This window comes from Lissotriton vulgaris, chromosome 2_1 (assembly GCF_964263255.1).
Source record: "Lissotriton vulgaris chromosome 2_1, aLisVul1.2, whole genome shotgun sequence".
Classification (NCBI taxonomy): domain Eukaryota; kingdom Metazoa; phylum Chordata; class Amphibia; order Caudata; family Salamandridae; genus Lissotriton; species Lissotriton vulgaris.
The window spans coordinates 1721048092-1721185080 of record NC_141687.1 but is presented as its reverse complement, the minus strand read 5'-3'; positions in this window follow the sequence as shown (position 1 = coordinate 1721185080).

Here is a 136989-nt window from a genome sequence, read left to right as displayed (position 1 = left end):
CAGTCAGTCAGTGAGAGAGAGAGTCACTCAGTCAGTGAAAGAGTCAGTCAGTGAGTTAGTGAGGGGGTCAATCACTCAGTCAGTCAGTCAGTCAGTGAGAGAGTCAGTCAGCCAGAGAGTCGGTGAGAGAGTCAGTCAGTCAGTGAGAGATTGAGAGAGTCAATCAGTCAGTGAGAGAGAGAATGAGAGAGTGACTTAGTCAGTCAGTCAGTGAGAGAGTCATTCAGTCAATGAGAGAGAGAGTGTGAGATTCAGTCAGTAAGTGAGTCAGTCAGTCAGTAAGAGAGTCAGTCAGTCATTGAGAGAGTCTATCAGTCAGTCAGTTAGAGTCAGTCAGTCAGTGAGAGAAAGAGTGAGAGAATCAGTCAGTTAGAGAGTCAGTGAGAGTCAGTCAGTCAGTGACAGAGTGAGAGAGTCAGTCAGTCATAGAGTCAGTGAGAGTCAATCAGTAAGTAAGAGAGTGAGTGAGAGTCGGTCAGTCAATGAGAGAGAAAGTCAATTAGTCAATGGGTCAGTCAGTCAGTGAGTCCCTCAGTCAGTCAGTCAGTGAGAGAGTCAGTCAGGTAGAGAGTCAGTCAGTCAGTGAGAGAGTGAGAGAGTCAGTCAGTCAGTGAGAGAGTCAGTCAGTCAGTGAGGGAGAGAGTCAGTCAGTCATAGAGTCAGTGACAGTCAGTCAGTCAGTGAGAGAGTCAGTCAGTGGGAGAGAGAGAGTGAGAGTCAGTCAGTCAGTGAGTGAGATGGAGAGAGTCAGTCAGTCAGTCAGTGAGAGAAAGAGTGAGAGAATCAGTCAGTTAGAGAGTCAGTGAGAGTCAGTCAGTGACAGAGTGAGAGAGTCAGTAAGTCAGTGAGAGAGTCAGTCAGTGAGTGAGAGAGTCAGTCAGTCATAGAGTCAGTGAGAGTCAATCAGTAAGTAAGAGAGTGAGTGAGAGTCGGTCAGTCAATGAGAGAGAAAGTCAATAAGTCAATGGGTCAGTCAGTCAGTGAGTCCCGCAGTCAGTCAGTCAGTCAGGGAGAGAGTCAGTCAATTAGTCAGTCAGGCATTCAGTCAGTGAGAGAGTGAGAGTCAGTCAGTGAGTCAGTCAGTCAGTGAGAGAGTCAGTCAGTGAGAGAGAGAGTGAGAGAGAAAGTCAGTCAGAGAGTTAGTCAGAGAGTCAAAGTCAGTCAGTCAGTCAGCGAGAGAGAGTCAGTCAGTCAGTGAGAGAGAGAGTCAGTCAGTGAGTCAGTCAGTCAGTAAGCGAGAGAGTCCGTCAGTCAGTGAGAGAAAGAGTCAGAGTCAGTGAGAGTCAGTCAGTCAGTGAGAGAGTGAGAGAGTCTGTCAGTCAGTGAGAGAGAGAGAGATATTGAGAGAGTTAGTCAGTCAGTCAGTGAGAGAGAGATTGAGAGAGTCAGGCAGTCAGACAGTCAGTCAGTCAGTGAGAGAGAGTCAGTCAGTCAATGAGAGAGTCAGTAGGTCAGTCAGTGAGAGAGTCAGTCAGTGAGTTAGTGAGGGGGTCAATCACTCAGTCAGTCAGTCAGTCAGTGAGAGAGTCAGTCAGCCAGAGAGTCGGTGAGAGAGTCAGTCAGTCAGTGAGAGATTGAGAGAGTCAATCAGTCAGTGAGAGAGAGATTGAGAGAGTGACTTAGTCAGTCAGTCAGTGAGAGAGTCATTCAGTCAATGAGAGAGAGAGTGTGAGATTCAGTCAGTAAGTGAGTCAGTCAGTCAGTAAGAGAGTCAGTCAGTCATTGAGAGAGTCTATCAGTCAGTCAGTTAGAGTCAGTCAGTCAGTGAGAGAGTGAGAGTCAGTCAGTGAGTGAGATGGAGAGAGTCAGTCAGTCAGTCAGTGAGAGAAAGAGTGAGAGAATCAGTCAGTTAGAGAGTCAGTGAGAGTCAGTCAGTCAGTGACAGAGTGAGAGAGTCAGTCAGTCAGTGAAAGAGTCAGTCAGTGAGTGAGAGAGTCAGTCAGTCATAGAGTCAGTGAGAGTCAATCAGTAAGTAAGAGAGTGAGTGAGAGTCGGTCAGTCAATGAGAGAGAAAGTCAATTAGTCAATGGGTCAGTCAGTCAGTGAGTCCCTCAGTCAGTCAGTCAGTGAGAGAGTCAGTCAGGTAGAGAGTCAGTCAGTCAGTGAGAGAGTGAGAGAGTCAGTCAGTCAGTGAGAGAGTCAGTCAGTCAGTGAGGGAGAGAGTCAGTCAGTCATAGAGTCAGTGACAGTCAGTCAGTCAGTGAGAGAGTCAGTCAGTGAGAGAGAGAGTGAGAGAGTCAGTCAGTCAGTCAGTGAGAGAGATTGAGAGACATAGTCAGTCAGTCATTGAGAGAGATATTGAGAGAGTCAGCCAGTCAGTGAGAGAGTGAGAGAGTCAGTCAGTCAGTGAGAGAGTCAGTCAGTCAGCCAGTCACTCAGTCAGTCAGTCAGCCAGTAAGAGAGTCAGTAAGTGAGTGAAAGAGTCAGTCAGTCAGAGAGTCAGTCAGTCTGTGAGAGAGTGAGAGACTCAGTCAGTCAGTCAGCCAGTCAGTGAGAGAGTCACTCAGTCAGTCAGTGAGAGAGTCAATCAGTCAGTCAGTGAGTGAGTGAGGCAGTCATTCAGAGAGTCAGTCAGTCAGTGAGGGAGTAAGAGAGGCAGTCAGTCAGTTGGTGAGAAGCAGTCAGTCAGTCATTAAAAGAGAGAGTGAGTGAGTCAATCAGTCAGTCAGTGAGAGGGAGAGTGAGAGAGGCAATCATTTAGTGTGAGAGTCAGTGAGTCAGTCAGTCAGTGCGAGAGTCAGTCAATCAGAGAGAGAGCGAGAGTCAGTCAGTCAGTCAGAGAGTAAGTTAGTCACTCAGTAAGAGAGAGATTTATAGAGTGAGTTAGTCATTGAGAGAGAGAGTCAGTCAGTTAGTCAGTCAGGCATTCAGTCAGTGAGAGAGTGAGAGTCAGTCAGTGAGTCAGTCAGTCAGTGAGAGAGTCAGTCAGTCAGTGAGGGAGAGAGTCAGTCAGTCATAGAGTCAGTGACAGTCAGTCAGCGAGAGAGAGAGTGAGAGAGTCAGTCAGTGAGAGAGAGAGAGTGAGAGAGTCAGTCAGTCAGTGAGAGAGAGAGAGTGAGAGAGTCAGTCAGTCAGTCAGTCAGTGAGAGTGATTGAGAGAGATAGTCAGTCATTGAGAGAGATAGTGAGAGAGTCAGCCAGTCAGTGAGAGAGTAAGAGAGTCAGTCAGTCAGTGAGAGAGTCAGTCAGTCAGTGAGTCACTCAGTCAGTCAGTAAGAGAGTCAGTAAGTCAGTTAGTGAGTGAGAGAGTCAGTCAGTCAGTGAGAGAGTCACTAGTCAGTCAGTGAGAGAGTCAATCAGTCAGTCAGTGAGTGAGAGAGGCAGTCATTCAGAGAGTCAGTGAGAGTCAGTCAGTCAGTGAGAGAGTGAGAGAGTCTGTCAGTCAGTGAGAGAGAGAGAGAGATATTGAGAGAGTCAGTCAGTCAGTCAGTGAGAGAGATATTGAGAGAGTCAGGCAGTCAGTCAGACAGTCAGTCAGTCAGTGAGAGAGAGTCAGTCAGTCAGTGAGAGAGTCAGTAGGTCAGTCAGTGAGAGAGTCAGTCAGTCAGTTAGTGAGGGGGTCAATCATTCAGTCAGTCAGTCAGTCAGTGAGAGAGTCAGTCAGCCAGAGAGTCAGTGAGAGAGTCAGTCAGTCAGTGAGAGATTGAGAGAGTCAGTCAGTCAGTGAGAGAGAGATTGAGAGAGTGACTTAGTCAGTCAGTCAGTCAGTGAGAGAGTCAGTCAGTCAGTGAGAGAGAGAGTGAGAGATTCAGTCAGTAAGTGAGTCAGTCAGTCAGTGAGAGAGTCAGTCAGTCATTGAGAGAGTCCATCAGTCAGTCAGTTAGAGTCAGTCAGTCAGTGAGAGAGTGAGAGTCAGTCAGTCAGTGAGTGAGATGGAGAGAGTCAGTCAGTCAGTCAGTGAGAGAAAGAGTGATAGAATCAGTCAGTTAGTCAGCCAGGCATTCAGTCAGTGAGAGAGAGAGAGTCAGTCAGTGAGTCAGTCAGTCAGTCAGAGAGTCAGTCAGTGAGAGAGAGAGTGAGAGAGAAAGTCAGTCAGTCAGCAAGAGAGAGAGAGACAGTCAGTCAGTCAGCGAGTCAGTCAGAGAGTGAAAGTCAGTCTGTCAGTCAGTGAGAGAGAGAGTCAGAGTCAGTGAGAGTCAGTCAGTGAGAGAGTGAGAGAGAGAGAGTGAGAGAGTCAATCAGACAGTTGGAGAGTCAGTCAGTCATTTAGTCAGACAGTCAGTCAGTGAGAGAGAGAGTGAGAGAGTTAGTCAGCCAATCAGTCAGTGAGAGAGTCAGTCAGTCACTCGGAGAGAGAGAGAGTGAGATAGACAGTCAGTCAGAGAGTCAGTGAGAGTCAGTCAGTCAGAGTCAATCAGTGAGAGAGTCAGTCAGTCAGTGAGAGAGAGATTGAGCAAGTAAGTCACTTAGTCAGTGAGAGAGAGAGAGTCAGTCAGTCAGTGAGTGAGATTGAGAGAGTCAGTCAGTCAGTCAGTGAGAGAAAGAGTGAGAGAATCAGTCAGTTAGAGAGTCAGTGAGAGTCAGTCAGTGAGTTAGTGAGGGGGTCAATCACTCAGTCAGTCAGTCAGTCAGTGAGAGAGTCAGTCAGCCAGAGAGTCGGTGAGAGAGTCAGTCAGTCAGTGAGAGATTGAGAGAGTCAATCAGTCAGTGAGAGAGAGATTGAGAGAGTGACTTAGTCAGTCAGTCAGTGAGAGAGTCATTCAGTCAATGAGAGAGAGAGTGTGAGATTCAGTCAGTAAGTGAGTCAGTCAGTCAGTAAGAGAGTCAGTCAGTCATTGAGAGAGTCTATCAGTCAGTCAGTTAGAGTCAGTCAGTCAGTGAGAGAGTGAGAGTCAGTCAGTCAGTGAGTGAGATGGAGAGAGTCAGTCAGTCAGTCAGTGAGAGAAAGAGTGAGAGAATCAGTCAGTTAGAGAGTCAGTGAGAGTCAGTCAATCAGTGACAGAGTGAGAGAGTCAGTCAGTCATAGAGTCAGTGAGAGTCAATCAGTAAGTAAGAGAGTGAGTGAGAGTCGGTCAGTCAATGAGAGAGAAAGTCAATTAGTCAATGGGTCAGTCAGTCAGTGAGTCCCTCAGTCAGTCAGTCAGTGAGAGAGTCAGTCAGGTAGAGAGTCAGTCAGTCAGTGAGAGAGTGAGAGAGTCAGTCAGTCAGTGAGAGAGTCAGTCAGTCAGTGAGGGAGAGAGTCAGTCAGTCATAGAGTCAGTGACAGTCAGTCAGTCAGTGAGAGAGTCAGTCAGTGGGAGAGAGAGAGTGAGAGTCAGTCAGTCAGTGAGTGAGATGGAGAGAGTCAGTCAGTCAGTCAGTGAGAGAAAGAGTGAGAGAATCAGTCAGTTAGAGAGTCAGTGAGAGTCAGTCAGTGACAGAGTGAGAGAGTCAGTCAGTCAGTGAGAGAGTCAGTCAGTGAGTGAGAGAGTCAGTCAGTCATAGAGTCAGTGAGAGTCAATCAGTAAGTAAGAGAGTGAGTGAGAGTCGGTCAGTCAATGAGAGAGAAAGTCAATAAGTCAATGGGTCAGTCAGTCAGTGAGTCCCGCAGTCAGTCAGTCAGTCAGTGAGAGAGTCAGTCAATTAGTCAGTCAGGCATTCAGTCAGTGAGAGAGTGAGAGTCAGTCAGTGAGTCAGTCAGTCAGTGAGAGAGTCAGTCAGTGAGAGAGAGAGTGAGAGAGAAAGTCAGTCAGAGAGTTAGTCAGAGAGTCAAAGTCAGTCAGTCAGTCAGCGAGAGAGAGTCAGTCAGTCAGTGAGAGAGAGAGTCACTCAGTCAGTGAGAGAGTCAGTCAGTGAGTCAGTGAGTCAGTAAGCGAGAGAGTCCGTCAGTCAGTGAGAGAAAGAGTCAGAGTCAGTGAGAGTCAGTCAGTCAGTGAGAGAGTGAGAGAGTCTGTCAGTCAGTGAGAGAGAGAGAGATATTGAGAGAGTTAGTCAGTCAGTCAGTGAGAGAGAGATTGAGAGAGTCAGGCAGTCAGACAGTCAGTCAGTCAGTGAGAGAGAGTCAGTCAGTCAATGAGAGAGTCAGTAGGTCAGTCAGTGAGAGAGTCAGTCAGTGAGTTAGTGAGGGGGTCAATCACTCAGTCAGTCAGTCAGTCAGTGAGAGAGTCAGTCAGCCAGAGAGTCGGTGAGAGAGTCAGTCAGTCAGTGAGAGATTGAGAGAGTCAATCAGTCAGTGAGAGAGAGATTGAGAGAGTGACTTAGTCAGTCAGTCAGTGAGAGAGTCATTCAGTCAATGAGAGAGAATGTGAGATTCAGTCAGTAAGTGAGTCAGTCAGTCAGTAAGAGAGTCAGTCAGTCATTGAGAGAGTCTATCAGTCAGTCAGTTAGAGTCAGTCAGTCAGTGAGAGAGTGAGAGTCAGTCAGTGAGTGAGATGGAGAGAGTCAGTCAGTCAGTCAGTGAGAGAAAGAGTGAGAGAATCAGTCAGTTAGAGAGTCAGTGAGAGTCAGTCAGTCAGTGACAGAGTGAGAGAGTCAGTCAGTCAGTGAAAGAGTCAGTCAGTGAGTGAGAGAGTCAGTCAGTCATAGAGTCAGTGAGAGTCAATCAGTAAGTAAGAGAGTGAGTGAGAGTCGGTCAGTCAATGAGAGAGAAAGTCAATTAGTCAATGGGTCAGTCAGTCAGTGAGTCCCTCAGTCAGTCAGTCAGTGAGAGAGTCAGTCAGGTAGAGAGTCAGTCAGTCAGTGAGAGAGTGAGAGAGTCAGTCAGTCAGTGAGAGAGTCAGTCAGTCAGTGAGGGAGAGAGTCAGTCAGTCATAGAGTCAGTGACAGTCAGTCAGTCAGTGAGAGAGTCAGTCAGTGAGAGAGAGAGTGAGAGAGTCAGTCAGTCAGTCAGTGAGAGAGATTGAGAGACATAGTCAGTCAGTCATTGAGAGAGATATTGAGAGAGTCAGCCAGTCAGTGAGAGAGTGAGAGAGTCAGTCAGTCAGTGAGAGAGTCAGTCAGTCAGCCAGTCACTCAGTCAGTCAGTCAGTCAGTAAGAGAGTCAGTAAGTGAGTGAAAGAGTCAGTCAGTCAGAGAGTCAGTCAGTCTGTGAGAGAGTGAAAGACTCAGTCAGTCAGTCAGCCAGTCAGTGAGAGAGTCACTCAGTCAGTCAGTGAGAGAGTCAATCAGTCAGTCAGTGAGTGAGTGAGGCAGTCATTCAGAGAGTCAGTCAGTCAGTGAGGGAGTAAGAGAGGCAGTCAGTCAGTCGGTGAGAAGCAGTCAGTCAGTCATTAAAAGAGAGAGTGAGTGAGTCAATCAGTCAGTCAGTGAGAGGGAGAGTGAGAGAGGCAATCATTTAGTGTGAGAGTCAGTGAGTCAGTCAGTCAGTGCGAGAGTCAGTCAGTCAGAGAGAGAGCGAGAGTCAGTCAGTCAGTCAGAGAGTAAGTTAGTCACTCAGTAAGAGAGAGATTTATAGAGTGAGTTAGTCATTGAGAGAGAGAGTCAGTCAGTTAGTCAGTCAGGCATTCAGTCAGTGAGAGAGTGAGAGTCAGTCAGTGAGTCAGTCAGTCAGTGATAGAGTCAGTCAGTCAGTGAGGGAGAGAGTCAGTCAGTCATAGAGTCAGTGACAGTCAGTCAGCGAGAGAGAGAGTGAGAGAGTCAGTCAGTGAGAGAGAGAGAGTGAGAGAGTCAGTCAGTCAGTGAGAGAGAGAGAGTGAGAGAGTCAGTCAGTCAGTCAGTCAGTGAGAGTGATTGAGAGAGATAGTCAGTCATTGAGAGAGATAGTGAGAGAGTCAGCCAGTCAGTGAGAGAGTGAGAGAGTCAGTCAGTCAGTGAGAGAGTCAGTCAGTCAGTGAGTCACTCAGTCAGTCAGTAAGAGAGTCAGTAAGTCAGTTAGTGAGTGAGAGAGTCAGTCAGTCAGTGAGAGAGTCACTAGTCAGTCAGTGAGAGAGTCAATCAGTCAGTCAGTGAGTGAGAGAGGCAGTCATTCAGAGAGTCAGTGAGAGTCAGTCAGTCAGTGAGAGAGTGAGAGAGTCTGTCAGTCAGTGAGAGAGAGAGAGAGATATTGAGAGAGTCAGTCAGTCAGTCAGTGAGAGAGATATTGAGAGAGTCAGGCAGTCAGTCAGACAGTCAGTCAGTCAGTGAGAGAGAGTCAGTCAGTCAGTGAGAGAGTCAGTAGGTCAGTCAGTGAGAGAGTCAGTCAGTCAGTTAGTGAGGGGGTCAATCATTCAGTCAGTCAGTCAGTCAGTGAGAGAGTCAGTCAGCCAGAGAGTCAGTGAGAGAGTCAGTCAGTCAGTGAGAGATTGAGAGAGTCAGTCAGTCAGTGAGAGAGAGATTGAGAGAGTGACTTAGTCAGTCAGTCAGTCAGTGAGAGAGTCAGTCAGTCAGTGAGAGAGAGAGTGAGAGATTCAGTCAGTAAGTGAGTCAGTCAGTCAGTGAGAGAGTCAGTCAGTCATTGAGAGAGTCCATCAGTCAGTCAGTTAGAGTCAGTCAGTCAGTGAGAGAGTGAGAGTCAGTCAGTCAGTGAGTGAGATGGAGAGAGTCAGTCAGTCAGTCAGTGAGAGAAAGAGTGATAGAATCAGTCAGTTAGTCAGCCAGGCATTCAGTCAGTGAGAGAGAGAGAGTCAGTCAGTGAGTCAGTCAGTCAGTCAGAGAGTCAGTCAGTGAGAGAGAGAGTGAGAGAGAAAGTCAGTCAGTCAGCAAGAGAGAGAGAGACAGTCAGTCAGTCAGAGAGTCAGTCAGAGAGTGAAAGTCAGTCTGTCAGTCAGTGAGAGAGAGAGTCAGAGTCAGTGAGAGTCAGTCAGTGAGAGAGTGAGAGAGAGAGAGTGAGAGAGTCAATCAGACAGTTGGAGAGTCAGTCAGTCATTTAGTCAGACAGTCAGTCAGTGAGAGAGAGAGTGAGAGAGTTAGTCAGCCAATCAGTCAGTGAGAGAGTCAGTCAGTCACTCGGAGAGAGAGAGAGTGAGATAGACAGTCAGTCAGAGAGTCAGTGAGAGTCAGTCAGTCAGAGTCAATCAGTGAGAGAGTCAGTCAGTCAGTGAGAGAGAGATTGAGCAAGTAAGTCACTTAGTCAGTGAGAGAGAGAGAGTCAGTCAGTCAGTGAGTGAGATTGAGAGAGTCAGTCAGTCAGTCAGTGAGAGAAAGAGTGAGAGAATCAGTCAGTTAGAGAGTCAGTGAGAGTCAGTCAGTGAGTTAGTGAGGGGGTCAATCACTCAGTCAGTCAGTCAGTCAGTGAGAGAGAGAGTCAGTCAGCCAGAGAGTCGGTGAGAGAGTCAGTCAGTCAGTGAGAGATTGAGAGAGTCAATCAGTCAGTGAGAGAGAGATTGAGAGAGTGACTTAGTCAGTCAGTCAGTGAGAGAGTCATTCAGTCAATGAGAGAGAGAGTGTGAGATTCAGTCAGTAAGTGAGTCAGTCAGTCAGTAAGAGAGTCAGTCAGTCATTGAGAGAGTCTATCAGTCAGTCAGTTAGAGTCAGTCAGTCAGTGAGAGAGTGAGAGTCAGTCAGTCAGTGAGTGAGATGGAGAGAGTCAGTCAGTCAGTCAGTGAGAGAAAGAGTGAGAGAATCAGTCAGTTAGAGAGTCAGTGAGAGTCAGTCAATCAGCGACAGAGTGAGAGAGTCAGTCAGTCATAGAGTCAGTGAGAGTCAATCAGTAAGTAAGAGAGTGAGTGAGAGTCGGTCAGTCAATGAGAGAGAAAGTCAATTAGTCAATTGGTCAGTCAGTCAGTGAGTCCCTCAGTCAGTCAGTCAGTGAGAGAGTCAGTCAGGTAGAGAGTCAGTCAGTCAGTGAGAGAGTGAGAGAGTCTGTCAGTCAGTGAGAGAGAGAGAGATATTGAGAGAGTTAGTCAGTCAGTGAGAGAGAGATTGAGAGAGTCAGGCAGTCAGACAGTCAGTCAGTCAGTGAGAGAGTCAGTCAGTGAGTTAGTGAGGGGGTCAATCACTCAGTCAGTCAGTCAGTCAGTGAGAGAGTCAGTCAGCCAGAGAGTCGGTGAGAGAGTCAGTCAGTCAGTGAGAGATTGAGAGAGTCAATCAGTCAGTGAGAGAGAGATTGAGAGAGTGACTTAGTCAGTCAGTCAGTGAGAGAGTCATTCAGTCAATGAGAGAGAGAATGTGAGATTCAGTCAGTAAGTGAGTCAGTCAGTCAGTAAGAGAGTCAGTCAGTCATTGAGAGAGTCTATCAGTCAGTCAGTTAGAGTCAGTCAGTCAGTGAGAGAGTGAGAGTCAGTCAGTGAGTGAGATGGAGAGAGTCAGTCAGTCAGTCAGTGAGAGAAAGAGTGAGAGAATCAGTCAGTTAGAGAGTCAGTGAGAGTCAGTCAGTCAGTGACAGAGTGAGAGAGTCAGTCAGTCAGTGAAAGAGTCAGTCAGTGAGTGAGAGAGTCAGTCAGTCATAGAGTCAGTGAGAGTCAATCAGTAAGTAAGAGAGTGAGTGAGAGTCGGTCAGTCAATGAGAGAGAAAGTCAATTAGTCAATGGGTCAGTCAGTCAGTCAGTCCCTCAGTCAGTCAGTCAGTGAGAGAGTCAGTCAGGTAGAGAGTCAGTCAGTCAGTGAGAGAGTGAGAGAGTCAGTCAGTCAGTGAGAGAGTCAGTCAGTCAGTGAGGGAGAGAGTCAGTCAGTCATAGAGTCAGTGACAGTCAGTCAGTCAGTGAGAGAGTCAGTCAGTGAGAGAGAGAGTGAGAGAGTCAGTCAGTCAGTCAGTGAGAGAGATTGAGAGACATAGTCAGTCAGTCATTGAGAGAGATATTGAGAGAGTCAGCCAGTCAGTGAGAGAGTGAGAGAGTCAGTCAGTCAGTGAGAGAGTCAGTTAGTCAGCCAGTCACTCAGTCAGTCAGTCAGTCAGTAAGAGAGTCAGTAAGTGAGTGAAAGAGTCAGTCAGTCAGAGAGTCAGTCAGTCTGTGAGAGAGTGAGAGACTCAGTCAGTCAGTCAGCCAGTCAGTGAGAGAGTCACTCAGTCAGTCAGTGAGAGAGTCAATCAGTCAGTCAGTGAGTGAGTGAGGCAGTCATTCAGAGAGTCAGTCAGTCAGTGAGGGAGTAAGAGAGGCAGTCAGTCAGTCGGTGAGAAGCAGTCAGTCAGTCATTAAAAGAGAGAGTGAGTGAGTCAATCAGTCAGTCAGTGAGAGGGAGAGTGAGAGAGGCAATCATTTAGTGTGAGAGTCAGTGAGTCAGTCAGTCAGTGCGAGAGTCAGTCAGTCAGAGAGAGAGCGAGAGTCAGTCAGTCAGTCAGAGAGTAAGTTAGTCACTCAGTAAGAGAGAGATTTATAGAGTGAGTTAGTCATTGAGAGAGAGAGTCAGTCAGTTAGTCAGTCAGGCATTCAGTCAGTGAGAGAGTGAGAGTCAGTCAGTGAGTCAGTCAGTCAGTGAGAGAGTCAGTCAGTCAGTGAGGGAGAGAGTCAGTCAGTCATAGAGTCAGTGACAGTCAGTCAGCGAGAGAGAGAGTGAGAGAGTCAGTCAGTGAGAGAGAGAGAGTCAGTCAGTCAGTGAGAGAGAGAGAGTGAGAGAGTCAGTCAGTCAGTCAGTCAGTGAGAGTGATTGAGAGAGATAGTCAGTCATTGAGAGAGATAGTGAGAGAGTCAGCCAGTCAGTGAGAGAGTGAGAGAGTCAGTCAGTCAGTGAGAGAGTCAGTCAGTCAGTGAGTCACTCAGTCAGTCAGTAAGAGAGTCAGTAAGTCAGTTAGTGAGTGAGAGAGTCAGTCAGTCAGTGAGAGAGTCACTAGTCAGTCAGTGAGAGAGTCAATCAGTCAGTCAGTGAGTGAGAGAGGCAGTCATTCAGAGAGTCAGTGAGAGTCAGTTAGTCAGTGAGAGAGTGAGAGAGTCTGTCAGTCAGTGAGAGAGAGAGAGAGATATTGAGAGAGTCAGTCAGTCAGTCAGTGAGAGAGATATTGAGAGAGTCAGGCAGTCAGTCAGACAGTCAGTCAGTCAGTGAGAGAGAGTCAGTCAGTCAGTGAGAGAGTCAGTAGGTCAGTCAGTGAGAGAGTCAGTCAGTCAGTTAGTGAGGGGGTCAATCATTCAGTCAGTCAGTCAGTCAGTGAGAGAGTCAGTCAGCCAGAGAGTCAGTGAGAGAGTCAGTCAGTCAGTGAGAGATTGAGAGAGTCAGTCAGTCAGTGAGAGAGAGATTGAGAGAGTGACTTAGTCAGTCAGTCAGTCAGTGAGAGAGTCAGTCAGTCAGTGAGAGAGAGAGTGAGAGATTCAGTCAGTAAGTGAGTCAGTCAGTCAGTGAGAGAGTCAGTCAGTCATTGAGAGAGTCCATCAGTCAGTCAGTTAGAGTCAGTCAGTCAGTGAGAGAGTGAGAGTCAGTCAGTCAGTGAGTGAGATGGAGAGAGTCAGTCAGTCAGTCAGTGAGAGAAAGAGTGATAGAATCAGTCAGTTAGTCAGCCAGGCATTCAGTCAGTGAGAGAGAGAGAGTCAGTCAGTGAGTCAGTCAGTCAGTCAGAGAGTCAGTCAGTGAGAGAGAGAGTGAGAGAGAAAGTCAGTCAGTCAGCAAGAGAGAGAGAGACAGTCAGTCAGTCAGAGAGTCAGTCAGAGAGTGAAAGTCAGTCTGTCAGTCAGTGAGAGAGAGAGTCAGAGTCAGTGAGAGTCAGTCAGTGAGAGAGTGAGAGAGAGAGAGTGAGAGAGTCAATCAGACAGTTGGAGAGTCAGTCAGTCATTTAGTCAGACAGTCAGTCAGTGAGAGAGAGAGTGAGAGAGTTAGTCAGCCAATCAGTCAGTGAGAGAGTCAGTCAGTCACTCGGAGAGAGAGAGAGTGAGATAGACAGTCAGGCAGAGAGTCAGTGAGAGTCAGTCAGTCAGAGTCAATCAGTGAGAGAGTCAGTCAGTCAGTGAGAGAGAGATTGAGCAAGTAAGTCACTTAGTCAGTGAGAGAGAGAGAGTCAGTCAGTCAGTGAGTGAGATTGAGAGAGTCAGTCAGTCAGTCAGTGAGAGAAAGAGTGAGAGAATCAGTCAGTTAGAGAGTCAGTGAGAGTCAGTCAGTGAGTTAGTGAGGGGGTCAATCACTCAGTCAGTCAGTCAGTCAGTGAGAGAGTCAGTCAGCCAGAGAGTCGGTGAGAGAGTCAGTCAGTCAGTGAGAGATTGAGAGAGTCAATCAGTCAGTGAGAGAGAGATTGAGAGAGTGACTTAGTCAGTCAGTCAGTGAGAGAGTCATTCAGTCAATGAGAGAGAGAGTGTGAGATTCAGTCAGTAAGTGAGTCAGTCAGTCAGTAAGAGAGTCAGTCAGTCATTGAGAGAGTCTATCAGTCAGTCAGTTAGAGTCAGTCAGTCAGTGAGAGAGTGAGAGTCAGTCAGTCAGTGAGTGAGATGGAGAGAGTCAGTCAGTCAGTCAGTGAGAGAAAGAGTGAGAGAATCAGTCAGTTAGAGAGTCAGTGAGAGTCAGTCAATCAGTGACAGAGTGAGAGAGTCAGTCAGTCATAGAGTCAGTGAGAGTCAATCAGTAAGTAAGAGAGTGAGTGAGAGTCGGTCAGTCAATGAGAGAGAAAGTCAATTAGTCAATGGGTCAGTCAGTCAGTGAGTCCCTCAGTCAGTCAGTCAGTGAGAGAGTCAGTCAGGTAGAGAGTCAGTCAGTCAGTGAGAGAGTGAGAGAGTCAGTCAGTCAGTGAGAGAGTCAGTCAGTCAGTGAGGGAGAGAGTCAGTCAGTCATAGAGTCAGTGACAGTCAGTCAGTCAGTGAGAGAGTCAGTCAGTGGGAGAGAGAGAGTGAGAGTCAGTCAGTCAGTGAGTGAGATGGAGAGAGTCAGTCAGTCAGTCAGTGAGAGAAAGAGTGAGAGAATCAGTCAGTTAGAGAGTCAGTGAGAGTCAGTCAGTGACAGAGTGAGAGAGTCAGTCAGTCAGTGAGAGAGTCAGTCAGTGAGTGAGAGAGTCAGTCAGTCATAGAGTCAGTGAGAGTCAATCAGTAAGTAAGAGAGTGAGTGAGAGTCGGTCAGTCAATGAGAGAGAAAGTCAATAAGTCAATGGGTCAGTCAGTCAGTGAGTCCCGCAGTCAGTCAGTCAGTCAGTGAGAGAGTCAGTCAATTAGTCAGTCAGGCATTCAGTCAGTGAGAGAGTGAGAGTCAGTCAGTGAGTCAGTCAGTCAGTGAGAGAGTCAGTCAGTGAGAGAGAGAGTGAGAGAGAAAGTCAGTCAGAGAGTTAGTCAGAGAGTCAAAGTCAGTCAGTCAGTCAGCGAGAGAGAGTCAGTCAGTCAGTGAGAGAGAGAGTCACTCAGTCAGTGAGAGAGTCAGTCAGTGAGTCAGTGAGTCAGTAAGCGAGAGAGTCCGTCAGTCAGTGAGAGAAAGAGTCAGAGTCAGTGAGAGTCAGTCAGTCAGTGAGAGAGTGAGAGAGTCTGTCAGTCAGTGAGAGAGAGAGAGATATTGAGAGAGTTAGTCAGTCAGTCAGTGAGAGAGAGATTGAGAGAGTCAGGCAGTCAGACAGTCAGTCAGTCAGTGAGAGAGAGTCAGTCAGTCAATGAGAGAGTCAGTAGGTCAGTCAGTGAGAGAGTCAGTCAGTGAGTTAGTGAGGGGGTCAATCACTCAGTCAGTCAGTCAGTCAGTGAGAGAGTCAGTCAGCCAGAGAGTCGGTGAGAGAGTCAGTCAGTCAGTGAGAGATTGAGAGAGTCAATCAGTCAGTGAGAGAGAGATTGAGAGAGTGACTTAGTCAGTCAGTCAGTGAGAGAGTCATTCAGTCAATGAGAGAGAGAATGTGAGATTCAGTCAGTAAGTGAGTCAGTCAGTCAGTAAGAGAGTCAGTCAGTCATTGAGAGAGTCTATCAGTCAGTCAGTTAGAGTCAGTCAGTCAGTGAGAGAGTGAGAGTCAGTCAGTGAGTGAGATGGAGAGAGTCAGTCAGTCAGTCAGTGAGAGAAAGAGTGAGAGAATCAGTCAGTTAGAGAGTCAGTGAGAGTCAGTCAGTCAGTGACAGAGTGAGAGAGTCAGTCAGTCAGTGAAAGAGTCAGTCAGTGAGTGAGAGAGTCAGTCAGTCATAGAGTCAGTGAGAGTCAATCAGTAAGTAAGAGAGTGAGTGAGAGTCGGTCAGTCAATGAGAGAGAAAGTCAATTAGTCAATGGGTCAGTCAGTCAGTGAGTCCCCCAGTCAGTCAGTCAGTGAGAGAGTCAGTCAGGTAGAGAGTCAGTCAGTCAGTGAGAGAGTGAGAGAGTCAGTCAGTCAGTGAGAGAGTCAGTCAGTCAGTGAGGGAGAGAGTCAGTCAGTCATAGAGTCAGTGACAGTCAGTCAGTCAGTGAGAGAGTCAGTCAGTGAGAGAGAGAGTGAGAGAGTCAGTCAGTCAGTCAGTGAGAGAGATTGAGAGACATAGTCAGTCAGTCATTGTGAGAGATATTGAGAGAGTCAGCCAGTCAGTGAGAGAGTGAGAGAGTCAGTCAGTCAGTGAGAGAGTCAGTCAGTCAGCCAGTCACTCAGTCAGTCAGTCAGTCAGTAAGAGAGTCAGTAAGTGAGTGAAAGAGTCAGTCAGTCAGAGAGTCAGTCAGTCTGTGAGAGAGTGAGAGACTCAGTCAGTCAGTCAGCCAGTCAGTGAGAGAGTCACTCAGTCAGTCAGTGAGAGAGTCAATCAGTCAGTCAGTGAGTGAGTGAGGCAGTCATTCAGAGAGTCAGTCAGTCAGTGAGGGAGTAAGAGAGGCAGTCAGTCAGTCGGTGAGAAGCAGTCAGTCAGTCATTAAAAGAGAGAGTGAGTGAGTCAATCAGTCAGTCAGTGAGAGGGAGAGTGAGAGAGGCAATCATTTAGTGTGAGAGTCAGTGAGTCAGTCAGTCAGTGCGAGAGTCAGTCAGTCAGAGAGAGAGCGAGAGTCAGTCAGTCAGTCAGAGAGTAAGTTAGTCACTCAGTAAGAGAGAGATTTATAGAGTGAGTTAGTCATTGAGAGAGAGAGTCAGTCAGTTAGTCAGTCAGGCATTCAGTCAGTGAGAGAGTGAGAGTCAGTCAGTGAGTCAGTCAGTCAGTGAGAGAGTCAGTCAGTCAGTGAGGGAGAGAGTCAGTCAGTCATAGAGTCAGTGACAGTCAGTCAGCGAGAGAGAGAGTGAGAGAGTCAGTCAGTGAGAGAGATAGAGTGAGAGAGTCAGTCAGTCAGTGAGAGAGAGAGAGTGAGAGAGTCAGTCAGTCAGTCAGTCAGTGAGAGTGATTGAGAGAGATAGTCAGTCATTGAGAGAGATAGTGAGAGAGTCAGCCAGTCAGTGAGAGAGTGGGAGAGTCAGTCAGTCAGTGAGAGAGTCAGTCAGTCAGTGAGTCACTCAGTCAGTCAGTAAGAGAGTCAGTAAGTCAGTTAGTGAGTGAGAGAGTCAGTCAGTCAGTGAGAGAGTCACTAGTCAGTCAGTGAGAGAGTCAATCAGTCAGTCAGTGAGTGAGAGAGGCAGTCATTCAGAGAGTCAGTGAGAGTCAGTCAGTCAGTGAGAGAGTGAGAGAGTCTGTCAGTCAGTGAGAGAGAGAGAGAGATATTGAGAGAGTCAGTCAGTCAGTCAGTGAGAGAGATATTGAGAGAGTCAGGCAGTCAGTCAGACAGTCAGTCAGTCAGTGAGAGAGAGTCAGTCAGTCAGTGAGAGAGTCAGTAGGTCAGTCAGTGAGAGAGTCAGTCAGTCAGTTAGTGAGGGGGTCAATCATTCAGTCAGTCAGTCAGTCAGTGAGAGAGTCAGTCAGCCAGAGAGTCGGTGAGAGAGTCAGTCAGTCAGTGAGAGATTGAGAGAGTCAGTCAGTCAGTGAGAGAGAGATTGAGAGAGTGACTTAGTCAGTCAGTCAGTCAGTGAGAGAGTCAGTCAGTCAGTGAGAGAGAGAGTGAGAGATTCAGTCAGTAAGTGAGTCAGTCAGTCAGTGAGAGAGTCAGTCAGTCATTGAGAGAGTCCATCAGTCAGTCAGTTAGAGTCAGTCAGTCAGTGAGAGAGTGAGAGTCAGTCAGTCAGTGAGTGAGATGGAGAGAGTCAGTCAGTCAGTCAGTGAGAGAAAGAGTGATAGAATCAGTCAGTTAATCAGCCAGGCATTCAGTCAGTGAGAGAGAGAGAGTCAGTCAGTGAGTCAGTCAGTCAGTCAGAGAGTCAGTCAGTGAGAGAGAGAGTGAGAGAGAAAGTCAGTCAGTCAGCAAGAGAGAGAGAGACAGTCAGTCAGTCAGAGAGTCAGTCAGAGAGTGAAAGTCAGTCTGTCAGTCAGTGAGAGAGAGAGTCTGAGTCAGTGAGAGTCAGTCAGTGAGAGAGTGAGAGAGAGAGAGTGAGAGAGTCAATCAGATAGTTGGAGAGTCAGTCAGTCATTTAGTCAGACAGTCAGTCAGTGAGAGAGAGAGTGAGAGAGTTAGTCAGCCAATCAGTCAGTGAGAGAGTCAGTCAGTCACTCGGAGAGAGAGAGAGTGAGATAGACAGTCAGTCAGAGAGTCAGTGAGAGTCAGTCAGTCAGAGTCAATCAGTGAGAGAGTCAGTCAGTCAGTGAGAGAGAGATTGAGCAAGTAAGTCACTTAGTCAGTGAGAGAGAGAGAGTCAGTCAGTCAGTGAGTGAGATTGAGAGAGTCAGTCAGTCAGTCAGTGAGAGAAAGAGTGAGAGAATCAGTCAGTTAGAGAGTCAGTGAGAGTCAGTCAGTCAGTGAGAGAGTGAGAGAGTCAGTCAGTCAGTGAGAGAGACAGTCAGTGAGTGAGAGAGTCAGTCAGTCATAGAGTGAGTGAGAGTCAATCAGTAAGTGAGAGAGTGAGTGAGAGTCGGTCAGTCAATGAGAGAGAAAGTCAATTAGTCAATGACTCAGTTAGTCAGTGAGTCCCTCAGTCAGTCGGTCAGTTAGAGAGTCAGTCAGGTAGAGAGTCAGTCAGTCAGTGAGAGAGTCAGTCAGTCAGTGAGAGAGAGAGTCAGTCAGTCATAGAGTCAGTGACAGTCAGTCAGCGAGAGAGAGAGTGAGAGAGTCAGTCAGTGAGAGAGAGAGAGAGTGAGAGAGTCAGTCAGTCAGTGAGAGAGAGAGAGTGAGAGAGTCAGTCAGTCAGTCAGTCAGTGAGAGAGATTGAGAGAGATAGTCAGTCATTGAGAGAGATAGTGAGAGAGTCAGCCAGTCAGTGAGAGAGTCAGTCAGTCAGTGAGAGAGTCAGTCAGCCAGTGAGTCACTCAGTCAGTCAGTAAGAGAGTCAGTAAGTCAGTTAGTGAGTGAAAGAGTCAATTAGTCAATGAGTCAGTCAGTCAGTGAGTCCCTCGGTCAGTCTGTCAGTGAGAGAGTCAGTCAGGTAGAGAGTCAGTCAGTCAGTGAGAGAGTTAGTCAGTCAGTGAGAGAGAGAGTCAGTCAGTCATAGAGTCAGTGACAGTCAGTCAGCGAGAGAGAGAGTGAGAGAGTCAGTCAGTGAGAGAGAGAGAGAGAGTGAGAGAGTCAGTCAGTCAGTGAGAGAGAGAGAGTGAGAGAGTCAGTCAGTCATAGAGTCAGTGAGAGTCAATCAGTAAGTAAGAGAGTGAGTGAGAGTCGGTCAGTCAATGAGAGAGAAAGTCAATAAGTCAATGGGTCAGTCAGTCAGTGAGTCCCGCAGTCAGTCAGTCAGTCAGTGAGAGAGTCAGTCAATTAGTCAGTCAGGCATTCAGTCAGTGAGAGAGTGAGAGTCAGTCAGTGAGTCAGTCAGTCAGTGAGAGAGTCAGTCAGTGAGAGAGAGAGTGAGAGAGAAAGTCAGTCAGAGAGTTAGTCAGAGAGTCAAAGTCAGTCAGTCAGTCAGCGAGAGAGAGTCAGTCAGTCAGTGAGAGAGAGAGTCACTCAGTCAGTGAGAGAGTCAGTCAGTGAGTCAGTGAGTCAGTAAGCGAGAGAGTCCGTCAGTCAGTGAGAGAAAGAGTCAGAGTCAGTGAGAGTCAGTCAGTCAGTGAGAGAGTGAGAGAGTCTGTCAGTCAGTGAGAGAGAGAGAGATATTGAGAGAGTTAGTCAGTCAGTCAGTGAGAGAGAGATTGAGAGAGTCAGGCAGTCAGACAGTCAGTCAGTCAGTGAGAGAGAGTCAGTCAGTCAATGAGAGAGTCAGTAGGTCAGTCAGTGAGAGAGTCAGTCAGTGAGTTAGTGAGGGGGTCAATCACTCAGTCAGTCAGTCAGTCAGTGAGAGAGTCAGTCAGCCAGAGAGTCGGTGAGAGAGTCAGTCAGTCAGTGAGAGATTGAGAGAGTCAATCAGTCAGTGAGAGAGAGATTGAGAGAGTGACTTAGTCAGTCAGTCAGTGAGAGAGTCATTCAGTCAATGAGAGAGAGAATGTGAGATTCAGTCAGTAAGTGAGTCAGTCAGTCAGTAAGAGAGTCAGTCAGTCATTGAGAGAGTCTATCAGTCAGTCAGTTAGAGTCAGTCAGTCAGTGAGAGAGTGAGAGTCAGTCAGTGAGTGAGATGGAGAGAGTCAGTCAGTCAGTCAGTGAGAGAAAGAGTGAGAGAATCAGTCAGTTAGAGAGTCAGTGAGAGTCAGTCAGTCAGTGACAGAGTGAGAGAGTCAGTCAGTCAGTGAAAGAGTCAGTCAGTGAGTGAGAGAGTCAGTCAGTCATAGAGTCAGTGAGAGTCAATCAGTAAGTAAGAGAGTGAGTGAGAGTCGGTCAGTCAATGAGAGAGAAAGTCAATTAGTCAATGGGTCAGTCAGTCAGTGAGTCCCTCAGTCAGTCAGTCAGTGAGAGAGTCAGTCAGGTAGAGAGTCAGTCAGTCAGTGAGAGAGTGAGAGAGTCAGTCAGTCAGTGAGAGAGTCAGTCAGTCAGTGAGGGAGAGAGTCAGTCAGTCATAGAGTCAGTGACAGTCAGTCAGTCAGTGAGAGAGTCAGTCAGTGAGAGAGAGAGTGAGAGAGTCAGTCAGTCAGTCAGTGAGAGAGATTGAGAGACATAGTCAGTCAGTCATTGAGAGAGATATTGAGAGAGTCAGCCAGTCAGTGAGAGAGTGAGAGAGTCAGTCAGTCAGTGAGAGAGTCAGTCAGTCAGCCAGTCACTCAGTCAGTCAGTCAGTCAGTAAGAGAGTCAGTAAGTGAGTGAAAGAGTCAGTCAGTCAGAGAGTCAGTCAGTCTGTGAGAGAGTGAGAGACTCAGTCAGTCAGTCAGCCAGTCAGTGAGAGAGTCACTCAGTCAGTCAGTGAGAGAGTCAATCAGTCAGTCAGTGAGTGAGTGAGGCAGTCATTCAGAGAGTCAGTCAGTCAGTGAGGGAGTAAGAGAGGCAGTCAGTCAGTCGGTGAGAAGCAGTCAGTCAGTCATTAAAAGAGAGAGTGAGTGAGTCAATCAGTCAGTCAGTGAGAGGGAGAGTGAGAGAGGCAATCATTTAGTGTGAGAGTCAGTGAGTCAGTCAGTCAGTGCGAGAGTCAGTCAGTCAGAGAGAGAGCGAGAGTCAGTCAGTCAGTCAGAGAGTAAGTTAGTCACTCAGTAAGAGAGAGATTTATAGAGTGAGTTAGTCATTGAGAGAGAGAGTCAGTCAGTTAGTCAGTCAGGCATTCAGTCAGTGAGAGAGTGAGAGTCAGTCAGTGAGTCAGTCAGTCAGTGAGAGAGTCAGTCAGTCAGTGAGGGAGAGAGTCAGTCAGTCATAGAGTCAGTGACAGTCAGTCAGCGAGAGAGAGAGTGAGAGAGTCAGTCAGTGAGAGAGATAGAGTGAGAGAGTCAGTCAGTCAGTGAGAGAGAGAGAGTGAGAGAGTCAGTCAGTCAGTCAGTCAGTGAGAGTGATTGAGAGAGATAGTCAGTCATTGAGAGAGATAGTGAGAGAGTCAGCCAGTCAGTGAGAGAGTGAGAGAGTCAGTCAGTCAGTGAGAGAGTCAGTCAGTCAGTGAGTCACTCAGTCAGTCAGTAAGAGAGTCAGTAAGTCAGTTAGTGAGTGAGAGAGTCAGTCAGTCAGTGAGAGAGTCACTAGTCAGTCAGTGAGAGAGTCAATCAGTCAGTCAGTGAGTGAGAGAGGCAGTCATTCAGAGAGTCAGTGAGAGTCAGTCAGTCAGTGAGAGAGTGAGAGAGTCTGTCAGTCAGTGAGAGAGAGAGAGAGATATTGAGAGAGTCAGTCAGTCAGTCAGTGAGAGAGATATTGAGAGAGTCAGGCAGTCAGTCAGACAGTCAGTCAGTCAGTGAGAGAGAGTCAGTCAGTCAGTGAGAGAGTCAGTAGGTCAGTCAGTGAGAGAGTCAGTCAGTCAGTTAGTGAGGGGGTCAATCATTCAGTCAGTCAGTCAGTCAGTGAGAGAGTCAGTCAGCCAGAGAGTCGGTGAGAGAGTCAGTCAGTCAGTGAGAGATTGAGAGAGTCAGTCAGTCAGTGAGAGAGAGATTGAGAGAGTGACTTAGTCAGTCAGTCAGTCAGTGAGAGAGTCAGTCAGTCAGTGAGAGAGAGAGTGAGAGATTCAGTCAGTAAGTGAGTCAGTCAGTCAGTGAGAGAGTCAGTCAGTCATTGAGAGAGTCCATCAGTCAGTCAGTTAGAGTCAGTCAGTCAGTGAGAGAGTGAGAGTCAGTCAGTCAGTGAGTGAGATGGAGAGAGTCAGTCAGTCAGTCAGTGAGAGAAAGAGTGATAGAATCAGTCAGTTAGTCAGCCAGGCATTCAGTCAGTGAGAGAGAGAGAGTCAGTCAGTGAGTCAGTCAGTCAGTCAGAGAGTCAGTCAGTGAGAGAGAGAGTGAGAGAGAAAGTCAGTCAGTCAGCAAGAGAGAGAGAGACAGTCAGTCAGTCAGAGAGTCAGTCAGAGAGTGAAAGTCAGTCTGTCAGTCAGTGAGAGAGAGAGTCTGAGTCAGTGAGAGTCAGTCAGTGAGAGAGTGAGAGAGAGAGAGTGAGAGAGTCAATCAGATAGTTGGAGAGTCAGTCAGTCATTTAGTCAGACAGTCAGTCAGTGAGAGAGAGAGTGAGAGAGTTAGTCAGCCAATCAGTCAGTGAGAGAGTCAGTCAGTCACTCGGAGAGAGAGAGAGTGAGATAGACAGTCAGTCAGAGAGTCAGTGAGAGTCAGTCAGTCAGAGTCAATCAGTGAGAGAGTCAGTCAGTCAGTGAGAGAGAGATTGAGCAAGTAAGTCACTTAGTCAGTGAGAGAGAGAGAGTCAGTCAGTCAGTGAGTGAGATTGAGAGAGTCAGTCAGTCAGTCAGTGAGAGAAAGAGTGAGAGAATCAGTCAGTTAGAGAGTCAGTGAGAGTCAGTCAGTCAGTGAGAGAGTGAGAGAGTCAGTCAGTCAGTGAGAGAGACAGTCAGTGAGTGAGAGAGTCAGTCAGTCATAGAGTGAGTGAGAGTCAATCAGTAAGTGAGAGAGTGAGTGAGAGTCGGTCAGTCAATGAGAGAGAAAGTCAATTAGTCAATGACTCAGTTAGTCAGTGAGTCCCTCAGTCAGTCGGTCAGTTAGAGAGTCAGTCAGGTAGAGAGTCAGTCAGTCAGTGAGAGAGTCAGTCAGTCAGTGAGAGAGAGAGTCAGTCAGTCATAGAGTCAGTGACAGTCAGTCAGCGAGAGAGAGAGTGAGAGAGTCAGTCAGTGAGAGAGAGAGAGAGTGAGAGAGTCAGTCAGTCAGTGAGAGAGAGAGAGTGAGAGAGTCAGTCAGTCAGTCAGTCAGTGAGAGAGATTGAGAGAGATAGTCAGTCATTGAGAGAGATAGTGAGAGAGTCAGCCAGTCAGTGAGAGAGTCAGTCAGTCAGTGAGAGAGTCAGTCAGCCAGTGAGTCACTCAGTCAGTCAGTAAGAGAGTCAGTAAGTCAGTTAGTGAGTGAAAGAGTCAATTAGTCAATGAGTCAGTCAGTCAGTGAGTCCCTCGGTCAGTCTGTCAGTGAGAGAGTCAGTCAGGTAGAGAGTCAGTCAGTCAGTGAGAGAGTCAGTCAGTCAGTGAGAGAGAGAGTCAGTCAGTCATAGAGTCAGTGACAGTCAGTCAGCGAGAGAGAGAGTGAGAGAGTCAGTCAGTGAGAGAGAGAGAGAGAGTGAGAGAGTCAGTCAGTCAGTGAGAGAGAGAGAGTGAGAGAGTCAGTCAGTCAGTCAGTCAGTGAGAGAGATTGAGAGAGATAGTCAGTCATTGAGAGAGATAGTGAGAGAGTCAGCCAGTCAGTGAGAGAGTGAGAGAGTCAGTCAGTCAGTGAGAGAGTCAGTCAGTCAGTGAGTCACTCAGTCAGTCAGTAAGAGATTCAGTAAGTCAGTTAGTGAGTGAGAGAGTCAGTCAGTCAGTGAGAGAGTCACTAGTCAGTCAGTGAGAGAGTCAATCAGTCAGTCAGTGAGTGAGAGAGGCAGTCATTCAGAGAGTCAGTGAGAGTCAGTCAGTCAGTGAGGGAGTAAGAGAGACAGTCAGTCAGAGAGAGAGCGAGAGTCAGTCAGTCAGTCAGAGAGTCAGTCACTCACTCAGTAAGAGAGAGATTTAGAGAGTGAGTTAGTCATTGAGAGAGAGTGAGAAGCAGTCAGTCAGTAATTAAAAGAGAGAGTGAGTCAGTCGCCAGTCAGTCAGTGAGAGAGAGAGTGAGAGAGGCAATCATTTAGTCAGTCAGTCCGTGAGAGAGAGAGAGGGAGAGAATCAGTCAGTCATTGTGAGAGTCAGTCAGTCAGTCAGTCAGTGAGAGAGTCAGTCAGTCAGAGAGAGAGCGAGAGTCAGTCAGTCAGTCAGAGAGTCAGTCACTCACTCAGTAAGAGAGAGATTTAGAGAGTGAGTTAGTCATTGAGAGAGAGAGTCAGTCAGTTAGTCAGTCAGGCATTCAGTCAGTGAGAGAGTGAGAGTAAGTCAGTCAGTGAGAGAGAGAGTGAGAGAGAAAGTCAGTCAGAGAGTTAGTCAGAGAGTGAAAGTCAGTCAGTCAGTCAGCGAGAGAGAGTCAGTCAGTCAGTGAGAGAGAGAGTCACTCAGTCAGTGAAAGAGTCAGTCAGTGAGTCAGTCAGTCAGTCAGCGAGAGAGTCCGTCAGTCAGTGAGAGAAAGAGTCAGTCAGTGAGGGAGAGAGTCAGTCAGTCATAGAGTCAGTGACAGTCAGTCAGTCAGTGAGAGAGTCAGTCAGTGAGAGAGAGAGTGAGAGAGTCAGTCAGTCAGTCAGTGAGAGAGATTGAGAGACATAGTCAGTCAGTCATTGAGAGAGATATTGAGAGAGTCAGCCAGTCAGTGAGAGAGTGAGAGAGTCAGTCAGTCAGTGAGAGAGTCAGTCAGTCAGTCAGTCACTCAGTCAGTCAGTCAGTCAGTAAGAGAGTCAGTAAGTGAGTGAAAGAGTCAGTCAGTCAGAGAGTCAGTCAGTCTGTGAGAGAGTGAGAGACTCAGTCAGTCAATCAGCCAGTCAGTGAGAGAGTCACTCAGTCAGTCAGTGAGAGAGTCAATCAGTCAGTCAGTGAGTGAGTGAGGCAGTCATTCAGAGAGTCAGTCAGTCAGTGAGGGAGTAAGAGAGGCAGTCAGTCAGTCGGTGAGAAGCAGTCAGTCAGTCATTAAAAGAGAGAGTGAGTGAGTGAGTCAGTCAGTCAGTAAGAGAGTCAGTCAGTCATTGAGAGAGTCCATCAGTCAGTCAGTTAGAGTCAGTCAGTCAGTGAGAGAGTGAGAGTCAGTCAGTCAGTGAGAGAAAGAGTCTGAGTCAGTGAGAGTCAGTCAGTCAGTGAGAGAGTGAGAGAGTCTGTCAGTCAGTGAGAGAGAGAGATTGAGAGAGTCAGGCAGTCAGACAGTCAGTCAGTCAGTGAGAGAGAGTCAGTCAGTCAATGAGAGAGTCAGTAGGTCAGTCAGTGAGAGAGTCAATCAGTGAGTTAGTGAGGGGGTCAATCACTCAGTCAGTCAGTCAGTCAGTGAGAGAGTCAGTCAGCCAGAGAGTCGGTGAGAGAGTCAGTCAGTCAGTGAGAGATTGAGAGAGTCAATCAGTCAGTGAGAGAGAGATTGAGAGAGTGACTTAGTCAGTCAGTCAGTGAGAGAGTCATTCAGTCAGTGAGAGAGAGAGTGTGAGATTCAGTCAGTAAGTGAGTCAGTCAGTCAGTAAGAGAGTCAGTCAGTCATTGAGAGAGTACATCAGTCAGTCAGTTAGAGTCAGTCAGTCAGTGAGAGAGTGAGAGTCAGTCAGTCAGTGAGTGAGATGGAGAGAGTCAGTCAGTCAGTCAGTGAGAGAAAGAGTGAGAGAATCAGTCAGTTAGAGAGTCAGTGAGAGTCAGTCAGTCAGTGACAGAGTGAGAGAGTCAGTCAGTTAGTGAGAGAGTCAGTCAGTGAGTGAGAGAGTCAGTCAGTCATAGAGTCAGTGGGAGTCAATCAGTAAGTAAGAGAGTGAGTGAGAGTCGGTCAGTCAATGAGAGAGAAAGTCAATTAGTCAATGGGTCAGTCAGTCAGTGAGTCCCTCAGTCAGTCAGTCAGTCAGTGAGAGAGTCAGTCAATTAGTCAGTCAGGCATTCAGTCAGTGAGAGAGTGAGAGTCAGTCAGTGAGTCAGTCAGTCAGTGAGAGAGTCAGTCAGTGAGAGAGAGAGTGAGAGAGAAAGTCAGTCAGAGAGTTAGTCAGAGAGTCAAAGTCAGTCAGTCAGTCAGCGAGAGAGAGTCAGTCAGTCAGTGAGAGAGAGAGTCACTCAGTCAGTGAAAGAGTCAGTCAGTGAGTCAGTAAGCGAGAGAGTCCGTCAGTCAGTGAGAGAAAGAGTCAGAGTCAGTGAGAGTCAGTCAGTCAGTGAGAGAGTGAGAGAGTCTATCAGTCAGTGAGAGAGAGAGAGATATTGAGAGAGTTAGTCAGTCAGTCAGTGAGAGAGATATTGAGAGAGTCAGGCAGTCAGACAGTCAGTCAGTCAGTCAGTCAGTGAGAGAGAGATTGAGAGAGTCAGGCAGTCAGACAGTCAGTCAGTCAGTGAGAGAGAGTCAGTCAGTCAATGAGAGAGTCAGTAGGTCAGTCAGTGAGAGAGTCAGTCAGTGAGTTAGTGAGGGGGTCAATCACTCAGTCAGTCAGTCAGTCAGTGAGAGAGTCAGTCAGCCAGAGAGTCGGTGAGAGAGTCAGTCAGTCAGTGAGAGCTTGAGAGAGTCAATCAGTCAGTGAGAGAGAGATTGAGAGAGTGACTTAGTCGGTCAGTCAGTGAGAGAGTCATTCAGTCAGTGAGAGAGAGAGAGTGTGAGATTCAGTCAGTAAGTGAGTCAGTCAGTCAGTAAGAGAGTCAGTCAGTCATTGAGAGAGTCCATCAGTCAGTCAGTTAGAGTCAGTCAGTCAGTGAGAGAGTGAGAGTCAGTCAGTCAGTGAGTGAGATGGAGAGAGTCAGTCAGTCAGTCAGTGAGAGAAAGAGTGAGAGAATCAGTCAGTTAGAGAGTCAGTGAGAGTCAGTCAGTCAGTGACAGAGTGAGAGAGTCAGTCAGTCAGTGAGAGAGTCAGTCAGTGAGTAAGAGAGAGTCAGTCAGTCATAGAGTCAGTGAGAGTCAATCAGTAAGTAAGAGAGTGAGTGAGAGTCGGTCAGTCAATGAGAGAGAAAGTCAATTAGTCAATGGGTCAGTCAGTCAGTGAGTCCCTCAGTCAGTCAGTCAGTCAGTGAGAGTCAGTCAATTAGTCAGTCAGGCATTCAGTCAGTGAGAGAGTGAGAGTCAGTCAGTGAGTCAGTCAGTCAGTGAGAGAGTCAGTCAGTGAGAGAGAGAGTGAGTGAGAGAGAAAGTCAGTCAGAGAGTTAGTCAGAGAGTCAAAGTCAGTCAGTCAGTCAGCGAGAGTCAGTCAGTCAGTGAGAGAGTCAGTCAGCCAGAGAGTCGGTGAGAGAGTCAGTCAGTCAGTGAGAGATTGAGAGAGTCAATCAGTCAGTGAGAGAGAGATTGAGAGAGTGACTTAGTCAGTCAGTCAGTGAGAGAGTCATTCAGTCAGTGAGAGAGAGAGTGTGAGATTCAGTCAGTAAGTGAGTCAGTCAGTCAGTAAGAGAGTCAGTCAGTCATTGAGAGAGTCCATCAGTCAGTCAGTTAGAGTCAGTCAGTCAGTGAGAGAGTGAGAGTCAGTCAGTCAGTGAGTGAGATGGAGAGAGTCAGTCAGTCAGTCAATGAGAGAAAGAGTGAGAGAATCAGTCAGTTAGAGAGTCAGTGAGAGTCAGTCAGTCAGTGACAGAGTGAGAGAGTCAGTCAGTCAGTGAGAGAGTCAGTCAGTGAGTGAGAGAGTCAGTCAGTCATTGAGAGAGTCTATCAGTCAGTCAGTTAGAGTCAGTCAGTCAGTGAGAGAGTGAGAGTCAGTCAGTCAGTGAGTGAGATGGAGAGAGTCAGTCAGTCAGTCAGTGAGAGAAAGAGTGAGAGAATCAGTCAGTTAGAGAGTCAGTGAGAGTCAGTCAGTCAGTGACAGAGTGAGAGAGTCAGTCAGTCAGTGAAAGAGTCAGTCAGTGAGTGAGAGAGTCAGTCAGTCATAGAGTCAGTGAGAGTCAATCAGTAAGTAAGAGAGTGAGTGAGAGTCGGTCAGTCAATGAGAGAGAAAGTCAATTAGTCAATGGGTCAGTCAGTCAGTGAGTCCCTCAGTCAGTCAGTCAGTCAGTGAGAGAGTCCGTCAATTAGTCAGTCAGGCATTCAGTCAGTGAGAGAGTGAGAGTCAGTCAGTCAGTGAGAGAGTCAGTCAGTGAGAGAGAAAGTGAGAGAGAAAGTCAGTCAGAGAGTTAGTCAGAGAGTCAAAGTCAGTCAGTCAGTCAGCGAGAGAGAGTCAGTCAGTCAGTGAGAGAGAGAGTCACTCAGTCAGTGAAAGAGTCAGTCAGTGAGTCAGTCAGTCAGTAAGCGAGAGAGTCCATCAGTCAGTGAGAGAAAGAGTCAGAGTCAGTGAGAGTCAGTCAGTCAGTGAGAGAGTGAGAGAGTCTGTCAGTCAGTGAGAGAGAGAGAGATATTGAGAGAGTTAGTCAGTCAGTCAGTGAGAGAGAGATTGAGAGAGTCAGGCAGTCAGACAGTCAGTCAGTCAGTGAGAGAGAGTCAGTCAGTCAATGAGAGAGTCAGTAGGTCAGTCAGTGAGAGAGTCAGTCAGTGAGTTAGTGAGGGGGTCAATCACTCAGTCAGTCAGTCAGTCAGTGAGAGAGTCAGTCAGCCAGAGAGTCGGTGAGAGAGTCAGTCAGTCAGTGAGAGATTGAGAGAGTCAATCAGTCAGTGAGAGAGAGAGAGTGTGAGATTCAGTCAGTAAGTGAGTCAGTCAGTCAGTAAGAGAGTCAGTCAGTCATTGAGAGAGTCCATCAGTCAGTCAGTTAGAGTCAGTCAGTCAGTGAGAGAGTGAGAGTCAGTCAGTCAGTGAGTGAGATGGAGAGAGTCAGTCAGTCAGTCAGTGAGAGAAAGAGTGAGAGAATCAGTCAGTTAGAGAGTCAGTGAGAGTCAGTCAGTCAGTGACAGAGTGAGAGAGTCAGTCAGTCAGTGAGAGAGTCAGTCAGTGAGTAAGAGAGAGTCAGTCAGTCATAGAGTCAGTGAGAGTCAATCAGTAAGTAAGAGAGTGAGTGAGAGTCGGTCAGTCAATGAGAGAGAAAGTCAATTAGTCAATGGGTCAGTCAGTCAGTGAGTCCCTCAGTCAGTCAGTCAGTCAGTGAGAGTCAGTCAATTAGTCAGTCAGGCATTCAGTCAGTGAGAGAGTGAGAGTCAGTCAGTGAGTCAGTCAGTCAGTAAGAGAGTCAGTCAGTGAGAGAGAGAGTGAGTGAGAGAGAAAGTCAGTCAGAGAGTTAGTCAGAGAGTCAAAGTCAGTCAGTCAGTCAGCGAGAGTCAGTCAGTCAGTGAGAGAGTCAGTCAGCCAGAGAGTCGGTGAGAGAGTCAGTCAGTCAGTGAGAGATTGAGAGAGTCAATCAGTCAGTGAGAGAGAGATTGAGAGAGTGACTTAGTCAGTCAGTCAGTGAGAGAGTCATTCAGTCAGTGAGAGAGAGAGTGTGAGATTCAGTCAGTAAGTGAGTCAGTCAGTCAGTAAGAGAGTCAGTCAGTCATTGAGAGAGTCCATCAGTCAGTCAGTTAGAGTCAGTCAGTCAGTGAGAGAGTGAGAGTCAGTCAGTCAGTGAGTGAGATGGAGAGAGTCAGTCAGTCAGTCAATGAGAGAAAGAGTGAGAGAATCAGTCAGTTAGAGAGTCAGTGAGAGTCAGTCAGTCAGTGACAGAGTGAGAGAGTCAGTCAGTCATTGAGAGAGTCAGTCAGTGAGTGAGAGAGTCAGTCAGTCATTGAGAGAGTCTATCAGTCAGTCAGTTAGAGTCAGTCAGTCAGTGAGAGAGTCATTCAGTCAATGAGAGAGAGAATGTGAGATTCAGTCAGTAAGTGAGTCAGTCAGTCAGTAAGAGAGTCAGTCAGTCATTGAGAGAGTCTATCAGTCAGTCAGTTAGAGTCAGTCAGTCAGTGAGAGAGTGAGAGTCAGTCAGTGAGTGAGATGGAGAGAGTCAGTCAGTCAGTCAGTGAGAGAAAGAGTGAGAGAATCAGTCAGTTAGAGAGTCAGTGAGAGTCAGTCAGTCAGTGACAGAGTGAGAGAGTCAGTCAGTCAGTGAAAGAGTCAGTCAGTGAGTGAGAGAGTCAGTCAGTCATAGAGTCAGTGAGAGTCAATCAGTAAGTAAGAGAGTGAGTGAGAGTCGGTCAGTCAATGAGAGAGAAAGTCAATTAGTCAATGGGTCAGTCAGTCAGTGAGTCCCTCAGTCAGTCAGTCAGTGAGAGAGTCAGTCAGGTAGAGAGTCAGTCAGTCAGTGAGAGAGTGAGAGAGTCAGTCAGTCAGTGAGAGAGTCAGTCAGTCAGTGAGGGAGAGAGTCAGTCAGTCATAGAGTCAGTGACAGTCAGTCAGTCAGTGAGAGAGTCAGTCAGTGAGAGAGAGAGTGAGAGAGTCAGTCAGTCAGTCAGTGAGAGAGATTGAGAGACATAGTCAGTCAGTCATTGAGAGAGATATTGAGAGAGTCAGCCAGTCAGTGAGAGAGTGAGAGAGTCAGTCAGTCAGTGAGAGAGTCAGTCAGTCAGCCAGTCACTCAGTCAGTCAGTCAGTCAGTAAGAGAGTCAGTAAGTGAGTGAAAGAGTCAGTCAGTCAGAGAGTCAGTCAGTCTGTGAGAGAGTGAGAGACTCAGTCAGTCAGTCAGCCAGTCAGTGAGAGAGTCACTCAGTCAGTCAGTGAGAGAGTCAATCAGTCAGTCAGTGAGTGAGTGAGGCAGTCATTCAGAGAGTCAGTCAGTCAGTGAGGGAGTAAGAGAGGCAGTCAGTCAGTCGGTGAGAAGCAGTCAGTCAGTCATTAAAAGAGAGAGTGAGTGAGTCAATCAGTCAGTCAGTGAGAGGGAGAGTGAGAGAGGCAATCATTTAGTGTGAGAGTCAGTGAGTCAGTCAGTCAGTGCGAGAGTCAGTCAGTCAGAGAGAGAGCGAGAGTCAGTCAGTCAGTCAGAGAGTAAGTTAGTCACTCAGTAAGAGAGAGATTTATAGAGTGAGTTAGTCATTGAGAGAGAGAGTCAGTCAGTTAGTCAGTCAGGCATTCAGTCAGTGAGAGAGTGAGAGTCAGTCAGTGAGTCAGTCAGTCAGTGAGAGAGTCAGTCAGTCAGTGAGGGAGAGAGTCAGTCAGTCATAGAGTCAGTGACAGTCAGTCAGCGAGAGAGAGAGTGAGAGAGTCAGTCAGTGAGAGAGATAGAGTGAGAGAGTCAGTCAGTCAGTGAGAGAGAGAGAGTGAGAGAGTCAGTCAGTCAGTCAGTCAGTGAGAGTGATTGAGAGAGATAGTCAGTCATTGAGAGAGATAGTGAGAGAGTCAGCCAGTCAGTGAGAGAGTGAGAGAGTCAGTCAGTCAGTGAGAGAGTCAGTCAGTCAGTGAGTCACTCAGTCAGTCAGTAAGAGAGTCAGTAAGTCAGTTAGTGAGTGAGAGAGTCAGTCAGTCAGTGAGAGAGTCACTAGTCAGTCAGTGAGAGAGTCAATCAGTCAGTCAGTGAGTGAGAGAGGCAGTCATTCAGAGAGTCAGTGAGAGTCAGTCAGTCAGTGAGAGAGTGAGAGAGTCTGTCAGTCAGTGAGAGAGAGAGAGAGATATTGAGAGAGTCAGTCAGTCAGTCAGTGAGAGAGATATTGAGAGAGTCAGGCAGTCAGTCAGACAGTCAGTCAGTCAGTGAGAGAGAGTCAGTCAGTCAGTGAGAGAGTCAGTAGGTCAGTCAGTGAGAGAGTCAGTCAGTCAGTTAGTGAGGGGGTCAATCATTCAGTCAGTCAGTCAGTCAGTGAGAGAGTCAGTCAGCCAGAGAGTCGGTGAGAGAGTCAGTCAGTCAGTGAGAGATTGAGAGAGTCAGTCAGTCAGTGAGAGAGAGATTGAGAGAGTGACTTAGTCAGTCAGTCAGTCAGTGAGAGAGTCAGTCAGTCAGTGAGAGAGAGAGTGAGAGATTCAGTCAGTAAGTGAGTCAGTCAGTCAGTGAGAGAGTCAGTCAGTCATTGAGAGAGTCCATCAGTCAGTCAGTTAGAGTCAGTCAGTCAGTGAGAGAGTGAGAGTCAGTCAGTCAGTGAGTGAGATGGAGAGAGTCAGTCAGTCAGTCAGTGAGAGAAAGAGTGATAGAATCAGTCAGTTAGTCAGCCAGGCATTCAGTCAGTGAGAGAGAGAGAGTCAGTCAGTGAGTCAGTCAGTCAGTCAGAGAGTCAGTCAGTGAGAGAGAGAGTGAGAGAGAAAGTCAGTCAGTCAGCAAGAGAGAGAGAGACAGTCAGTCAGTCAGAGAGTCAGTCAGAGAGTGAAAGTCAGTCTGTCAGTCAGTGAGAGAGAGAGTCTGAGTCAGTGAGAGTCAGTCAGTGAGAGAGTGAGAGAGAGAGAGTGAGAGAGTCAATCAGATAGTTGGAGAGTCAGTCAGTCATTTAGTCAGACAGTCAGTCAGTGAGAGAGAGAGTGAGAGAGTTAGTCAGCCAATCAGTCAGTGAGAGAGTCAGTCAGTCACTCGGAGAGAGAGAGAGTGAGATAGACAGTCAGTCAGAGAGTCAGTGAGAGTCAGTCAGTCAGAGTCAATCAGTGAGAGAGTCAGTCAGTCAGTGAGAGAGAGATTGAGCAAGTAAGTCACTTAGTCAGTGAGAGAGAGAGAGTCAGTCAGTCAGTGAGTGAGATTGAGAGAGTCAGTCAGTCAGTCAGTGAGAGAAAGAGTGAGAGAATCAGTCAGTTAGAGAGTCAGTGAGAGTCAGTCAGTCAGTGAGAGAGTGAGAGAGTCAGTCAGTCAGTGAGAGAGACAGTCAGTGAGTGAGAGAGTCAGTCAGTCATAGAGTGAGTGAGAGTCAATCAGTAAGTGAGAGAGTGAGTGAGAGTCGGTCAGTCAATGAGAGAGAAAGTCAATTAGTCAATGACTCAGTTAGTCAGTGAGTCCCTCAGTCAGTCGGTCAGTTAGAGAGTCAGTCAGGTAGAGAGTCAGTCAGTCAGTGAGAGAGTCAGTCAGTCAGTGAGAGAGAGAGTCAGTCAGTCATAGAGTCAGTGACAGTCAGTCAGCGAGAGAGAGAGTGAGAGAGTCAGTCAGTGAGAGAGAGAGAGAGAGTGAGAGAGTCAGTCAGTCAGTGAGAGAGAGAGAGTGAGAGAGTCAGTCAGTCAGTCAGTCAGTGAGAGAGATTGAGAGAGATAGTCAGTCATTGAGAGAGATAGTGAGAGAGTCAGCCAGTCAGTGAGAGAGTCAGTCAGTCAGTGAGAGAGTCAGTCAGCCAGTGAGTCACTCAGTCAGTCAGTAAGAGAGTCAGTAAGTCAGTTAGTGAGTGAAAGAGTCAATTAGTCAATGAGTCAGTCAGTCAGTGAGTCCCTCGGTCAGTCTGTCAGTGAGAGAGTCAGTCAGGTAGAGAGTCAGTCAGTCAGTGAGAGAGTCAGTCAGTCAGTGAGAGAGAGAGTCAGTCAGTCATAGAGTCAGTGACAGTCAGTCAGCGAGAGAGAGAGTGAGAGAGTCAGTCAGTGAGAGAGAGAGAGAGAGTGAGAGAGTCAGTCAGTCAGTGAGAGAGAGAGAGTGAGAGAGTCAGTCAGTCAGTCAGTCAGTGAGAGAGATTGAGAGAGATAGTCAGTCATTGAGAGAGATAGTGAGAGAGTCAGCCAGTCAGTGAGAGAGTGAGAGAGTCAGTCAGTCAGTGAGAGAGTCAGTCAGTCAGTGAGTCACTCAGTCAGTCAGTAAGAGATTCAGTAAGTCAGTTAGTGAGTGAGAGAGTCAGTCAGTCAGTGAGAGAGTCACTAGTCAGTCAGTGAGAGAGTCAATCAGTCAGTCAGTGAGTGAGAGAGGCAGTCATTCAGAGAGTCAGTGAGAGTCAGTCAGTCAGTGAGGGAGTAAGAGAGACAGTCAGTCAGAGAGAGAGCGAGAGTCAGTCAGTCAGTCAGAGAGTCAGTCACTCACTCAGTAAGAGAGAGATTTAGAGAGTGAGTTAGTCATTGAGAGAGAGTGAGAAGCAGTCAGTCAGTAATTAAAAGAGAGAGTGAGTCAGTCGCCAGTCAGTCAGTGAGAGAGAGAGTGAGAGAGGCAATCATTTAGTCAGTCAGTCCGTGAGAGAGAGAGAGGGAGAGAATCAGTCAGTCATTGTGAGAGTCAGTCAGTCAGTCAGTCAGTGAGAGAGTCAGTCAGTCAGTCAGTGAGAGCGAGAGTCAGTCAGTCAGTCAGAGAGTCAGTCACTCACTCAGTAAGAGAGAGATTTAGAGAGTGAGTTAGTCATTGAGAGAGAGAGTCAGTCAGTTAGTCAGTCAGGCATTCAGTCAGTGAGAGAGTGAGAGTAAGTCAGTCAGTGAGAGAGAGAGTGAGAGAGAAAGTCAGTCAGAGAGTTAGTCAGAGAGTGAAAGTCAGTCAGTCAGTCAGCGAGAGAGAGTCAGTCAGTCAGTGAGAGAGAGAGTCACTCAGTCAGTGAAAGAGTCAGTCAGTGAGTCAGTCAGTCAGTCAGCGAGAGAGTCCGTCAGTCAGTGAGAGAAAGAGTCAGTCAGTGAGGGAGAGAGTCAGTCAGTCATAGAGTCAGTGACAGTCAGTCAGTCAGTGAGAGAGTCAGTCAGTGAGAGAGAGAGTGAGAGAGTCAGTCAGTCAGTCAGTGAGAGAGATTGAGAGACATAGTCAGTCAGTCATTGAGAGAGATATTGAGAGAGTCAGCCAGTCAGTGAGAGAGTGAGAGAGTCAGTCAGTCAGTGAGAGAGTCAGTCAGTCAGTCAGTCACTCAGTCAGTCAGTCAGTCAGTAAGAGAGTCAGTAAGTGAGTGAAAGAGTCAGTCAGTCAGAGAGTCAGTCAGTCTGTGAGAGAGTGAGAGACTCAGTCAGTCAATCAGCCAGTCAGTGAGAGAGTCACTCAGTCAGTCAGTGAGAGAGTCAATCAGTCAGTCAGTGAGTGAGTGAGGCAGTCATTCAGAGAGTCAGTCAGTCAGTGAGGGAGTAAGAGAGGCAGTCAGTCAGTCGGTGAGAAGCAGTCAGTCAGTCATTAAAAGAGAGAGTGAGTGAGTGAGTCAGTCAGTCAGTAAGAGAGTCAGTCAGTCATTGAGAGAGTCCATCAGTCAGTCAGTTAGAGTCAGTCAGTCAGTGAGAGAGTGAGAGTCAGTCAGTCAGTGAGAGAAAGAGTCTGAGTCAGTGAGAGTCAGTCAGTCAGTGAGAGAGTGAGAGAGTCTGTCAGTCAGTGAGAGAGAGAGATTGAGAGAGTCAGGCAGTCAGACAGTCAGTCAGTCAGTGAGAGAGAGTCAGTCAGTCAATGAGAGAGTCAGTAGGTCAGTCAGTGAGAGAGTCAATCAGTGAGTTAGTGAGGGGGTCAATCACTCAGTCAGTCAGTCAGTCAGTGAGAGAGTCAGTCAGCCAGAGAGTCGGTGAGAGAGTCAGTCAGTCAGTGAGAGATTGAGAGAGTCAATCAGTCAGTGAGAGAGAGATTGAGAGAGTGACTTAGTCAGTCAGTCAGTGAGAGAGTCATTCAGTCAGTGAGAGAGAGAGTGTGAGATTCAGTCAGTAAGTGAGTCAGTCAGTCAGTAAGAGAGTCAGTCAGTCATTGAGAGAGTACATCAGTCAGTCAGTTAGAGTCAGTCAGTCAGTGAGAGAGTGAGAGTCAGTCAGTCAGTGAGTGAGATGGAGAGAGTCAGTCAGTCAGTCAGTGAGAGAAAGAGTGAGAGAATCAGTCAGTTAGAGAGTCAGTGAGAGTCAGTCAGTCAGTGACAGAGTGAGAGAGTCAGTCAGTTAGTGAGAGAGTCAGTCAGTGAGTGAGAGAGTCAGTCAGTCATAGAGTCAGTGGGAGTCAATCAGTAAGTAAGAGAGTGAGTGAGAGTCGGTCAGTCAATGAGAGAGAAAGTCAATTAGTCAATGGGTCAGTCAGTCAGTGAGTCCCTCAGTCAGTCAGTCAGTCAGTGAGAGAGTCAGTCAATTAGTCAGTCAGGCATTCAGTCAGTGAGAGAGTGAGAGTCAGTCAGTGAGTCAGTCAGTCAGTGAGAGAGTCAGTCAGTGAGAGAGAGAGTGAGAGAGAAAGTCAGTCAGAGAGTTAGTCAGAGAGTCAAAGTCAGTCAGTCAGTCAGCGAGAGAGAGTCAGTCAGTCAGTGAGAGAGAGAGTCACTCAGTCAGTGAAAGAGTCAGTCAGTGAGTCAGTAAGCGAGAGAGTCCGTCAGTCAGTGAGAGAAAGAGTCAGAGTCAGTGAGAGTCAGTCAGTCAGTGAGAGAGTGAGAGAGTCTATCAGTCAGTGAGAGAGAGAGAGATATTGAGAGAGTTAGTCAGTCAGTCAGTGAGAGAGATATTGAGAGAGTCAGGCAGTCAGACAGTCAGTCAGTCAGTCAGTCAGTGAGAGAGAGATTGAGAGAGTCAGGCAGTCAGACAGTCAGTCAGTCAGTGAGAGAGAGTCAGTCAGTCAATGAGAGAGTCAGTAGGTCAGTCAGTGAGAGAGTCAGTCAGTGAGTTAGTGAGGGGGTCAATCACTCAGTCAGTCAGTCAGTCAGTGAGAGAGTCAGTCAGCCAGAGAGTCGGTGAGAGAGTCAGTCAGTCAGTGAGAGCTTGAGAGAGTCAATCAGTCAGTGAGAGAGAGATTGAGAGAGTGACTTAGTCGGTCAGTCAGTGAGAGAGTCATTCAGTCAGTGAGAGAGAGAGAGTGTGAGATTCAGTCAGTAAGTGAGTCAGTCAGTCAGTAAGAGAGTCAGTCAGTCATTGAGAGAGTCCATCAGTCAGTCAGTTAGAGTCAGTCAGTCAGTGAGAGAGTGAGAGTCAGTCAGTCAGTGAGTGAGATGGAGAGAGTCAGTCAGTCAGTCAGTGAGAGAAAGAGTGAGAGAATCAGTCAGTTAGAGAGTCAGTGAGAGTCAGTCAGTCAGTGACAGAGTGAGAGAGTCAGTCAGTCAGTGAGAGAGTCAGTCAGTGAGTAAGAGAGAGTCAGTCAGTCATAGAGTCAGTGAGAGTCAATCAGTAAGTAAGAGAGTGAGTGAGAGTCGGTCAGTCAATGAGAGAGAAAGTCAATTAGTCAATGGGTCAGTCAGTCAGTGAGTCCCTCAGTCAGTCAGTCAGTCAGTGAGAGTCAGTCAATTAGTCAGTCAGGCATTCAGTCAGTGAGAGAGTGAGAGTCAGTCAGTGAGTCAGTCAGTCAGTGAGAGAGTCAGTCAGTGAGAGAGAGAGTGAGTGAGAGAGAAAGTCAGTCAGAGAGTTAGTCAGAGAGTCAAAGTCAGTCAGTCAGTCAGCGAGAGTCAGTCAGTCAGTGAGAGAGTCAGTCAGCCAGAGAGTCGGTGAGAGAGTCAGTCAGTCAGTGAGAGATTGAGAGAGTCAATCAGTCAGTGAGAGAGAGATTGAGAGAGTGACTTAGTCAGTCAGTCAGTGAGAGAGTCATTCAGTCAGTGAGAGAGAGAGTGTGAGATTCAGTCAGTAAGTGAGTCAGTCAGTCAGTAAGAGAGTCAGTCAGTCATTGAGAGAGTCCATCAGTCAGTCAGTTAGAGTCAGTCAGTCAGTGAGAGAGTGAGAGTCAGTCAGTCAGTGAGTGAGATGGAGAGAGTCAGTCAGTCAGTCAATGAGAGAAAGAGTGAGAGAATCAGTCAGTTAGAGAGTCAGTGAGAGTCAGTCAGTCAGTGACAGAGTGAGAGAGTCAGTCAGTCAGTGAGAGAGTCAGTCAGTGAGTGAGAGAGTCAGTCAGTCATTGAGAGAGTCTATCAGTCAGTCAGTTAGAGTCAGTCAGTCAGTGAGAGAGTGAGAGTCAGTCAGTCAGTGAGTGAGATGGAGAGAGTCAGTCAGTCAGTCAGTGAGAGAAAGAGTGAGAGAATCAGTCAGTTAGAGAGTCAGTGAGAGTCAGTCAGTCAGTGACAGAGTGAGAGAGTCAGTCAGTCAGTGAAAGAGTCAGTCAGTGAGTGAGAGAGTCAGTCAGTCATAGAGTCAGTGAGAGTCAATCAGTAAGTAAGAGAGTGAGTGAGAGTCGGTCAGTCAATGAGAGAGAAAGTCAATTAGTCAATGGGTCAGTCAGTCAGTGAGTCCCTCAGTCAGTCAGTCAGTCAGTGAGAGAGTCCGTCAATTAGTCAGTCAGGCATTCAGTCAGTGAGAGAGTGAGAGTCAGTCAGTCAGTGAGAGAGTCAGTCAGTGAGAGAGAAAGTGAGAGAGAAAGTCAGTCAGAGAGTTAGTCAGAGAGTCAAAGTCAGTCAGTCAGTCAGCGAGAGAGAGTCAGTCAGTCAGTGAGAGAGAGAGTCACTCAGTCAGTGAAAGAGTCAGTCAGTGAGTCAGTCAGTCAGTAAGCGAGAGAGTCCATCAGTCAGTGAGAGAAAGAGTCAGAGTCAGTGAGAGTCAGTCAGTCAGTGAGAGAGTGAGAGAGTCTGTCAGTCAGTGAGAGAGAGAGAGATATTGAGAGAGTTAGTCAGTCAGTCAGTGAGAGAGAGATTGAGAGAGTCAGGCAGTCAGACAGTCAGTCAGTCAGTGAGAGAGAGTCAGTCAGTCAATGAGAGAGTCAGTAGGTCAGTCAGTGAGAGAGTCAGTCAGTGAGTTAGTGAGGGGGTCAATCACTCAGTCAGTCAGTCAGTCAGTGAGAGAGTCAGTCAGCCAGAGAGTCGGTGAGAGAGTCAGTCAGTCAGTGAGAGATTGAGAGAGTCAATCAGTCAGTGAGAGAGAGAGAGTGTGAGATTCAGTCAGTAAGTGAGTCAGTCAGTCAGTAAGAGAGTCAGTCAGTCATTGAGAGAGTCCATCAGTCAGTCAGTTAGAGTCAGTCAGTCAGTGAGAGAGTGAGAGTCAGTCAGTCAGTGAGTGAGATGGAGAGAGTCAGTCAGTCAGTCAGTGAGAGAAAGAGTGAGAGAATCAGTCAGTTAGAGAGTCAGTGAGAGTCAGTCAGTCAGTGACAGAGTGAGAGAGTCAGTCAGTCAGTGAGAGAGTCAGTCAGTGAGTAAGAGAGAGTCAGTCAGTCATAGAGTCAGTGAGAGTCAATCAGTAAGTAAGAGAGTGAGTGAGAGTCGGTCAGTCAATGAGAGAGAAAGTCAATTAGTCAATGGGTCAGTCAGTCAGTGAGTCCCTCAGTCAGTCAGTCAGTCAGTGAGAGTCAGTCAATTAGTCAGTCAGGCATTCAGTCAGTGAGAGAGTGAGAGTCAGTCAGTGAGTCAGTCAGTCAGTAAGAGAGTCAGTCAGTGAGAGAGAGAGTGAGTGAGAGAGAAAGTCAGTCAGAGAGTTAGTCAGAGAGTCAAAGTCAGTCAGTCAGTCAGCGAGAGTCAGTCAGTCAGTGAGAGAGTCAGTCAGCCAGAGAGTCGGTGAGAGAGTCAGTCAGTCAGTGAGAGATTGAGAGAGTCAATCAGTCAGTGAGAGAGAGATTGAGAGAGTGACTTAGTCAGTCAGTCAGTGAGAGAGTCATTCAGTCAGTGAGAGAGAGAGTGTGAGATTCAGTCAGTAAGTGAGTCAGTCAGTCAGTAAGAGAGTCAGTCAGTCATTGAGAGAGTCCATCAGTCAGTCAGTTAGAGTCAGTCAGTCAGTGAGAGAGTGAGAGTCAGTCAGTCAGTGAGTGAGATGGAGAGAGTCAGTCAGTCAGTCAATGAGAGAAAGAGTGAGAGAATCAGTCAGTTAGAGAGTCAGTGAGAGTCAGTCAGTCAGTGACAGAGTGAGAGAGTCAGTCAGTCAGTGAGAGAGTCAGTCAGTGAGTGAGAGAGTCAGTCAGTCATTGAGAGAGTCTATCAGTCAGTCAGTTAGAGTCAGTCAGTCAGTGAGAGAGTGAGAGTCAGTCAGTCAGTGAGTGAGATGGAGAGAGTCAGTCAGTCAGTCAGTGAGAGAAAGAGTGAGAGAATCAGTCAGTTAGAGAGTCAGTGAGAGTCAGTCAGTCAGTGACAGAGTGAGAGAGTCAGTCAGTCAGTGAAAGAGTCAGTCAGTGAGTGAGAGAGTCAGTCAGTCATAGAGTCAGTGAGAGTCAATCAGTAAGTAAGAGAGTGAGTGAGAGTCGGTCAGTCAATGAGAGAGAAAGTCAATTAGTCAATGGGTCAGTCAGTCAGTGAGTCCCTCAGTCAGTCAGTCAGTCAGTGAGAGAGTCCGTCAATTAGTCAGTCAGGCATTCAGTCAGTGAGAGAGTGAGAGTCAGTCAGTGAGTCAGTCAGTCAGTGAGAGAGTCAGTCAGTGAGAGAGAAAGTGAGAGAGAAAGTCAGTCAGAGAGTTAGTCAGAGAGTCAAAGTCAGTCAGTCAGTCAGCGAGAGAGAGTCAGTCAGTCAGTGAGAGAGAGAGTCACTCAGTCAGTGAAAGAGTCAGTCAGTGAGTCAGTCAGTCAGTAAGCGAGAGAGTCCATCAGTCAGTGAGAGAAAGAGTCAGAGTCAGTGAGAGTCAGTCAGTCAGTGAGAGAGTGAGAGAGTCTGTCAGTCAGTGAGAGAGAGAGAGATATTGAGAGAGTTAGTCAGTCAGTCAGTGAGAGAGAGATTGAGAGAGTCAGGCAGTCAGACAGTCAGTCAGTCAGTGAGAGAGAGTCAGTCAGTCAATGAGAGAGTCAGTAGGTCAGTCAGTGAGAGAGTCAGTCAGTGAGTTAGTGAGGGGGTCAATCACTCAGTCAGTCAGTCAGTCAGTGAGAGAGTCAGTCAGCCAGAGAGTCGGTGAGAGAGTCAGTCAGTCAGTGAGAGATTGAGAGAGTCAATCAGTCAGTGAGAGAGAGATTGAGAGAGCGACTTAGTCAGTCAGTCAGTGAGAGAGTCATTAAGTCAGTGAGAGAGAGAGTGTGAGATTCAGTCAGTAAGTGAGTCAGTCAGTCAGTAAGAGAGTCAGTCAGTCATTGAGAGAGTCCATCAGTCAGTCAGTTAGAGTCAGTCAGTCAGTGAGAGAGTGAGAGTCAGTCAGTCAGTGAGTGAGATGGAGAGAGTCAGTCAGTCAGTCAGTGAGAGAAAGAGTGAGAGAATCAGTCAGTTAGAGAGTCAGTGAGAGTCAGTCAGTCAGTGACAGAGTGAGAGAGTCAGTCAGTCATAGAGTCAGTGAGAGTCAATCAGTAAGTAAGAGAGTGAGTGAGAGTCGGTCAGTCAATGAGAGAGAAAGTCAATTAGTCAATGGGTCAGTCAGTCAGTGAGTCCCTCAGTCAGTCAGTCAGTGAGAGAGTCAGTCAGGTAGAGAGTCAGTCAGTCAGTGAGAGAGTGAGAGAGTCAGTCAGTCAGTGAGAGAGTCAGTCAGTCAGTGAGGGAGAGAGTCAGTCAGTCATAGAGTCAGTGACAGTCAGTCAGTCAGTGAGAGAGTCAGTCAGTGAGAGAGAGAGTGAGAGAGTCAGTCAGTCAGTCAGTGAGAGAGATTGAGAGACATAGTCAGTCAGTCATTGAGAGAGATATTGAGAGAGTCAGCCAGTCAGTGAGAGAGTGAGAGAGTCAGTCAGTCAGTGAGAGAGTCAGTCAGTCAGCCAGTCACTCAGTCAGTCAGTCAGTCAGTAAGAGAGTCAGTAAGTGAGTGAAAGAGTCAGTCAGTCAGAGAGTCAGTCAGTCTGTGAGAGAGTGAGAGACTCAGTCAGTCAGTCAGCCAGTCAGTGAGAGAGTCACTCAGTCAGTCAGTGAGAGAGTCAATCAGTCAGTCAGTGAGTGAGTGAGGCAGTCATTCAGAGAGTCAGTCAGTCAGTGAGGGAGTAAGAGAGGCAGTCAGTCAGTCGGTGAGAAGCAGTCAGTCAGTCATTAAAAGAGAGAGTGAGTGAGTCAATCAGTCAGTCAGTGAGAGGGAGAGTGAGAGAGGCAATCATTTAGTGTGAGAGTCAGTGAGTCAGTCAGTCAGTGCGAGAGTCAGTCAGTCAGAGAGAGAGCGAGAGTCAGTCAGTCAGTCAGAGAGTAAGTTAGTCACTCAGTAAGAGAGAGATTTATAGAGTGAGTTAGTCATTGAGAGAGAGAGTCAGTCAGTTAGTCAGTCAGGCATTCAGTCAGTGAGAGAGTGAGAGTCAGTCAGTGAGTCAGTCAGTCAGTGAGAGAGTCAGTCAGTCAGTGAGGGAGAGAGTCAGTCAGTCATAGAGTCAGTGACAGTCTCTCAGTCAGCGAGAGAGAGTGAGAGAGTCAGTCAGTGAGAGAGAGAGTGAGAGAGTCAGTCAGTCAGTGAGAGAGATCGAGAGACATAGTCAGTCAGTCATTGAGAGAGATATTGAGAGAGTCAGCCAGTCAGTGAGAGAGTGAGAGAGTCAGTCAGTCAGTGAGAGAGTCAGTCAGTCAGTCAGTCACTAAGTCAGTCAGTAAGAGAGTCAGTAAGTCAGTTAGTGAGTGAAAGAGTCAGTCAGTCAGAGAGTCAGTCAGTCTGTGAGAGAGTGAGAGACTCAGTCATTCAGTCAGCCAGTCAGTGAGAGAGTCACTCAGTCAGTAAGTGAGAGAGTCAATCAGTCAGTCAGTGAGTGAGTGAGGTAGTCATTCAGAGAGTCAGTCAGTCAGTGAGGGAGTAAGAGAGCAAGTCAGTCAGTCGGTGAGAAGCAGTCAGTCAGTCATTAAAAGAGAGAGTGAGTGAGTCAGTCAGTCAGTCCGTGAGAGAGAGAGAGTGTGAGAGAGTCAGTCAGTCAGAGTGAGAGTCAGTGAGTCAATCAGTCAGTGAGAGAGAGATTGAGAGAGTGACTTAGTCAGTCAGTCAGTGAGAGAGAGAGTGTGAGATTCAGTCAGTAAGTGAGTCAGTCAGTCAGTAAGAGAGTCAGTCAGTCATTGAGAGAGTCCATCAGTCAGTCAGTTAGAGTCAGTCAGTCAGTGAGAGAGTGAGAGTCAGTCAGTCAGTGAGTGAGATGGAGAGAGTCAGTCAGTCAGTCAGTGAGAGAAAGAGTGAGAGAATCAGTCAGTTAGAGAGTCAGTGAGAGTCAGTCAGTCAGTGATATAGTGAGAGAGTCAGTCAGTCAGTGAGAGAGTCAGTCAGTGAGTGAGAGAGTCAGTTAGTCATAGAGTCAGTGGAAGTCAATCAGTAAGTAAGAGAGTGAGTGAGAGTCGGTCAGTCAATGAGAGAGAAAGTCAATTAGTCAATGGGTCAGTCAGTCAGTGAGTCCCTCAGTCAGTCAGTCAGTGAGAGAGTCAGTCAGGTAGAGAGTCAGTCAGTCAGTGAGAGAGTGGCAGAGTCAGTCAGTCAGTGAGAGAGTCAGTCAGTCAGTGAGGGAGAGAGTCAGTCAGTCATAGAGTCAGTGACAGTCAGTCAGCCAGCGAGAGAGAGTGAGAGAGTCAGTCAGTGAGAGAGAGAGAGAGAGAGTGAGAGAGTCAGTCAGTCAGTCAGTGAGAGAGATTGAGAGACATAGTCAGTCAGTCATTGAGAGAGATATTGAGAGAGTCAGCCAGTCAGTGAGAGAGTGAGAGAGTCAGTCAGTCAGTGAGAGAGTCAGTCAGTCTGTGAGAGAGTGAGAGACTCAGTCAGTCAGTCAGCCAGTCAGCCAGTCAGTGAGAGAGTCACTTAGTCAGTCAGTGAGAGAGTCAATCAGTCAGTCAGTGAGTGAGTGAGGCAGTCATTCAGAGAGTCAGTCAGTCAGTGAGGGAGTAAGAGAGGCAGTCAGTCAGTCAGTGAGAGAGTCAGTAGGTCAGTCAGTGAGAGAGTCAGTCAGTCAGTTAGTGAGGGGGTCAATCATGCAGTCAGTCAGTCAGTCAGTGAGAGAGTCAGTCAGCCAGAGAGTAAGTGAGAGAGTCAGTCAGTCAGTGAGAGATTGAGAGAGTCAGTCAGTCAGTGAGAGAGAGATTGAGAGAGTGACTTAGTCAGTCAGTCAATGAGAGAGTCAGTCAGTCAGTGAGAGAGAGAGTGAGAGATTCAGTCAGTAAGTGAGTCAGTCAGTCAGTGAGGGAGTCAGTCAGTCATTGAGAGAGTCCATCATTCAGTCAGTTAGAGTCAGTCAGTCAGTGAGAGAGTGAGAGTCAGTCAGTCAGTGAGTGATATGGAGAGAGTCAGTCAGTCAGTCAGTGAGAGAAAGAGTGATAGAATCAGTCAGTTAGTCAGCCAGGCATTAAGTCAGTGAACGAGTGAGAGTCAGTCAGTGAGTCAGTCAGTCAGTCAGAGAGTCAGTCAGTGAGAGAGAGAGTGAGAAAGAAAGTCAGTCAGTCAGCAAGAGAGAGAGAGACAGTCAGTCAGTCAGAGAGTCAGTCAGAGAGTGAAAGTCAGTCTGTCAGTCAGTGAGAGAGAGAGTCAGAGTCAGTGAGAGTCAGTCAGTGAGAGAGTGAGAGAGAGAGAGTGAGTGAGAGAGGAGTCAATCAGACAGTTGGAGAGTCAGTCAGTCATTTAGTCAGACAGTCAGTCAGTGAGAGAGAGAGTGAGAGAGTTAGTCAGCCAATCAGTCAGTGAGAGAGTCAGTGAGCCAGTCAGTCAGTGAGAGAGTCAGTCAGTCACTCGGAGAGAGAGAGAGTGAGATAGACAGTCAGTCAGAGAGTCAGTGAGAGTCAGTCAGTCAGAGTCAGTCAGTGAGAGAGTCAGTCAGTCAGTGGGAGAGAGATTGAGCAAGTAAGTCACTTAGTCAGTGAGAGAGAGAGAGAGTCAGTCAGTCAGTGAGTGAGATTGAGAGAGTCAGTCAGTCAGTCAGTGAGAGAAAGAGTGAGAGAATCAGTCAGTTAGAGAGTCAGTGAGAGTCAGTCAGTCAGTGAGAGAGTGAGAGAGTCAGTCAGTCAGTGAGAGAGACAGTCAGTGAGTGAGAGAGTCAGTCAGTCATAGAGTGAGTGAGAGTCAATCAGTAAGTGAGAGAGTGAGTGAGAGTCGGTCAGTCAATGAGAGAGAAAGTCAATGAGTCAGTCAGTCAGTGAGTCCCTCAGTCAGTCGGTCAGTGAGAGAGTCAGTCAGGTAGATAGTCAGTCAGTCAGTGAGAGAGTCAGTCAGTCAGTGAGAGAGAGAGTCAGTCAGTCATAGAGTCAGTGACAGTCAGTCAGCGAGAGAGAGAGTGAGAGAGTCAGTCAGTGAGAGAGAGAGAGAGTGAGAGAGTCAGTCAGTCAGTGAGATAGAGAGAGTGAGAGAGTCAGTCAGTCAGTCAGTCAGTCAGTCAGTGAGAGAGATTGAGAGAGATAGTCAGTCATTGAGAGAGATAGTGAGAGAGTCAGCCAGTCAGTGAGTCACTCAGTCAGTCAGTAAGAGAGTCAGTAAGTCAGTTAGTGAGTGAAAGAGTCAATTAGTCAATGAGTCAGTCAGTCAGTGAGTCCCTCAGTCAGTCTGTCAGTGAGAGAGTCAGTCAGGTAGAGAGTCAGTCAGTCAGTGAGAGAGTCAGTCAGTCAGTGAGAGAGAGAGTCAGTCAGTCATAGAGTCAGTGACAGTCAGTCAGCGAGAGAGAGAGTGAGAGAGTCAGTCAGTGAGAGAGAGAGAGAGTGAGAGAGTCAATCAGTCAGTGAGAGAGAGAGAGTGAGAGAGTCAGTCAGTCAGTCAGTCAGTGAGAGAGATTGAGATAGTCAGTCATTGAGAGAGATAGTGAGAGAGTCAGCCAGTCAGTGAGAGAGTGAGAGAGTCAGTCAGTCAGTGAGAGAGTCAGTCAGTCAGTGAGTCACTCAGTCAGTCAGTAAGAGAGTCAGTAAGTCAGTTAGTGAGTGAGAGAGTCAGTCAGTCAGTGAGAGAGTCACTAGTCAGTCAGTGAGAGAGTCAATCAGTCAGTCAGTGAGTGAGAGAGGCAGTCATTCCGAGAGTCAGTGAGAGTCAGTCAGTCAGTGAGGGAGTCAGTCAGTGAGAGAGAGAGTGAGAGAGAAAGTCAGTCAGTCAGCAAGAGAGAGAGACAGTCAGTCAGGAGAGAGTCAGTCAGAGAGTGAAAGTCAGTCAGTCAGTCAGAGAGAGAGAGAGTCGGTCAGTCAGTGAGAGAGAGAGTCACTCAGTCAGTGAAAGAGTCAGTCAGTGAGTCAGTCAGTCAGTCAGTGAGAGATTCCGTCAGTCAGTGAGAGAGAGAGTCAGAGTCAGTGAGAGTCAGTCAGAGAGTGAGAGAGTCTGGCAGTCAGTGAGAGAGAGAGAGAGATATTGAGAGAGTCAGTCAGTCAGTCAGACAGTGAGAGAGAGAGTGAGAGAGTCAATCAGACAGTTGGAGAGTCAGTCAGTCATTTAGTCAGATAGTCAGTCAGTGAGAGAGAGTGAGAGAGTTAGTCAGCCAATCAGTCAGTGAGAGAGTCAGTGAGCCTGTCAGTCAGTAAGTCACTCAGTCAGTCAGTAAGAGAGTAAGTAAGTCAGTTAGTGAGTGAAAGAGTCAGTCAGTCAGAGAGTCAGTCAGTCTGTGAGAGAGTGAGAGAGTCAGTCAGTCAGTCAGTCAGTGAGAGAGTCACTAGTCAGTCAATGAGAGAGTCAATTAGTCAGTCAGTGAGTGAGAGAGGCAGTCATTCAGAGAGTCATTGAGAGTCAGTCAGTCAGTGAGGGAGTAAGAGAGGCAGTCAGTCAGTCGGTGAGAAGCAGTCAGTCAGTCATTAAAAGAGAGAGTGAGTCAGTCGTCAGTCAGTCAGTGAGAGAGAGAGTGAGAGAGGCAATCATTTAGTCAGTCAGTCCGTGAGAGAGAGAGAGTGAGAGAGTCAGTCAGTCAGTGTGAGAGTCAGTGAGTCAGTCAGTCAGTGAGAGAGTCAGTCAGTCAGAGAGAGAGCGAGAGTCAGTCAGTCAGTCAGAGAGTCAGTCAGTCACTCAATAAGAGAGAGATTTAGAGAGTGAGTTAGTCATTGAGAGAGAGAGTCAGTCAGTTAGTCAGTCAGGCATTCAGTCAGTGAGAGAGTGAGAGTCAGTCAGTGAGTCAGTCAGTCAGTGAGAGAGTCAGTCAGTCAGTGAGATAGAGAGTGAGAGAGAAAGTCAGTCAGAGAGTCAGTCAGAGAGTGAAAGTCCGTCAGTCAGAGAGAGAGAGTCAGTCAGTCAGTGAGAGAGTCCGTCAGTCAGTGAGAGAGAGAGTGAGAGTCAGTGAGAGTCGGTCAGTCAGTGAGAGAGTGAGAGAGTCTGTCAGTCAGTGAGAGAGAGAGAGATATTGAGAGAGTCAGTCAGTCAGTCAGTGAGAGAGATATTGAGAGAGTCAGGCAGTCAGTCAGACAGTCAGTCAGTCAGTGAGAGAGAGTCAGTCAGTCAGTGAGAGAGTCAGTAGGTCAGTCAGTGAGAGAGTCAGTCAGTCAGTTAGTGAGGGGGTCAATCATTCAGTCAGTCAGTCAGTCAGTGAGAGAGTCAGTCAGCCAGAGAGTCGGTGAGAGAGTCAGTCAGTCAGTGAGAGATTGAGAGAGTCAGTCAGTCAGTGAGAGAGAGATTGAGAGAGTGACTTAGTCAGTCAGTCAGTCAGTGAGAGAGTCAGTCAGTCAGTGAGAGAGAGAGTGAGAGATTCAGTCAGTAAGTGAGTCAGTCAGTCAGTGAGAGAGTCAGTCAGTCATTGAGAGAGTCCATCAGTCAGTCAGTTAGAGTCAGTCAGTCAGTGAGAGAGTGAGAGTCAGTCAGTCAGTGAGTGAGATGGAGAGAGTCAGTCAGTGAGAGAAAGAGTGATAGAATCAGTCAGTTAGTCAGCCAGGCATTCAGTCAGTGAGAGAGAGAGAGTCAGTCAGTGAGTCAGTCAGTCAGTCAGAGAGTCAGTCAGTGAGAGAGAGAGTGAGAGAGAAAGTCAGTCAGTCAGCAAGAGAGAGAGAGACAGTCAGTCAGTCAGAGAGTCAGTCAGAGAGTGAAAGTCAGTCTGTCAGTCAGTGAGAGAGAGAGTCAGAGTCAGTGAGAGTCAGTCAGTGAGAGAGTGAGAGAGAGAGAGTGAGAGAGTCAATCAGACAGTTGGAGAGTCAGTCAGTCATTTAGTCAGACAGTCAGTCAGTGAGAGAGAGAGTGAGAGAGTTAGTCAGCCAATCAGTCAGTGAGAGAGTCAGTCAGTCACTCGGAGAGAGAGAGAGTGAGATAGACAGTCAGTCAGAGAGTCAGTGAGAGTCAGTCAGTCAGAGTCAATCAGTGGGAGAGTCAGTCAGTCAGTGAGAGAGAGATTGAGCAAGTAAGTCACTTAGTCAGTGAGAGAGAGAGAGTCAGTCAGTCAGTGAGTGAGATTGAGAGAGTCAGTCAGTCAGTCAGTGAGAGAAAGAGTGAGAGAATCAGTCAGTTAGAGAGTCAGTGAGAGTCAGTCAGTCAGTGAGAGAGTGAGAGAGTCAGTCAGTCAGTGAGAGAGACAGTCAGTGAGTGAGAGAGTCAGTCAGTCATAGAGTGAGTGAGAGTCAATCAGTAAGTGAGAGAGTGAGTGAGAGTCGGTCAGTCAATGAGAGAGAAAGTCAATTAGTCAATGACTCAGTTAGTCAGTGAGTCCCTCAGTCAGTCGGTCAGTTAGAGAGTCAGTCAGGTAGAGAGTCAGTCAGTCAGTGAGAGAGTCAGTCAGTCAGTGAGAGAGAGAGTCAGTCAGTCATAGAGTCAGTGACAGTCAGTCAGCGAGAGAGAGAGTGAGAGAGTCAGTCAGTGAGAGAGAGAGAGAGTGAGAGAGTCAGTCAGTCAGTGAGAGAGAGAGAGTGAGAGAGTCAGTCAGTCAGTCAGTCAGTTAGAGAGATTGAGAGAGATAGTCAGTCATTGAGAGAGATAGTGAGATAGTCAGCCAGTCAGTGAGAGAGTCAGTCAGTCAGTGAGAGAGTCAGTCAGCCAGTGAGTCACTCAGTCAGTCAGTAAGAGAGTCAGTAAGTCAGTTAGTGAGTGAAAGAGTCAATTAGTCAATGCGTCAGTCAGTCAGTGAGTCCCTCGGTCAGTCTGTCAGTGAATGAGTCAGTCAGTCAGTGAGAGAGAGAGTCAGTCAGTCATAGAGTCAGTGACAGTCAGTCAGCGAGAGAGAGAGTGAGAGAGTCAGTCAGTGAGAGAGAGAGAGAGTGAGAGAGTCAGTCAGTCAGTGAGAGAGAGAGAGTGAGAGAGTCAGTCAGTCAGTCAGTCAGTGAGAGAGATTGAGAGAGATAGTCAGTCATTGAGAGAGATAGTGAGAGAGTCAGCCAGTCAGTGAGAGAGTGAGAGAGTCAGTCAGTCAGTGAGAGAGTCAGTCAGTCAGTGAGTCACTCAGTCAGTCAGTAAGAGATTCAGTAAGTCAGTTAGTGAGTGAGAGAGTCAGTCAGTCAGTCAGTGAGAGAGTCACTAGTCAGTCAGTGAGAGAGTCAATCAGTCAGTCAGTGAGTGAGAGAGGCAGTCATTCAGAGAGTCAGTGAGAGTCAGTCAGTCAGTGAGGGAGTAAGAGAGACAGTCAGTCAGAGAGAGAGCGAGAGTCAGTCAGTCAGTCAGAGAGTCAGTCACTCACTCAGTAAGAGAGAGATTTAGAGAGTGAGTTAGTCATTGAGAGAGAGTGAGAAGCAGTCAGTCAGTAATTAAAAGAGAGAGTGAGTCAGTCGCCAGTCAGTCAGTGAGAGAGAGAGTGAGAGAGGCAATCATTTAGTCAGTCAGTCCGTGAGAGAGAGAGAGGGAGAGAATCAGTCAGTCATTGTGAGAGTCAGTCAGTCAGTCAGTGAGAGAGTCAGTCAGTCAGAGAGAGAGCGAGAGTCAGTCAGTCAGTCAGAGAGTCAGTCACTCACTCAGTAAGAGAGAGATTTAGAGAGTGAGTTAGTCATTGAGAGAGAGAGTCAGTCAGTTAGTCAGTCAGGCATTCAGTCAGTGAGAGAGTGAGAGTCAGTCAGTCAGTCAGTCAGTCAGTGAGAGAGAGAGTGAGAGAGAAAGTCAGTCAGAGAGTTAGTCAGAGAGTGAAAGTCAGTCAGTCAGCGAGAGAGAGTCAGTCAGTCAGTGAGAGAGAGAGTCACTCAGTCAGTGAAAGAGTCAGTCAGTGAGTCAGTCAGTCAGTCAGCGAGAGAGTCCGTCAGTCAGTGAGAGAAAGAGTCAGTCAGTGAGGGAGAGAGTCAGTCAGTCATAGAGTCAGTGACAGTCAGTCAGTCAGTGAGAGAGTCAGTCAGTGAGAGAGAGAGTGAGAGAGTCAGTCAGTCAGTCAGTGAGAGAGATTGAGAGACATAGTCAGTCAGTCATTGAGAGAGATATTGAGAGAGTCAGCCAGTCAGTGAGAGAGTCAGAGAGTCAGTCAGTCAGTGAGAGAGTCAGTCAGTCAGTCAGTCAGTCAGTCACTCAGTCAGTCAGTCAGTCAGTCAGTAAGAGAGTCAGTAAGTGAGTGAAAGAGTCAGTCAGTCAGATAGTCAGTCAGTCTGTGAGAGAGTGAGAGACTCAGTCAGTCAGTCAGCCAGTCAGTGAGAGAGTCACTCAGTCAGTCAGTGAGAGAGTCAATCAGTCAGTCAGTGAGTGAGTGAGGCAGTCATTCAGAGAGTCAGTCAGTCAGTGAGGGAGTAAGAGAGGCAGTCAGTCAGTCGGTGAGAAGCAGTCAGTCAGTCATTAAAAGAGAGAGTGAGTGAGTGAGTCAGTCAGTCAGTAAGAGAGTCAGTCAGTCATTGAGAGAGTCCATCAGTCAGTCAGTTAGAGTCAGTCAGTCAGTGAGAGAGTGAGAGTCAGTCAGTGAGAGAAAGAGTCTGAGTCAGTGAGAGTCAGTCAGTGAGATAGTGAGAGAGTCTGTCAGTCAGTGAGAGAGAGAGAGATATTGAGAGAGTTAGTCAGTCAGTCAGTGAGAGAGAGATTGAGAGAGTCAGGCAGTCAGACAGTCAGTCAGTCAGTGAGAGAGAGTCAGTCAGTCAATGAGAGAGTCAGTAGGTCAGTCAGGGAGAGAGTCAATCAGTGAGTTAGTGAGGGGGTCAATCACTCAGTCAGTCAGTCAGTCAGTGAGAGAGTCAGTCAGCCAGAGAGTCGGTGAGAGAGTCAGTCAGTCAGTGAGAGATTGAGAGAATCAATCAGTCAGTGAGAGAGAGATTGAGAGAGTGACTTAGTCAGTCAGTCAGTGAGAGAGTCATTCAGTCAGTGAGAGAGAGAGTGTGAGATTCAGTCAGTAAGTGAGTCAGTCAGTCAGTAAGAGAGTCAGTCAGTCATTGAGAGAGTCCATCAGTCAGTCAGTTAGAGTCAGTCAGTGAGTGAGAGAGTGAGAGTCAGTCAGTCAGTGAGTGAGATGGAGAGAGTCAGTCAGTCAGTCAGTGAGAGAAAGAGTGAGAGAATCAGTCAGTTAGAGAGTCAGTGAGAGTCAGTCAGTCAGTGACAGAGTGAGAGAGTCAGTCAGTTAGTGAGAGAGTCAGTCAGTGAGTGAGAGAGTCAGTCAGTCATAGAGTCAGTGAGAGTCAATCAGTAAGTAAGAGAGTGAGTGAGAGTCGGTCAGTCGATGAGAGAGAAAGTCAATTAGTCAATGGGTCAGTCAGTCAGTGAGTCCCTCAGTCAGTCAGTCAGTCAGTCAGTGAGAGAGTCAGTCAATTAGTCAGTCAGGCATTCAGTCAGTGAGAGAGTGAGAGTCAGTCAGTGAGTCAGTCAGTCAGTGAGAGAGTCAGTCAGTGAGAGAGAGAGTGAGAGAGAAAGTCAGTCAGAGAGTTAGTCAGAGAGTCAAAGTCAGTCAGTCAGTCAGCGAGAGAGAGTCAGTCAGTCAGTGAGAGAGAGAGTCACTCAGTCAGTGAAAGAGTCAGTCAGTCAGTAAGCGAGAGAGTCCGTCAGTCAGTGAGAGAAAGAGTCAGAGTCAGTGAGAGTCAGTCAGTCAGTGAGAGAGTGAGAGAGTCTGTCAGTCAGTGAGAGAGAGAGAGATATTGAGAGAGTTAGTCAGTCAGTCAGTGAGAGAGAGATTGAGAGAGTCAGGCAGTCAGACAGTCAGTCAGTCAGTGAGAGAGAGATTGAGAGAGTCAGGCAGTCAGACAGTCAGTCAGTCAGTGAGAGAGAGTCAGTCAGTCAATGAGAGAGTCAGTAGTTCTGTCAGTGAGAGAGTCAGTCAGTGAGTTAGTGAGGGGGTCAATCACTCAGTCAGTCAGTCAGTCAGTGAGAGAGTCAGTCAGCCAGAGAGTCGGTGAGAGAGTCAGTCAGTCGGTGAGAGATTGAGAGAGTCAATCAGTCAGTGAGAGAGAGATTGAGAGAGTGACTTAGTCAGTCAGTCAGTGAGAGAGTCATTCAGTCAGTGAGAGAGAGAGTGTGAGATTCAGTCAGTAAGTGAGTCAGTCAGTCAGTAAGAGAGTCAGTCAGTCATTGAGAGAGTCCATCAGTCAGTCAGTTAGAGTCAGTCAGTCAGTGAGAGAGTGAGAGTCAGTCAGTCAGTGAGTGAGATGGAGAGAGTCAGTCAGTCAGTCAGTGAGAGAAAGAGTGAGAGAATCAGTCAGTTAGAGAGTCAGTGAGAGTCAGTCAGTCAGTGACAGAGTGAGAGAGTCAGTCAGTCAGTGAGAGAGTCAGTCAGTGAGTAAGAGAGAGTCAGTCAGTCATAGAGTCAGTGAGAGTCAATCAGTAAGTAAGAGAGTGAGTGAGAGTCGGTCAGTCAATGAGAGAGAAAGTCAATTAGTCAATGGGTCAGTCAGTCAGTGAGTCCCTCAGTCAGTCAGTCAGTCAGTGAGAGTCAGTCAATTAGTCAGTCAGGCATTCAGTCAGTGAGAGAGTGAGAGTCAGTCAGTGAGTCAGTCAGTCAGTGAGAGAGTCAGTCAGTGAGAGAGAGAGTGAGAGAGAAAGTCAGTCAGAGAGTTAGTCAGAGAGTCAAAGTCAGTCAGTCAGTCAGCGAGAGAGAGTCAGTCAGTCAGTGAGAGAGTCAGTCAGCCAGAGAGTCGGTGAGAGAGTCAGTCAGTCAGTGAGAGATTGAGAGAGTCAATCAGTCAGTGAGAGAGAGATTGAGAGAGTGACTTAGTCAGTCAGTCAGTGAGAGAGTCATTCAGTCAGTGAGAGAGAGAGTGTGAGATTCAGTCAGTAAGTGAGTCAGTCAGTCAGTAAGTGAGTCAGTCAGTCAGTAAGAGAGTCAGTCAGTCATTGAGAGAGTCCATCAGTCAGTCAGTTAGAGTCAGTCAGTAAGTGAGAGAGTGAGAGTCAGTCAGTCAGTGAGTGAGATGGAGAGAGTCAGTCAGTCAGTCAATGAGAGAAAGAGTGAGAGAATCAGTCAGTTAGAGAGTCAGTGAGAGTCAGTCAGTCAGTGACAGAGTGAGAGAGTCAGTCAGTCAGTGAGAGAGTCAGTCAGTGAGTGAGAGAGTCAGTCAGTCATTGAGAGAGTCTATCAGTCAGTCAGTTAGAGTCAGTCAGTCAGTGAGAGAGTGAGAGTCAGTCAGTCAGTGAGTGAGATGGAGAGAGTCAGTCAGTCAGTGAGAGAAAGAGTGAGAGAATCAGTCAGTTAGAGAGTCAGTGAGAGTCAGTGACAGAGTGAGAGAGTCAGTCAGTCAGTGAAAGAGTCAGTCAGTGAGTGAGAGAGTCAGTCAGTCATAGAGTCAGTGAGAGTCAATCAGTAAGTAAGAGAGTAAGTGAGAGTCGGTCAGTCAATGAGAGAGAAAGTCAATTAGTCAATGGGTCAGTCAGTCAGTGAGTCCCTCAGTCAGTCAGTGAGAGAGTCCGTCAATTAGTCAGTCAGGCATTCAGTCAGTGAGAGAGTGAGAGTCAGTCAGTGAGTCAGTCAGTCAGTGAGAGAGTCAGTCAGTGAGAGAGAAAGTGAGAGAGAAAGTCAGTCAGAGAGTTAGTCAGAGAGTCAAAGTCAGTCAGTCAGCGAGAGAGAGTCAGTCAGTCAGTGAGAGAGAGAGTCCATCAGTCAGTGAGAGAAAGAGTCAGACTCAGTGAGAGTCAGTCAGTCAGTGAGAGAGTCAGTAGGTCAGTCAGTGAAAGAGTCAGTCAGTGAGTCAGTCAGTCAGTAAGCGAGAGAGTCCATCAGTCAGTGAGAGAAAGAGTCAGACTCAGTGAGAGTCAGTCAGTCAGTGAGAGAGTGAGAGAGTCTGTCAGTCAGTGAGAGAGAGAGAGATATTGAGAGAGTTAGTCAGTCAGTCAGTGAGAGAGTCAGTAGGTCAGTCAGTGAGAGAGTCAGTCAGTCAGTTAGTGAGGGGGTCAATCATTCAGTCAGTCAGTCAGTCAGTGAGAGAGTCAGTCAGCCAGAGAGTCGGTGAGAGAGTCAGTCAGTCAGTGAGAGATTGAGAGAGTCAGTCAGTCAGTGAGAGAGAGATTGAGAGAGTGACTTAGTCAGTCAGTCAGTCAGTGAGAGAGTCAGTCAGTCAGTGAGAGAGAGAGTGAGAGATTCAGTCAGTAAGTTAGTCAGTCAGTCAGTGAGAGAGTCAGTCAGTCATTGAGAGAGTCCATCAGTCAGTCAGTTAGAGTCAGTCAGTCAGTGAGAGAGTGAGAGTCAGTCAGTCAGTGAGTGAGATGGAGAGAGTCAGTCAGTGAGAGAAAGAGTGATAGAATCAGTCAGTTAGTCAGCCAGGCATTCAGTCAGTGAGAGAGAGAGAGTCAGTCAGTGAGTCAGTCAGTCAGTCAGAGAGTCAGTCAGTGAGAGAGAGAGTGAGAGAGAAAGTCAGTCAGTCAGCAAGAGAGAGAGAGACAGTCAGTCAGTCAGAGAGTCAGTCAGAGAGTGAAAGTCAGTCTGTCAGTCAGTGAGAGAGAGAGTCAGAGTCAGTGAGAGTCAGTCAGTGAGAGAGTGAGAGAGAGAGAGAGTGAGAGAGTCAATCAGACAGTTGGAGAGTCAGTCAGTCATTTAGTCAGACAGTCAGTCAGTGAGAGAGAGAGTGAGAGAGTTAGTCAGCCAATCAGTCAGTGAGAGAGTCAGTCAGTCACTCGGAGAGAGAGAGAGTGAGATAGACAGTCAGTCAGAGAGTCAGTGAGAGTCAGTCAGTCAGAGTCAATCAGTGAGAGAGTCAGTCAGTCAGTGAGAGAGAGATTGAGCAAGTAAGTCACTTAGTCAGTGAGAGAGAGAGAGTCAGTCAGTCAGTGAGTGAGATTGAGAGAGTCAGTCAGTCAGTCAGTGAGAGAAAGAGTGAGAGAATCAGTCAGTTAGAGAGTCAGTGAGAGTCAGTCAGTCAGTGAGAGAGTGAGAGAGTCAGTCAGTCAGTGAGAGAGACAGTCAGTGAGTGAGAGAGTCAGTCAGTCATAGAGTGAGTGAGAGTCAATCAGTAAGTGAGAGAGTGAGTGAGAGTCGGTCAGTCAATGAGAGAGAAAGTCAATTAGTCAATGACTCAGTTAGTCAGTGAGTCCCTCAGTCAGTCGGTCAGTTAGAGAGTCAGTCAGGTAGAGAGTCAGTCAGTCAGTGAGAGAGTCAGTCAGTCAGTGAGAGAGAGAGTCAGTCAGTCATAGAGTCAGTGACAGTCAGTCAGCGAGAGAGAGAGTGAGAGAGTCAGTCAGTGAGAGAGAGAGAGAGAGTGAGAGAGTCAGTCAGTCAGTGAGAGAGAGAGAGTGAGAGAGTCAGTCAGTCAGTCAGTCAGTTAGAGAGATTGAGAGAGATAGTCAGTCATTGAGAGAGATAGTGAGAGAGTCAGCCAGTCAGTGAGAGAGTCAGTCAGTCAGTGAGAGAGTCAGTCAGCCAGTGAGTCACTCAGTCAGTCAGTAAGAGAGTCAGTAAGTCAGTTAGTGAGTGAAAGAGTCAATTAGTCAATGCGTCAGTCAGTCAGTGAGTCCCTCGGTCAGTCTGTCAGTGAGAGAGTCAGTCAGTCAGTGAGAGAGAGAGTCAGTCAGTCATAGAGTCAGTGACAGTCAGTCAGCGAGAGAGAGAGTGAGAGAGTCAGTCAGTCAGAGAGAGAGAGAGAGTGAGAGAGTCAGTCAGTCAGTGAGAGAGAGAGAGTGAGAGAGTCAGTCAGTCAGTCAGTCAGTGAGAGAGATTGAGAGAGATAGTCAGTCATTGAGAGAGATAGTGAGAGAGTCAGCCAGTCAGTGAGAGAGTGAGAGAGTCAGTCAGTCAGTGAGAGAGTCAGTCAGTCAGTGAGTCACTCAGTCAGTCAGTAAGAGATTCAGTAAGTCAGTTAGTGAGTGAGAGAGTCAGTCAGTCAGTCAGTGAGAGAGTCACTAGTCAGTCAGTGAGAGAGTCAATCAGTCAGTCAGTGAGTGAGAGAGGCAGTCATTCAGAGAGTCAGTGAGAGTCAGTCAGTCAGTGAGGGAGTAAGAGAGACAGTCAGTCAGAGAGAGAGCGAGAGTCAGTCAGTCAGTCAGAGAGTCAGTCACTCACTCAGTAAGAGAGAGATTTAGAGAGTGAGTTAGTCATTGAGAGAGAGTGAGAAGCAGTCAGTCAGTAATTAAAAGAGAGGGTGAGTCAGTCGCCAGTCAGTCAGTGAGAGAGAGAGTGAGAGAGGCAATCATTTAGTCAGTCAGTCCGTGAGAGAGAGAGAGGGAGAGAATCAGTCAGTCATTGTGAGAGTCAGTCAGTCAGTCAGTCAGTGAGAGAGTCAGTCAGTCAGAGAGAGAGCGAGAGTCAGTCAGTCAGTCAGAGAGTCAGTCACTCACTCAGTAAGAGAGAGATTTAGAGAGTGAGTTAGTCATTGAGAGAGAGAGTCAGTCAGTTAGTCAGTCAGGCATTCAGTCAGTGAGAGAGTGAGAGTCAGTCAGTCAGTCAGTCAGTCAGTGAGAGAGAGAGTGAGAGAGAAAGTCAGTCAGAGAGTTAGTCAGAGAGTGAAAGTCAGTCAGTCAGTCAGCGAGAGAGAGTCAGTCAGTCAGTGAGAGAGAGAGTCACTCAGTCAGTGAAAGAGTCAGTCAGTGAGTCAGTCAGTCAGTCAGCGAGAGAGTCCGTCAGTCAGTGAGAGAAAGAGTCAGTCAGTGAGGGAGAGAGTCAGTCAGTCATAGAGTCAGTGACAGTCAGTCAGTCAGTGAGAGAGTCAGTCAGTGAGAGAGAGAGTGAGAGAGTCAGTCAGTCAGTCAGTGAGAGAGATTGAGAGACATAGTCAGTCAGTCATTGAGAGAGATATTGAGAGAGTCAGCCAGTCAGTGAGAGAGTGAGAGAGTCAGTCAGTCAGTGAGAGAGTCAGTCAGTCAGTCAGTCAGTCACTCAGTCAGTCAGTCAGTCAGTCAGTAAGAGAGTCAGTAAGTGAGTGAAAGAGTCAGTCAGTCAGAGAGTCAGTCAGTCTGTGAGAGAGTGAGAGACTCAGTCAGTCAGTCAGCCAGTCAGTGAGAGAGTCACTCAGTCAGTCAGTGAGAGAGTCAATCAGTCAGTCAGTGAGTGAGTGAGGCAGTCATTCAGAGAGTCAGTCAGTCAGTGAGGGAGTAAGAGAGGCAGTCAGTCAGTCGGTGAGAAGCAGTCAGTCAGTCATTAAAAGAGAGAGTGAGTGAGTGAGTCAGTCAGTCAGTAAGAGAGTCAGTCAGTCATTGAGAGAGTCCATCAGTCAGTCAGTTAGAGTCAGTCAGTCAGTGAGAGAGTGAGAGTCAGTCAGTCAGTGAGAGAAAGAGTCTGAGTCAGTGAGAGTCAGTCAGTCAGTGAGAGAGTGAGAGAGTCTGTCAGTCAGTGAGAGAGAGAGAGATATTGAGAGAGTTAGTCAGTCAGTCAATGAGAGAGAGATTGAGAGAGTCAGGCAGTCAGACAGTCAGTCAGTCAGTGAGAGAGAGTCAGTCAGTCAGTGAGAGAGTCAGTAGGTCAGACAGTGAGAGAGTCAATCAGTGAGTTAGTGAGGGGGTCAATCACTCAGTCAGTCAGTCAGTCAGTGAGAGAGTCAGTCAGCCAGAGAGTCGGTGAGAGAGTCAGTCAGTCAGTGAGAGATTGAGAGAATCAATCAGTCAGTGAGAGAGAGATTGAGAGAGTGACTTAGTCAGTCAGTCAGTGAGAGAGTCATTCAGTCAGTGAGAGAGAGAGTGTGAGATTCAGTCAGTAAGTGAGTCAGTCAGTCAGTAAGAGAGTCAGTCAGTCATTGAGAGAGTCCATCAGTCAGTCAGTTAGAGTCAGTCAGTCAGTGAGAGAGTGAGAGTCAGTCAGTCAGTGAGTGAGATGGAGAGAGTCAGTCAGTTAGTCAGTGAGAGAAAGAGTGAGAGAATCAGTCAGTTAGAGAGTCAGTGAGAGTCAGTCAGTCAGTGACAGAGTGAGAGAGTCAGTCAGTTAGTGAGAGAGTCAGTCAGTGAGTGAGAGAGTCAGTCAGTCATAGAGTCAGTGAGAGTCAATCAGTAAGTAAGAGAGTGAGTGAGAGTCGGTCAGTCAATGAGAGAGAAAGTCAATTAGTCAATGGGTCAGTCAGTCAGTGAGTCCCTCAGTCAGTCAGTCAGTCAGTGAGAGAGTCAGTCAATTAGTCAGTCAGGCATTCAGTCAGTGAGAGAGTGAGAGTCAGTCAGTGAGTCAGTCAGTCAGTGAGAGAGTCAGTCAGTGAGAGAGAGAGTGAGAGAGAAAGTCAGTCAGAGAGTTAGTCAGAGAGTCAAAGTCAGTCGGTCAGTCAGCGAGAGAGAGTCAGTCAGTCAGTGAGAGAGAGAGTCACTCAGTCAGTGAAAGAGTCAGTCAGTCAGTAAGCGAGAGAGTCCGTCAGTCAGTGAGAGAAAGAGTCAGAGTCAGTGAGAGTCAGTCAGTCAGTGAGAGAGTGAGAGAGTCTGTCAGTCAGTGAGAGAGAGAGAGATATTGAGAGAGTTAGTCAGTCAGTCAGTGAGAGAGAGATTGAGAGAGTCAGGCAGTCAGACAGTCAGTCAGTCAGTGAGAGAGAGATTGAGAGAGTCAGGCAGTCAGACAGTCAGTCAGTCAGTGAGAGAGAGTCAGTCAGTCAATGAGAGAGTCAGTAGGTCAGTCAGTGAGAGAGTCAGTCAGTGAGTTAGTGAGGGGGTCAATCACTCAGTCAGTCAGTCAGTCAGTGAGAGAGTCAGTCAGCCAGAGAGTCGGTGAGAGAGTCAGTCAGTCGGTGAGAGATTGAGAGAGTCAATCAGTCAGTGAGAGAGAGATTGAGAGAGTGACTTAGTCAGTCAGTCAGTGAGAGAGTCATTCAGTCAGTGAGAGAGAGAGTGTGAGATTCAGTCAGTAAGTGAGTCAGTCAGTCAGTAAGAGAGGCAGTCAGTCATTGAGAGAGTCCATCAGTCAGTCAGTTAGAGTCAGTCAGTCAGTGAGAGAGTGAGAGTCAGTCAGTCAGTGAGTGAGATGGAGAGAGTCAGTCAGTCAGTCAGTGAGAGAAAGAGTGAGAGAATCAGTCAGTTAGAGAGTCAGTGAGAGTCAGTCAGTCAGTGACAGAGTGAGAGAGTCAGTCAGTCAGTGAGAGAGTCAGTCAGTGAGTAAGAGAGAGTCAGTCAGTCATAGAGTCAGTGAGAGTCAATCAGTAAGTAAGAGAGTGAGTGAGAGTCGGTCAGTCAATGAGAGAGAAAGTCAATTAGTTAATGGGTCAGTCAGTCAGTGAGTCCCTCAGTCAGTCAGTCAGTCAGTGAGAGTCAGTCAATTAGTCAGTCAGGCATTCAGTCAGTGAGAGAGTGAGAGTCAGTCAGTGAGTCAGTCAGTCAGTGAGAGAGTCAGTCAGTGAGAGAGAGAGTGAGAGAGAAAGTCAGTCAGAGAGTTAGTCAGAGAGTCAAAGTCAGTCAGTCAGTCAGCGAGAGAGAGTCAGTCAGTCAGTGAGAGAGTCAGTCAGCCAGAGAGTCGGTGAGAGAGTCAGTCAGTCAGTGAGAGATTGAGAGAGTCAATCAGTCAGTGAGAGAGAGATTGAGAGAGTGACTTAGTCAGTCAGTCAGTGAGAGAGTCATTCAGTCAGTGAGAGAGAGAGTGTGAGATTCAGTCAGTAAGTGAGTCAGTCAGTCAGTAAGAGAGTCAGTCAGTCATTGAGAGAGTCCATCAGTCAGTCAGTTAGAGTCAGTCAGTCAGTGAGAGAGTGAGAGTCAGTCAGTCAGTGAGTGAGATGGAGAGAGTCAGTCAGTTAGTCAGTGAGAGAAAGAGTGAGAGAATCAGTCAGTTAGAGAGTCAGTGAGAGTCAGTCAGTCAGTGACAGAGTGAGAGAGTCAGTCAGTTAGTGAGAGAGTCAGTCAGTGAGTGAGAGAGTCAGTCAGTCATAGAGTCAGTGAGAGTCAATCAGTAAGTAAGAGAGTGAGTGAGAGTCGGTCAGTCAATGAGAGAGAAAGTCAATTAGTCAATGGGTCAGTCAGTCAGTGAGTCCCTCAGTCAGTCAGTCAGTCAGTGAGAGAGTCAGTCAATTAGTCAGTCAGGCATTCAGTCAGTGAGAGAGTGAGAGTCAGTCAGTGAGTCAGTCAGTCAGTGAGAGAGTCAGTCAGTGAGAGAGAGAGTGAGAGAGAAAGTCAGTCAGAGAGTTAGTCAGAGAGTCAAAGTCAGTCGGTCAGTCAGCGAGAGAGAGTCAGTCAGTCAGTGAGAGAGTCCATCAGTCAGTCAGTTAGAGTCAGTCAGTCAGTGAGAGAGTGAGAGTCAGTCAGTCAGTGAGTGAGATGGAGAGAGTCAGTCAGTCAGTCAATGAGAGAAAGAGTGAGAGAATCAGTCAGTTAGAGAGTCAGTGAGAGTCAGTCAGTCAGTGACAGAGTGAGAGAATCAGTCAGTCAGTGAGAGAGTCAGTCAGTGAGTGAGAGAGTCAGTCAGTCATTGAGAGAGTCTATCAGTCAGTCAGTTAGAGTCAGTCAGTCAGTGAGAGAGTGAGAGTCAGTCAGTCAGTGAGTGAGATGGAGAGAGTCAGTCAGTCAGTGAGAGAAAGAGTGAGAGAATCAGTCAGTTAGAGAGTCAGTGAGAGTCAGTGACAGAGTGAGAGAGTCAGTCAGTCAGTGAAAGAGTCAATCAGTGAGTGAGAGAGTCAGTCAGTCATAGAGTCAGTGAGAGTCAATCAGTAAGTAAGAGAGTGAGTGAGAGTCGGTCAGTCAATGAGAGAGAAAGTCAATTAGTCAATGGGTCAGTCAGTCAGTGAGTCCCTCAGTCAGTCAGTCAGTCAGTGAGAGAGTCCGTCAATTAGTCAGTCAGGCATTCAGTCAGTGAGAGAGTGAGAGTCAGTCAGTGAGTCAGTCAGTCAGTGAGAGAGTCAGTCAGTGAGAGAGAAAGTGAGAGAGAAAGTCAGTCAGAGAGTTAGTCAGAGAGTCAAAGTCAGTCAGTCAGCGAGAGAGAGTCAGTCAGTCAGTGAGAGAGAGAGTCACTCAGTCAGTGAAAGAGTCCGTCAGTGAGTCAGTCAGTCAGTAAGCGAGAGAGTCCATCAGTCAGTGAGAGAAAGAGTCAGAGTCAGTGAGAGTCAGTCAGTCAGTGAGAGAGTGAGAGAGTCTGTCAGTCAGTGAGAGAGAGAGAGATATTGAGAGAGTTAGTCAGTCAGTCAGTGAGAGAGAGATTGAGAGAGTCAGGCAGTCAGACAGTCAGTCAGTCAGCAAGAGAGAGAGAGACAGTCAGTCAGTCAGAGAGTCAGTCAGAGAGTGAAAGTCAGTCTGTCAGTCAGTGAGAGAGAGAGTCAGAGTCAGTGAGAGTCAGTCAGTGAGAGAGTGAGAGAGAGAGAGAGTGAGAGAGTCAATCAGACAGTTGGAGAGTCAGTCAGTCATTTAGTCAGACAGTCAGTCAGTGAGAGAGAGAGTGAGAGAGTTAGTCAGCCAATCAGTCAGTGAGAGAGTCAGTCAGTCACTCGGAGAGAGAGAGAGTGAGATAGACAGTCAGTCAGAGAGTCAGTGAGAGTCAGTCAGTCAGAGTCAATCAGTGAGAGAGTCAGTCAGTCAGTGAGAGAGAGATTGAGCAAGTAAGTCACTTAGTCAGTGAGAGAGAGAGAGTCAGTCAGTCAGTGAGTGAGATTGAGAGAGTCAGTCAGTCAGTCAGTGAGAGAAAGAGTGAGAGAATCAGTCAGTTAGAGAGTCAGTGAGAGTCAGTCAGTCAGTGAGAGAGTGAGAGAGTCAGTCAGTCAGTGAGAGAGACAGTCAGTGAGTGAGAGAGTCAGTCAGTCATAGAGTGAGTGAGAGTCAATCAGTAAGTGAGAGAGTGAGTGAGAGTCGGTCAGTCAATGAGAGAGAAAGTCAATTAGTCAATGACTCAGTTAGTCAGTGAGTCCCTCAGTCAGTCGGTCAGTTAGAGAGTCAGTCAGGTAGAGAGTCAGTCAGTCAGTGAGAGAGTCAGTCAGTCAGTGAGAGAGAGAGTCAGTCAGTCATAGAGTCAGTGACAGTCAGTCAGCGAGAGAGAGAGTGAGAGAGTCAGTCAGTGAGAGAGAGAGAGAGAGTGAGAGAGTCAGTCAGTCAGTGAGAGAGAGAGAGTGAGAGAGTCAGTCAGTCAGTCAGTCAGTTAGAGAGATTGAGAGAGATAGTCAGTCATTGAGAGAGATAGTGAGAGAGTCAGCCAGTCAGTGAGAGAGTCAGTCAGTCAGTGAGAGAGTCAGTCAGCCAGTGAGTCACTCAGTCAGTCAGTAAGAGAGTCAGTAAGTCAGTTAGTGAGTGAAAGAGTCAATTAGTCAATGCGTCAGTCAGTCAGTGAGTCCCTCGGTCAGTCTGTCAGTGAGAGAGTCAGTCAGTCAGTGAGAGAGAGAGTCAGTCAGTCATAGAGTCAGTGACAGTCAGTCAGCGAGAGAGAGAGTGAGAGAGTCAGTCAGTCAGAGAGAGAGAGAGAGTGAGAGAGTCAGTCAGTCAGTGAGAGAGAGAGAGTGAGAGAGTCAGTCAGTCAGTCAGTCAGTGAGAGAGATTGAGAGAGATAGTCAGTCATTGAGAGAGATAGTGAGAGAGTCAGCGAGTCAGTGAGAGAGTGAGAGAGTCAGTCAGTCAGTGAGAGAGTCAGTCAGTCAGTGAGTCACTCAGTCAGTCAGTAAGAGATTCAGTAAGTCAGTTAGTGAGTGAGAGAGTCAGTCAGTCAGTCAGTGAGAGAGTCACTAGTCAGTCAGTGAGAGAGTCAATCAGTCAGTCAGTGAGTGAGAGAGGCAGTCATTCAGAGAGTCAGTGAGAGTCAGTCAGTCAGTGAGGGAGTAAGAGAGACAGTCAGTCAGAGAGAGAGCGAGAGTCAGTCAGTCAGTCAGAGAGTCAGTCACTCACTCAGTAAGAGAGAGATTTAGAGAGTGAGTTAGTCATTGAGAGAGAGTGAGAAGCAGTCAGTCAGTAATTAAAAGAGAGGGTGAGTCAGTCGCCAGTCAGTCAGTGAGAGAGAGAGTGAGAGAGGCAATCATTTAGTCAGTCAGTCCGTGAGAGAGAGAGAGGGAGAGAATCAGTCAGTCATTGTGAGAGTCAGTCAGTCAGTCAGTCAGTGAGAGAGTCAGTCAGTCAGAGAGAGAGCGAGAGTCAGTCAGTCAGTCAGAGAGTCAGTCACTCACTCAGTAAGAGAGAGATTTAGAGAGTGAGTTAGTCATTGAGAGAGAGAGTCAGTCAGTTAGTCAGTCAGGCATTCAGTCAGTGAGAGAGTGAGAGTCAGTCAGTCAGTCAGTCAGTCAGTGAGAGAGAGAGTGAGAGAGAAAGTCAGTCAGAGAGTTAGTCAGAGAGTGAAAGTCAGTCAGTCAGTCAGCGAGAGAGAGTCAGTCAGTCAGTGAGAGAGAGAGTCACTCAGTCAGTGAAAGAGTCAGTCAGTGAGTCAGTCAGTCAGTCAGCGAGAGAGTCCGTCAGTCAGTGAGAGAAAGAGTCAGTCAGTGAGGGAGAGAGTCAGTCAGTCATAGAGTCAGTGACAGTCAGTCAGTCAGTGAGAGAGTCAGTCAGTGAGAGAGAGAGTGAGAGAGTCAGTCAGTCAGTCAGTGAGAGAGATTGAGAGACATAGTCAGTCAGTCATTGAGAGAGATATTGAGAGAGTCAGCCAGTCAGTGAGAGAGTGAGAGAGTCAGTCAGTCAGTGAGAGAGTCAGTCAGTCAGTCAGTCAGTCACTCAGTCAGTCAGTCAGTCAGTCAGTAAGAGAGTCAGTAAGTGAGTGAAAGAGTCAGTCAGTCAGAGAGTCAGTCAGTCTGTGAGAGAGTGAGAGACTCAGTCAGTCAGTCAGCCAGTCAGTGAGAGAGTCACTCAGTCAGTCAGTGAGAGAGTCAATCAGTCAGTCAGTGAGTGAGTGAGGCAGTCATTCAGAGAGTCAGTCAGTCAGTGAGGGAGTAAGAGAGGCAGTCAGTCAGTCGGTGAGAAGCAGTCAGTCAGTCATTAAAAGAGAGAGTGAGTGAGTGAGTCAGTCAGTCAGTAAGAGAGTCAGTCAGTCATTGAGAGAGTCCATCAGTCAGTCAGTTAGAGTCAGTCAGTCAGTGAGAGAGTGAGAGTCAGTCAGTCAGTGAGAGAAAGAGTCTGAGTCAGTGAGAGTCAGTCAGTCAGTGAGAGAGTGAGAGAGTCTGTCAGTCAGTGAGAGAGAGAGAGATATTGAGAGAGTTAGTCAGTCAGTCAATGAGAGAGAGATTGAGAGAGTCAGGCAGTCAGACAGTCAGTCAGTCAGTGAGAGAGAGTCAGTCAGTCAGTGAGAGAGTCAGTAGGTCAGTCAGTGAGAGAGTCAATCAGTGAGTTAGTGAGGGGGTCAATCACTCAGTCAGTCAGTCAGTCAGTGAGAGAGTCAGTCAGCCAGAGAGTCGGTGAGAGAGTCAGTCAGTCAGTGAGAGATTGAGAGAATCAATCAGTCAGTGAGAGAGAGATTGAGAGAGTGACTTAGTCAGTCAGTCAGTGAGAGAGTCATTCAGTCAGTGAGAGAGAGAGTGTGAGATTCAGTCAGTAAGTGAGTCAGTCAGTCAGTAAGAGAGTCAGTCAGTCATTGAGAGAGTCCATCAGTCAGTCAGTTAGAGTCAGTCAGTCAGTGAGAGAGTGAGAGTCAGTCAGTCAGTGAGTGAGATGGAGAGAGTCAGTCAGTTAGTCAGTGAGAGAAAGAGTGAGAGAATCAGTCAGTTAGAGAGTCAGTGAGAGTCAGTCAGTCAGTGACAGAGTGAGAGAGTCAGTCAGTTAGTGAGAGAGTCAGTCAGTGAGTGAGAGAGTCAGTCAGTCATAGAGTCAGTGAGAGTCAATCAGTAAGTAAGAGAGTGAGTGAGAGTCGGTCAGTCAATGAGAGAGAAAGTCAATTAGTCAATGGGTCAGTCAGTCAGTGAGTCCCTCAGTCAGTCAGTCAGTCAGTGAGAGAGTCAGTCAATTAGTCAGTCAGGCATTCAGTCAGTGAGAGAGTGAGAGTCAGTCAGTGAGTCAGTCAGTCAGTGAGAGAGTCAGTCAGTGAGAGAGAGAGTGAGAGAGAAAGTCAGTCAGAGAGTTAGTCAGAGAGTCAAAGTCAGTCGGTCAGTCAGCGAGAGAGAGTCAGTCAGTCAGTGAGAGAGAGAGTCACTCAGTCAGTGAAAGAGTCAGTCAGTCAGTAAGCGAGAGAGTCCGTCAGTCAGTGAGAGAAAGAGTCAGAGTCAGTGAGAGTCAGTCAGTCAGTGAGAGAGTGAGAGAGTCTGTCAGTCAGTGAGAGAGAGAGAGATATTGAGAGAGTTAGTCAGTCAGTCAGTGAGAGAGAGATTGAGAGAGTCAGGCAGTCAGACAGTCAGTCAGTCAGTGAGAGAGAGATTGAGAGAGTCAGGCAGTCAGACAGTCAGTCAGTCAGTGAGAGAGAGTCAGTCAGTCAATGAGAGAGTCAGTAGGTCAGTCAGTGAGAGAGTCAGTCAGTGAGTTAGTGAGGGGGTCAATCACTCAGTCAGTCAGTCAGTCAGTGAGAGAGTCAGTCAGCCAGAGAGTCGGTGAGAGAGTCAGTCAGTCGGTGAGAGATTGAGAGAGTCAATCAGTCAGTGAGAGAGAGATTGAGAGAGTGACTTAGTCAGTCAGTCAGTGAGAGAGTCATTCAGTCAGTGAGAGAGAGAGTGTGAGATTCAGTCAGTAAGTGAGTCAGTCAGTCAGTAAGAGAGGCAGTCAGTCATTGAGAGAGTCCATCAGTCAGTCAGTTAGAGTCAGTCAGTCAGTGAGAGAGTGAGAGTCAGTCAGTCAGTGAGTGAGATGGAGAGAGTCAGTCAGTCAGTCAGTGAGAGAAAGAGTGAGAGAATCAGTCAGTTAGAGAGTCAGTGAGAGTCAGTCAGTCAGTGACAGAGTGAGAGAGTCAGTCAGTCAGTGAGAGAGTCAGTCAGTGAGTAAGAGAGAGTCAGTCAGTCATAGAGTCAGTGAGAGTCAATCAGTAAGTAAGAGAGTGAGTGAGAGTCGGTCAGTCAATGAGAGAGAAAGTCAATTAGTTAATGGGTCAGTCAGTCAGTGAGTCCCTCAGTCAGTCAGTCAGTCAGTGAGAGTCAGTCAATTAGTCAGTCAGGCATTCAGTCAGTGAGAGAGTGAGAGTCAGTCAGTGAGTCAGTCAGTCAGTGAGAGAGTCAGTCAGTGAGAGAGAGAGTGAGAGAGAAAGTCAGTCAGAGAGTTAGTCAGAGAGTCAAAGTCAGTCAGTCAGTCAGCGAGAGAGAGTCAGTCAGTCAGTGAGAGAGTCAGTCAGCCAGAGAGTCGGTGAGAGAGTCAGTCAGTCAGTGAGAGATTGAGAGAGTCAATCAGTCAGTGAGAGAGAGATTGAGAGAGTGACTTAGTCAGTCAGTCAGTGAGAGAGTCATTCAGTCAGTGAGAGAGAGAGTGTGAGATTCAGTCAGTAAGTGAGTCAGTCAGTCAGTAAGAGAGTCAGTCAGTCATTGAGAGAGTCCATCAGTCAGTCAGTTAGAGTCAGTCAGTCAGTGAGAGAGTGAGAGTCAGTCAGTCAGTGAGTGAGATGGAGAGAGTCAGTCAGTTAGTCAGTGAGAGAAAGAGTGAGAGAATCAGTCAGTTAGAGAGTCAGTGAGAGTCAGTCAGTCAGTGACAGAGTGAGAGAGTCAGTCAGTTAGTGAGAGAGTCAGTCAGTGAGTGAGAGAGTCAGTCAGTCATAGAGTCAGTGAGAGTCAATCAGTAAGTAAGAGAGTGAGTGAGAGTCGGTCAGTCAATGAGAGAGAAAGTCAATTAGTCAATGGGTCAGTCAGTCAGTGAGTCCCTCAGTCAGTCAGTCAGTCAGTGAGAGAGTCAGTCAATTAGTCAGTCAGGCATTCAGTCAGTGAGAGAGTGAGAGTCAGTCAGTGAGTCAGTCAGTCAGTGAGAGAGTCAGTCAGTGAGAGAGAGAGTGAGAGAGAAAGTCAGTCAGAGAGTTAGTCAGAGAGTCAAAGTCAGTCGGTCAGTCAGCGAGAGAGAGTCAGTCAGTCAGTGAGAGAGTCCATCAGTCAGTCAGTTAGAGTCAGTCAGTCAGTGAGAGAGTGAGAGTCAGTCAGTCAGTGAGTGAGATGGAGAGAGTCAGTCAGTCAGTCAATGAGAGAAAGAGTGAGAGAATCAGTCAGTTAGAGAGTCAGTGAGAGTCAGTCAGTCAGTGACAGAGTGAGAGAATCAGTCAGTCAGTGAGAGAGTCAGTCAGTGAGTGAGAGAGTCAGTCAGTCATTGAGAGAGTCTATCAGTCAGTCAGTTAGAGTCAGTCAGTCAGTGAGAGAGTGAGAGTCAGTCAGTCAGTGAGTGAGATGGAGAGAGTCAGTCAGTCAGTGAGAGAAAGAGTGAGAGAATCAGTCAGTTAGAGAGTCAGTGAGAGTCAGTGACAGAGTGAGAGAGTCAGTCAGTCAGTGAAAGAGTCAATCAGTGAGTGAGAGAGTCAGTCAGTCATAGAGTCAGTGAGAGTCAATCAGTAAGTAAGAGAGTGAGTGAGAGTCGGTCAGTCAATGAGAGAGAAAGTCAATTAGTCAATGGGTCAGTCAGTCAGTGAGTCCCTCAGTCAGTCAGTCAGTCAGTGAGAGAGTCCGTCAATTAGTCAGTCAGGCATTCAGTCAGTGAGAGAGTGAGAGTCAGTCAGTGAGTCAGTCAGTCAGTGAGAGAGTCAGTCAGTGAGAGAGAAAGTGAGAGAGAAAGTCAGTCAGAGAGTTAGTCAGAGAGTCAAAGTCAGTCAGTCAGCGAGAGAGAGTCAGTCAGTCAGTGAGAGAGAGAGTCACTCAGTCAGTGAAAGAGTCCGTCAGTGAGTCAGTCAGTCAGTAAGCGAGAGAGTCCATCAGTCAGTGAGAGAAAGAGTCAGAGTCAGTGAGAGTCAGTCAGTCAGTGAGAGAGTGAGAGAGTCTGTCAGTCAGTGAGAGAGAGAGAGATATTGAGAGAGTTAGTCAGTCAGTCAGTGAGAGAGAGATTGAGAGAGTCAGGCAGTCAGACAGTCAGTCAGTCAGTGAGAGAGAGTCAGTCAGTCAATGAGAGAGTCAGTAGGTCAGTCAGTGAGAGAGTCAGTCAGTGAGTTAGTGAGGGGGTCAATCACTCAGTCAGTCAGTCAGTCAGTGAGAGAGTCAGTCAGCCAGAGAGTCGGTGAGAGAGTCAGTCAGTCAGTGAGAGATTGAGAGAGTCAATCAGTCAGTGAGAGAGAGATTGAGAGAGTGACTTAGTCAGTCAGTCAGTGAGAGAGTCATTCAGTCAGTGAGAGAGAGAGTGTGAGATTCAGTCAGTAAGTGAGTCAGTCAGTCAGTAAGAGAGTCAGTCAGTCATTGAGAGAGTCCATCAGTCAGTCAGTTAGAGTCAGTCAGTCAGTGAGAGAGTGAGAGTCAGTCAGTCAGTGAGTGAGATGGAGAGAGTCAGTCAGTCAGTCAGAGAAAGAGTGAGAGAATCAGTCATTTAGAGAGTCAGTGAGAGTCAGTCAGTCAGTGACAGAGTGAGAGAGTCAGTCAGTCAGTGAAAGAGTCAGTCAGTGAGTGAGAGAGTCAGTCAGTCATAGAGTCAGTGAGAGTCAATCAGTAAGTAAGAGAGTGAGTGAGAGTCGGTCAGTCAATGAGAGAGAAAGTCAATTAGTCAATGGGTCAGTCAGTCAGTGAGTCCCTCAGTCAGTCAGTCAGTGAGAGAGTCAGTCAGGTAGAGAGTCAGTCAGTCAGTGAGAGAGTCAGTCAGTCAGTGAGAGAGTCAGTCAGTCAGTGAGGGAGAGAGTCAGTCAGTCATAGAGTCAGTGACAGTCAGTCAGTCAGTGAGAGAGTCAGTCAGTGAGAGAGGGAGTGAGAGTCAGTCAGTCAGTCAGAGAGTCAGTCAGTCAGTCAGTGAGAGAGATTGAGAGACATAGTCAGTCAGTCATTGAGAGAGATATTGAGAGAGTCAGCCAGTCAGTGAGAGAGTGAGGGAGTCAGTCAGTCAGTGAGAGAGTCAGTCAGTCAGCCAGTCACTCAGTCAGTCAGTCAGTCAGTCAGTCAGTAAGAGAGTCAGTAAGTGAGTGAAAGAGTCAGTCAGTCAGAGAGTCAGTCAGTCTGTGAGAGAGTGAGAGACTCAATCAGTCAGTCAGCCAGTCAGTGAGAGAGTCACTCAGTCAGTCAGTGAGAGAGTCAATCAGTCAGTCAGTGAGTGAGTGAGGCAGTCATTCAGAGAGTCAGTCAGTCAGTGAGGGAGTAAGAGAGGCAGTCAGTCAGTCGGTGAGAAGCAGTCAGTCAGTCATTAAAAGAGAGAGTGAGTGATTCAGTCAGTCAGTGAGAGAGAGAGTGAGAGAGGCAATCATTTAGTGTGAGAGTCAGTGAGTCAGTCAGTCAGTGTGAGAGTCAGTCAGTCAGAGAGAGAGCGAGAGGCAGTCAGTCAGTCAGAGAGTCAGTCAGTCACTCAGTAAGAGAGAGATTTAGAGAGTGAGTTAGTCATTGAGAGAGAGAGTCAGTCAGTTAGTCAGTCAGGCATTCAGTCAGTGAGAAAGTGAGAGTCAGTCAGTGAGTTAGTCAGTCAGTGAGAGAGTCAGTCAGTCAGTGAGGGAGAGAGTCAGTCAGTCATAGAGTCAGTGACAGTCAGTCAGTCAGCGAGAGAGAGTGAGAGAGTCAGTCAGTGAGAGAGAGAGTGAGAGAGTCAGTCAGTCAGTGAGAGAGAGAGAGATATTGAGAGAGTTAGTCAGTCAGTCAGTGAGAGAGAGGTTGAGAGAGTCAGGCAGTCAGACAGTCAGTCAGTCAGTGAGAGAGAGTCAGTCAGTCAATGAGAGAGTCAGTAGGTCAGTCAGTGAGAGAGTCAGTCAGTAAGTTAGTGAGGGGGTCAATCACTCAGTCCGTCAGTCAGTGAGAGAGTCAGTCAGCCAGAGAGTCGGTGAGAGAGTCAGTCAGTCAATGAGAGATTGAGAGAGTCAATTAGTCAGTGAGAGAGAGATTGAGAGAGTGACTTAGTCAGTCAGTCAGTGAGAGAGTCATTCAGTCAGTGAGAGAGAGAGCGTGAGATTCAGTCAGTAAGTGAGTCAGTCAGTCAGTAAGAGAGTCAGTCAGTCATTGAGAGAGTCCATCAGTCAGTCAGTTAGAGTCAGTCAGTCAGTGAGAGAGTGAGAGTCAGTCAGTCAGTGAGTGAGATGGAGAGAGTCAGTCAGTCAGTCAATGAGAGAAAGAGTGAGAGAATCAGTCAGTTAGAGAGTCAGTGAGAGTCAGTCAGTCAGTGACAGAGTGAGAGAGTCAGTCAGTCAGTGAGAGAGTCAGTCAGTGAGTGAGAGAGTCAGTCAGTCATTTAGAGAGTCTATCAGTCAGTCAGTTAGAGTCAGTCAGTCAGTGAGAGAGTGAGAGTCAGTCAGTCAGTGAGTGAGATGGAGAGAGTCAGTCAGTCAGTCAGTGAGAGAAAGAGTGAGAGAATCAGTCAGTTAGAGAGTCAGTGAGAGTCAGTCAGTCAGTGACAGAGTGAGAGAGTCAGTCAGTCAGTGAAAGAGTCAGTCAGTGCGTGAGAGAGTCAGTCAGTCATAGAGTCAGTGAGAGTCAATCAGTAAGTAAGAGAGTGAGTGAGAGTCGGTCAGTCAATGAGAGAGAAAGTTTATTAGTCAATGGGTCAGTCAGTCAGTGAGTCCCTCAGTCAGTCAGTCAGTCAGTGAGAGAGTCCGTCAATTAGTCAGTCAGTGAGAGAGTGAGAGTCAGTCAGTGAGTCAGTCAGTCAGTGAGAGAGTCAGTCAGTGAGAGAGAAAGTGAGAGAGAAAGTCAGTCAGAGAGTTAGTCAGAGAGTCAAAGTCAGTCAGTCAGTCAGCGAGAGAGAGTCAGTCAGTCAGTGAGAGAGAGGGTCACTCAGTCAGTGAAAGAGTCAGTCAGTGAGTCAGTCAGTCAGTAAGCGAGAGAGTCCATCAGTCAGTGAGAGAAAGAGTCAGAGTCAGTGAGAGTCAGTCAGTCAGTGAGAGAGTGAGAGAGTCTGTCAGTCAGTGAGAGAGAGAGAGTCAGTCAGTCAGTGAGTGAGATTGAGAGAGTCAGTCAGTCAGTCAGTGAGAGAAAGAGTGAGAGAATCAGTCAGTTAGAGAGTCAGTGAGAGTCAGTCAGTCAGTGAGAGAGTGAGAGAGTCAGTCAGTCAGTGAGAGAGACAGTCAGTGAGTGAGAGAGTCAGTCAGTCATAGAGTGAGTGAGAGTCAATCAGTAAGTGAGAGAGTGAGTGAGAGTCGGTCAGTCAATGAGAGAGAAAGTCAATTAGTCAATGACTCAGTTAGTCAGTGAGTCCCTCAGTCAGTCGGTCAGTTAGAGAGTCAGTCAGGTAGAGAGTCAGTCAGTCAGTGAGAGAGTCAGTCAGTCAGTGAGAGAGAGAGTCAGTCAGTCATAGAGTCAGTGACAGTCAGTCAGCGAGAGAGAGAGTGAGAGAGTCAGTCAGTGAGAGAGAGAGAGAGAGTGAGAGAGTCAGTCAGTCAGTGAGAGAGAGAGAGTGAGAGAGTCAGTCAGTCAGTCAGTCAGTTAGAGAGATTGAGAGAGATAGTCAGTCATTGAGAGAGATAGTGAGAGAGTCAGCCAGTCAGTGAGAGAGTCAGTCAGTCAGTGAGAGAGTCAGTCAGCCAGTGAGTCACTCAGTCAGTCAGTAAGAGAGTCAGTAAGTCAGTTAGTGAGTGAAAGAGTCAATTAGTCAATGCGTCAGTCAGTCAGTGAGTCCCTCGGTCAGTCTGTCAGTGAGAGAGTCAGTCAGTCAGTGAGAGAGAGAGTCAGTCAGTCATAGAGTCAGTGACAGTCAGTCAGCGAGAGAGAGAGTGAGAGAGTCAGTCAGTCAGAGAGAGAGAGAGAGTGAGAGAGTCAGTCAGTCAGTGAGAGAGAGAGAGTGAGAGAGTCAGTCAGTCAGTCAGTCAGTGAGAGAGATTGAGAGAGATAGTCAGTCATTGAGAGAGATAGTGAGAGAGTCAGCCAGTCAGTGAGAGAGTGAGAGAGTCAGTCAGTCAGTGAGAGAGTCAGTCAGTCAGTGAGTCACTCAGTCAGTCAGTAAGAGATTCAGTAAGTCAGTTAGTGAGTGAGAGAGTCAGTCAGTCAGTCAGTGAGAGAGTCACTAGTCAGTCAGTGAGAGAGTCAATCAGTCAGTCAGTGAGTGAGAGAGGCAGTCATTCAGAGAGTCAGTGAGAGTCAGTCAGTCAGTGAGGGAGTAAGAGAGACAGTCAGTCAGAGAGAGAGCGAGAGTCAGTCAGTCAGTCAGAGAGTCAGTCACTCACTCAGTAAGAGAGAGATTTAGAGAGTGAGTTAGTCATTGAGAGAGAGTGAGAAGCAGTCAGTCAGTAATTAAAAGAGAGGGTGAGTCAGTCGCCAGTCAGTCAGTGAGAGAGAGAGTGAGAGAGGCAATCATTTAGTCAGTCAGTCCGTGAGAGAGAGAGAGGGAGAGAATCAGTCAGTCATTGTGAGAGTCAGTCAGTCAGTCAGTCAGTGAGAGAGTCAGTCAGTCAGAGAGAGAGCGAGAGTCAGTCAGTCAGTCAGAGAGTCAGTCACTCACTCAGTAAGAGAGAGATTTAGAGAGTGAGTTAGTCATTGAGAGAGAGAGTCAGTCAGTTAGTCAGTCAGGCATTCAGTCAGTGAGAGAGTGAGAGTCAGTCAGTCAGTCAGTCAGTCAGTGAGAGAGAGAGTGAGAGAGAAAGTCAGTCAGAGAGTTAGTCAGAGAGTGAAAGTCAGTCAGTCAGTCAGCGAGAGAGAGTCAGTCAGTCAGTGAGAGAGAGAGTCACTCAGTCAGTGAAAGAGTCAGTCAGTGAGTCAGTCAGTCAGTCAGCGAGAGAGTCCGTCAGTCAGTGAGAGAAAGAGTCAGTCAGTGAGGGAGAGAGTCAGTCAGTCATAGAGTCAGTGACAGTCAGTCAGTCAGTGAGAGAGTCAGTCAGTGAGAGAGAGAGTGAGAGAGTCAGTCAGTCAGTCAGTGAGAGAGATTGAGAGACATAGTCAGTCAGTCATTGAGAGAGATATTGAGAGAGTCAGCCAGTCAGTGAGAGAGTGAGAGAGTCAGTCAGTCAGTGAGAGAGTCAGTCAGTCAGTCAGTCAGTCACTCAGTCAGTCAGTCAGTCAGTCAGTAAGAGAGTCAGTAAGTGAGTGAAAGAGTCAGTCAGTCAGAGAGTCAGTCAGTCTGTGAGAGAGTGAGAGACTCAGTCAGTCAGTCAGCCAGTCAGTGAGAGAGTCACTCAGTCAGTCAGTGAGAGAGTCAATCAGTCAGTCAGTGAGTGAGTGAGGCAGTCATTCAGAGAGTCAGTCAGTCAGTGAGGGAGTAAGAGAGGCAGTCAGTCAGTCGGTGAGAAGCAGTCAGTCAGTCATTAAAAGAGAGAGTGAGTGAGTGAGTCAGTCAGTCAGTAAGAGAGTCAGTCAGTCATTGAGAGAGTCCATCAGTCAGTCAGTTAGAGTCAGTCAGTCAGTGAGAGAGTGAGAGTCAGTCAGTCAGTGAGAGAAAGAGTCTGAGTCAGTGAGAGTCAGTCAGTCAGTGAGAGAGTGAGAGAGTCTGTCAGTCAGTGAGAGAGAGAGAGATATTGAGAGAGTTAGTCAGTCAGTCAATGAGAGAGAGATTGAGAGAGTCAGGCAGTCAGACAGTCAGTCAGTCAGTGAGAGAGAGTCAGTCAGTCAGTGAGAGAGTCAGTAGGTCAGTCAGTGAGAGAGTCAATCAGTGAGTTAGTGAGGGGGTCAATCACTCAGTCAGTCAGTCAGTCAGTGAGAGAGTCAGTCAGCCAGAGAGTCGGTGAGAGAGTCAGTCAGTCAGTGAGAGATTGAGAGAATCAATCAGTCAGTGAGAGAGAGATTGAGAGAGTGACTTAGTCAGTCAGTCAGTGAGAGAGTCATTCAGTCAGTGAGAGAGAGAGTGTGAGATTCAGTCAGTAAGTGAGTCAGTCAGTCAGTAAGAGAGTCAGTCAGTCATTGAGAGAGTCCATCAGTCAGTCAGTTAGAGTCAGTCAGTCAGTGAGAGAGTGAGAGTCAGTCAGTCAGTGAGTGAGATGGAGAGAGTCAGTCAGTTAGTCAGTGAGAGAAAGAGTGAGAGAATCAGTCAGTTAGAGAGTCAGTGAGAGTCAGTCAGTCAGTGACAGAGTGAGAGAGTCAGTCAGTTAGTGAGAGAGTCAGTCAGTGAGTGAGAGAGTCAGTCAGTCATAGAGTCAGTGAGAGTCAATCAGTAAGTAAGAGAGTGAGTGAGAGTCGGTCAGTCAATGAGAGAGAAAGTCAATTAGTCAATGGGTCAGTCAGTCAGTCAGTGAGTCCCTCAGTCAGTCAGTCAGTCAGTGAGAGAGTCAGTCAATTAGTCAGTCAGGCATTCAGTCAGTGAGAGAGTGAGAGTCAGTCAGTGAGTCAGTCAGTCAGTGAGAGAGTCAGTCAGTGAGAGAGAGAGTGAGAGAGAAAGTCAGTCAGAGAGTTAGTCAGAGAGTCAAAGTCAGTCGGTCAGTCAGCGAGAGAGAGTCAGTCAGTCAGTGAGAGAGAGAGTCACTCAGTCAGTGAAAGAGTCAGTCAGTCAGTAAGCGAGAGAGTCCGTCAGTCAGTGAGAGAAAGAGTCAGAGTCAGTGAGAGTCAGTCAGTCAGTGAGAGAGTGAGAGAGTCTGTCAGTCAGTGAGAGAGAGAGAGATATTGAGAGAGTTAGTCAGTCAGTCAGTGAGAGAGAGATTGAGAGAGTCAGGCAGTCAGACAGTCAGTCAGTCAGTGAGAGAGAGATTGAGAGAGTCAGGCAGTCAGACAGTCAGTCAGTCAGTGAGAGAGAGTCAGTCAGTCAATGAGAGAGTCAGTAGGTCAGTCAGTGAGAGAGTCAGTCAGTGAGTTAGTGAGGGGGTCAATCACTCAGTCAGTCAGTCAGTCAGTGAGAGAGTCAGTCAGCCAGAGAGTCGGTGAGAGAGTCAGTCAGTCGGTGAGAGATTGAGAGAGTCAATCAGTCAGTGAGAGAGAGATTGAGAGAGTGACTTAGTCAGTCAGTCAGTGAGAGAGTCATTCAGTCAGTGAGAGAGAGAGTGTGAGATTCAGTCAGTAAGTGAGTCAGTCAGTCAGTAAGAGAGGCAGTCAGTCATTGAGAGAGTCCATCAGTCAGTCAGTTAGAGTCAGTCAGTCAGTGAGAGAGTGAGAGTCAGTCAGTCAGTGAGTGAGATGGAGAGAGTCAGTCAGTCAGTCAGTGAGAGAAAGAGTGAGAGAATCAGTCAGTTAGAGAGTCAGTGAGAGTCAGTCAGTCAGTGACAGAGTGAGAGAGTCAGTCAGTCAGTGAGAGAGTCAGTCAGTGAGTAAGAGAGAGTCAGTCAGTCATAGAGTCAGTGAGAGTCAATCAGTAAGTAAGAGAGTGAGTGAGAGTCGGTCAGTCAATGAGAGAGAAAGTCAATTAGTTAATGGGTCAGTCAGTCAGTGAGTCCCTCAGTCAGTCAGTCAGTCAGTGAGAGTCAGTCAATTAGTCAGTCAGGCATTCAGTCAGTGAGAGAGTGAGAGTCAGTCAGTGAGTCAGTCAGTCAGTGAGAGAGTCAGTCAGTGAGAGAGAGAGTGAGAGAGAAAGTCAGTCAGAGAGTTAGTCAGAGAGTCAAAGTCAGTCAGTCAGTCAGCGAGAGAGAGTCAGTCAGTCAGTGAGAGAGTCAGTCAGCCAGAGAGTCGGTGAGAGAGTCAGTCAGTCAGTGAGAGATTGAGAGAGTCAATCAGTCAGTGAGAGAGAGATTGAGAGAGTGACTTAGTCAGTCAGTCAGTGAGAGAGTCATTCAGTCAGTGAGAGAGAGAGTGTGAGATTCAGTCAGTAAGTGAGTCAGTCAGTCAGTAAGAGAGTCAGTCAGTCATTGAGAGAGTCCATCAGTCAGTCAGTTAGAGTCAGTCAGTCAGTGAGAGAGTGAGAGTCAGTCAGTCAGTGAGTGAGATGGAGAGAGTCAGTCAGTTAGTCAGTGAGAGAAAGAGTGAGAGAATCAGTCAGTTAGAGAGTCAGTGAGAGTCAGTCAGTCAGTGACAGAGTGAGAGAGTCAGTCAGTTAGTGAGAGAGTCAGTCAGTGAGTGAGAGAGTCAGTCAGTCATAGAGTCAGTGAGAGTCAATCAGTAAGTAAGAGAGTGAGTGAGAGTCGGTCAGTCAATGAGAGAGAAAGTCAATTAGTCAATGGGTCAGTCAGTCAGTGAGTCCCTCAGTCAGTCAGTCAGTCAGTGAGAGAGTCAGTCAATTAGTCAGTCAGGCATTCAGTCAGTGAGAGAGTGAGAGTCAGTCAGTGAGTCAGTCAGTCAGTGAGAGAGTCAGTCAGTGAGAGAGAGAGTGAGAGAGAAAGTCAGTCAGAGAGTTAGTCAGAGAGTCAAAGTCAGTCGGTCAGTCAGCGAGAGAGAGTCAGTCAGTCAGTGAGAGAGTCCATCAGTCAGTCAGTTAGAGTCAGTCAGTCAGTGAGAGAGTGAGAGTCAGTCAGTCAGTGAGTGAGATGGAGAGAGTCAGTCAGTCAGTCAATGAGAGAAAGAGTGAGAGAATCAGTCAGTTAGAGAGTCAGTGAGAGTCAGTCAGTCAGTGACAGAGTGAGAGAATCAGTCAGTCAGTGAGAGAGTCAGTCAGTGAGTGAGAGAGTCAGTCAGTCATTGAGAGAGTCTATCAGTCAGTCAGTTAGAGTCAGTCAGTCAGTGAGAGAGTGAGAGTCAGTCAGTCAGTGAGTGAGATGGAGAGAGTCAGTCAGTCAGTGAGAGAAAGAGTGAGAGAATCAGTCAGTTAGAGAGTCAGTGAGAGTCAGTGACAGAGTGAGAGAGTCAGTCAGTCAGTGAAAGAGTCAATCAGTGAGTGAGAGAGTCAGTCAGTCATAGAGTCAGTGAGAGTCAATCAGTAAGTAAGAGAGTGAGTGAGAGTCGGTCAGTCAATGAGAGAGAAAGTCAATTAGTCAATGGGTCAGTCAGTCAGTGAGTCCCTCAGTCAGTCAGTCAGTCAGTGAGAGAGTCCGTCAATTAGTCAGTCAGGCATTCAGTCAGTGAGAGAGTGAGAGTCAGTCAGTGAGTCAGTCAGTCAGTGAGAGAGTCAGTCAGTGAGAGAGAAAGTGAGAGAGAAAGTCAGTCAGAGAGTTAGTCAGAGAGTCAAAGTCAGTCAGTCAGCGAGAGAGAGTCAGTCAGTCAGTGAGAGAGAGAGTCACTCAGTCAGTGAAAGAGTCCGTCAGTGAGTCAGTCAGTCAGTAAGCGAGAGAGTCCATCAGTCAGTGAGAGAAAGAGTCAGAGTCAGTGAGAGTCAGTCAGTCAGTGAGAGAGTGAGAGAGTCTGTCAGTCAGTGAGAGAGAGAGAGATATTGAGAGAGTTAGTCAGTCAGTCAGTGAGAGAGAGATTGAGAGAGTCAGGCAGTCAGACAGTCAGTCAGTCAGTGAGAGAGAGTCAGTCAGTCAATGAGAGAGTCAGTAGGTCAGTCAGTGAGAGAGTCAGTCAGTGAGTTAGTGAGGGGGTCAATCACTCAGTCAGTCAGTCAGTCAGTGAGAGAGTCAGTCAGCCAGAGAGTCGGTGAGAGAGTCAGTCAGTCAGTGAGAGATTGAGAGAGTCAATCAGTCAGTGAGAGAGAGATTGAGAGAGTGACTTAGTCAGTCAGTCAGTGAGAGAGTCATTCAGTCAGTGAGAGAGAGAGTGTGAGATTCAGTCAGTAAGTGAGTCAGTCAGTCAGTAAGAGAGTCAGTCAGTCATTGAGAGAGTCCATCAGTCAGTCAGTTAGAGTCAGTCAGTCAGTGAGAGAGTGAGAGTCAGTCAGTCAGTGAGTGAGATGGAGAGAGTCAGTCAGTCAGTCAGAGAAAGAGTGAGAGAATCAGTCATTTAGAGAGTCAGTGAGAGTCAGTCAGTCAGTGACAGAGTGAGAGAGTCAGTCAGTCAGTGAAAGAGTCAGTCAGTGAGTGAGAGAGTCAGTCAGTCATAGAGTCAGTGAGAGTCAATCAGTAAGTAAGAGAGTGAGTGAGAGTCGGTCAGTCAATGAGAGAGAAAGTCAATTAGTCAATGGGTCAGTCAGTCAGTGAGTCCCTCAGTCAGTCAGTCAGTGAGAGAGTCAGTCAGGTAGAGAGTCAGTCAGTCAGTGAGAGAGTCAGTCAGTCAGTGAGAGAGTCAGTCAGTCAGTGAGGGAGAGAGTCAGTCAGTCATAGAGTCAGTGACAGTCAGTCAGTCAGTGAGAGAGTCAGTCAGTGAGAGAGGGAGTGAGAGTCAGTCAGTCAGTCAGAGAGTCAGTCAGTCAGTCAGTGAGAGAGATTGAGAGACATAGTCAGTCAGTCATTGAGAGAGATATTGAGAGAGTCAGCCAGTCAGTGAGAGAGTGAGGGAGTCAGTCAGTCAGTGAGAGAGTCAGTCAGTCAGCCAGTCACTCAGTCAGTCAGTCAGTCAGTCAGTCAGTAAGAGAGTCAGTAAGTGAGTGAAAGAGTCAGTCAGTCAGAGAGTCAGTCAGTCTGTGAGAGAGTGAGAGACTCAATCAGTCAGTCAGCCAGTCAGTGAGAGAGTCACTCAGTCAGTCAGTGAGAGAGTCAATCAGTCAGTCAGTGAGTGAGTGAGGCAGTCATTCAGAGAGTCAGTCAGTCAGTGAGGGAGTAAGAGAGGCAGTCAGTCAGTCGGTGAGAAGCAGTCAGTCAGTCATTAAAAGAGAGAGTGAGTGATTCAGTCAGTCAGTGAGAGAGAGAGTGAGAGAGGCAATCATTTAGTGTGAGAGTCAGTGAGTCAGTCAGTCAGTGTGAGAGTCAGTCAGTCAGAGAGAGAGCGAGAGGCAGTCAGTCAGTCAGAGAGTCAGTCAGTCACTCAGTAAGAGAGAGATTTAGAGAGTGAGTTAGTCATTGAGAGAGAGAGTCAGTCAGTTAGTCAGTCAGGCATTCAGTCAGTGAGAAAGTGAGAGTCAGTCAGTGAGTTAGTCAGTCAGTGAGAGAGTCAGTCAGTCAGTGAGGGAGAGAGTCAGTCAGTCATAGAGTCAGTGACAGTCAGTCAGTCAGCGAGAGAGAGTGAGAGAGTCAGTCAGTGAGAGAGAGAGTGAGAGAGTCAGTCAGTCAGTGAGAGAGAGAGAGATATTGAGAGAGTTAGTCAGTCAGTCAGTGAGAGAGAGGTTGAGAGAGTCAGGCAGTCAGACAGTCAGTCAGTCAGTGAGAGAGAGTCAGTCAGTCAATGAGAGAGTCAGTAGGTCAGTCAGTGAGAGAGTCAGTCAGTAAGTTAGTGAGGGGGTCAATCACTCAGTCCGTCAGTCAGTGAGAGAGTCAGTCAGCCAGAGAGTCGGTGAGAGAGTCAGTCAGTCAATGAGAGATTGAGAGAGTCAATTAGTCAGTGAGAGAGAGATTGAGAGAGTGACTTAGTCAGTCAGTCAGTGAGAGAGTCATTCAGTCAGTGAGAGAGAGAGCGTGAGATTCAGTCAGTAAGTGAGTCAGTCAGTCAGTAAGAGAGTCAGTCAGTCATTGAGAGAGTCCATCAGTCAGTCAGTTAGAGTCAGTCAGTCAGTGAGAGAGTGAGAGTCAGTCAGTCAGTGAGTGAGATGGAGAGAGTCAGTCAGTCAGTCAATGAGAGAAAGAGTGAGAGAATCAGTCAGTTAGAGAGTCAGTGAGAGTCAGTCAGTCAGTGACAGAGTGAGAGAGTCAGTCAGTCAGTGAGAGAGTCAGTCAGTGAGTGAGAGAGTCAGTCAGTCATTTAGAGAGTCTATCAGTCAGTCAGTTAGAGTCAGTCAGTCAGTGAGAGAGTGAGAGTCAGTCAGTCAGTGAGTGAGATGGAGAGAGTCAGTCAGTCAGTCAGTGAGAGAAAGAGTGAGAGAATCAGTCAGTTAGAGAGTCAGTGAGAGTCAGTCAGTCAGTGACAGAGTGAGAGAGTCAGTCAGTCAGTGAAAGAGTCAGTCAGTGCGTGAGAGAGTCAGTCAGTCATAGAGTCAGTGAGAGTCAATCAGTAAGTAAGAGAGTGAGTGAGAGTCGGTCAGTCAATGAGAGAGAAAGTTTATTAGTCAATGGGTCAGTCAGTCAGTGAGTCCCTCAGTCAGTCAGTCAGTCAGTGAGAGAGTCCGTCAATTAGTCAGTCAGTGAGAGAGTGAGAGTCAGTCAGTGAGTCAGTCAGTCAGTGAGAGAGTCAGTCAGTGAGAGAGAAAGTGAGAGAGAAAGTCAGTCAGAGAGTTAGTCAGAGAGTCAAAGTCAGTCAGTCAGTCAGCGAGAGAGAGTCAGTCAGTCAGTGAGAGAGAGGGTCACTCAGTCAGTGAAAGAGTCAGTCAGTGAGTCAGTCAGTCAGTAAGCGAGAGAGTCCATCAGTCAGTGAGAGAAAGAGTCAGAGTCAGTGAGAGTCAGTCAGTCAGTGAGAGAGTGAGAGAGTCTGTCAGTCAGTGAGAGAGAGAGAGATATTGAGAGAGTTAGTCAGTCAGTCAGTGAGAGAGAGATTGAGAGAGTCAGGCAGTCAGACAGTCAGTCAGTCAGTGAGAGAGAGTCAGTCAGTCAATGAGAGAGTCAGTAGGTCAGTCAGTGAGAGAGTCAGTCAGTGAGTTAGTGAGGGGGTCAATCACTCAGTCAGTCAGTCAGTCAGTGAGTAAGTCAGTCAGCCAGAGAGTCGGTGAGAGAGTCAGTCAGTCAGTGAGAGATTGAGAGAGTCAATCAGTCAGTGAGAGAGAGATTGAGAGAGCGACTTAGTCAGTCAGTCAGTGAGAGAGTCATTCAGTCAGTGAGAGAGAGAGTGTGAGATTCAGTCAGTAAGTGAGTCAGTCAGTCAGTAAGAGAGTCAGTCAGTCATTGAGAGAGTCCATCAGTCAGTCAGTTAGAGTCAGTCAGTCAGTGAGAGAGTGAGAGTCAGTCAGTCAGTGAGTGAGATGGAGAGAGTCAGTCAGTCAGTCAGAGAAAGAGTGAGAGAATCAGTCATTTAGAGAGTCAGTGAGAGTCAGTCGGTCAGTGACAGAGTGAGAGAGTCAGTCAGTCAGTGAAAGAGTCAGTCAGTGAGTGAGAGAGTCAGTCAGTCATAGAGTCAGTGAGAGTCAATCAGTAAGTAAGAGAGTGAGTGAGAGTCGGTCAGTCAATGAGAGAGAAAGTCAATTAGTCAATGGGTCAGTCAGTCAGTGAGTCCCTCAGTCAGTCAGTCAGTGAGAGAGTCAGTCAGGTAGAGAGTCAGTCAGTCAGTGAGAGAGTCAGTCAGTCAGTGAGAGAGTCAGTCAGTCAGTGGGGGAGAGAGTCAGTCAGTCATAGAGTCAGTGACAGTCAGTCAGTCAGTGAGAGAGTCAGTCAGTGAGAGAGGGAGTGAGAGTCAGTCAGTCAGTCAGAGAGTCAGTCAGTCAGTCAGTGAGAGAGATTGAGAGACATAGTCAGTCAGTCATTGAGAGAGATATTGAGAGAGTCAGCCAGTCAGTGAGAGAGTGAGGGAGTCAGTCAGTCAGTGAGAGAGTCAGTCAGTCAGCCAGTCACTCAGTCAGTCAGTCAGTCAGTAAGAGAGTCAGTAAGTGAGTGAAAGAGTCAGTCAGACAGAGAGTCAGTCAGTCTGTGAGAGAGTGAGAGACTCAGTCAGTCAGTCAGCCAGTCAGTGAGAGAGTCACTCAGTCAGTCAGTGAGAGAGTCAATCAGTCAGTCAGTGAGTGAGTGAGGCAGTCATTCAGAGAGTCAGTCAGTCAGTGAGGGAGTAAGAGAGGCAGTCAGTCAGTCGGTGAGAAGCAGTCAGTCAGTCATTAAAAGAGAGAGTGAGTGAGTCAGTCAGTCAGTCAGTGAGAGAGAGAGTGAGAGAGGCAATCATTTAGTGTGAGAGTCAGTGAGTCAGTCAGTCAGTGTGAGAGTCAGTCAGTCAGAGAGAGAGCGAGAGTCAGTCAGTCAGTCAGAGAGTCAGTCAGTCACTCAGTAAGAGAGAGATTTAGAGAGTGAGTTAGTCATTGAGAGAGAGAGTCAGTCAGTTAGTCAGTCAGGCATTCAGTCAGTGAGAAAGTGAGAGTCAGTCAGTGAGTCAGTCAGTCAGTGAGAGAGTCAGTCAACCAGTGAGGGAGAGAGTCAGTCAGTCATAGAGTCAGTGACAGTCAGTCAGTCAGCGAGAGAGAGTGAGAGAGTCAGTCAGTGAGAGAGAGAGTGAGAGAGTCAGTCAGTCAGTGAGAGAGATTGAGAGACATAGTCAGTCAGTCATTGAGAGAGTCAGCCAGTCAGTGAGAGAGTGAGAGAGTCAGTCAGTCAGTGAGAGAGTCAGTCAGTCAGTCAGTCAGTCAGTCAGTCAGTAAGAGAGTCAGTAAGTCAGTTAGTGAGTGAAAGAGTCAGTCAGTCAGAGAGTCAGTCAGTCTGTGAGAGAGTGAGAGACTCAGTCATTCAGTCAGCCAGTCAGTGAGAGAGTCACTCAGTCAGTAAGTGAGAGAGTCAATCAGTCGGTCAGTGAGTGAGTGAGGCAGTCATTCAGAGAGTCAGTCAGTCAGTGAGGGAGTAAGAGAGGCAGTCAGTCAGTCGGTGAGAAGCAGTCAGTCAGTCATTAAAAGAGAGAGTGAGTGAGTCAGTCAGTCAGTCAGTGAGAGAGAGAGTGAGAGAGGCAATCATTTAGTCAGTCAGTCCGTGAGAGAGAGAGAGAGTGAGAGAGTCAGTCAGTCAGAGTGAGAGTCAGTGAGTCAATCAGTCAGTCAGTGAGAGAGTCATTCAGTCAGTGAGAGAGAGAGTTTGAGATTCAGTCAGTAAGTGAGTCAGTCAGTCAGTAAGAGAGTCAGTCAGTCATTGAGAGAGTCCATCAGTCAGTCAGTTAGAGTCAGTCAGTCAGTGAGAGAGTGAGAGTCAGTCAGTCAGTGAGTGAGATGGAGAGAGTCAGTCAGTCAGTCAGTGAGAGAAAGAGTGAGAGAATCAGTCAGTTAGAGAGTCAGTGAGAGTCAGTCAGTCAGTGACAGAGTGAGATAGTCAGTCAGTCAGTGAGAGAGTCAGTCAGTGAGTGAGAGAGTCAGTTAGTCATAGAGTCAGTGGAAGTCAATCAGTAAGTAAGAGAGTGAGTGAGAGTCGGTCAGTCAATGAGAGAGAAAGTCAATTAGTCAATGGGTCAGTCAGTCAGTGAGTCCCTCAGTCAGTCAGTCAGTGAGAGAGAGTGAGAGAGTCAGTCAGTGAGAGAGAGAGAGTGAATAGAGTCAGTCAGTCAGTCAGTGAGAGAGATTGAGAGACATAGTCAGTCAGTCATTGAGAGAGATATTGAGAGAGTCAGCCAGTCAGTGAGAGAGTGAGAGAGTCAGTCAGTCAGTGAGAGAGTCAGTCAGTCAGTCACTCAGTCAGTCAGTAAGAGAGTCAGTAAGTCAGTTAGTGAGTGAAAGAGTCAGTCAGTCAGAGAGTCAGTCAGTCTGTGAGAGAGTGAGAGACTCAGTCAGTCAGTCAGCCAGTCAGTGAGAGAGTCACTCAGTCAGTCAGTGAGAGAGTCAATCAGTCAGTCAGTGAGTGAGTGAGGCAGTCATTCAGAGAGTCAGTCAGTCAGTGAGGGAGTAAGAGAGGCAGTCAGTCAGTCAGTCGGTGAGAAGCAGTCAGTCAGTCATTAAAAGAGAGAGTGAGTGAGTCAGTCAGTCAGTCAGTGAGAGAGAGAGTGAGAGAGGCAATCATTTAGTGTGAGAGTCAGTGAGTCAGTCAGTCAGTGCGAGAGTCAGTCAGTCAAAGAGAGAGCGAGATTCAGTCAGTCAGTCAGAGAGTCAGTCAGTCACTTAGTAAGAGAGAGATTTAGAGAGTGAGTTAGTCATTGAGAGAGAGAGTCAGTCAGTTAGTCAGTCAGGCATTCAGTCAGTGAGAGAGTGAGAGTCAGTCAGTGAGTCAGTCAGTCAGTGAGAGAGTCAGTCAGTCAGTGAGGGAGAGAGTCAGTCAGCCATAGAGTCAGTGACAGTCAGTCAGTCAGCGAGAGAGGGTGAGAGAGTCAGTCAGTGAGAGAGAGAGTGAGAGAGTCAGTCAGTCAGTCAGTGAGAGAGATTGAGAGACATAGTCAGTCAGTCATTGAGAGAGATATTGAGAGAGTCAGCCAGTCAGTGAGAGAGTGAGAGAGTCAGTCAGTCAGTGAGAGAGTCAGTCAGTCAGTCACTCACTCAGTCAGTAAGAGAGTCAGTAAGTCAGTTAGTGAGTGAAAGAGTCAGTCAGTCAGAGAGTCAGTCAGTCTGTGAGAGAGTGAGAGACTCAGTCAGTCAGTCAGCCAGTCAGTGAGAGAGTCACTCAGTCAGTCAGTGAGAAAGTCAATCATTCAGTCAGTGAGAGAGAGAGTTTGAGATTCAGTCAGTAAGTGAGTCAGTCAGTCAGTAAGAGAGTCAGTCAGTCATTGAGAGAGTCCATCAGTCAGTCAGTTAGAGTCAGTCAGTCAGTGAGAGAGTGAGAGTCAGTCAGTCAGTGAGTGAGATGGAGAGAGTCAGTCAGTCAGTCAGTGAGAGAAAGAGTGAGAGAATCAGTCAGTTAGAGAGTCAGTGAGAGTCAGTCAGTCAGTGACAGAGTGAGATAGTCAGTCAGTCAGTGAGAGAGTCAGTCAGTGAGTGAGAGAGTCAGTTAGTCATAGAGTCAGTGGAAGTCAATCAGTAAGTAAGAGAGTGAGTGAGAGTCGGTCAGTCAATGAGAGAGAAAGTCAATTAGTCAATGGGTCAGTCAGTCAGTGAGTCCCTCAGTCAGTCAGTCAGTGAGAGAGAGTGAGAGAGTCAGTCAGTGAGAGAGAGAGAGTGAATAGAGTCAGTCAGTCAGTCAGTGAGAGAGATTGAGAGACATAGTCAGTCAGTCATTGAGAGAGATATTGAGAGAGTCAGCCAGTCAGTGAGAGAGTGAGAGAGTCAGTCAGTCAGTGAGAGAGTCAGTCAGTCAGTCACTCAGTCAGTCAGTAAGAGAGTCAGTAAGTCAGTTAGTGAGTGAAAGAGTCAGTCAGTCAGAGAGTCAGTCAGTCTGTGAGAGAGTGAGAGACTCAGTCAGTCAGTCAGCCAGTCAGTGAGAGAGTCACTCAGTCAGTCAGTGAGAGAGTCAATCAGTCAGTCAGTGAGTGAGTGAGGCAGTCATTCAGAGAGTCAGTCAGTCAGTGAGGGAGTAAGAGAGGCAGTCAGTCAGTCAGTCGGTGAGAAGCAGTCAGTCAGTCATTAAAAGAGAGAGTGAGTGAGTCAGTCAGTCAGTCAGTGAGAGAGAGAGTGAGAGAGGCAATCATTTAGTGTGAGAGTCAGTGAGTCAGTCAGTCAGTGCGAGAGTCAGTCAGTCAAAGAGAGAGCGAGATTCAGTCAGTCAGTCAGAGAGTCAGTCAGTCACTTAGTAAGAGAGAGATTTAGAGAGTGAGTTAGTCATTGAGAGAGAGAGTCAGTCAGTTAGTCAGTCAGGCATTCAGTCAGTGAGAGAGTGAGAGTCAGTCAGTGAGTCAGTCAGTCAGTGAGAGAGTCAGTCAGTCAGTGAGGGAGAGAGTCAGTCAGCCATAGAGTCAGTGACAGTCAGTCAGTCAGCGAGAGAGGGTGAGAGAGTCAGTCAGTGAGAGAGAGAGTGAGAGAGTCAGTCAGTCAGTCAGTGAGAGAGATTGAGAGACATAGTCAGTCAGTCATTGAGAGAGATATTGAGAGAGTCAGCCAGTCAGTGAGAGAGTGAGAGAGTCAGTCAGTCAGTGAGAGAGTCAGTCAGTCAGTCACTCACTCAGTCAGTAAGAGAGTCAGTAAGTCAGTTAGTGAGTGAAAGAGTCAGTCAGTCAGAGAGTCAGTCAGTCTGTGAGAGAGTGAGAGACTCAGTCAGTCAGTCAGCCAGTCAGTGAGAGAGTCACTCAGTCAGTCAGTGAGAAAGTCAATCAGTCAGTCAGTGAGTGAGTGAGGCAGTCATTCAGAGAGTCAGTCAGTCAGTGAGGGAGTAAGAGAGGCAGTCAGTCAGTCGGTGAGAAGCAGTCAGTCAGTCATTAAAAGAGAGAGTGAGTGAGTCAGTCAGTCAGTCAGTGAGAGAGAGAGTGAGAGAGGTAATCATTTAGTGTGAGAGTCAGTGAGTCAGTCAGTCAGTGCGAGAGTCAGTCAGTCAAAGAGAGAGCGAGATTCAGTCAGTCAGTCAGAGAGTCAGTCAGTCACTCAGTAAGAGAGAGATTTAGAGAGTGAGTTAGTCATTGAGAGAGATAGTCAGTCAGTTAGTCAGTCAGGCATTCAGTCAGTGAGAGAGTGAGAGTCAGTCAGTGAGTCAGTCAGTCAGTGAGAGAGTCAGTCAGTCAGTGAGGGAGAGAGTCAGTCAGTCAGAGAGTCAGTGACAGTCAGTCAGCCAGCGAGAGAGATGGAGAGAGTCAGTCAGTGAGAGAGAGAGTGAGAGAGTCAGTCAGTCAGTCAGTGAGAGAGATTGAGAGACATAGTCAGTCAACCATTGAGAGAGATATTGAGAGAGTCAGCCAGTCAGTGAGAGAGTGAGAGAGTCAGTCAGTCAGTGAGAGAGTCAGTCAGTCAGTCAGTCAGTCACTCAGTCAGTCAGTAAGAGAGTCAGTAAGTCAGTTAGTGAGTGAAAGAGTCAGTCAGTCAGAGAGTCAGTCAGTCTGTGAGAGAGTGAGAGACTCAGTCATTCAGTCAGCCAGTCAGTGAGAGAGTCAGTCAGTCAGTCAGTGAGAGAGTCAATCAGTCAGTCAGTGAGTGAGTGAGTGAGGCAGTCATTCAGAGAGTCAGTCAGTCAGTGAGGGAGTAAGAGAGGCAGGCAGTCAGTCGGTGAGAAGCAGTCAGTCAGTCATCAAAAGAGAGAGCGAGTGAGTCAGTCAGTCAGTCAGTGAGAGAGAGAGTGAGAGAGGCAATCATTTAATGTGAGAGTCAGTGAGTCAGTCAGTGCGAGAGTCAGTCAGTCAGAGAGAGAGTGAGAGTCAGTCAGTCAGTCAGAGAGTCAGTCAGTCACTCAGTAAGAGAGAGATTTAGAGAGTGAGTTAGTCATTGAGAGAGAGAGTCAGTCAGTTAGTCAGTCAGGCATTTAGTCAGTGAGAGAGTGAGAGTCAGTCAGTGAGTCAGTCAGTCAGTGAGAGAGTCAGTCAGTCAGTGAGAGAGAGAGAGAGTGAGAGAGAAAGTCAGTCAGTCAGCAAGAGAGAGAGACAGTCAGTCAGTCAGAGAGAGAGAGTGAGAGAGTCAATCAGACAGTTGGAGAGTCAGTCAGTCATTTAGTCAGACAGTCAGTCAGTGAGAGAGAGAGTGAGAGAGTTAGTCAGCCAATCAGTCAGTGAGAGAGTCAGTGAGCCAGTCAGTCAGCGAGAGTGTCAGTCAGTCACTCAGAAAGAGAGTGAGAGAGTCAGTCAGTCAGAGAGTCAGTGAGAGTCAGTCAGTCGTAGTCAGTCCGTGAGAGAGTCAGTCAGGCAGTGAGAGAGAGATTGAGCAAGTAAGTCACTCAGTCAGTGAGAGAGAGAGAGTGAGAGAGTGAGATAGTCAGTCAGTCAGTCAGTCAGTGAGAGAGTCAGTCAGTCAATTAGTCAGTCAGTGAGTGCACGTGGTGGAGGACACAGAGAGAGGAGGTGGTGGAGGGCACAGAGTGAGTAGGTGGTGGAGGGCACAGAGAACATAGGTGGTGGAGGGTACAAAGAGAGCAGGTGGTGGGGGTACAGAGCCCAGGTGGTGGAGGGCACAGAGAGTGGAGGTGGTGGAGTGCACAGAGAGAGGAGGTGGTGGAGGGCACAGAGGGAGGAGGTGGAGGGCACAGAGAGAGTGTGTGGTGGAGAGCAGAGAGAGGAGGTGGAGGGCACATAGAGAGGAGGTGGAGGGCACAGTGAGAGGAGGTGGTGGAAGGCTCAGTGAGAGGAGGTGGTGGAGGGCACAGAGAGAGGAGGTAGAGGGCACAGAGAAAGGAGGTGGAGGGCACAGAGAAAGGAGGAGGAGGGCACAGAGAGCACAGGTGGTGGAGGGCACAGAGAGCAGAGGTGGTGGAGGGCATAGAGAGAGGAGGTGGTGGAGGGCAATGAGAGAGGAGGTGGTGGAGGGCAATGAGAAAGGAGGTGGTGGAGGGCACAGGGAGAGGAGGTGGAGGGCACAGAGAGAGGAGGTGGTGGAGGACACAGAGAGCGCAGGTGGTGGTGGGCACAGAGAGACGAGGTGGAGGGCACAGAGAGCGCTGGTGGGGGAGGGCACAGAGAGAGGGGGTGGAGGGCACAGAAAGAGGAGGTGGAGGGCACAGAGAGCGCAGGTTGTAGAGGGTATATAGTGCGCAGGTGGTGGAGGGCACAGAGCACAAGTGGTTGAGGGCACAGAGAGAGGAGGTGGTGGAGGGCACAGAGAGAGGAGGTGGTGGAGGGCACAGAGAGAGGAGGTGGAGGGCACAGAGAGAGGAGGCGGTGGAGGACAGAGAGAGGAGGGCACAGAGAGAGGAGGTGGAGGGCACAGAGAGAGGAGGTCGAGCGCATAGAGAGCGCAGGTGATGGAGGGCACAGAGAAAGCAGGTGGAGGCCACAGAGAGAGCAGGTGGAGGAGGGCACAGAGAGTGCAGGTGGTGTAGGGCACCGAGAGAGGAGGTGGTGGAGGGCAATGAGAGAGGAGGTGGTGGAGGGCACAGAGAGAGGAGGTGGTGGAGGGCCCACAGAGAGGAGGTGGTGGAGGGCAATGAGAGAGGAGGTGGTGGAGGGCACAGAGAGAGGAGGTGGTGGAGGGCCCACAGAGAGGAGGTGGTGGAGGGCACAGGGAGAGGAGGTGGTGGAGGGCACAGAGAGAGGGGTGGTGGAGGGCACAGAGAGAGGAGGTGGTGGAGGGCACAGAGAGAGGAGGGCACAGAGAGAGGAGGCGGTGGAGGACAGAGAGAGGAGGTGGAGGGCACAGAGAGAGGAGGTGGAGGGCACAGAGAGAGGAGGTTGTGGAGGGCACAGAGAGAGGAGGTGGAGGAGGGCACAGAGAGCGCAGGTGGTGTAGGGCACCGAGAGAGGAGGTGGTGGAGGGCAATAAGAGAGGAGGTGGTGGAGGGCACTGAGAGAGGAGGTGGTGGAGGGCCCACATAGAGGAGGTGGTGGAGGGCACAAAGAGAGGATGTGGTGGAGGGCACAGAGAGAGGAGGCGGTGGAGGACAGAGAGAGGAGGTGGAGGGCACACAGAGAGGAGGTGGAGGGCATAGAGAGAGGAGGTTGTGGAGGGCACAGAGAGAGGAGGTGGTGGAGGGCACAGAGAAAGCAGGTGGAGGCCACAGAGAGAGCAGGTGGAGGAGGGCACAGAGAGCGCAGGTGGTGTAGGGCACCGAGAGAGGAGGTGGTGGAGGGCACAGAGAGAGGAGGTGGTGGAGGGCCCACAGAGAGAGGTGGTGGAGGGCACAGGGAGAGGAGATGAGGGCACAGAGAGAGGGGTGGTGGAGGGCACAGAGAGAGCATGTGGTGGAGGGCACAGAGAGCAGAGGTGGTAGAGGGCACAAATATAGGAGTTGGTGGCGGGCAAAGAGAGAGGAGGTGGTGGAGGGCACAGAGAGACGAGGTGGAGGGCAAAGCGAGCGCAGGTGATACAGAGAGTGCAGGAGGCCCTCCATTAATATTAAGTATCTATTTGGCATCTTCTAAAAGGAAGAGGGTCAATATATGTGTTAAAGGTCAGATGTCAGTGCAAGCAAGCAGCATGGAACTGTGTTTAAAAGAGAAAAAAAATTTCAAGGGATTCTGCCAATCAAACATCTGATTTTTAAAAACATAAGTGTAGAACGAAGTTAAACAGTCCTTTGCGAATTGTAGTTATTTCGAATGTATTTATTCATATTAGAAAGCTTGCATTTTCAAACATAATATTTGAAATTAATGTTTTTCTCACTCTTGCGTTCAGATTATGGAAGCGTTTATACCTGCACGTCCTTTGCCCACATCTCTGTGTACCAATGGCTCACTTTTTAGACGTGTGACCTTGCGCATCTTTGTGTTTTTGCAGTTTTACTGTTCATAAATCACCCAGCACAATAAAAACAAGATCCCCACAAGGCACTGGAATTCCTCGCGGTGCTGTGCGTGTAACCTGACTCAAGGGGAGAGGAATGCAGCTGCCAGCATGCGCGCCCCTGCTCGCTCCCGCAAGCAAAAGGTTGTGGGAGTGAACATTTGCCAAAAAGGAGGGACATGCGCCCACCTTTGGCCATTTGCAGGCTACAATAAGAAAAGGATACAGGCAACAGTCAACCCAGTGCGTGGGGGGAGTCAGACCCACACATAGAAGTTTTAAGTGCCTACAAGAAGCCTCGCAGAGCAGCGCATGTGCGCTGGCTCAGGCTCAACCTAAAAACAGGCATTGGCATAGCCAATAGGTCTCGCCTTTGGGACCTTATAAGTGTTTAGTTATCCAGCGCAATATCCTTGGTGCAACAACAGCTGTTGCATGGCTAAACACTTATCAGGTCTCAAAGGTGAGACCTATTGGCTATGCCAATGCTTGTTCTTCTCATGAAGTAGAGCAAACAAAAATTGCTAGAAACAGAGAGAAGGATTATATTGAACACTTTATGAATGATCGTTTTAGGGTGGATGGTTGAAGTGGAAAAAAGAAAAGGGAGAGAAGGGGAGAGGAAGCAAGCAGTAAGATGAAGAGGGAGGTTACGCCTGTAAGGAAAAATGCAGGGGAAAAAAAGAAACAAAGGTAGCCAAGAAGCAGAGGATGAACTGAAAATACCACATTGAATTTTAAACATGCAGCATTTAGAAGGGAAAAAAGTTGACGAGAAATTAAGTAAAATGAAAAGTAGTAAAAATTGCGGATTTTAACCAATTTGAAGTATATTATTCTAATTTTATGAGGTACAGTCAGTCAGAGAATTGACCTTGACCAGGCAGCTCTCTGAGCATCTCACACCCATGCTCTATCTCCTCTGCATGCCAAATTGAGACAGGCCACCCAAGGCTGTGCTGGTACAGTGTATCAAGCAGTCTTTACTGCCGCAGGTGGAAAGAGGGCTTTTGCAGAACAAACTTTAAGGTTGCATTTGTCACCCAAGTAAACCAAGGCCGGACTGGCCGTACCGGGCATCAGTGGTTCTCCGGCGAGGCTGGAATGGCAAGGGGTCGGTTTTGTAGCAGTGCAGCAGTTTTAAAATGACTACAAAGTTCTTGTATAGCAAGCAGTTCTCGGGCAACAATAAATGGGTCAAAAAAAACTCTGGTGACTAATGCACCTTTGAACATAGATGAGAGGTTTTTCTAGTGGCAGTTTTTACTCATCTAAGGTAGCGCATAGGGCTAATATGCCTGCTGCAAAGAACGACTAGCATGCATGTCAAAGAAGAGTATTTTAGGTGCATAGCATAGTGGGTTACTGCTTTTGTCACAGAGATTTTTTGCTATTGTGCAGTTCTTAAGTTACAATCGTAATCTAGCCAAGTTAACTATGAACTGCCACCAAAGAGCTGCATGCAAACTGCATGGTACAGGTAAGAACATTTTGTTGTTTTCCCAGTCTTTCATTATCCTTATGTTGCTAAAAAAACATTTGTTTGGGTAAAAATCAATTCTTATTAATACAGTCAACACTAACCACTGTGTGCGCTCTGAATCGTGAGTTTCTGCATCTGCAGACCAAGAACTCTTAGAAAATGCCTACCAGTATGGATGACATGTGAATCCTACACCATGTAGTCCCCTTTGCCTTATGTAACATTTTCTAGACACTGATTTACGTGTGTGTGTGTGTGTGTGTTAGTGTGTGTGTTGTAAAGTGCTCCGACACCCTACACTGGTATAAGAGGTGCTATAAAACAAATGAAATACATGTGAGAAAGGGGTTATAGAGAGAAGAGAGGCACTTCTGAGGTGGACAGTAAGGGAATCATTAAAGAGCCCCAACAAAGATGGTCGTATCCTGGTGCACAGTAAGGTCATCATTTACTGTGCTTTAAAAGCCAATACAATGAATAATATACAATGACAAATGTGTTGTGGAATACACAATTTTCCCCAACTTTTATTGGGTGGAAAAGCCCCCAAACCCCCTTGTAGTGGTCAGGCTCGCTCGCTGCACTCGCTATGCACCATATGGGGGCTGGTCAGACAAAATTTGCCAGGGCTGCTTTGGAATCCCAGTCTGGCCCTGTAAGCACCTTTCAGAAAGTTAAAAACCAGGCCTTCCAGAGACAACACATAGATTCAGTAAACTGCCTTTAACAGAGGGTTAACATTCAGAAAACGCAAAGAGTTTAAGCTGTAGACAGCCTAATGTTGTCAAGGTGAGAAGTTGGTGGACAATTACCTCAGCAGATAGGTAGGTCAACAGAGGGAAGCTTCCTTCACCAGTGAAAGCAGGAAGTGCTGTTGTTATTTAACTTTCTCTCCCCCCAGTGACAGCATGTAAATAGCACCTGTCAGAGAGTCATCTTTTTAATGCGCTTCACTGTATGCTAATAGCAGTCCAGCAGCATTCCTCACTTAAGATGAGGAACAAGAGCAAAAGCCTCTTGACGCACACGCTGGTGCATCCGTGGTTACACACCAGACTTGATTTACTTTCATTTTCTTTGCTAACTGTGTTCAGTATATGCAAACAAGCGTTGGCCAAATCAAAAGGCGAGACCTATTGGCTTTACCATAGCTTGGTCCTTGATGCAGCAGGCTAGCACCCAGACTATATACAAGGGAGATCTTTCACTAGACTTCCAAGTCTAAGCCTACTTCTACAGGGCTGCAGAAGCCTTTTTAAAAGGCTGTGGCCACTCACACCCTACAAAGGGAATCACCACACTCTCCAGGGTTTGCGCCTCACGGTTTGGAGACCTCTAGTTCAGAGATGTTAAGGCTGATATTTCCTGGTGACATTTGACACCAGTAATTTGAGCTCCCCACATTCATAATCACACTGTTTGCCTTTTCATAAAAAGGGATCAAATAAAAAAAGACACAAGTGACATCTAATCATGTAGGTTAGCCTTTCAAACAGGATATGGAACCCAGGCAAATCCAACAAACCTCAAAGAGCAGAAGAGAGATAAGGATTCAAAACAGGCCACTGCAGAAAACTACAGTTTAAAACATGAATGTAGCAAGTGTTGTGAACAACGGCGGAAATGCACGAAAGCATACAATTCTGCAGGAAGATGGCAAAATGATAGAGGTGAAGCCAGGCTGATAATCTCCTACAGCACATTATTATCGAGGACTTCTGTATTTCAGTGTTGCAATTGTACCCATATAGCACTGGGGCGCTCATAGACGGTGGTCTTACAAGGAGGTTTCAGAAGATATGTAAATGGGCTGAGAAGCAACATTTTAAGAAGCCACTGGTGGAAATACAGGATAAGCACCACAAAGGTGTTTCCCCATCATTCATTACTAGAAGGGAAAAGGCGACTGGATAACAAGGGATATTATAGGTATAACGCGCCTCTCCCTTGAAAAGGACTGGATTCAGGGCCCAGGCTGCATATTACATTACAGTTTGTACAAAAGACTCCGGCCACTGCGCCTCACCTGAGACTTCCCGAGTGAAGCTGATCTGCAGTACTCAGGCTGAATTTTATTAGCTTGCAGACAGTGCAAATGTATTAGAGGAAAAAAGTGCCCCTATTCTGACGACCCACAGCCTAACATCCATCACTCCTGGTTGCTAGGATGGAAATTACCAGTTTGATAATATAGCATCAGGTGGGATTGTCCAGAAGTGAACTGCTGAGCAGGGATGCGGCACCCAGATACTAGTGATGGCTGGTGGTCCAGTGACGGGCACCCGCGTTACAGGGGGTGGCTCTTTGTCTCCTGGGGATCAAGGGAAGGCAGGGCAGACCTTTCTAGGCTCACTGTATGCCTGCAAGAGGGGATGGCCCTTTTCAACACACTGGTGGTCCCTTGAAATTAAAGCAAGGCTTTGCCAATTCCAAGGAAGGCAGCTGAGAGAAGGCCCACGCCAACACTACCAATGGAACACAAACTGCTTTTAAAAAGAAGCAGACACCGGACAAAAGCTACTCACCATTCAGAGTGACCCAACAAGCCAAAATTCCTTCTCAACACAGCTTTATAAATACAGCAGTGTTTGTTCCAAAACAAGAAGTGTAAACACAGTGCTGGGTTGCGACTGGCCTGGGGACCGCACAGTATGCGTGCACTCCTGGGGACCTGGCTGTTTGATACACACAAGCACAACTGTTGCTGCAGCCAGTCGAGCACAGCAGTGCAATTTATACCACAAATAAAAAACGGGCCCATTCCTGTGAGAAGCGAATCAATGGCCGCCTTGTGGGGACAGCTGACTGCTCTTGGCAGCCTCCCTGGGCTGAAAAACACCTCATTGGAAAGGGACCCTTAAGCCCTGCCTTGCCCTCTCGAGAGTGCATAACACATTACATGGCAGATGCGTTCACTCACCTCCACCAGAAAAGCAACAAGAAATTACTAGGAAGGGAAGGAGTGGTGGACACAGGGAGGATGGGTGAAGTAGAAGCGAGCGACAGCATGGGTGTGTAAACTGCATCGGGAAAGGGAATCGGGACAGAGCAGCTATAGTGGTACTGGACTGCAATTAAAGTTCCTGACATTGCTTGGGTGAGAAGCAGGCGGTTTGAAGCCCCGAGCCAGCACACTGGCTGTGGGAGGGGAGAATAGTGGTTTGCCAAAAGCATGAAATGCAGCAACAGGCGCTCAGTGGTTTAAGGACAGCGAGGGAGCTGAAGCAAAACAAACAAGCCTGTGCGCGCGAGAGCAAGCACCAGGCCATGTGTTTTGAATTATCACGCCTGTGTCTGGGCACGATAATTCAAAACATATGGCTCCTGTGCAGCGCGAAGAAGGGAGACAAGAGAGATGCTCCCTTGGCATCCAAATAATATCGCTGGCGTAGTACATGGAAGACACAGGCAGATTAAATGATCTGCCCAGAATCACAGAAAGTTGAGCAGACGCTGAGATGCGAAGCGGAGAGGGCGGAGCCAGTGAGTGGTCGGGAAGGACGTGTGGGTGAGGAGAGAGGCGTGCGCGCTTGGGAGAGCAGTCTGCTCTTTTTTGAAGCACATACTTGTGCTTGTGGCGCGCCCCTGCTCGCTCCCACAAGGTGGATGCCACCACAAGCACGAGTATGTGCTTCCAAAAATAGCAGAACAACTGCTAAAGGTCCTCTTATGCAGCGTATGTGTGCTGCTTAGGCAAGACAAAATGATCATTTCAGTCCACATTAGGTTCACTAGGTCCGAGGAAGGCAGCCATTACAGCTCCCCCGTAGTTGAGAAAAGACCTCAAAGAGTACCAAAATATGGCACAGCACTCTATATTTTAATCCCATAACCTTCTTCTAGCAATCTGTTTTTTGCAGTCCAGATATGATGGATGGAGAACTCATCGAATTAAAATCTAAAGTAAAATATGCCTGGGTGATCCATAATTTGAGTTAGTACATCACTCTGTATTGACGAGTACATTTCCAGAAATGATTTTGTTTGTAGCTAAAGCCAACGTGTTTCATTCACAAGAAACTTCTTCAGGGCTTTAATTTTTGATTTCAGATGAAGTACATTTCTTTTATAATTCATATCCGCATTACATCCTATCAGAGGTATTTACACCTCTACTCCACTTTTGATTCAAACAAACCCCAACATGTTGCATGCTCTTTGAGTACATGAACATATAAATAGAGTGCTGGTCCAAATTTTGGTGCCTCACAGAGAGATCCCAGCACAGTACTGCATGAGGCTTCCTCATACAAATGCCCCAGCACAGTACTTCAGAAGACTGCCTCGGAGATGGCCCAGCATGGTACTGCAAGAGGCCGCCTCACCGACAGGTCCAAGCATATTACTAGATAATGTCACCTTGCAGAACTGTCCTGGCGCAGTACTAAAGGACAGTGCCTCATGGAGAGACCGTTAGGCACCAGCACAGAACCCCAGAAGGCCGCATCGCAGAGATGTCTCTTCACCACAGTACCAGACAAGATGGTCTACTAGAGAAGGCGGCCTCATAAAGACGTCCTAGCACAGTACCACAGAAGGCCACCCTGCAGAGAGGCCAGCACAGTACTGCAAAAGGTGTCTTGTTGAGAGGCCCCAGCAGGGAAGTGCAGAAGGTCATCTCGAAGAAAGGCTGTCAGATGGACGGTTTCTTTGACAGTGAAGTCAGGGGCAATTCACAAAGATTGTTTACAATATATCTCAACCGAAAGGATATGTCTTGTTTCCGGTCCAGGGAAGACATGGCTTGGCAGTTCGGGCTGGACTGTTCACATGAGGAGCAGGGTCAGACTGATTTGCAAATGACCATGTCTGAACTGGGGTGGTGGAGTGAGCTAAAGAATGATGATGGATTAAACCCAGATCAGTTGACGGGGGTGAGTGCTTGCAATGTTCAACATCCATCCATCATCCCCTTTGGTTTTGCTTTGTTCGCCCTAAGTTGGCAGGGTATACCGAGACGTGGGTCCCTTGCTCACTTTGCCAATGGATTAAAGCTAGCCTGGCTGATGACGGCTGATTAGCCAGAAACCGGTCCCAGGATGCTTGTGTCCGGTCCAGGGAAGACATGGCTTGGCAGTTCGGGTTGGACTCTTCCCATGAGGCACAGGGTCAGACTGATTTGCATATGGCCATGTCTGAACTGGGGTGGCGGAGTGAGCTAAATAATGATGATGGATTAAACACAGATCAGTTGACTGGGGGTGAGTGCTTGCAATATTCAACACTCCGTCCATCATCCCCTTTGGTTTTGATTTGTTCGCCCTAAGTTGCCAGGATATACCCAGACGTGGGTCCCTTGATCACTTTGCCAATGGATTAAAGCTAACCAGGCTGATGACGGCTGATTAGTCAGAAACCGGTCCCAGGATGCTTGTTTCCGGTCCAGGGAAGACATGGCTCGGCAGTTCGGGCTGGACTGTTCCCATGAGGCTCAGGGTCAGACTGATTTGCATATGGCCATGTCTGAACTGGGGTGGCTTGGTGAGCAAAATAATGAGGGATTAAAACCAGATCTGTGACTGGGGTGAGTGTTTGCAATGATCAACACTCTGTCCATCATCCCCTTTGGATTTGCTTTGTTCGCCCTAAGTTGGCAGGGTATACCCAGACGTGGGTCCCTTGCTCACTTTGCCACTGGATTCCAGCTAACCTGGCTGATGACGGCTGATTAGCCAGACACCGGTCCAAGGATGCTTGTTTATGGTCCAGGGAAGACATGGCTCGGCAGTTCAGGCTGGACTGTTCCCATGAGGCACAGGGTCAGACTGATTTGCATATGGCCATGTCTGACCTGGGGTGGCGGAGTGAGCTAAAGAATGATGATGGACTAAACCCAGATGAGTTTACTGGGGTGGGCGCTTGCAATGTTGAACACTCTGTTCATCATCCCCTTTGGTTTTGCTTTGTGCGCCCTAAATTGGCAGGGTATACCCAAACGTGAGTCCCTTGCTCACTTTGCCACTGGATTCAAGCTAGCCTGGCTGACAACGGCTGATTAGTCAGAAACCGGTCCCAGGATGCTTGGTTCCGGTCCAGGGAAGACATGGCTTGGCAGTTCGGTCTGGACTGTTCCCATGAGGCACAGGGTCAGACTGATTTGCATATGGCCATGTTTGAACTGGGGTGGCGGAGTGAGCTAAAGAAAGATGATGGATTAAACCCAGATCAGTTGACTGGGGGTGAGTGCTTGCAATGTTCAACACTCCGTCCATCATCCCCTTCGTTTTTGTTTTGTTTTTGTTTTTTAAAGAGACACTGACACACACAGTATACTACCCACTATTGTCTATAGAAGCTGCTACCACCTCCATGTCCTAATGAAGACCCTGTAGCACATTATTTAGGGGGTTGAAACATCAACATACTGAGTTTTTGGCTGGACCTTTATCGCATACATAAAAAGTCTGAACCATTAGTTTGGTCAATGGTTGCACAAAAGGACACTGTGATACAGCCAATACTCTTGCATTTCTCTGATCTTCAATTGCTTACTTCATCACTTGTTTCACTAACCACTTGCATCTCACTGTCACATTGAGCACCTACTTTTTTTAACTTTAATGTATATAAACATGAATACAACCCATTTATTGTCTCATTGTGAGACAATCTATTGCGGGTCCTTCTTCAAGTTGATTTGCAATATTTGTCATCCTTGAAAGCACGTTATTTACCTATGTAAATAGGTCCGAGGGAGCCACTATACACATATACCAAGCATGGTACTTCAGTAGATTTCCTTGCAGAAACTCTGCAGAAGACCACTCACAGAGGCCCCCACAGGTACTACAGAAGATTTCATTGCAGAGAGCCCCAGCACGGTATGAGGTCTCAATGCAGTACTGATGATTGCCTCGCATAGAAGTCTCAGCAAGGTACTGCAGAAGATTTCTTCATAGAATCCTTCTCCCAGATTTCAAACTTTTCACCTCCCGCTCTAATGGGCCTTCTAGGCACAGGTGTGCCAACTCAGCAGCCAGCGACCTCCGCCAATGATCGCTGACTGCGCCAACAAGCTTGCCCCCTCCTGAGTTCAAACAGACGACTCAACACGAAAACTACCTGGTTCACCACAGACCTCCGAGAATCCAAGCGATTGTGCCGACAACCGGAGAAAGCATGGAGAAACAGCGAAACCCCAGAAGCATGCACCGCCTACAGGTGGTTGAGGGCACAGAGAGAGGAGGTGGTGGAAGGCACAGAGAGAGGAGGTGATGGAGGGCACAGAGAGAGGAGGTGATGGAGGGCACAGAGAGAGGAGGTGGAGGGCACAGAGAGAGGAGGTGGTGGAGGGCAGAGAGAAGAGGTGGTGGAAGGCACAGAGAGAGGAGGTGGTGGAGGGCACAGAGAGAGGAGGTGGAGGGCACAGAGAGAGGAGGTGGTGGAGGGCAGAGAGAAGAGGTGGAGGGCACAGAGAGAGGAGGTGGAGGGCACAGAGAGAGGAGGTGGAGCGCACAGAGAGTGCAGGTGGTGGAGGGCATAGAGAGAGGAGGTGGTGGAGGGCAGAGAGAGAGGAGGTGGTGGAGGGCACAGAGAGAGTAGGTGGAGGGCACAGAGAGCGCAGGTGGTGGAGGGCACAGGGAGCACAGGTGGTGGAGGGCACCGAGAGAGGAGGTGGTAGAGGGCAATGAGAGAGGAGGTGGTGGAGGGCACAGAGAGAGGAGGAGGTGGAGGGCCCAGAGATAGGAGGTGGTGGAGGGCACAGGGAGAGGAGATGAGGGCACATAGAGAGGAGGTGGTGGAGGGCACAGAGAGACGAGGTGAAGGGCACAGAGAGTGCAGGTGACACAGAGAGTGCAGGAGGCCCTCCAATAATATTAAGTATCTATTTTGCATCTTCTAAAAGGAAGAGGGTCAATATTTTCCAGATTAAATGTGTTAAAGGTTAGAGGTCAGTGCAAGCAAACAAGCAAGCAGCATGGAACTGGGTTTAAAAGAGAAACATAATTTCAAGGGATGCTGCCCATCAAACATCTGATTTTTAAAAACATAAGTTTAGAACGAAGTTAAACAGTCCTTTGCGAACTGTAGTTATTTCAAATGTATTTATTCATATTAAAAAGCTTGCATTTTCAAACATAATATTTGAAATTAATGTTTTTCTCACTCTTGCGTTCAGATTATGGAAGCGTTTCTACCTGCACGTCCTTTGCCCACATCTCTGTTCACCAATGGCTCACTTTCTAGACGTGTGACCTTGCGCATCTTTGTGTTTTTGCAGTTTTTCTGTTCATAAATCACCCAGCACAATGAAAACAAGATCCCCACAAGGCGCTGGAATTCCTCGCGGTGCTGTGCGTGTAACCTGACTCAAGGGGAGAGGAATGCAGCTGCCAGCATGCGTGCCCCTGCTCTCTCCCGCAAGCAAAAGGCTGTGGGAGTGAACATTTGCCAAAAAGGTGGGAAATGCGCCCGCCTTTGGCCATTTGCAGGCTACAATAAGAAAAGGATACAGGCAGCAGCCAACCCAGTGCGTGGGGGGAGTCAGACCCACACATAGAAGTTTTAAGTGCCTACAAGAAGCCTCGCAGAGCAGCGCATGAGCGCTGGCTCAGGCTCAACCTAAAAACAGGCATTGGCATAGCCAATAGGTCTCGCCTTTGGGACCTTATAAGTGTTTAATTATCCAGCGCAATATCCTTGGTGCAACAACAGCTGTTGCATGGCTAAACACTTGATCCCCCACATGCATCAAACTCCCGTTTTGCGTTTCCAAATTTGCGATTTTTACCGAATCGCAAATATGGATTCGCAAAACGGGATGCATCACAGAAAGTGCATAATTTTTGCGATGCGGTAAAAATCGCATTTTTTACCGAATCGCAAAAATTATGCGAATTCAAAATTGCGAAATCGCTATTCCCATTGATTCCTATGGGCCAAAAGGCCCATAGGAATCGATGGAAATTGCGAATTCGCAATTTTGAATTCGCATAATGTTGATGCATTCCATGGGTGCAGGGGGGAGTCCAAAGGACCCCCCCCCTGCACCCCTGAAATGTTTTTTTAAATGGATGTTTCACACACACATGTCCTAAGGACATGTGTGTCTGTAACATGACATTGTTTAAAATGTGAATTTGACCATTTTAAACATTTTTGGCAATTTACCGCGAGGTTCAACCTCGTGGTAAATTGCACTTGCAATCTACAAGATCGCAATTTTTTAAAGAATGATGCATTGCATTTAAGGAATCGCAAAATTGCGATTCCTTAAATGCAATCGCATTTTAGAAAATCGCAAAATTAGCGATTTTCAAGAAAAAGCAATGATGCATCCCAAAAAGCATTTTTGGAATCGCAAACGGACGATTTTAAGGAATCGCACCGTTTGCGATTCCAAAAATGCTTCATGCATGTGGGCAATTAGGTCCCAAAGGTGAGACCTATTGGCTATGCCAATGCTTGTTCTTCTCATGAAGTAGAGCAAACGAAAATTGCTAGAAACAGAGAGAAGGATTATATTGAATACTTTATGAATGATTGTTTTAGGGTAGATGGTTGAAGTGGAAAAAAGAAAAGGGAGAGAAGGGGAGAGGAAGCAATCAGTAAGATGAAGAGGGAAGTTACGCCTGTAAGGAAAAATGCAGGGGGAAAAAAGAAACAAAGGTAGCCAAGAAGCAGGTGATGAACTGAAAATACCACATTGAATTTTAAACATGCACTATTTAGAAGGGAAAAAAGTTGAAGAGAAATTAAGTAAAATGAAAAGTAGTAAAAATTGCTGATTTTAACAAATTTGAAGTATATAATTCTAATTTTATGAGGTACAGTCAGTCAGAGAATTGACCTTGACCAGGCAGCTCTCTGAGCATCTCACACCCATGCTCTATCTCCTCTGCATGCCAAATTGAGACGGGCCACCCAAGGCTGTGCTGGTACAGTGTATCAAGCAGTCTTTACTGCCGCAGGTGGAGAGAGGGCTTTTGCAGAACAGACTTTAAGGTTGCATTTGTCACCCAAGTAAACCAAGGCCGGACTGGCCGTACCGGGCATCAGTGGTTCTCCGGCGAGGCTGGAATGGCAAGGGGGTCGGTTTTGTAGCAGTGCAGCAGTTTTAAAATGACTGCAAAGTTCTTGTATAGCAAGCAGTTCTCGGGCAACAATAAATGGGTCAAAAAACTCTGGTGACTAATGCACCTTTGGACATAGATGAGAGTTTTTTCTAATGGCAGTTTTTACTCATCTAAGGTAGCGCATAGGGCTAATATGCCTGCTGCAAAGAACGTCTAGCATGCATGTCAAAGAAGAGTATTTTAGGTGCATAGCATGGTGGGTTACTGCTTTTGTCATAGAGATTTTTCGCTATTGTGCAGTCTTAAATTACAATCGTAATCTAGCCAAGTTAACTATGAACTGCCATCAAAGAGCTGCATGCAAACTGCATGGTACAGGTAGGAAAATGTTGTTTTTTTCCCAGTCTTTCATTATCCTTATGTTGCTAAAAAAAGATTTGTTTGGGTAAAAATCAATTCTTATTAATACAGTCAACACTAACCACTGTGTACGCTCTGAATCGTGAGTTTCTGCATCTGCAGACCAAGAACTCTTAAAAAATGCCTACCAGTATGGATGGCATGTGAATCCTACACCATGTAGTCCCCTTTGCCTTATGTAACATTTTCAAGACAATGATTTACGCGTGTGTGTGTGTTAGTGTGTGTTGTAAAGTGCTCCGACACTCACACTGGTATAAGAGGTGCTATAAAACAAATGAAATACATGTGAGAAAGGGGTTATAGAGAGAAGAGAGGCACTGCTGGAGGTGGACAGTAAGGGACTCATTGAAGAGCCCCAACAAAGATGGTGGTATTCTGGGGCACAGTAAGGTCATCATTTACTGTGCTTTAAAAGCCAATACAATATATAATATACAAAGACAAATGTGTTGTGGAATACACAATTTTCCCCAACTTTTCTTGGGTGGAAAAGCCCCCAAACCCCCTTGTAGTGGTCAGGCTCGCTCGCTGCACTCGCTATGCACCATATGGGGGCTGATCAGACAAGATTTGCCAGGGCTGCTTTGGAATCCCAGCCTGGCCCTGTAAGCACCTTTCAGAAAGTTAAAACCAGGCCTTTCAGAGACAACAAATAGAATCAGTAAACTGCCTTTAACAGAGCGTTAACATTCAGAAAACGCAAAGAGTTTAAGCTGTAGACAGCATAATGTTGTCAAGGTGAGAAGTTGGTGGACAATTACCTCAGCAGATACGAAGGTCAACAGAGGGAAGCTTCCTTCACGAGTGATAGAAGGAAGTGCTGTTGATATTTAACTTTCTCTCACCCCAGTGACAGCATATAAATAGCACCAGTCAGAGAGTCGTCTGTTTAATGCGCTTCACTGTATGCTAATAGCAGTCCAGCAGCATTCCTCACTTAAGATGAGGAACAAGAGCAAAAGCCTCTTGACGCACACGCTGGTGCATCCGTGGTTACACACCAGACTTGATTTACTTTCATTTTGTTTGCTAACTGTGTTCAGTATATGCACACAAGCGTTGGCAACATAAACAAGCATTGGAAATGCAATAGGTCTCGCACCATTAGAGTTAGTGCTTTTAGAATTGTTTATGGGTTTTTTTTGTAAATGTTTAGCATTTTTGTTTCCTGTAGCCAATGCTAAAGAATTACAAATAAAAAAAGCCATAAACATTTCTTAAAGCTCTAACTGAAATGGTCTGAGACCTATTGCACTGTGTGAGGGTGAGGGGTTGAGGATGAGTGAGGGTGAGGGTGAGGGTGGGTGAGGGTGAGTGAGGGTGAGGGGTTGAGGGTGAGTGAGGGTGAGGGGTTGAGGGTGAGTGAGAGTGAGGGTGAGTGAGGGTGAGTGAGGGTGAGGGGTTGAGGGTGAGTGAGAGTGAGGGTGAGTGAGGGTGAGGGGTTGAGGTTGAGGGTGAGGTGTTGAGGGTGAGTGAGGGTGAGGGTGAGTGAGGTGTTGAGGGTGAGTGAGGGTGAGGGTGAGTTAGGGTGAGGGGTTGAGGGTGAGTGAGAGTAGTTGAGGCTGAGTGAGGGTGAGTGAGAGTGAGGGTGAGTGAGGGGTTGAGGGTGAAGGTTTGAGGGTGAGGGTGGGTCATAGACGCCACTGCTACCAGTCAGTTCCCCTCCACAGGTCCCGCTTCATGAGGCCGGTGTACTGTTGTGGTATAACTTGGCTGTGGAAGTAGGCTTTTCTGGAAGGGCGGATTGATGCGTTAGGGTTTTAAGCACTACATTGCAGAGTGAATGACAATGTTGTGGTGGTGGTGGTGGTGGGGGTGGTGGGGGGTGGAATAGTCTAAGGTAAAGAAAGTGCGCTTGCACTAAATGTCCTCGCCAGTGTTACTGAGATGGGTGTTCTGGTGGTACACGTCATATACTCCATTCCTCGTATTTTATTTATCCCAAATAGTTGTAGGGAGCAATCTTTTATTGACCTACTTTAATTCATACATCAGCTGGCCTTGCACACATCTTTTTACATGGTGGCAGGATGCAAGTGCAGCGATCTGTAGGCCCTCAGTTTGAATCCGGCAAGACTGATTCGGAGGTGGCTAAACTCGGTAGCATTAAAGTTCGTATTAGTAGCGCCCGTTACTTAATGTGCCGAAAACTGCAAAAGGGCGGTATTAGGCGCTGTATAAAAAATACATAAATCTCCAATAATTGTGTAAATGCTGGCCGCGTTTTTTCTTCTAGAAAGGAGTTAAATCCTACGTTTGAAATAATCTAAACAATTAAACCTGTAGTGAAGTTGGTGGTTTAAACAAAGATCCGTTTGACCTCTCTCCCTCTTACCAACAGAGCTACAAACGCTACGACAGGCAATCATGAATTTCACGTGTCGTCTGGTCTGAATTGCATAGCAGGAGCGCGCCTTTGCATCCCCTGTAGTGGAAAGTTAGATATTCAAGGGGTCTCTTCAACATGATGGCATAATAATAATAATAATAATGCACGACTGAAAGGTAATCTGCGGTAATGCCTTAAGAGCATAGCCGATCTGGACTGGCAGTGCGCAGCATATAATTCAGCCTGTTATGCATTGGCATTAAATATACATATTGTCGTGGAAGCGGATGCTTTCAGACATGTAAAATGGGGGTTTCTCGGTGGGGTGCTGCTCTCGCTGAGGCCCATCATACGCACTGAATAGGTGATATCTACAATGAAGTAGCTTCATGGAGACGCACTCGGGGCTGGGAGGGCAGCGAGAAACCTTGAACTGCAGGGGCAGCGCTTGTTTAGCAGCGGAGTGCTGGATGCTGCCAAGGTGAAACTGCAAGACTCAAACGCACGATTAGAAGCAATTTAATCTTATTAGCAGAGAGAGAGAGTGGGGAGGAGAGTAGGAGGAGGAGGGGGAGGAGAGGAGGAGGGGGGAGGAGAGTAGGGTAGGCACGGCGAAGGCAGAGAAGGGGAAGGGGAGGGGGAGGAGAAATGCGACACGGCGGGCAGGGGGGGGGGGGCGGAGCGGGGGTGTGGGAGGAGTGCGCCTTGAGGGAAAATACGGCTGGGGGCAAAGCGGATGCTTTCAGACATGTAAAATGGGGGTTTCTCGGTGGGGTGCTGCTCTCGCTGAGGCCCATCATACGCACTGAATAGGTGATATCTACAATGAAGTAGCTTCATGCAGACGCACTCGGGGCTGGGAGGGCAGCGAGAAACTTTGAACTGCAGGGGCAGCGCTTGTTTAGCAGCGGAGTGCTGGATGCTGCCAAGGTGAAACTGCAAGACTCAAACGCACGATTAGAAGCAATTTAATCTTATTAGCAGAGAGAGAGAGTGGGGAGGAGAGTAGGAGGAGGAGGGGGGAGGAGAGGAGGAGGGGGGAGGAGAGTAGGGTAGGCACGGCGAAGGCAGAGAAGGGGAAGGGGAGGGGGAGGAGAAATGCGACACGGCGGGCAGGGGGGGGGCGGAGCGGGGGTGTGGGAGGAGTGCGCCTTGAGGGAAAATACGGCTGGGGGCATGTGCACGCGCTTTTAAGCTCAATGCGCATGTGCATTGAGCTTAAAAGTCACGGGCACTGCAAGGAATCGCCACGATTCCTTGCAAGTTGGACAAAGAGTGGATAAGCCCCCATAGTCTCGCTTGCTCGATGCGCATGCGCATCGACAGGCGAGACCTAACGAGACCTATTGGCTTTACCAAAGCTTGGTCCTTGATGCAGCAGGCTAGCACCCAGACTGTATACAAGGGAGATGTTTAACTAGACTTCCAAGTCTAAGCCTACTTCTACAGGGCTGCAGAAGCCTTTTTAAAAGGCTGTGGCCACTCACACCCTAAAAAGGGAATCACCACACTCTCCAGGGTTTGCGCCTCACGGTTTGGAGACCTCTAGTTCAGAGATGTTAATGCTGATATTTCCTGGTGACATTTGACACCAGTCATTTGAGCTCCCCGCATTCATGATCACACTGTTTGCCTTTTCGCAAAAAGGGATCAAATAAAAAAAGACACAAGTGACATCTAATCATGTAGGTTAGCCTTTCAAACAGGATATGGAACCCAAGCAAATCCAACAAACCTCAAAGAGCAGAAGACAGATAAGGATTCAAAACAGGCCACTGCAGAAAACTACAGTTTAAAACATTAATGTAGCAAGTGTTGTGAACCCCGGCGGTGGTCTTACAAGGAGGTTTCAGAAGATATGTAAATGGGCTGAGAAGCAACATTTTAAGAAGCCACTGGTGGAAATACAGGATAAGCACCACCAAGGTGTTTCCCCATCATTCATGACTAGAAGGGAAAAGGCGACTGGATAACAAGGGATATTATAGGTATAACGCGCCTCTCCCTTGAAAAGGACTGCATTCAGGGCCCAGGCTGCATATTACATTACAGTTTGTACAGTAGACTCCGGCCACTGCGCTTCACCTGAGACTTCCCCAGTGAAGCTGATCTGCAGCACTCAATCTGACTTTTATTAGCATGCAGACAGTGCAAATGCATTAGAGGAAAAACGTGCCCCTATTCTGACGACCCTCACCCCACAGCCTAACATCCTTCACTCCTGGTTGCTAGGATGGAAATTACCAGTTTGATAATATAGCATCGGGTGGGATTGTCCAGAAGTGAACTGCTGCGCAGGGATGCGGCACCCAGATATTACTGATGGCTGGTGGTCCAGTGAAGAACACCCGCGTTACAGGGGGTGCCTCTTTGTCTCCTGGGGATCAAGGGAAGGCAGGGCAGACCTCTCTAGGCTCACTGTATGCCTGCAAGAGGGGATGGTGCTTTTCAACACACTGGTGGTCCCTTGGAATTAAAGCAAGGCTTTGACAATTCCAAGGAAGGCAGCTGAGCCGAGGCCCACGCCAACACTACCAATGGAAGACAAACTGCTTTTAAAAAGAAGCAGCCACCGGACAAAAGCTACTCACCATTCAGAGTCACCCAACAAGCCAAAATCCCTTCTCAACACAGCTTTATAAAGACAGCAGTGTTTGTTCCAAAACAAGAAGTGTAAACACTGTGCTGGGTTGCGACTGGCCTGGGGACCGCACAGTATGCGTGCACTCCTGGGGACCTGGCTGTTTGATACACACAAGCACAACTGTGGCAGACGCGTTCACTCACCTCCACCAGAAAAGCAAATAAAAATTACTAGGAAGGGAAGGAGTGGTGGACACGGGGAGGATGGGTGAAGTAGAAGCGAGTGACAGCATCGGGAAAGCAAATCGGGACAGGGCAGCCATAGTGGTACTGGACTGCAATTAAAGTTCCTGAAATTGCTTTGGTGAGAAGCAGGTGGTTTGAAGCCCCGAGCCAGCACACTGGCTGTGGGAGGGGGGAAGAGTGGTTTGACAAAAGCATGAAATGCAGCACCTGGCGCTAAGTGGTTTACGGACAGCGAGGGAGCTGAGGCAAAACAAACAAGCCTGTTCGCGCTAGAGCGAGCACCAGGCCATATGTTTTGAATTATCGCGCCCCTGTCTGAGCACGATAATTCAAAACATATGGCTCCCGTGCAGCGTGAAGACGGGCAGACAAGAGAGATGCTCTCTTGACATCCAAATAATATCGCTGGCGTAGTACATGGAAGACAAAGGTAGATTAAGTGATCTGCCCAGAACCACAGAAAGTTGAGCAGACGCCGAGATGCGAGATGGAGAGGGCGGAGCCAGTGAGTGGCCGGGAAGGATGTGTGGGTAATGAGAGAGGCGTGGGCTTGGGAAATCAGTCTGCTCTTTTTTGAAGCACATACTTGTGCGTGTGGCGCGCCCCTGCTCGCTCCTGTAAGGTGGATGCGCTTCCAAAAATAGCAGAACTGCAAAAGGTCCTCCTATGGAGCGCATGTGCGCTGCTTAGGCAAGACAAAATTATCATTTCAGTGCACATTAGGTTCACGAGGTCCAAGGAAGGCAGCCTTTACAGCTCCCCTGTAATTGAGAAAAGACCTCAAAGAGTACCAGAATATGGCACAGCACTCTATTTAAATTTTAATCCCAGAACCTTCTTCTAGCAATCTGTTTTATGCAGTCCAGATATGATGGATGGAGAACTCATCGAATTTAAATCTAAAGTAAAGTCACTAAATATGCCACAGTGATCCATAATTTGAGTTAGTACATCATTCTTTATTGACGAGTACATTTCCAGAAATGATTTTGTTTGTAGATAAAGCCAACGTATTTCATTCACAAGAAACTTCTTCAGGGCTTTAATTTTTGATTTCAGATGAAGTACATTTCTTTTATAATCCATATCCGCATTACATCCTATCAGAGTTATTTACACCTCTAGTCCGCTTTTGATTCAAACATACCCCAACATTCTGCATGCTCTTTGCGTACATGAACATATAAATAGAGTGCTGGTCCATATTTTGGTGCCTCACAGAGAGGTCCCAGCACAGTACTTCAGAAGACTGCCTCAAGATGGTCCAGCATGGTACTGCAAGGGGCCGCCTCACCGACAGGTCCAAGCATATTACTGGATAATGTCACCTTGCAGACCGCTCCTGGCGCAGTACTAAAGGCCTCTTAGAGAGACCGTTAGGCACCAGCACAGAACCCCAGAAGGCCGCATCGCAGAGATGTCTCTTCACCACAGTACCAGACAAGATGGTCTCGCAGAGAGATCACAGCACAGTACTGCAGAAAGCTTCTTCGTTGAGAGGACTAAGAACTGTACTAGAGAAGGCTGCCTCATAAAGACGTCCTAGCACATTACCACAGAAGGCCACCCTGCAGAGGCCCAGCACAGTACTGCAAAAGGTGTCTTGTTGAGAGGCCCCAGCAGGGAAGTGCAGAAGGCCACCTCGTAGAAAGGCTGCCAGATGGACGGTTTCTTAGACAGTGAAGTCAGGGGCAATTCACAAAGATTATTTAGAATATATCTCAACCAAAAGGAGATGTCTTGTTTCCGGTCCAGGGAAGACATGGCTTGGCAGTTGGGGCTAGACTGTTCCCATGAGGCACAGGGTCAGACTGATTTACATATGGCCATGTCTGAACTGGGATGGCGGAGTGAGCTAAAGAATGATGATGGATTAAACCCAGATCAGTTGACTGGGGTGAGTGTTTGCAATGATCAACACTCTGTCCATCATCCCCTTTGGATTTGCTTTGTTCGCCCAAAGTTGGCAGGGTATACCCAGAAGTGGGTCCCTTGCTCACTTTGCCACTGGATTCAACCTAGCCTGGCTGATGACAGCTGATTAGCCAGAAACCAGTCCTAGGATGCTTGTTCCCGGTCTAGGGAAGACATGGCTTGGCAGTTCGGGCTGGACTTTTCCCATGAGGCACAGGGTCAGACTGATTTGCATATGGCCATGTCTGAACTGGGGTGGTGGAGTGAGCTAAAGAATGATGATGGATTAAACCCAGATCAGTTGACTGGGAGTGGGCGATTGCAATGTTCAACACTCTATCCATCATCCCCTTTGGTTTTGCTTTGTGCGCCCTAAATTGGCAGGGTAAACCCAGATGTGAGCCCCTTGCTCACTTTGCCACTGGATTCAAGCTAGCCTGGCTGATGACGGCTGATTAGCCAGAAACCGGTCCCATTATGCTTGTTTCCGGTCCAGGGAAGACATGTCTTGGCAGTTCGGGCTGGACTGTTCCCATGAGGCACAAGGTCTGACTGATTTGCATATGGCCATGTTTGAACTGGGGTGGCGGAGTGAGATAAAGAATGATGATGGATTAAACCCAGATCAGTTGACTGGGGGTTAGTGCTTGCAATGTTCAACACTCCGTCCATCATCCCCTTCATTTTTGTTTTGTTTTTGTTTTTTAAAGAGACACTGACACACATAGTACACTACCCACTATTGTCTATAGAAGCTGCTACCACCTCCATGTCCTAATGAAGACCCTGTATCAAATTATTTAGGGGGTTGATACATCAACGTACTGAGTTTTTGGCTGGACATTTATCGCATACAAAAAAAAGTCTGAACTATTAGTTTGGTCAATGGTTGCACAAAAGGACACTGTGATACAGCCAATACTCTTGTATTTCTCTGATCTTCAATTGCGTACTTCATCACTTGTTTCACTAACCACTTGCATCTCACTGTCACATTGAGCACCTACTTTTTGAACTTTAATGTATATAAACATGAATAAAACCCATTTATTTGTAAAATTTACATTTAAAGGAAGACAGTAGGCAAAGGCAGGTTAAGTTGGTTTGATTTCCCGGAGCATCGGGACAATGTCTTAACTCTCTGCGGCTGGCGCCAGAACAAAATGGCCGCCTTCCGCTTCCAATTCACCCCTTCCGGTTCCGGTCTGATGGAACACTAGACCGATACCACATATCTCCCCCCTTTATGCAACTACTCATTTTTTCTAAACTGAACCTCTTACTTAAAACGTGGACATTTGACAAGTAATCCTCCTCCCCTTTCTAAGTGCCTTGAGACCCTCTGGGTATGTAGTGCGCTATATAAATTCTCTGACTTGACTTGACTTGACTTACTTGTAGTCCATTTCAAAGTCTTTGAATCTCTCCGGAATCCCTACTGCTCTTCCTGCTCTCGTCTTCATCACTCCTCCTCCTCTTTCACTTCCCTGTTCTTCTGACAACTGACCCTGTGTCTCTGTTCCTTCATGAGTACTTCCCGTCCTTTCTTTTCCCGCTCCATTCTTGCTCCTGCCTTTTGCTCCACTTGTTTCCCTGACTTCCCAGTCCTCTCTGACCTCTCTCTCTTCTACTTGCTGCAGGCCTTCATCTACTTGCTCCGTGCTCCTTCCACAACCTTCGTCCTTGCCTCTCTCTACATTCTCTTCCACTTCTTCTGTCTCAGCTCCCCATGCCAAGATTTTGCTGCACTACGCCATTCTGTCCTGCGACCACACCTTGCCGTTGCTGAGTAACGCCGATCTGGCATACGGCTCCAGAACTTGTAGGGGTGGTGTGAATTTACTTTCCCCTTTTCTCTTCAGGGTCACCACCTTCACTCTTACCCAGTCTCCCTTCTCTAGTGACACTCCTTGTACATTTCACCTCTTATTGGAATGTTCCGTGTACGCCTCCTGTGCCTTTTCCAGATTTCCCTTGACTTCGGCTGGCGACCACTTACTTTGCACAACCATCTTCCTCCATGCCGAATTGTCTTTAGTAAATGGTTCTCTCCCCTAAGTACTTTGAAAGGGCTGTACCCCGTGCTGCCTGGTGTGATTCGGTATGCCCACAACATTTTGGGCACTTCCCTCTCCCAGTCCAGTCGGTCATTTATGGCTGCTTGTATGGTGCCCATTATCACCCTGTTAAAACGTTCCACTTGTCCATTGCCAGCCGGGTGATATATGGGTGTTTGCTTGACCTCTATTCCATTCCTGGCTACAAAAGCTTCCCATTTCACTGACGTGAACTGCGGTCCATTGTCGCATATGATGGTTTTTGGAATTCCTTCCTTGATGAATGTGTCCCTAAGGAAGGCTATCACTGCATCGGTGTCTACTGCTTCTCTTACGACCACCTCGGGCCACTTGAAGTATTTGTCGATCAATACCATGGCGTACTTTTGTATACCCTCTATGTTCAGAACAGGTCCCATGATGTCGACTGACACCATCTCCCATGGTCCCTCAGGCACCGGGAACTTCCCTAACAGTGGCCTCATCATGAACTGAGATTTATCCACTTTAGAACACGACTCACATTGTTGTACAAATCGTTCCACTTGTGTATCGATAGCCGGCCACCAGTAGGCTTGTCGAGCCAAAGCCTTGGTCTTGGTGTCCCCTGGTGTCCTCCATGTAACAGGGCCATAAGATGATCGATGACCCCCTGGGGAGGGATCACTTTGTCGCCTCTCAGCAGAAATAGGGGATTTCCCCCAGTGACAATTCGTCCCTTACTTCCCAGTACCTCCTTAATGTTTCCTTAAGGTGTCTCTTCTCGGGCCACCCGTGGGCAACGTACCCCTTTATCGCCTCCAGGTCCTCGTCCGCTTTGTAGGCCTCTTCCCACTCTTGTGCTCCGATCACATTCTCCATGTACTGTATGGTGGCCACCACGTAACTGTCCCACTTCGAGTTTTCTTGTCTGTCCGCATCCTCCTTTGCCGCTGCTCGGCTCAGGAAGTCTGCCACCTTGTTCTGTGGCCCCGGTATGTGTTCCACTTCGTATACCAAATCCAGCAATCTAAGTGTCATCTTGGCGATCCTTGATGTAGCATGGGCATGACCACTGGATGTTAAAACCTTTACCAGGGGTTTGTGGTCGGTTTTGACTAAAAACTTGGTGCCCCACAGGTATTGTCTAAACCGTTCCATCGCCCATACCACAGCTAACATCTCCTTTTCGATGACGCTGAATTTTTCCTCATTGGGTGCCAGAGACCTCGAGGCGAAGCTGACCTTTGATATCTCTCCGTTGTGTGACTTCTGCATTAACACTGCTCCCAGGCCTCGGTCACTCGCATCGGTGGTAAGGATAGATTCGGCGTCCGGGTCAAACCCCTTTAGGGTTATGGTTGCACACCTTTCCTGTTTCAATTTGTCAAATTCCTCCTGCTCCTCCTTGTTCCATTTGAAGCCATTCTTTTCTTTCAGCAGCTGGCGCAGACAGTGCGTCTTGGTGGCAAAGTGGGGTATGAATTTGCTATAATACTCGGCCATTCCCAAGAATGACCTGACGTCCACCTTTTTCCCTGGGGCTGGCGCGTCCAATATTGCTTGCATGTTGGCTCTTTTTGGTTCTATGCCTCTTTCGCTGACTTCATGGCCGAGGTAGGTTACTAACGGTACCCCAAATTTGCACTTGGACCACTCTGCTGTCAAACCGTTCTCCTGCAACGTGCGTATCACTGTGTGTAGCTTCTCATTGTGTTCTTGTTTGGACGCTCCCATGACCAGAATGTCGTCCTGGAAGAATTGAACATCTTCCATCTTCCGAAAAAGTCTATGCATCAGTTTTTGGAATACGGCAGCTGCTGATGCCAGCCCAAAAGGCATCCTGAAAAATTTGTAGCATCCGAAGGGTGTGATAAATGATGTGAGGTGATTGCACGATGGATGAAGCTTTATTTGGTGGTAGGCAGATGACAAGTCCACGGTCGAGAACCATTTGATGCCCTTAGTCTCGGCCAACATTTCATTGATGCAAGGAAGGGGAAACTTGTCGACCAGGATGTTTTTGTTTAGTTCTCTGAGGTCGACACACAGCCTCACCTTCCCGTTTGGCTTTTGGGCTACTACCAAAGGCGAGAGCCACTCTGCACTTTCTATGGCCTGTATCACCTCACTCTTCTCCAGTCTGTCGAGTTCTGCCTGCACGGCCTCCCGGCATCGGAAAGGAATGTTCCTTACTTTGTGGATGACTGGTTTGGCTCCCTCCTTCAACTTGATAAGGTGTTTGTACTTGGCCAATTCGCCTATCTGTCCGTTGAACACCTTGGGGTATTCCCTACGCCAGGCCTCCACGTCATCTCCACCTTCCATGTTCATCAGCATCACCTTTACAATTCCACCTGGGTTCAGCTGTATTCCTAATGCACCTTGGTCCTTCCAACTGAGTACTGACGGTCCTTTCTCCGCGATGTATAACTTGCACTCCGCTTTGCGTCCTCTGAACTCGAAGAGTAACGGGCAGTAACCCAACATGGGTATTCTCTGCCCCGTATACGTGACAGGTCTTAGATCCATGGGGCGCAGCTCCTCTTTTACTTTCACCGCAAATTTCTCTTCCCACACTTGTCTTTGTATGATGGTGATTTGGGCTCCGGAGTCTGCGATTATCTCAATGGGCAAGCCTCCTATTTGCATATTTAGCCTGGGTTTGTCTGATTCAGCGCACCCCACGTCCAAGTTCTGGGCATCAATGTAGAGGACTTCCTCCAACTCCTCATCCTCCGTCTGGTTTCCTTCTTCTTCATGGTTTTCCTGGTCTATGTATCTGATCATGGCTCCTTTTGATCTCCGGCGGCATACCTTTTCATACTGGCCGAAGACGTGGCAGTATGCACATTTTGCCCTGAACGCTGGGCATACTTTGTCGTTTCCAAATGTGACATGCTTCCGCACCTGTAACAGCTTGATCGTCCACCTCTTCCCGTCTTATTGGCTGTACCCCCTGTGTGCATGTTCTGTTTATTGTCCTGACCTTTTTGTGGTTCTCTCTGCTTGGCTCTCTCATTCTTGCCATGCATCATCACCCTGCAGACAGTCTGTGTCCCTCCGGCATCTTTCCGAGCCGCCTTGGCGCACCGTTTGGACATTTCCGCTTTCTTCACCAAGGCCCAAACCTCCTTCAGGGGGACCTCTCCATTCACCCAGAGTTTTTCTTGTACATGCGTGCTGGACGTGTGCATTATGATCTGGTCCCTTATCAGTTCATCATGTAGCGTGCCGAATTTACATGTTAAAGCCGATTTCTGCAGTGCCGCTACGTACTCATCGATCGTCTCTCCACCCTCCTGTTTCCTCTTGAAGAAGTTATGCCTGTCTATGGCTACGTACACCACCGGTCTGTAGTGTGCGTCAATGTCCTCAATGACATGACTGAACACGTCTGTGTCATTCACATCTCTTGCACTTTTGACGATGGTGTCATAGACTCTGAGCCCCTACGGGCGTAAATTGTGTAGCAAGATCTTCCTCCTTCTCGGGCTCGAGTACGCCGCTCCATTCTCCTCTTCCAACGCATCCAGATACTTTAGAAAATACCGCTTCCAGTCTTCCCACGGCATTGTGGGTTCCCCCCTTTTCGGGAGAAATGGCACGAATTGGGTGAGGGAGGTGGACTGTGTGGCCATCTTGCCGTTCCCTCTGGGGCTCGCTTGCGTTGAGACGGCCTGGCCTGGTGGGCTACCTGGCGCTTGTCTCTAGTCCGTGTCTTCCTCGCTGTGATCGCTGCCGGCTGAACCTCCCCCAACACCGCCGTCCGTAGGCTGGAGCGCTCGTGGGTTGTCTCGGACTACTGCGCTGACAGTGTTCAATCCTTCCCTCCTTCCTTGCAGTGCCGCCAGCGTGCTGCGCGGGGGCCACTTAACAGTGGTGTGGGGCTTCATGTGTTCCGTCTGGGTGAGTCTCCTCTCCCCTCATGTGCTTCAATGCCGCCGCTTTTCCTGCTCTCACCGTGACGCCTTGAGGTCGGACCGCGGTTCCGCTGACTTCTGGCTATGTCTCCACGCTGCTGTGGTGAGAACACACTTGTCTCTTCCCGGGATTTTTCCATCGTCCTCTGCCACGCTCCGGGATGCTGATTTCGCCTTTTCCTGTCTTAGTTTATTCTTTCCTTCGTGGGGATATCTGTGTCAAATCCCATCCTCGTCGCCATTGTAAAATTTACATTTAAAGGAAGACAGTAGGCAAAGGCAGGTTACGTTGGTTTAATTTCCCGGCGCGCCGGGACAACGTCTTAACTCTCCGCGGCTGGCGCCAGAACGAAATGGCCGCCTTCCGCTTCCGATTCACCCCTTCCCGTTCCGGTCTGATGGAACACTAGACCGATACCACATAATTGTCTGATTGTGGGACAATCTATTGTGGGTCCTTCTTCAAGTTGATTTGCAATATTTGTTATCCTTGAAAGCACGTTATTTACCTACGTAAATAGAGCCGAGGGAGCCACTATACACATATACCAAGCATGGTACTTCAGTAGATTTCCTTGCAGAAACTCTGCAGAAGACCACTCACAGAGGCCCCGACAGGTACTACAGAAGATTTCATTGCAGAGAGCCCCAGCACGGTATGAGGTCTCAATGCAGTACTGACGATTGCCTTGCATAGAAGTCTCAGCAAGGTACTGCAGAAGATTTCTTCATAGAATCCTTCTCCCAGATTTCAAACTTTTCACCTCCCGCTCTAATGAGTATTCTAGGCACATGTGTGATTTCCTTTAATCAGTGAATAACTAATGTCCTCGATCACATGGCACGTCTGAAAGCACAAGCGACAAAAAGGTCTAAGCCCTCTCCCCCCTAGTTCCCCTCTACATTAAGGAAACAAAGAACCATTGTAAAAAAAATGGACGACAACTGGAGAAAGACCTATGGTTCTGATGCCAAGATTATATATAAAGCTGCACTCAGTAAATTTCATAAATCATCTTGTAGAGCGATGAGGGAGCATTTTTCTTCTTGTATAGCAGCAACTACTAATACATCCTGCGAAGTGTCAAACATTGTTAAGTCATTCCTCTCTCCTGATGCCGCACACAGCAGTTTCAGACCTTCTCTTGAACTTTCCAATGATTTATCTTAATTTTCCATGAGAACATTCAGAAACTGTGATATACATTTCTTGCATCCACTATTCCTGGAGTGCAGGCTAACCCCCTGCATCCTCAAAAGTTTGTTTTTACCAACGTTCTTAAGATTTCGGAGGAAGTCTCTTTAAATGAATTGGAGAAATGTAAATCGGGTTTCCAGGCGGACCCTTGTCCACACCAAAAGTGTAGGATGATGGCCCATACCTTTAACCTTGTGCTTAATAAAATCTGGAATACCTCCCTGGATGTTGGCTTATTTCCCGCCAACTGGAAACACACATTCCTCGTGCTTCTCCTTAAAAAAGCGAATGCAGACCCTACCATCTTTTGGAAAATTTACGGTTCATCCCCCGCCCCCGAATCTGACTGGCTAAATAATACCCCTGTGCAGAAGGCCATCTCACAGAGAGATGCCAGCATAGCACTGCAGTTTGCCAAAAATATTTGGTCCAAAATATTGTACACAAAAATGTCACCCCACTGCAAAAAATGGGATTTCTAAATCCAATGGTACAATATTTTTGCAAAGAGAACACAATATTTAAGTCAACAATATTGCGTCAACAGGTAACCTGGCATCGTGAAGTAGTATAAGCACATATTCTGATTAGACCCAGTTAGACAGGTGGCACACAGTGAATATTGTTTTGCCTCACTTTAGTGACTCGTTAAGTTCACTAGTGCGATTACCTAATTGCAATTTTTTTGTGATTCATATTTAGGTAATAGCACACTTGTATGTAAGTATTTTAGAGTGACTCAATTTGCGACTCACAATTTACGGAAGTCAGTTTGGAGATTGCATGTTGTGATTTCCCAAATTGGTACTGCGGTTGCTAATTGTAAACGCAGTAGAAAACACAGAGAAGCACTTCTTGGTTCAGCTGTTTCACCCTGAGGGCCAATCACCTGAACCAGCAGGTGCTTCTCATTACCTGCCAGTGAAGCCGAGAGGGAGGAAGTGCTGCAAACCTTTTCGGATATCTGTTTGTTTGTTGGCCCCTCCACAACCCAAAAATAAACGCCAATATTAAGCCAGGAAGGAGACAAGGATGCAGATAGCTCGAAAAGAACATTTACATTTTCTGAGGAGATTGAGATCCTAGCAGAGGAATGCTGCAATCATCATGATTTGCTATTTGGGAAGGCCTCCATGACTGTCCCTGAGGCACACAAAAACAGAAGATCTGGCGTGATATGCAGGCCAAAAAAAATGCCGTCGGGGTTTGAAGCGCTCTGTAGCTGAACTCAGAAAAAGATGGTATGACCTCAGGTCGAGGACCAAAGAAAAGGTGGCCACACCTGGCAGAGAGTCGTGCTACAGTGGGAGGAGCGTTTAGAGTACCCCCACCTACAGCCATCGAAACACTATTGGAAGGCATCCTTGAGGAAGGGGCAGTTGCTGGATTTGGCCAAATAGACACCTCGACTCCAGGACCCAACCCAAGTAAGTGCAGCATGTCCATTGTATGTTAAAAATGTTGTTCCAAAACTAAAGACGCATGCTAAGGTAGCACCGACATACCAGTGCCTTATGGGACATCTAATATATAAAACATAGTGATTTTTTGTACAGGTTTATTGGGACTGAACAACAAAGGTATGATAGGTGTATTAAAATCATACACAAAATAATTAATTGTACGTTTTTTCTACACCACAGATGATGCTGCACAACACACAAAAGGGTCGGATATAGAGGAGCAGGACCTCTGACCTCCTGGTCAGGGAAACTGCTCTCTCCTCATGCAGCTCCTTCGTTAAGGCACTGCCCCCAGCGCCTTTCTGGTTCCAGGTAGGTGTTCAAGGCCCTCCTCCACCCGTAGGCGGCTAACTGCACCTCATCCCTTGTGGTCCAGTGGAAGAGCCTACTCTTTGCTGGTCCGCTCCGTTTTTGCCAGTCTTTTTGTGTTCCTTTTTTTCTGTTGCCTGTCCCTTCTGTCTTTCTCAATTTTTTGCCTATTTTATGCCTTTTGTTTCCTTTTTCCCTGTTTGTCTCCATTTTCTCTATTTCCTGTCGCTGCTGCTCCCACAGCCCCTCCCCCACCTTTTCCCGCCTCCCAGCTGCTCTCCCTCCCCAACCCCTACTTAATGGTGGCTGCTGCGTGACAGGGTGAGCAAGACCTCTGATCTCCTAGTCAGGGAAACTGCTCTCCCCTCGCACAGCTCCATCCTTGAGGCACTGCCCCAGCACCTTTCTGGTTCCAGGTAGGTGTTTGAGGCCCTCCTCCACCCGCAGGCTCCTCCCTGCGCCTCATCCCTGGTGGTCCAGTGGAAGAGCCTGGTCTTCTGCTGGTCCGCTCCGTGTTTACCAGCCTTTTTGTGTTTCTTTTTTCTGTTGCCTGTCTTTTCTGTCTTTTTCTGTCTTTCTCAATTTTTTGCCTTTTTTCAGCCTTTTGTTCCTTGTTTACCTCTGTTTTCACTGATCCCGCTGCTGCTGCCCCACCGGCCCCTCCCCCCTGCGTGTTCCCGCTCCCACCTCCCAGCTGCTCTCCCTCCCCCCAACCCCTACTTAATGGCTGCCGCGCCGCTGGTGCACCAAAGGCAAGCCTACCTTTGCCCATCCGCGACCAGACCCCCGCCAGGGATCCTGATCCTCCGACCATCCACGACTCTAGCACTCTCCACGCATTCAACCCTGGACTCAACAACAACTGCTAGCTCTCGACACAGAGCAACTCCTAAGGCCCGTTCTCCTGCCAACACTGCTGCCGCACCTTTACCCACCTCCGGACCCAGATAGCTAAGGCAAACGCACCCGACGCCAACGCACCCAAACCACTAAGCTGCATCCTCCTCAACGTACTCTCCCTGCACAGAAAGGCAGTAGTTTGGGACCTCCTCAACATCCTCTCGCCCGACGTCACCTTCCTCACAGAGACCTGGACTAATGCCAGCTCTGCTCCGCACATCGCAACCGCCATCCCCGACGGGTACAAGATCCTGAGAAAAGACAGCCCTACTGCCCCGTAGGAGGCCTCGCCATCATCCACAAAAGCAATATCCGACTGACAACCTCCATCTCCAACGACGTCTCACCCCCCCATGGAACACGTCCTTTTCCAGATCTAGCACAACCCCAGAACGACACTCCGCAGAACACTCGCCTACAGACCACCCGGACCCCAGACCCCGCTCCCCTTTCACCATCACAGATTACATTGCGTCCCTCGCCTCCATGGACTACGGAATGCCCGGAGAGCTGAATTTCCACCTAAACAACCTCAGTGACCCCAACTTCACCTCCCTCCTAGAGAACCTCACCAACATTGGACTGAAGCAACTAGTCTCCACCCCCACCCAATCAGCAAGACACACTCTCCACCCCATCTTCACCGGAGGAAACAACATTTGCTTCAGTCATACCAAGGTACCTCTCTAGACTGATCACCACTATGTCCACTTCTCCTTCTCGAAATCCACCACTCACAAGCCTACGCCACGCCTCCCATGCAGAAACTGGAGCAAGATCACCGAAGAGCACCTCACCTTCGCCCTCAGGCGCACTCCTTCTCCACCATGACAAAAGCCAACATGGCAGCCAGCGACCTCCGCCAATGATCGCTGGCTGCGCCAACAAGCTTGCCCTCTCCTGAGTTTAGACAGACGACTCAACACGAAAACCACCTGGTTCAACACAGACCTCCGAGAATCCAAGATATTGTGCCGACAACTGGAGAAAGCATGAAGAAACAGCGAAACCCCAGAAGCATGCACCGCCTACACGGCAGCCACCAAGGCACACCGCCAACTCATCAGTACTAAAAAGAGAACTTCATTCAGGACAGAATCTTCTCCAAATCCCACGACTCAAAGGAACTCTTCACCAGTACACAAGAACTCACCAGACCCCACAGCGAAACCACCGACGTCCCTCCTCCCCAGGACTACTGCAACAAACTCAGCTCCTTCTTGCACCACAAGATAAGGATACTCTACGACAACTTCGACGACCAAGACTAAGGCACTGATCCAACACCATCCACCAGATGCGCCATTCACCCGACCCTCCTCACCTGGACCCCTGTTACCACAGAAGACACCGCAAGACTATGAAGAGCATCCACTTCGGAGCACCCACTGACCCCTGCCTGCCGCACATCTTCTGCTATCGCACCAGAACTGCGACGGACAATCAACTGCACCCTTGAAACAGGCACGTTCCCCAACGACGGGAAACGTGCCAGAGTCAAACCCCTCCTCAAGAAGCCCTATGCAGATCCGACAGACCTCAAGAACTACATGCCCATCTCTATCCTGCCCTTTGCCACCAAAGTCATTGAGAAAATCGTCAACACCCAGCTAACGGACTTCATAGAAACTAACAACATCCTCAACTCATTTTCAGTCCAGATTCTCCAGCAACCAGAGCACCGAGACATCCCTCCTAGCTGCCACTGATGACATCTGCACCCTCCTCGATTAAGGCCACACTGCAACCCTCATTCTACTAGACCTCTCAGCAGCCTTCAACACCATCTCCCAATGCACACTAGCAACCAAACTCCACGACGCCGGCATACAGAGAACTGCTACAGACCGGATCCAGTCTTTCCTCTCCGGCAGAACACAAAGAATAAGACTCCCGCCCTTCCTCGCCGAACCCACAGAGACCAGATGCGGAGTACCATAGGGATCCTCCCTCAGCCCCACACTCTTCAATGCCTATATGGCCCCCCTTGCAACCATTGTCAGAAAGCATGGACTCAGCATAGTATCCTATGCCGACAACACCCAGCTCATCTTCTCCCTTACCAAGGAACCCGGCATCACCAGACGCAGTTTCCAGGAAGGAGTGAAGGACGTTGCATCCTGGATGAGCAGAAGCTACCTGAAACTCGGAGAAAATGGAAGTGCTCATCCTCAGATCCACAACCACTGTGTGGGATGACATCTGGTGGCCCCCTGCTGTCGGAAACCCTCCCACCCCCACGGACCACGTCTGCAACCTCGGAATCATATTTGACTCCTAACTCACCATGATCTGACAGATCAACGCTGTATCCTCCACATGCTTCAATATCCTCTGCATACTCCGCAAGACCTTCAAATGGATCTCCCTCGACTTCAGGAAGACCGCCAGCCACCTACTCTTCAACAACAGGCTGGACTATGGAAACGCTCTCTACGGCGGATTCAACAAATCTCTCCTTCGTAAACTCCAGACCATCCAGAACTTCGCAGACAGACTCATCCTCAGCATTCCACGACACAACCACATCACCAAGCACCTCCGCGACCTTAACAGGCTCCCTGTCCAAAAGAGAGTTACCTTCAAACTGCTCACACTCGCCTACAAAGCCCTCCACAACACCGGACCCCAATACCTCAATGAAAGAATCTCCTTCCACGCCCCCAAGAGAAACCTCTGCTCCTCTGAACTAGCCCTTGCCGAAATCCCCGCATCCACTGAGCCAGAACGGGGAGCAAATCCTTCTCCTACATTGCAGTCAAGACCTGGAACAAACTCCCTATCAGCATCAGAAGAAGCCCTATACTGCAAGCCTTCAGAAAAGACCTCAAGACCTGGGTCTTCGGATGACCATGGAGCTGCCTAAACCACACACCCCAGCGCCTTGAGACCCTTACGGGTGAGTAGTGCACTCTATAAATCCCTGATTAATTGATTGATTGAAACGGAGGAGAGGAAACTCACAGGGATGAGGAGAGAGAGTCCATTGACAAACCATAGAAGAGTCGCCACATCACATGTGCACACCACAAGTGCTGTTTTGTCAGATCAGGAGAGGAGAATGAGAGCCAGCGACAACTGAGTCCTGCAATTTCTCCTTTAATAAAACATCTGTGTCTTTTGGGACAGTCAACCAAGACGTAGGACAAGAACTGTGCCACTAACACTCCCGTTAAATCCACAATTAGCAGAGGACACAGAGGTGTTTGGAGGGCTAGAAAACTCCATGTTAAATATCCAACATCTGCAACAAAAACAAATGAAACTTATGAATAGGAAGTTACAGAGCATGCAACAAAATATCTCATTTAGAATTGCAAATGTTGCCAGACAGTTGCCAAAAACACAAAACAACATCAACCCTGTGTAGATAAACTGTAAATATACAGGTATAAATCGGCCACTGTAGTGGTGGCGATGTACCAAGGGGGTTGCAACAAATAACATCTGCAGTTGTGGCAATGCAGACTGACCGCATTGCAGGCGGTACAGCAAGAGAAGGTCAAGATAGTGAGGACTGATCGAGCATTAGCAGTGTGCACACCACTGATGCTAGGTCAATGAGATGCAGCAGCAGCTGGGCACATGCTGCAACACAACCTGAAAGTAGCCCGTCAGCCTGAAAGGGCAGGATGCATTGATTTTTTAATTCTGTGTTTGGGTGATGATGTTTTAGTTCACTCATATCTGGTGACAACCAGCTGAGCAGTATTTGCTGTGTTCATGTTTTTTGTGTAACACCTAAATACATACCTGACATTGAAGGTAATTTTATTTACAGGCATTAACATGGTTTTGTGTTTTATGTACATGCACAATACATTTATACTGTTCACTTACCTCTCAAAATAAGGTGTGCCAATGTGTTCCCTGTGCCTTCTCCATTCCACTGCCTACTCTCATCTCTAGGCTGCTGATCAGGTGGCCCAGGATCTTCATTCTTCTTAATCAGAATCTGAAACCTCGATGAGTAGACCTCTGCTGGTGACAATATTGTGTTGGATGGCACACGTTGCTACTATTTCACATGCAATTTCTGGGAAATAGTGTAATGTACTCCCACTCTTGTGTAGGCACCGGAAATGACTTTCAGTTGGCGAAATGTCTGCTCAGCCACACTCCTGGTGTGACGATGTTGCAATGTGCTATTGCCCTTCATTTTGGGAGGTGGGGAAAACGTATGAGAATTCACACTTAAGTTGGTGAAACGAGGAGAAAATGCACTAATTCTCCTAATTTTAGTTTTTTCCATGTGTGCTGCCTTGTGCAGCACACATGGAAAAAGCAAAATGCCATAGATTGTTTATGTACAGGAAGGGACACCTTCCTCTACATAAAGAAGCCTTAAAAAATGCAATTTTGTGACTTTCATGTGTGCTGCATCAAGCAGCACACTTGACAGTGGCAAAGTGGCATTTTAGGATTGTTTATATGCAGGAAGGCACACCTTCCTACACATAAACAATACTCCCCTGCACGTAGACACCTGTGCTAGCTATGGTGCGAGGGTGCCTGCGTTAGCGCTAAATTGCTAAACGTAGCGCCATCGCATGGGGAAATGCAAGGCTGCAACATATTCTTGTAAATATGGTGCAGCCTTGTGTTTCATAAGTGGCAGAGAGAGGCGTTAAGCCATGACGGCTAACACCTCTCTCCGCCACTTCCTTGTACATATCCCCCCAGAAGTCTAAAAGTGAAAAAACTCTTGAGTTACACAGGTGGAACCCACTTCCCTACTGTTTTCCAAAGGTGTGCCTTATCTCTGCTTTAGGACTGCCCTTTCCTCACTAATGCATTTTTGATAATTTGGGATACCAGGTAATGCAAGCTTCCTCCACTAGTTTATTCTATGTGCTATAGGACTCACTCAGTGCTTTCTGTGATTCCACCTCCCCCCAGCTATGCTGCCACAGTGCTACAGGTCTCCAGGGACTATAAGGCTCCAATAGTGACCTCTGTTTGCAAGAGAGCTCCAGCCACGTTGCCTTACTCCATAAGTGCTTTCTTCGTGCTTCTCATTGGTTGAACACTCAAGCAATGGTGGTATCTTACAGAAGTGCCTTTTCAGTCTTCAGCTGTGTAAGCATTTTCAATGAATGCCTTCTCAGTGTATATTAGATGGTTTATAGCAGCAGTTCTTAACATGTGGTCCGGGGACACCTGGGGGTCAACGACACCTACTCAGGGGAGAAATTAAATAATTAAATATTTTAGAAAAGCTCTAACCTGCCTATTACATTTAAATTATTTTAAATGTTTGTTTAAGAATTACATAAAATATTATTTTGTTTAATGAATGCTTGTTTATGTATTTTATCTGTATTGTTTTGTTGATCAAATCATCGAAATAGCTTACTTTGGTGTCCATGGCTTCCAGGAATGATTCGGTGGGGTCCTCGAATTCCAATAATGATTCAGTGGGGTGTCTCCCGATTCCAATAATGATTCAGTGGGGTGTCTGGATTACAGTAATCTATGGGTGGAGGTGCACAGAAATCAAATGGTTAAGAACCACTGGTATATAATAGCATCAGAGTTCTCAATCGGTGTCTTCTGGTTGGTAGAGGTTCCTTGAGTGCCTTCTTGGTGATACTGGACTCCAGGAGCAAAGAAGGTTTTTAGGTCTTGCTGAGTCAGCGCATGCGCTGCTCCGCGAGACATTTAGTCAGTGGCTTTTGGAAATGCTTCCAAAGGCTGTTGCCGGCCACCAGCTTTCGGTTACGAGCACAAGCGCGTGCGCCTCGCTCCGCCTCCGCAATCAGCGCTGCTGCGCGCACATCCCTAGTGTGCTGAGCACACACCGATTCTCCCCCCCTTAGATCAATAGCACGCGCTCCAAACTGCTAGCAACCCACCAAATAATAACATTTAGACACAGTCGTGTGCTGAGCACACACCAATTCTCCCGCCCATTTAGATCAATAGCAAGTGCTCCCAACTGCTAGCAACCCACCAAATAATAACATTTAGACACGGTTGCACATCCTCCAAGGTATGCGCAACTCCGATGTTAACGAAGAACTTTCAGAAATTTTGTGGGCGTACTAGGATTGGCTGATATGCACACAATGATCCAATCCTTAGTCACCTTACACATCAAGATCCCGCCCACTTTGAACAACTCTGAAAATTTGTTCAGCCATTGCAGGGGCAGCAATATGACCCAGAAGCACTGAAACTAATGTATCCAAACGTCGACCGTATGGAAAAAATCAATAAAGGATGTTGTTGTCAATTAAGGATGGAGCTTGAAAGAAAGGTACAGCTTGTCACCTTAGGCAAATAGATAATAGTCGTTTCAAGTTTCTGGAGCTTGCTGACGAAACATCGACTTGAATACGAGGTGACCCGTGTTCTGCATCATTCGGTAGGTTCCTATCGTTTGTTGGGTCCTCGTGGTTTGTCGGCCGTTCCCGGTGTGTAATATGACTGGCTGTATTTGAAAATATAATTTACTGTAATTTGTGGGTCGTGCATGGGCAGATGTATAGCTTATTTTGTGATAGACTTAAATGCATGAAAGACCCCTAAAGTTTTATTTTTTTAAGTGGCCAAAACTGCCTAGTCTTGGTTCTTCCGCTTCTACAATTCTTGCTCCAATATCTATTTTCGTAGGCTCTTTCTCACACCCTCCTTGTCATTGTTACCTTATTCCCCCCCCCCCTTTTTTTTCCTAAATCTCTTTTCATGGGTCAGAGTCTGGGGATGCATTAGGAGTCTTAGTCCCCAAGTATGGAGTGATGGTCCCCACCATTGGCACAGATAAAGCACTTGTGGGATGCATTTCAATATGTCGTGCTGTTGACTGGACGGGTTCTGCCTTGTTATGTCTTGTGTTTCAGTTGACTTTTTACAGCCGTAAGTTACGCTCAAGAGATAATTAGACAAATGCATTTTAATGCTGGTATTTTTATCACTGCACTAAAATGCATTAGTCGTGCAAATTATAGCTCACCACCCCGGAGTTGGCTTACCAGCCTGTGAATCTGGGCAAATCACTTTATCTCCTTGTGCTTACCAAAAATTAATGTGTTCTTGTGTGTAACGTAACTGGCCCTCATGTAAAGCGCTCCAATAAATATCTACCTTAGGGTCGAGTTTGCTCTTTATAAAACTGCAAAAATAAACAGGAGCTGCATCTAAGCAATAAGGGGACTAACCTGTGGAAAACCTGCATCCCTTTTCACTTTTCTACTTGGTCCTCTTCACAATCAACATTGGGTGCAGGACGGGTGAATGTAACCACCCACTTCATGCCTAACTGGCTGCTGCCCGTAGTGTAAACCACATCTTCAGTCAGCATGTGGCCATATAAATAAAAAGAAGCCTTGGCATAGCCAATAGGTCTCGCCTTCGGGGCCTTATACGTATTTAGTAATGCAGCACAATATCCTTCCTGCAACAACATCAGCTGTTAACTGGCTAAACACTTATAAGGTCCCAAAGGCGAGACTTATTGGCTATGCCAATGCTTGTTATTAGTGTGCCTTGTCTGTGTTTCGAGACTGATAGAGCCCCATGTTATTCTGAAAATTGTAGGGGTGCATTATAATCGTCAGCAGTCACCACCCGCATATTTAGAGGACCACATTAATGTGTGTTTATTAGAAATGTAGTACTAGGCCGAGATTGTTGCAATATGTAGCAATGTGCTCATATTATTTGATGACTAATGTAGTGCTTTAACTGAGAATATGCCTTAAGTAATATCAAAACAACAAAGAGGGGGGGGGAGTATAGAGGTAACGGATAGAACCTACCGCCAGTGAGGCTATATATAAACAACAAGATTCTATTCTTAATCTAACTTTTTCATTTTTTATATATATATATATATATGTATGTTTGTGCTTGTGGCGTGTTGTTTTAGCTTACCACCGTCAGTGGATGTGGAGAAAGCACTATGCGTTTTTAAAATACCCCTCACACACTATAAATCCCATAGTGTCATGTCCCGTCCCTCTATGGGGCGGGCGTGCTTCGACCTACGACTACGCGGGAGCACTTGATTTTGTGTTAATAGACTATAGGTGTGATAAGTGAGAGTGATTTGAGTGGTAGGGAAATGTGTGAATGGAATTTTCTTTTAAAATTTAAATTTCCTGGCTAGTAGAAAAAATAAACTTTATTCGTATCTCTGGCTGGGAAAGTTAAAAAGGAGAAGGAGGGAGTAAATCCTAGTTAGTTATACTCTCTGTTTGGTCGATATGTTTCGTAAGCAGTTCCCTACTGCTTTACTCATCAGGACCTATTGTGATCCCTACTACACTCCGAGATAATAGTTTATATGTTATATGCCTATAATCTCACAACAAGTGGTTGGTGTGAAGCCGAGCTTGAATCGGTGGATTGGCTTCAGGAAATTGGAAAGCGCTGCAAAGAAAGAAACGTTGGTTTCATCATGAAATGTTTTAGAGTTTTGCGAGATCTATTCAAAAGAGAAAAGAAATTAGAATCTCGGGGAGGAGAAGAGGCTCCGCCCGAAGATACTCCTGCTCATTACATGGCTACGAATGTGGGGTTGCATATCATAATTTGGCTTGAAAATTGGTGTAAAATGACTGAAGGCAACGAAGAGTTGACCTTTCCCCATTATGGAACTTTTAGATTGGAAGTGTTATATCATTTGAAATCGATTATGGCTTCTTTGCGACCTTTGACTAGACCATCACAGTTTGAGGCATTGCATGCGTGGATTAGGGCGGCACACGAAAGAAATAGGGACAGGAGACAGGAAAGAGTGAAGAGATCAGTTAGGGAATTCCAGAATGTGAGGTGGGATGCATTGGAAAAGAGAGGGAGAGTACAAACGATCGAAGGGGACAAATTGTACCCACTCTTGGTCAAGACAGGGGCAACGCAGAAAAAGGATGCCAAGGATGATGACAGTGATACTGATGATAGTTTGATAGAAAGGCTGCTATCTGAGAGACCACCTCCGTACAATCCGGAGTCAGCCCCGGTAGAGGGAGCTAGGGAACCACAAGCTCCACTGAGTACTGAAGTAGTGGGGAAACTTTCAATGGGAAAAATGCAGAAAGTAGAAAGTGTCAGTTCTCAGAGGTTGCCGGATGCTCTTAGAGTGCCGGTTACCATTGGTCCCATTGTGTCAGTGTACAATCCAGAGCAGTGAGGAATAGACACCCATCACAGACAGGAATGGAAGGGAGTGCCAGCTTTGGAGGGAACAGTGTAGTGAATGGGTTGGTTCCATTACCAAGGCCTGTAGAGTCGAGCACACCGTTGCCGGCTACAGCAGATTCGTCAAGAGGACGATGGATCTGAGAGGACCGAAACCAAAGTCTTTGGGAGAATTGAGGTCAGATTTGAGAACATGGGAATCTGTTGAAGGGACTCAGAGTGACAGGCCAAGGGAAGACTGGGACAATGGGAGTGTTGATAATAGGATGGCTTCCAGAGAAACACCTGAAGTGGACAGGTGCCAGGAACAGGACAGTGACTGCAGAGTCGAGTGGTGCATCTAGTTGAGGTACCCTGAAGACAGCAATAAGGGCAAAAAGGCTGGATGTGATGCGGTTAAAAGCAGAAGTCGATGAGATAGTCGGGGGAAATTTGCCTTTAGAGAGAGTGGAACTCTATAAACCAGATGAGTTGCTGTTTGTAGCTAAGGATGTGACTTGCAAAACAAGGTTGTCACATGAGAAACTAACTGAATTGGCAAACAGATATGAGGCGGATCTGTCTAAAATGAAAATGTTGCACGGTAGTCACAGGTTACAGTATACTGATCAAGATTTGGACGAAAAAAGAGTCATTGGGCTAATGACTCACATTAGAGAACGGATCATAGGGATATGAGCATGGAACATGCTTGACAAGTGGGAAGAAAGATGGTCCAAGAAAAAGAGTGTCAAGAGAAATGTGGAAGAGATGCCTCCTCCTGGAGAGGGAGTGCCAGGAATTGGGAACTACCCTTTACGAGAGGTGTCTAGCGGAGGGTATGTGCACGTGCCTTGGAGTCGAGGAGATTTGGCAGCGTTTACAAATGACTTCCCAAAGCTAAGGGAAAGCTCAGTTGAATGGTACAAGGAGGTTGAGAGGTTTGTAAAGATCTCAAAGGTGTTGTGGATTGACTTGAATACATTGTTTGACATTGTGGTTCCAGGTGATTTGTGGGTAGCTTGTAAAGTTGCTGTTGAATGGCCCACCTCTGAACCGGACATAGACCCTGTTTCTAATAGTCTGTCACCTCTTGTTATGAAGAAGTACGAACAGGTGATCACGTGGTTGAAAATCCAAGGTATCACCACAGGATATTGTTTGGGTGAAAATAGATCGGACTGTTTAGGAACCAAAGGAAACGGTGCATGAATATTATGAAAGGTTGTTGCAAGTCTTTAAGCAATACAGTGGGTTGGATTTGATGGACCCTAAAGATATGGGACAGTTCATTTAGAAGTTCGTTCTAAGGTTGAGACCTGAGATTTGTCTTATGATCCAGCAACACTTGATCTGTTGGCAGATCAAGAAGCTAGATGAAATACTGAGGTATGCTAGATACTGTAGTGACGAAGTAGATTAGAAAAATAAGAAGCTTTAGGACAAGCTGATGCTGGTCCAGATGCAAGTGGCTGACAATGGAAGGCCAAATACAGTTAGGTGGAGGAACGCTGGAAGGAAACAGAATGGTCAGAATAAGGGAAAGGGAAGCCCAGAAGATTACCCTACCACCTTTATGGTTGATACTGGTGCTACCCATTTTACTGTGAGGTCTGCAGTCCATGTAACTCGCCTATTATGGGTTTGCAGAAACCGAGTGGGAAATTCTGAACTGTGCAGGACCTGAGGAAGATAAACAACATAGTTGTTCCATGTTGTCCAGGGGTACCGAATCCATCTGTGGTACTGTTTCAGATCCGGTGTCAAGCTGAGTGGTTTACTGTGATTGATCTCTGTCAGGCGTTCTTCTCGATTCCATTGCACGAGGAGAGCCGATTTCTTTTTGCTTTTAAGCTGGAAAACCGTGTTTTAACGTGGTGTCATATCCCTTAGGGGTATACGGAGAGTCCATCGATCTTTAATCAGATCCTGAAAAAGAACCTTGAGAGTCTTGTACTGTCTCAGAACTCTGTTCTCGTCCAGTACATAGATGATCTCCTTGTCGCGTTGAGACTGAAGATGCATGCAGGGTTGATATCATCGCCTTACTGAATCATTTGGTAAAGAATGGGCACGAGTTATTGCCAAATAAGCTACAGTACTGCTTGAATGAGATGCAGTATTTGGGTTATCGGATAGAAAAAGGCAAAAGGAAGGTGTCACCTGACAGGATTAAGGCAATTATAGGCATGATGGTGCCTTCGACGCCGAGAGAAGTCAGGATGTTCATTGGGATGGTTGGCTACTGTCGTCAGTGGTTTGTCAACTTTTCGTTGAAGGCAAAGCCTTTACAGAGACTGACGCACAAGGATGTGAGTGATCCGGTACCATGGGACAATGACTGTATGAAGGCATTCTTGGAATTGCAAGAGGACCTTTGCCGTGCTCTGGCACTTGGGATGCCTGACTACAACAAACCTTTTTCATTATTCTGTTGTGAACGAGAAGGTTGTGCTCAATCAGTTTTGGTTCAAGGTCATGGAGGTGTCCGTAGACTAGTTGCCTACTTTTCAGCTACTTTAGACCCAGTAGCTTCAGCCTTGCCCGGATGTCTCAATTCCGTTGCTGCAACGGGTATCAGCATTGAAAGGTGTGAAAGTATTGTCATGGGTCACCAATTGACTGCTTTTGTTCCACATTCTGTTGAATTATTGATGACCAAGACCAAGACACAGCATCTGGCCAATAATAGGCTCACACGCTACGAGCAGGTTATACTTGCTGCGGAGAATGTGACCCTTAGGAGGTGTTCTGTTTTTAATCCTGCCACATAGATGCCGTTGCCAAACACACTTGATGAAGATTGTGTGGACCATGATTGTCTTGTCTTGACGTGACTGAACTTTACACCAAACCGAGACCTGATATTGTCGATGAACCATTGCTTGACCCCGATGAAGTTTTCTTTGTTGATGGTTCATGCTTAAGAGACAGTGTTGGTCAGTTGAGAGTAGCATTTGCTGTATGTACCATTACAGGAGTAGTTGAAGCTGCATGCCTGGAAGCAGTATACTCTGCTCAGGTGGCTGAGATAATTTCTTTGTCTTGTGCCTGCTTAGCAGCAGACCAGATTTGAATTACCACTTACACTGACAGCCAGTACGGGTTTGGTGTGATTCATGACTTCAGACATTTATGGTCCCAGAGAGGTTACATGACATCGTCTGGATCACCTATCCGGAATGGGGACTTCGTGAGGTTGCTTCGAGAGGACTTCCAGTGCTCTAAAGAGATTGCGGTTGTAAAGTGCATGGCTCATGGAAAGGGACAGATTTTGTGTCACTTGGAAACCGCTATGCTTCTATGCCGAACAGGGTTGCTCATTCACTGAGAGACATGTAGAAGGGAGCCAAGAAAGAATCGAGTTCAGCACGATGTTGGCCATGGCAGATACTTGGGATGAGCTCAAGTGCCTGCAGGAACAGGTTTCAGACCAGGAGAAGAATGTGTGGATCAACTCAGGCTGCTTAAAGGGAGATGTGGACATTTGGGTTTCGAGTGATGGAAGGGCGGTGTTGCCGGATGAGTTTTTGAGCCCGATGGCAAGACAGATTCATGGTGCAGTACATATGGTGCGAGTGTTCAGACAAACATGGTACAATTCACGATTTCGTGCAGTGGCTGAGGCTGTGTGTCAGAGATGTGTTACATGTCAACAAATGAATGCTGTAAAGAAGACTGTGGTTATGATGAGTCACTTTGGGAGGTCAGGGAGACCTTTAAACAGGATGCAGTTGGACTTTATTGAGATGCCTATGTGCAACAGGCTGAGGTACATCTTGGTAGTTGTGTGTGTGTTCTCACAGTGGGTTGAGGCTTATCCGACACGTAGGTGCGATACACTCACAGTGGCTAAGCTGTTGTTGAGGGAACTTGTTCCTAGATTTGGGATTCCAACCTCTTTGGAATTGGACAGAGAAACACACTTCCATAGTGAAATCATGAAGATGCTTTGAACAGCCTGAATGTTGATCAGAGACTCCATTGTAGTTACTGTCCAGAGGCTTCTGGGGTAGTGGAGCAGATCAATGGGACTTTGAAAGACCGAATGGCAAAAGTGTGTTCATCCACTGAAATGGCCTGATGCTTTGCCTCTGGTGTTGATGAGTATTCGCAGTACCCCAGAGAGGAGAACAGATCTTTCACCTCATGAAGTGCTGATGGGGAGGGCTATGAGGTTGCCAGAGGTGCCATCGACAGCCTTGATAAGCATCACAGATGATCTGATTCTTGATTATTACAAAGAACTCGCTGATGTCATGCGTTCTGTGTCTCATCAGCTGCAGGCTGCTGTGGTTCCGGCTTCAAGTGATCTCTGTCATGACCTGAGTACGGGGGACTGGGTGCTGGTTCAGAAGCACGTGAGAAAGAGCTGCTTGGATGTTCGTTGGAGGGGTCCTTACCAAGGAATATTGGTGAAGAACACTGCAGTAAAGTGTGGAGGATTGCCGAATTGGGTGCATGCTTCTCACACCCGTCGAGTTTCAGAACCCTTGGAAGAAACAGCTCCTCTCCCAAATGAAAAACCAGCTGAAGTGGCAGGGCCACAGGAGGGGAAAAGCCAAGCTGTGAGGGTGTCTGAAGAAGCTGGTTGCTCACTAGACCAAGCTGAGGAGACTCATGATGACAGCGACACTGAAACTGCCCCAGAAAGGGCAAGTGACTGTGCAGGTGACCCAGATTCAGACTCAGCTGAGAGAAGTTGTGAGCAGGGTGAGCAAAGAGAAGGCAGGAGAACCATCAGAGCATAGGAGCAGTGGCCGGAGAGACAGAGGTGCCTGAATCTGAGACTGGTTTCCGAGAGGGATATTGCTCCTATGTCTGAGGAGTCTGAGTCGGATGAAGGTGAAGACGGGCAAGCTCGTGGAGGTCTGAGGAGATCAAGACGAATGAGGGTACCTTGACGGAAGTACACGACTCCAGTGTGGACATACGTTATGACTGATGCCAGGAGTACTGAGATCGGGGAGACTGAGGGCAGTGACAGTGATCAGTACCAGCCCTAACGTGAAACTGGACGTGTTGTTGTTGGTGCCAGGACTGGAAATCAAAGGAGTGCCAACCCTCACAGTTCCAAATCCCCCGATATTGAGTAGAATTCGCAACTTGATATTGAATAGACTGATATTTCCTACGTTTGGAGCTGAAATTCCATCTAAAAAATCTATTGTTCTTCGTCTTGAACTTTTGCAACATGTTCTAGAAGCTGTTGGAGCAAATCTTATTTTGGACTAAAGAGACTTTGTTGTAAATAAGTGCAATTTACCTAGGTCCGAGTGGAAGAAGAAATTTAGGGGCCTTCCACAGAGGATGGAGAAGGGTTAAGGTTGTCTTTTGATCTCTGTAAATAAGGACCTGAAATAAAAGGGGACATCCAGCTTTCTGAAGTGTGGCTCAAGCTAGTGAAGCAGCTGAAAAATAAGTGACTCTTGAGCGTTGCTGCTGAAAAAAAATTGCAATAAGTCCTGAGGCCATGGAGGCTGGAAACCCACATCGTAGAGCTAGATGCATAGTAGGCACACTTGTAAGAGGAGTGATACTCTTCATAATTCTAGTAGTTATAGTTTCGTATATAGCACCACATGAGCAGGCAGTGGAGGTAGAGGGGACATCTACACCTACTACTACTAGCAAGAAAGAGGTCAAAATAGGAGACAAAAGAGCTTTGCTACTAGAAGAGAGTCGTTGGTTACACGCATATCTGTCTAAAGGTGACTTTAAGCTTAATGCGTATGCAAAGTTGTTGTATGAATATATTGATGCAATGAATGCAAAGGATTGTTATGTGTGTATGCAATTGCCTGCTTCAGTAGACGAGGGTATCAGATATCATCATCCTCCATTGACATATGGTATTTCATGTAGTTTGCTGCTTAGCATTTTGTATGGACGAAATCATTTTGAGTATTTCTTTTCAAATTATGATGCAGTTCTTCCTGAAGTGCCAGTTTATAAACATTTGAATAAGTATGATTACTACAAATCAGAGGATAGACTTAGAACGTATTTCATTCCAACCCAAGAGTTGGATACATCTTATACTAATCGCCATATTCTGACATCTTTGTTGTCAGATGTGGAGAAGAAACTCATAGATCAAGTAGAAGATAGGTATAGGAAACAAAAGTAGTTGCGAGATTCAGGACAGGGTATAATAGATGGACAGGTGAAGAGAAATTACACAAATCGAAAGGGAGTTATGCTCTGATAGCTCTAGATGAAGTGCAGAAGGGGATGTTGTGCAAAGTCGACCACAGACATATTATGGGAATGTTAATGTGGGTCAGACCACGTGTGAGCACACCTTCACGTTGGAATATTACACAAAGGACTTTTTGCAAAGTGTGGTGCAGATAATTCCAACTGTGTATTTTGTTTGTGGGAGTAATGCTTACGTGCTTAGCGTAAATTTTTCCTAAGATTTATCATACGGAAGATTTGGAGCTTTTAGAAGGAGGACAGCATGTGAGAGTGAAGCGAGGTGAAAGTGCAGAAGCTGTGGTTGGAGATATTTTTGGAGCAATTATACCAACTTTGAGAGTGATTTTGAATGGTGTGAAGATTAGAAGGTTGGCGACTGTTGTGGATGAATTGTCCATGAATACAGCTAAGTCGTTGGTGTGGTTGAAGGAGAAATGTTATCCATAAGGACGATGGTTTTGCAAAATCGTTTTGCTTTAGATGTCCTTCCAGCAAAAGAGGGAGGAGTCTGTAAACTATTGAAAGTCCAAGAGTGCTGTACTTATATACCAGATAACAGTAAGGATCTGACGAAATATCAGTTCAGTTCAAACAAGCTTTATTCGACGATTGTCATAAAAACATTTAATACATAAATTCATTATAGTGTTAAAAGATTTTAAAAAAACAGAAACTTAAAATTCATTCTAACTATATACAGCACAATTCATAGGTATTAAAGTGCATAATTTTTCATCAGATTTTTGATCTTAGTCAAAAAAGAAAAGGGATTACCCCTCCAACAAATTACTTCTGATTGCCCATGCCCAACCCAGGAACTTTGCCACAGCTATATACACTGGGGGATTACTGCTGGTGTGAATTATTCTAGTGGCTACCATACCACTCCTGGTGCCCAGTAACTTGCACATTGGGCGTAGCCATACCTGCATACTGCATACACAGGACACCCGTATAACATGTGATTGATTGTTTCCAGAGCTAACGGGCAACCAGGTCAGGCAACATTTCCGCCCCCTGACCATCTTGATGTGAATGCTCTAACAGGTAAACTGCCAATTCTATGTTGAAAATAGAGCTTTCTATCCAGAGGTTTGGTGATGTCATCCCAAAAGGCTTCGAGGCTAACCACATCTTTAAAATCCAGAAAGGTCCCAGTCAGTGAAAGTGGGGCAGTATTCCTGAAAGCTTTTGAGGCCACAACTTCCCATTACAAGCCACTAAGCACCTTCTTTGAGGGAAACCTAGCATTGGTAGGGTCTTCCCATAGCTCTTTTAATCCTAGGTCAACAAGAATCCCACCAACTCTAGTTAACCACTTGATTTTGTGAAAGGTATCACTCTTGATTACGTCCATGAGCCCAGCAGCAAATAGGCTCAATTCTGGAGTTGACCACAGCCGCCTCCAGTATAAAACTGGGCGCAATGAGGCAATCAGAGCGATTGGTCTCATTCCCAAGTCACAAAAGAGAGGGCTCATAGGGGTTCTCTGGGGAAGTTTAATAAGGCTTCTTAAGAACCTATTTTCAGAAACTGTCATTCTCCCTAGGTTCTCAAACCCCCAGATCTTAACACCATAGAGGGCAGAGCTAACCACTTTTCCATTATAGACTGAGAGAGCGGGAGCAATTGGTTTTGTGAGAGTCCTAGCATGTTCCTGGCTCAATGCTCCGGCAAGCTGGCGATGCTTGAGCGTCGCCATCTCAACCTGCTTTGCCCAGCATAGATCACGTTGGATGCTTACTCCCAGATAGCTGAATACTTGGACATCCTCAAGAGGCAATTGATTCATAGTTACATTACATTTAAAAGATTTGTGTTTATTAAAAGCCATAAACTTAGATTTTAAAACATTCACTTCCAAACCTCGATTAATGCAAAAGTTTTTTTAAATTCCTAATGCCTTTTGCAATCCACCTAATGCCTTTTGCAAACTGGCTGGTAACATTTCCTGGTCGGCCCTCCCTAATTTGCACAAAATTACGTTTGTGGAGTCTTATAGTAATGGAAAGAAGGGCACTGGGCATACCCATATCATTTAGAACAGACCGCAGGGTTGGTCATGGGACTAGGTCAAACGCTGCCCTTAGATCGATAAAGGCAGCGTATAGGCTACCTCCACCTAACTGCACAGTCTTCCAGGAGAGCATAGCAAAATGCAATACTTGGTCGACTGGGCTAATGGAGGCTTTCAATCCAGCTTGTAGATGGGATAGGATTTTCTGATTGCGTTCCCACTCCTGCAGCTTATCTAAAATCAGCCTACCAAAAATCTTTTGAATAGTATCAATCAAGCTGATTGGGCGGTAATTACCTGGAAGCGATTTGTCTCCTTTCTTAAACACTGGTATGATTTTCGCACCATTCCATGAATTGGGTACTGGAGCTCCTTTGGCAATTAAATTTACCAACAACAATATATAACTTCCCCAGGCTTCTCTGTCGTGCAGGAAGATGTCCGCTGGGACTACATATATACCAGGCGCTCTACCTGGAATCACTTGATCTAAAGCACGATGTACATCGCCCAAATTAAATGCTTCTTACAAAAATGGTGTGTACGGTACCTCTGGATTGGGGTATAATACCACTCCCTTAGTGTATTGTGGCTTGAAGTAGGCCCCCCATTCGTCTTGTGCTACCCAATTTTGGTGCTTGTCTGGATTGCCCGCGCATCCTCACTTAACTACACTCCAGAAAATCCTCGAGTCTTTTTGGGACGTGCTTCTGTCTTTTTGGGCACCTGCTTCTTTGAGCTCTTGCCACCTGCGCTCAACCCAGGCACGTTTAGATTTGTTAATTATACTCTTGTAAGCTGCCCTTGCAAGGTGCGAACTAATACTTGATACTTGATACTTGAACCACTTTTTATGGCTCTGCCTAGATCTATCTAGCTTGCCTACACTCCCCAATATACCAACGGGCGGGGTGGTGATGGATTTGTTTTTTGTTTCGCAAGCTTGGCTTGCTTGGCCTAACAAACAAACTTTTTAATTCGCCAAAAAAGGATTCATGTATCTTGGTACCAAATTCCAGGGGTGAACCCATATCCCCTTTGCTAGCTTGTGCCTCCAACTCCCTTGTGGCTTGTTCTAGCTTACTAGAAATAAAATCGAAATGCTCCTAGCATTTCTACACTTTGGCACATTTTACATGGCGCATGTCGTTCGTCATGACAATATCAGAGGGAGATCCTTCGGCCAGCCCCGTATCCTCGATGGATTCCTTCCAATATGACAGAGACATACTTAAAGGGTTGTGATCACTCTCAACCCTATTAATGATCGACATATCCTATAGATATTTCCATAATCCAAGACTTATCAGGATATATTCGATTCAGCTTACTCGAGGGCCACTCTTAAAGGTGGTGGCCCCTAGCTTATCTCGCGATGTCTTGCAATTGGTAGCTTTCAGCCCTTTATTTAAACAAAGTGAGTTAATCTGTATTGATAGCTCAGTCGAACTCTTTACGGGATCCAATTCGAGTTTAGGGACTCCGCACGGCCTATCTTCCTCGTCCGAAATATTCCAGTCGCCACCTATCAAGGGCTCAAAAGTTGAGTTAAAATCACCTCCTAGGATTATACACGAATGCTGGGAGTGACATTCTATGAGTTCTTCCAGGAAGGCTATAGTTTTTGATTTCTTCCCCCAGTACTCCTTGCATACAGATTGTAAATGCCCAGTCTGTTATTATTTCTGAACTTAAGGGTGAGGATTTGTGTATCCCTATGGTTGGATGGTAGTACCTTTATGCTAACATCCAGGTCCTGCTACTGCCTAATCCAGATAGTTAGTCAACCGGAGGATCGCCCTCTCTCACCCTTTTCCGCGGGTACACTAAAATTAAAAAACCCGGGAAAATGCTGGGCTTCCAGGAGCCAGGTTTCTTGGAATAGGCAGATAGCATACAAGTTGATGAACGAGGCCCATTCCGGGGATTCGACCTTCGATTTTAGCCCTGCAATGTTCCAAGATAAAATCAAGCTGGATTTAGATGGGTCATAAAAAAGACTTGAATTCAAATTTATATTAGTGCTTATCATACTAGTATCATAAACCTCCAGTGGGCTTGGAGTTACTGGTATGCATGTGATACCTGGGCTAGAGTCTATAGGTGGACTTTGGCTTTCCGCTGGCCGACATTCATTAAAGCCTACTCGGACAGCTCCGTTTGGTGGTCAATCATTACAATCTAAGCGAGAACAACCCAATTCTCCCCCTCGTGCTCGCTTGTCAACTCCAGTCAACCATCTCTGAGGGAGGGAGGATCTCATTTGTGTCGTGGAATGGTCTGGGGAGCAGCTTCTAAACTCCAACTGTGTTAAATTATCTGCCATGTAAGTATTTTTGAAGGTCAATTCGATACAATCAACTACATCCCCTGTATAGGTGATCCTCTGGGCTCTAAGGATATCCTCTCTAATTACAGATCGGCAACCTCTGACGTGCCGAATCCAGTGGATTGCCTTATTTGTTAAGGATTCGCTAGATTCTCTCTCCTTACCAGGGCTCAATTTGGGGACATTCACCATATATACTTTTGGTAGTTTCATCATGTGGACGTTAGTGGAGAATTTGTATTCTTGATATGACTAATGACATTCCTTTGTTCAGTGGTTCTACCACCCAGTCTGGGTCCACCGCTCTTTTCCCCTGGATGCTTTTCCCCTACTAATGCATTTGTCGATCTAGCCCCATTTACATGACCATGGCACTCTTGCTGCACACCCTTTATTTCTCCTACGGCTTCACTATATAAAGTACCGGAGATACTAGGGAAGCTTACTTTGTTTAAATAGGGCCCTCGGCGATCAAC